Here is a 144,179-nt window from a genome sequence, read left to right as displayed (position 1 = left end):
TTGACCTGTATGTGTGGGTACAAAAGCAAATGAACTATAATAGTTGAATAAGAATTCATGACAAACAAATATCTCCATTTACTGTGAAATAATAATATCAAATCAAGTGTCCAGAGAAAAATACTACTGTCTTATTGAAGCTTGGGTAATGCGGAAATTAGAACTCAATTAGTATGTTTAAAACATTTTAAAACTACTGGTAGTATTTACTTGTTATCCATAACGGTGTGATTCACTTCGTCTTCTTTATAATCTTTATTTTTTTATCTCCTATTTCAACCAGTTTGATTTTTTATGTTCCATAAAAAAATGTCTTTTCGAGTGAGCGTATGGCTAGATTATTTGAAATACGTTGCGCTTACAGATCATATAGTTTTGACAACATTCATTTTATCATTCCATCGTCTAAAATCAAAATACAACAAATTCTTTTAATCTAAATATTGTGGCGTGTGCGACTTATGTCGATAGATATAAGTATTATGTAACATCAATCGAAAGTGGAATGCCTGGCAGCAGAAGGTTGTGAAGATTAAATATAAGAGAACGGAAACAGAGACTGATTGGTATGGAAATGAAAGAACAACAAAGTCTGGGACAATTGATTGACATTGTGCAAATAAAGTATTGAACATATGATATTCTCTTTTTGCATTTGGTTGTCGTCACTGACAAATGTGCGAACTATGGGTCAACGAATGATGTTAACTGAAATTCGATTAGCTGTTATAAGAAACCTGACTGCATAATTTAAGTAACTTAATAAATGTATAAAACATGAGTAATACACAATCAACTGAATGAAAAACATCCTTATCAGTATCATTAGGTTGAAGTAAAGGAAATGCTTGTATGTTAATTAACTAGTCTTGATAGAGGCTGCATTTGTACCGATAATAATAAAATTAATTATCATTATAAGCATAGATGGATTGTTATCATTTTTATAAACGTAGTAGCAAAAAGGTACAAATAACTAAATCGAATAAATTAAATTGACCAATAAACTAAGGTCATGACAAAGAGAAGGATCAGACTAATGTTTTACAAACACAACTCTGATTTTAAATTCTGGATGACCAAAGCTTCTACAATATAAATTAGGTTATGAAGTAAACCTCATGGTTACTCTGACTGAATTTTGTCAAAAAAAATGAAATAAATACCGAGTGTCTTGTGTCTATTACATATTCCAGAGTCGATGACGTAAGTGATTTATTTTAAATTTTGTGAGGTCATATTCTGACATGTAGATAAATGACGTAATCGGTTAGAGAAAGGATAGTTATATGACAGTCAATTAGATATATATGTTGGTTATAAATGCTTAATTAAATGATATTGTAAATGTGCTCACACAGTAAGTTGTTGAATGGCTGATATTGAATATCACTGAGTTTCAATTTATAGAAGTTTGATTGTTAATCCGATTGTATATAAATTGTGTAAAAAATGATATGTTTTCGGGGTCAAATAAATCCTTACCACTAGACTTTGTATTCTTTCAGACGTCTTCGGACTTGAGGTCTCAATACAAAGCATAAGCCAGTTAAGCATCCAGCAGGAAGTGCAAGGAAAGATAGAATACTTTTGTTAACTTTCCTCAATGTAACAAAGAGGTGGTCATGACGAATGACCTGCGCATCTAGTTCCTCATGACCAAGTGAACCTTTTTATACGCAAACTGGATTGATCAGCCTTAGCAACTTATCTTTCATATTGAATACATATAATAGGATGAATATAGTAGTGTCTGTGAAAATTTGTTGAGTTAAATATCTTTCTAATCAACCTCTCCTGATGTTGGTTTAGTTTGTCTCCCTTATTTCTAGTGTTCTAGTTCATATGCACTTGACGCTTCATGTCATGTATCTGAGGCTTTTTTGTCTTCTTGTTTTACTAAAGGTCTTGTAATAGATTGACGATTAAATGATATGCTCCTGAATATCCAGGATAAGATCTTTAGTTAAAGTGTCACACATAGGTGATTTCAGATTGGTACCTTAAAAAATAGGACAGTGCATATTTAAGGTAACCATTTGTTTCCTTGGATGCGCATTTTCTGTAGCCTGCAAAAAGAAATAAATTATGCTTAAGATAAATTCTTCTTCATCAAAATGTATTACTAATAAAGTATATTTCGAAAAACTGACGCGAATTTTCTCTGCAAAATTTTACACACTATAGTTATAATGGGCTATATTCGATTCCAGGATGAAAACTATACATGTGTAGATAAATGTTTCTTGCTAACACTACACCGACTGAATCTTTATAATGTGTATTTTTAAAAATACCAGTGACAGTCAAGAATGAACCCTAATGGCTTTGGTAATATATATTCAGCAAAGAATTTAGGGTACCGGTTATAAGGAATACTGTTTGTTTATATGTCTTATTTTTCATTTTTATTTTTATTTTATAACTAAAGGCATACAATATTAGATGTGATAACATCTAGAATGCATATGCTATTCTTGTATAAACAATAAATTAGATTATAAATGTACTTTCTATGCAATTAGTTCCCTTCATGAATTTAAATAAAGCCAGAACAAACATTGATGCAGACTAGCATGAATTCATTATATATCGTGGTTTATCATCAGCTGCTTACATATATGGTTATAAGCAGCCGATGAGAAACGGCGAAATATAATGAATTCATACTAGTCTGCATCAATGTTTGTTATGGTTTTATTTTAATATATTTTTGTTATATCCCGTTGAGTATAAAAATTATATTTCCTTTGTACTATTTAAACGTGTGTTAATTTAATTCCGGTTATTTATTTACTCTGAAGAAGTGGCTTACATTAAGTTACGAAACGTAAGAAATACTTTTTTTAATCATTGAAAAATAACAAAAATTATTTATCATTAACTCTCTACGAACCGCAACCTTGATATTGATCCTAATGAATTTAATTAATAAAGAATAAATTATTAAGATATGAATGTGATGTCAAATCGAATTTATGAATAACAATCCATCTGTTTTATAGAATCTTGTAACAAAATCAAGACAACCCACACAAAAGATACACAAATGCAAACGTAGATTGATCAAACTTCAGTGCTGAATATGCACAATGAAATAATTTGATAGCTTAATAATATCTACGTAAACATCATTCTTATTCAGCACGTTAATAGTTATTCGGACTCTAGCTCGGTAGTTAATTTTTTAGCGTTTAAACCAGGGAGTACTCTTTTTGGGTTCGAGCGAATGTATCATCTCAAAAGTTCAGATACATTAAGTTGATGCAACGAAACATGCCACTTAGATTTCACTACTAGCTATAATCTATCTATTCTGTAATAACCAATATACTTTATAAAATGTACACTAAATGATGGATTCATTTTAGTTCAGCAATTCACATCATTCTGAACATTTAGGTCATATACAAAGCACGATAGGTAAAGGCCACTGAAATAGAAGTTAATAATTCACGTTACAAAGTCTACTTAGTTTATGATACTACTTGATATTCACTCCTTATGATCAATGATATTTGCCGGGTTGGTTACATCACTGAAACCGATCAAAGCCCCTTATTTGTATCTAATTATAAACAGGAATCCACTTCTCTTTATAAATCCATTTATTGTTTCGAACTATATCTTTTTATAAATGTGTTTAAAATAGTTAAATGATTATTTAGATGGTTATAAATTCCACAACAATAATCTAATTATCAAATCAGTATAGTTTAGTAAATTTATGAAATGAAAATAGATAACATTAATCAAATTATTTTTTACTATATAGACATTACTTGTAGAATAGAAATAATTCATATAAATTACTTTTTATTTTCTTAATCTTGCCTATTGTACGTGTCTTTGATCTAAATCACGAATGTATACCATTCAAATAACGAATAGACAGAATTGATATAAAACATAAGTGTGAACAAAAAAAGAATGAAATATCTTGAACAGTATTAAATTTCAAATAGTTCTCTTCTATTCATTCAAATCGTTTGTCTTTTTCATTTTCTTCTATACATATTAAGGAAAAACTGAGTCTCCAATGTATAAAATGGAGATATTACCTTAGAAATCACTTATATAATTTATGTGCAAAGAATTTATTATTCAGGTGGTCATTGTTTTGTTATTTAGATAAATTGAATAAACTAAAACAAAATGTTGGTTAATCTTTGAATATTTCTATCTGAATGTATTATAATAGTACTAGTGGAGATGTTGTTTGGTCCTGATTACGTGATTGGGGTTCATGAAGTTGTCTTAAGCTATGGTTAGTGATATTAAGTAACATATAGACTCGTTCTTTTCCTACGAAGTTAGTTTCAAAAATTTCTGGTACTTTTTATTTTTACAAATTAATATTTGCTTGATTGAGATTATGAACCAATTGATTTTAGACCACCATTGAAAACCTAGAAGCACTGAACGGCCATTTCGTCCTATTGTGGGACTTCGCAGCAGTGCGAATCGACGATCCCGCTCGTGGAATTCGAACCCATTAATATTTGCTTGATTTATAATGTCTATATCTACATCTATCTACTTCCAATAATACTATAACTCTGACAGCTTGATTTGCTGATATAGTATGATGACTTCAACCAGTGTAAACATGTGGTAAGTTATAAATTATGCATGATTGACTGACTAGATATATAATTCTATAATTCAACACTTAATAGTTGCTATTTGAAATGTTAAAAAATGATAAAGTTATACTCCTAATGCCTTTAATCAACTATCATTAGTTTCCCCATCTCAGCTACTCATAAAAACATGTTAGGTAAATGGTAATTTCAAAGATAATTCAATGAAGTTTGCCATCTTTATCAATTTACAGATTGTCTTGAGAAAATTTGGATTTGAAAGATAACTATAAATGCAAAAAATATTACTTTAGAAACTTCTGAAATCAATAATAGGTTATATACATTTTTCAAGTATTGTGGTGCGTGCTACTTATATTGATATAAGTAGTATATGACATGAGTCAAGAATGTAATGTCTGGCAGCAGAAGATGGGGAAGATCAAGAAAGGAAGAGCAGGAATAGAAAGCAATTAGTATGGAAATGCAAGAACAATGAAGTTCGAGACAATTATTGAACATTTTGCAAATTAAGTATAATAGTGTGGTTTTTCTATTTTACCAAGTAACTCTGTAATTTTGTGCTAAATACAGTCCGGTTTTCCTCACCTGTGTTCTCCTTCACTACAGTATCGCAACCTTATATAATCACTGGATTAAAATTAAATGAGATGGAATCTTTAAAATTACTGATAACTTTGCTGTTTTGCGATTACAATTTAGTAACATTTTATAACCAGGTTTTAGCTTATGTTTCTCATTTGTATAAAGTCTTCAGGCAGTTAATTTTGTACAATATATAGATGAGAAACTACGGATTATTATGTAGTGAACAAAAAAGTTGCTTTTTTAACATTCTTCATCATTAATCGTAAGTCATTTTAGTTGATACACACTAATTTGAACTGATACTGAACATTTAAACATTCATTATTTATTATAAATTACTATACATAACTATTATCAAATTCAATTCATAACACAAGAAATGTAAACTATTAGTTTTAAATAACCAAAATAAACATGAAATGATTCATTATCACAAGGTACCTATTAGAAATTTCAACTGAAGAATGATAATTCCTGTTTGGTAGTTATTTCAAACTTCTGAGGGAAATTTTGAAGATGTCCCTTTATTTTTCACTAAAATCTAGATAAATTAACTTCACCCTAACAAATGCATGAGAATAGTATTGGTAGAGTTGAAACTACGATTATTGTAACAAATAGATTGAAATGAATCTCCGTACCAATTGATTGTTTTAATGTATTTTGATCAGCTTACTTATAAGTAGCACATATTTTTTGTTTGAGCTTTTAACGGAGTTGGATTATCAATCATAGAATAATGTGATCATTGTAACAGACAAGCAAAAATACTATCTTGAAATAGAATTATGGCAACAATAACATGCTTTTATATACAATTTGCATAAATTTAAACATAATGTCGTGAAATTTCCGTTAACATAATGTGTTTCCTATCTAAATAACAGGTTTAAAGCTTATATAACTGCCAATTCATCTGTATGCTCATGCTACCTCAAGTCATTGTCACTAATTATAGTTTTAAAAAAGCCTAGTTGTAATTCACCAAATCGTGTAGCATAATTTCACTGATGGTATTATGCTCATGAATGTAAATGCTTAACTAGATAAATGGTTAAGGCATACTAAAAACAAACCATACTGTTTATTACATTTTCGTACATAGTAAATCATCCATACTCTAATTGCTTCAACCATAATTTTTTTTATTCACTCTACCTATTAATTTGAAGCTAATTTTCACCACAAAATGATAACAAGATTAGAAATTTTATCTTTAGATTTCCGAACTGATCAAAAGTCTAAATACCTACACAGAGCATGGCTAGCACTATCTTATGAAGAAAAACATTCTATAACATTGATCGCGAAAGAAGACGGAAGCGTCGAAAACATGTTGTTATGTAGTGTATTATATATATAATGTCAAGCGGCATTTTTCTGCACACATAATCATAACTAATTTCGTAACTAATTTACGAAACTTGGAAGCGGATTTCAATGGTATAATGTCATGAATCATCAGTAAATCAGAATATATCCTGGTTTATTTTAATTAAATTCATATCAATGAATAAATCTACCTACCATATCAATTAATAAATCTAGTTGCTACACCATTTTTTTTTACAAAGCTAGTCACTATGGTTGTCAATAAGTAGATAAAATCATCATCCAGTATTGTTAGTATAAAACTCATGATTATGAAACACTATGATGATGAAAATATCCAACAAAATTTATGTACAGAGAAATTTGAGAATTAATGTAACCAATAGTTGTCATATAAACAGAAATTGCTATTGGTGAATTTAATTATAACCAAAGATAGAAATGAAGTTTTTAAAGTGGACCATGTGTTGATATAATAGTTAGACCAAATTCACAATGTGATTGAAGTTATACTCTGTTAAGTAGTTTATAAAACTTAATTGTCAACTAAATGCCATGAAAAATTTCTTGTTTAATTCTATATTGTAAGCTGTCCTAATAATTGCTATTGTACTTCACGACAGTAAGATGTAAAAACCTTTACATATTTGAGCAGGATCATTGACGAACACGGTGGGTCTGATGCACACGTGAAGGTAAGGATCGAAAAAGCAAGAGCAGCACATTTACAACTGAAGAACATCTGAAACTCAAAACAACCGTCAACCATGGTCAGGATTTTCAATACAAATGTCAAGACAGTTCTACTGTATGGAGCAGAAACCTGGAGAACTACGAAAGCCATCATCCAGAAGATACAAGTGTTTGTTAACAACTGTCTACGCAAAATACTTCAGAGTCGTTGGCCAGAACTATATAAGCAACAAGCTTTTGTGGGGGAGAACAAATCAGATCCCAATGGAGGAAGAAATCAGGAAGAAGCGTTGGAGGTGGAGAGGACACAGATTGAGGAAAGCACCTAACTGCGTCACATGACAAGCCCCCACATGGAATTCTCAAGGCCAAAGGAGGATAGGAAGACCAAAGATCACATTACGCCAGGAAATGGAGATAGACATGAAAAAAATGAACAAGAATTGGATGGAACTAGAAAAGAAGGCCCAGGATAGAATGGGTTGGAGAATGTTGGTCGGCGGCCTATTCTCCATTAGGAGTAACAGGCGTAAGTAAGTAAGTAAGTACTTCACGACAGTACCTATCCAGTTAACCTTATTAAACCAATTTTTTTAAAAAAAATAAAAGAATCAAATATCTTTTTCACCACCAATAATAATTGTAATAAAAACTTATTCGTTATTAATTTCTCTTCTGTTTCATTCCATTAATCTATATAATTAATCATTAGACACTGAGTAAGGATAATGACATTTCTGAAGATATTATACGTCACTAGTATATATAAATTACTAGTAGAGTTGAATTATATTGGTGACCCTTAACAATAATCAAAGGGATTTCAAGAGTTTCATTCTTTTCAATTATCTATACAATACACAGTTAAGTTATAAAACAAAACTTGATTTTTTCTTCGGTTTGGTTTGAGATATGTCTAAGGTCTATAATCGCATTTAGAATAATTGCAACATTAGGGTTTTCATTACTGCCGTTCTGGATTCATTATGATACTGAAAATAGTTTTATAACTGGTTTTATATTTCCCGAATGTTTGCTGCGTGATGTGATGTAGCAAAGACGTTACACAACGGAGATCATAGAATCATATATAAATATCATCACATTAATACACAATCCCATGAAAAATAAGTGTTTATGCGACCTGATAGGGAAGCTCTGGAAGAGGTGGAAACTTTCACACGCCTGAGCAGCATGATTGGTGAACGAGGAGGATCAGATGCAGACGTAAAGGCAAGGATTGACAAAGTAAGGGCAGCATTCCCATAGGTGAAGAACATATGGAACTCTAAACAGCTGTCAACCACCATCAAAGTCTGACTCTTCAATACGAACGTCAAGACAGTTCTACTATACCGGGCTGAAACTTGGAGAACTACCACAACCATCATGGAAAACGCACAAGTATTTGTAAAGCTTTATATGCGTAAGATACTAAATATCCGTTGATCGGATACCTCCAACAACAGTGTACTCTGGAAGAGAACTAACCAACTTCTGACTGGTGAGGAAATTATGAAAAGACAATGAAGGTGGATAGGAGGCATCGTAGAATTCATCAAACTCCATCGCGAGACAAGCCAAAGCTTTTAATCCTGAAAGTAAAAAATATAGTGGCAGATCAAATAACACATTGCATCGGGATTGAAAGTAAACATCAAGAGAATGAATAACGAATGTGAAGAACTGGAAAGGAGAAGCTGTTGGTCGAAGAATCCTGGTTGACAATGAGTTGGTATCTTAGTTTTACATAGGTATGAAGGTGAAAAATCCTGAACTCAGCTACGATGAATATTTTCGATAAAGCTTATATCCACCGTGTCCTCATTTTATGTTCTTACTTTACTGAACCCAACACAAACTTGTTACAGCTTCAAGGAATAGTATTTTGCATCTTCAACATAATAAGGAAGAAGATTTATAGTTTCATTTCGTCCAAACAATTGAAATGTCTAGACAAAACCGTTGCATAATAGTAACTTTCCGCATCTTATTTATTTAAATCTGTGTTAAAACGACGTATAATGACATTCTTGTATCTTTTTTCTATTAATGTTACCTAAATAAGTTGATTGTTACTATGGCTTCGAGATAGATGTAAACATACAAATAAAAAAGGAAACGGACTATATTTGGTTGACAATGTTAATTCTCTGTTATTCATAAAGAATCTGTAGAACGTTACATATTCATAAAAAGATTATTCAATTACAATTACAATGGTTTTTCAATTTCATACAATAGCTGATGCTATGTATCGATCAACATCTTGGAATTATTTAAAACGAACAGTTCGATACAACATCTATACTGAAGTAGAGAAACTTATTAATGCTATAGTATAATAACAAATAGCTAAAACGGTACTACACTAACACCCTTTTGCGAATCATCACAGTTAAAAAAGGGATTACTGGATTTCTCGTAAAATCTGAAACGCAGTGAAGGTCAGCTCATTTCTTAACTCGAGTTCAGCTAATAATTCCTTATAGCTGACCCCAAATATGCAGATAACACACTGGGTGTACTTGATGTGATTCAAAGAATTGTGAGGGATGCTTGTAAAGCTAAAAAGTACACACTCACTTTAACCATGACTAGTAAACCTGGTCCCCATAACCCCAATAAATAACCGTAAAAAGATGGAATTATAGTTATAAATGGTGTAAGTTTGCGGTAAAAACCGTTACTTCATTCCTTGTCCATAGCTCCTGACTCTTCTTAGACTTCGAATTCCTAACCCTAACCGTTTTTGATCACTAATTATGACGAAGCGGATTATCAAACTTACTTTTTTTTAATTATTCATTGATTGATAACTAAACACTTTTCCTATTGACTGGTGATTTGCTCAAAGTTCACAGCACAGTACAGTTTTATTCACTTATTCCCTAGTTTATTATGACACTCAATTCATTTATTTAGACAAGATAATCATTACTATTAATGACTTTATTCAGTATTATATTTTTGACACAATATGGAGTTTTCAGCACAGAGTATTTCAAGAAGTTTTATTTTCTTATTACTTGATCGATCCTAATGACAAATATTGAAATCTTGTCGTGATAATGAACAGTTGTCTTATAAATCATTTGATCAGGATTGTTGAATTATGGTTGTACCAGAATTATGATACGTGTTTAGACTTGGTATGAATCGAAGACAGTTGGCTGTTAGCATTTCAGGAATCGACATCTGAATGATGTTCATTCTTTTCAATGCATATTTCCAGACACCACGATGTCTCGGATTGTACTTTTTTTGTATGTTGTACGGCGAAAAGTTGTAAATCTTTCATAAACGCATCTGAATAGGTTAGACGATTGATAGACATGATGATTGATTAAAACAAGCAAAGAGAGATAACTTGTTGAATGATCTGTATGACAGGAACAGGTAGCCTAGATATTCAAGCGGGCCACCAAATGCAGAATTTCATTGTTAAATGTGTTTATGCATGTCCCTAACATGATACGTATTGGACAAATCTGATTAGATATGCCTACAATATACTACTGGGACGGCATTGAAAGTTATAAATAATGTATATAAACTTTCCATTTTCATCAGCATTAAGATAAACTCTATAAAATTATTGGTCTTGAGTTTATTTGATAGCTGACAACATAGGGTAACATAAGCTCCCTGTAATCATTTGGAAACTCTATACAAAGTGAGAGGTTGATATGTAAATACAATTTCTAAAAGAGATTTAGAAGCTTTCCTCGTTTAGCTGCAAACAAAATAAAAATTGTATTTTAATTGTTTTATAATTAGTTAATCCACATAACATAAAAATCTATTTTTATATTCATACTCCAGTTTACTTATATGTTTAAAAGTAGTTTATGACATTACGTGTAATATATTTTACCTTCTTCTTATAGGCTTATGATTTATTATTCTGGTAATAGTATAAAAACATGTTTTACATAGTTCATAAATTCATTTATTTGATTAAATAAGTCAGTAAATAGTCGATAATCTTCATTATTTAGGAATCTTAAACTTATTTCCCATTTCTCATATATAATTCATTTTGAGCTGAGTCTAATTCCACACGTAATGCATGAACAAGTTTAATTAAACTAACATTTAAAAGTTGTAAACTTCTGTTATTGTAATGTTGATCAATTTTTATCGAAGATAAATTATGATTGAAGTCTGTTTGAACTTGAAAATCACATGTACTTTTTAAATTTTCATCATATGTTTGAACACTGGAACTGCATAAATTTGTTGTTATCTCTTTGGATTGCGTTGAATGTGTACAATTTCTTTGATGAATCAATTCTTCTTCTTCTTCTAAGGAACATGTTAAAGTTTGAATACCAACATCAACTGTTGATTGTACTTCTTGAGATAGTTTAATATTTTCCCGGTGTATTTCACCTAGTTCAGCCTGTCACATGAAGAAAAAAAAAGTAAATATTTATCATAAAAGATTCAAATATGCTATGGTTTAATAACTTTCCACAGTAAACAAAACAAAATGTTTTAAAAATTTTGATTATTTTGCATGAATGAATAACTAACTAAGGCAATATATTACTCACTAGATGTATACAGTAATATTTAATCACTGGATTCTAAATTAACCGAATATCATTTATTCTTTGGAGCATAAAGTGATTGAGTACCTACTAGATATATTCGTAAATTTTCATTGTATTTAGTTATGGAAATAAAATTAATAATTGAATAATGCGGTTAAAAATATTCTTTACTCAAGAAAATGTTCAATTTTCAAAATATCCCTGATATCTTTGTATTGTACATTTAGTTTGTTATTCTTTCCAACAAAAACAGACACATTTTCTGATTTTACACATTTATGGATGCAATCAAGATTTAGATGAATAAATACCTGTGAATGTTTGGTATCACTTCAGTTTGTCTTGATCATAGTATAATAATATATCGAGGATTTCTAGATGACAGTCACTTGACATTTCAATGACTTTATGACTTAAGAAGAAGTTCCAGGTAATACTAGCTGAGCATTACGTTTGTTTACAAATCTACAATTAATTTATCATGATGGTCTGTCCAGTATCATGTATATCACAATCAATGTATTGATTGTGTAACTAACTTGTGACTGTATCTGAGGTGAACTAACATAAAAATTCGAAGAAACACTTGTTTATAGGAATTAATTTGTCTCTCTTTGATGAACATTATTGTTTATCATTGTGCTTAAGAATATTGTTAAGTTATCTACAGCGGATATCCAAGCGAAAAATATGCAATAGTCAGTGACATTGCTTTTCCGATATAATAAACATTTTGAGCAAGCTTTACAATCACGGACTTTATTATTTGGTTAATTTACATATATATACCTAGTTTCAATAAAAATTGGGACAACTCATAGACTGAAAAATGTAAAATATCGGAAGGGGTTTTGTGGAGAGTTTAGAAATTTCACTGATTGAAATCATGAGTCAATTGAAGCTAGACCACCATGGAAAATCTGGAAGCACTGGACGACCAATTCGTTCTAGTATGGGACTCCTTAGTGGTCTAGTTTGTTAAGCGCCTGGCGCGAGACTGATAGGTCCTGGGTTCAAATCTCGCGGGGTGCGGGGTCGTGGATGCGCACTGCTGAGGAGTCCCATACTAAGAGGAAATGGCCGTCCAATGCTTCTAGGTTTTCCATGGTGGTCTAGCTTCAATTGACTCATGATTTCAATCAATGTAAAATAGTTTCAAAATTTTCTGATATTATCAATGCGAAACGTAATGTATGTAGGTATGCAACTCAAGTATTTTGAATATTAAGTGTAAACTTTAATATAATCGTGAGTTTCATCTAGAAAAAATTACTTTTTGAGTTTTAAAAGTCACAAGATGTTAAACCGTACGATTGTTTGAATGGATCTGTTTAAGGTTGGAATTTGTGTTATATGTTAAGTAGGAATTATAAAAGCACTATGAATCATAAGATAAGAATAAACTCATAGTAGTACATCCCTAATTTTTTTCATTATTTAATTAAAAAGGTTAATAGTAAAGTCATTTAATTTAAACGTTTAACGTAGAATTATAACTTCATGAAATGATATAATTCACCACATGAAATATGTTAGAAGAACTAATGCTGTATAACATAATAATAACTGAGTAATTGATGGATCTTGTATCCTAATATACCTCATAATGATATAGCGAATACAGCAAACAACTAGAATTTACATTTGCATTCGACTCGATAAAAACAATCAACATACTAATGAAACTCGCAAACAGACATTGTTACAAATTATACATAACTGAAAGTTTGATACATTTTTAATATCATGTTCTAAACAGGTAAAGGCTCTTTCCTTTGTCTCAGTCTGTATGTATACGATATCACTAGATTTATTATTTCCTCAATTCAGCATACAATATCATTCGTATAGAATTGTGGAGATTGCTGAATTTCACTGAAATCATGAACCAATCAGTGTTAGACCACCTCTGAAAACCTAAACTCGGTGAACGCCATCTCGTCCTAGTATTAGATTTCTGAACAGTGCACATCCACGATCCTGTGTGCGTGGCTCGAACACAAGACCTTTAATCTCATATGTAACCGCTTAGGCTCTGGACAACTGACTTGGCATAAAATGGTGTTAATGTCTAAGTTCAATCATTTCATGATATTGTTCAACCGCCTCCCATTATTTTTTATGGGTAAATGCCACGCATCCCATAAGGTGTACCTCTACTATTTTGATGGAGTTTTGTTCTCTGAGCTGGATGGTTTGGTCGTTGAGCTTTCATCGTTCTTCTGAACGATATTATCAACATAAACTTCAGATAGAAGTACCTCTACAAGTTCTGGCTTTTTAATATAACTCCGGAAATTTTCTCTTGAAGCTAGTCATTAGCGAGCACATGATAATTATTATTATTAGATTGTGGAGATTTCTGAGTTTCATTGACCAGTGTAGTTCAACCGTATGGGGTGTGAGGTGGTTATTCACCAGTGACAATAGAAAATGGTCATAAAACGTCGTGGATTGTTTAAAATTAGATATTCACACATATGGGCGCTGACTCAGCGATCAGAAAGCCTCAGGTTGGCGCGCAAGACCAAAGGTCCTGAGTTCGACTCCTGCATCCGGTGTCGTTGATATGTACTGTTGAATTGTCTCATACTATGATGAAACAGCCATACATTGCTTCTAGATTTTCGATGATGGTTTAACATGATCTAGCAACAACAACAACAAACTTGTTAGTTTAAATCACAAAGTATGAAATACTAAAATGATATTTAATGTTTCTTCTTTCAAATATCAACTACCTCCTTAATATAACTATCCATTATAAAATAAATTGAAAAAAACTACAAGGTCATTTATTGCTACAAATGAGATTAATGAACATTAGTTTTTTCCTATCTAGATACTAATTAGTGTAACCCCTATCAACTTTATTTTTTTATCAAAAAAATACTGTTTTATCTACGGTTCTGAAAAAGAAAGAAATTAGAAAAATAATTTATTATGTTATTATTATTATCATCACATGTCCATTTGTTAGTAGTAAACAAATTTTAATGAAAGAATAATAATTAATTGGCAACTAATATCTCCTTCTTATGTTCAGAATAAATATCAATAATTATGATACAAGTACAAGTATTTATAAAGCGTTGTCTACGCAAGATACTCAACATCCACTGGCCGGATACCATCAGCAACAGACTTCTCTGGGAGAGAACAAATCAGCTTCCAACTGAAGAGGAAATTAGGAAAAGACGATGGAAATGGATAGGACATACATTACGCAAATCATCAAACTGCATCACGAGGCAAGCCCTAACTTGGAATTCTGAAGGGAAGCAGAAAAGAGGAAGGTCAAAGAACACATTACGTTGGGAAATCGAAGCAGATATGAAAAGGATGAATAACAACTGGAAGGAGCTGGAAAGGATTGCCCAGGACAGGGTTGAATGGAGAATGCTGGTGAGCGGCCTATGCTCCTTCACGAGGAGTAACAGGCGTAAATAAGTAAGTAAGTAGGTAAGTAAGTAAGTATCGATCCCTCATAGAAAATTTGCCAATATACTTTTATGTTCTCTTATTCTATTTATATCAATAATATCTTATATAAATTTTCGAATACTTTTCTGATTTTTTTCTTTTTTACATTTCCACTCACAATAAATCAATAACCTAAAAATATAAACAATAAATTTTGTTTTTGGTTTATCGAAACATAAAACTTCTATAGTATTAACATTGTTTATTATCTGCTTCAAGCCCTAATGTTTCCGATTACTGCTTATACTCTTACTACCTCTACCACTACGGAATTCGGGTCGACAATTGCATCTCTGTGCTAATGTGGTGTGGCAACTCGAACTGATGTATGTAGGTACGAAGTTCTACGTTGTTACTGACTGACTGACTGACTTTTTATTATCAGTACTAGTATTATTTAGAAAACAAAAAATACATTTATATATAAAAAACAAACAATTTTCATTTATGTTTTTAATTTTTCTTTCAGCATTATGTACTTCTGATCTTTAATAATTAAGAATTCTATTTTCAATATGAAATGATTTTAGTTTTAATTAGATTGAATTTATGTATCATTTGAGTTGATAAAACGTTTTGAACAAAACAAAATTACTTCACACTGTATTACTTATGAAATAATAATAATAATAATTTCCTGAATAAAAACCTACTCAACTTTATACTGGCAATCCCAATAAATCAATAAACCTTGATAGGTATATATATGTATATATATCTATGGTTAAAGTATACCCCAAAATAACTTTACAATTAAAGAGAAAACTCATAATATGAATTATAATAAGTGAATTGTTGTACAGAAACACAAATAACACTTATAATTTATTATTTAAAACACACTAACAACTTCTTTAGAAATTGTCTAGACAAAGCTATTGATTTTAAGTGTTTTGATTCTATGAGAAAAATTCACTGATTCCAATAATAATAATAATGTATTAAGATTTACTTCGATAATGTAATAAGAAGACGAAGATTATCAGAACTATGTGATATTTTTGTGTAATACATTTCGAACAATCTGATCACACATATACTTGTTAAGAGCATTTATATATAAAAAAATAAAAGGTCAACTAGACAGGAAACGGGGTAAGAGGAGATAAGGATAATGATAAGAGTAATAATAATAATAATGTGAACACAATTCAAAACCTAATCACTCTGGCTAATAAGTCAATATTACCAGGGTCGGTTTAAGGTAAGAACAAACTGTTTTTGAATACACAAAGGGGGTTTGAATTTTCATATGGCTAAGGCTTCAATAAACGTTAGTATACACCCTTTTACACTTTTATACAACACCTGATAATCTTCGTCTTTCTTATTACATTATCGAAATTTGTCAGGGGGACTAATTGTATTAAGATTTAAATATATTAGATAAATGAAGATATTTTATAAATTAAATTGTATTGAAATAGTAGTAAAAATGTATTATTTCATTAATTCTTTAAAAAATTATTTTCGTACTTGAATGTGATTAAGTATTTCATAATGCTTATATCAATGTAACTGTATGTTTTGTAGTAGGATTAACAGTGTTACTGAATTATTTGATGTGAACTACTGATTAAAAAGCATTAACTAAGCAAACAATCTTTATTCATTTAATACAAGATATAAAAACGCTTACTTTAGTTGGTGCCCTCAAAGCCCTGGGACAACCGAGAGTGTGGAGAGTTCGCTCTCCTTCTCGAAATGGTCTCACATGGCCACGCGTACACAGCTTTTGCCAGGGAAGCTCTACCTACTTCCTTCTCGCGGCATTACTGTTGTTTACGAGGTTAAGAGGACGAAAATCAAATATCCGGCGCTTTACCCCGGTAGGTGGACACGGAGAGTCCACCAAGGGGAGTTGGGAAACCCTGGTTCCGAATCAATGGTGCACATGGACTGGCTTTAGTATCCTGAAGAAACAAACAGCGTATGAACCAATTGTTGGCCACCGGCTACCATAGGACTGCATCTCCGTACGATGCTCCAGTGCCTTGTGGATCAGACCTTTAGGTCGAAGGCCTCGGGCGTGGCCCCTAAGAAAACCACCAGTTTTGGTTCGGGCACCTGGGCAGCATCACAGCTTTCACACAATTCAAATGAGATTTGTGTGGAGCATATGTATCTGGTGCCCCCTTACATCAATATCTATATGTTCAAATAAATATATAAATAGAATACTTTAGTTGGTTGGTCAATAAGTCATACATTGACAGAACATTGACCGATACAGGTTTATCCAACCACATTTAAATTCACTTTGTGAAGGACCACCATAATATACATTAAGAACTTGAATTCTTAGGAAGTCTACTTGAGTTCGGTTAGCAATACTATGCAGAATACTTATCGCATTCGAGTTTGTTTCTACGATAAACAGGTTTACTGCCATTTTCGATGAGAAAGTCGAATTCTACAACTCGCTCATCTCTTGACAGATTATACAGAAACTTTGGTAATCTGATACTCTTATTAGAACGTGGACCTCCACCAATCATTTTCATATCCACAGACATCATCAGGTAGCTAAAATAGTGTCTGCAATTATGCCATTGGATGATGTCAATCTAAATATACAGTAGAATTATGAATTTCCCAAAGATAACATATAAGTATAGCTAAAGCCAAACCTAGATCAATTAAGTAATTTACACAATTAAAAGTTTCCAGGAAATAAATATCAAAATAGTTAAACCTAAGACCAAACTGCAAACAAAGTGAATAAAAGTCAGTGAAAATAAAGAGACAGTACTTATATATTTACAGACATTAATTCATCCGTTTATTTACATAAAACCCCCATCGAGCTGCATATACAGTAATACTAATCATTCCACTTGTTTTATTAAGAGAATTATGTAATCATAAACCAGCATAAAACCAGTTATTGCGAAATTATCATTCAGTTTAAAAAACATCTTTCGCATACTAGACAAACCATGGCTCAAACGAACGATAAATCTAAGTTAAACACTTCACTCTAATCCCTGTCAACTATCATACATTGAAATGCTTCATTTTTTTCCAGTATCCTGATTCCAAAGCAAAATTATCAAAATATTACCAGTTGCAAATCGATCACCAGTACTGTTGAAAGAGAAAAACATTTAATAAGATAAAAATTATTTGAAATTGAAAACAAATATAATATTTTGGGCTGTTTATTTATTCATTTGAAGTTACTAAGCAACCAAACAAGTAACCATTTTTTGCGTGTGAGTAAGAGAAACTTAGTCCTTTATTATATATATGTAAAACAAACCTAATAGGTGTTACATTAAACCGCTCATACAAACCCATCATGTTATCAAAAAAGGAAGTTCTCTTAAAAAATATGAACTAAAAAACTTTTATGATCACATGTTCCTAATAGTTTGGAATAAAACTACTGAATTGATGTTATATAAGTCACAAGGTAAAAAGTGTTCATGAAAATAAGATTCTTTCTACTCTACATACTTACGAAGTCAATTTGATACTTAAAAGGCAGAAACTTTTTCACTCGGCAGTTAGTTATTGATGATGGATGTAACTATCAAGCTTATTATTGTGTAATAAATTTCGATCACTCAATCTAGTAGGTTAAGTGTTCACGCGCGAGACTGAAGGTCCTGGGTTTGAACCCCCCGAGCGGGATCGTGGATGAGCACTGCTGACAAGTCCCAACATAGGACGAAACGGCCCTCCAGTGCTTCCAGGTTTCCAACGGTGGACCAACATCAATCGGTTCAACCGAAAACTAAATTTATAGTTGGGCAGCAAACATTTAACCGACAAAAAACGGTTAAAGATATATTAGTTAACTAATTGAATAACAATTCAGCTTTCATTAGTGAACTGAACAAAGAACATAATTGCTTATCGAGATAAAGAGTGCAATTGTAAGGACAGAAAAATATTAGCGCAAACGCTTAACCTCTAGACCACTGAGCCGACATCCGACGGTGTTAATGTCTAACGTCAACCAATTCACGAAATTGCACCACCGTCCGCCATTGCCTTCAGTGAGTTACTATCTCACAGCAGAACTCCACTGTTCATGTCTTCTCACTAAAACTCCAGGAAATACTTCTTGAAGTTTCAAATGACTCATGAATTCAACCATCAAATTACTAACATCTACACAAAACCCCCTTCCGATATATGTATATACATATAAACGTAAATTTTTGGTGAATAAAAATTAAAATAAATTTGAGATACAATATAATTTTACGTTGAAAGTGCGAGTGATTTCATAGAGATAGAAATTTGTGCTAGAAATATTTAAACATTTAAAAACAGATTAATTCAATCGACAGAATGATGAGCTAACAAGTTAATACTTAATATAAAATTACAAACTATTTTCAGTGATCCTTCCTAATGCATAGATCATGAAATAATCTTTGGATTTGTATATTAAACAATACTACTAATTAAAAAAAAGACAAAAAATCTCTTCTCAACTGGTTTTTTATCATGGCATTTCATTAGCAACAATGAAACAATACTCAGTGTTACAGTGATAATAAAATAATCTTGACTAATTGAAGGAAATTAGATTACACTAACCAAAGTAAATATCTGAAAAATACAGTTAAACAAATGAGTATTATTTCATTGTTGCAAATCACTTATATGTTATTATATAAAGCCATGATGAAAAACTAACTGAAAAAACCTCTTTGCTTAATTCATTCTTTCTATAAAATGTTTAAATGAGAATTTTCAGCAGTAGTGTTGCTGTACATTTCTCAAAGATCAATTGATTTTCAATGCAGGCCGTTAATAATGATCAAAGTCTATACTTCATTGCAAAACAAGTGACATTAAAAGTATTGACCACTGGATTATAATTTAATATTCTAAATAGAACGTGCCTAATATAGGTTCAGCCGACTCTGGATTAAACACCTTTTGGAATGGTCAATGAGCAGTGATAAGAATTTTTAAGCTAGAACAAAAGAGTTGTTCAGTGCCCTCTGACTTTCATAGTTTCATAGACATTGCCAACATTTGTAATTTGAATTAAAATATATCTAAGTTCAACATAAAAATATCATCATCTTTATTGCACATACAGTCATTTACGACTAATATCTTCTCAATTCATCCTTGTCTATAACTTCAAACCAATTTCTTATCGTTTCAAACACTTTATACTAAAATTTTTAAACTACTTTCTTTCTACTTGACTACTAACAATTCAGGTTGCAAGTAAAACGATCTACTGAACGAAAGCGATGGGGAAACAGTTTTCCTTCTTAAAAGTATGCGAGATAAATCATACTCTTAAATGGCCAATAACATCGCTCACACACTAATTCCCTTCAGGAAATTTGTAATACTATGACATTTGTTCGTAATTTAATATGTCTATACCGACTTCTCTTTCAACAACTATGCATCGGTTCAGTAAGTCAGTCAGTAACAACGTAGAACTTCGTATCAACGTACATCAGTTCGATTCGCCATACCACATTAACACACAGATACAATTGTCAATTCAAATCCCGTTGTGGTAGATGTAGTAAGAGTATAAGCAGTAATCCGAAGGATTAGAGCTTGAAGATATCATTCAAGAAGTATAATCCAGTGAAACGTACTTGGAAAGGGACATAAAGAATTCAGAAGATTAGAATTCGGGAGAACACAATGAGTGGATGCACCTGCGCCATCGCAAACGATTTTGAGCCATGTCATTTAAGGTCTCTAACCATCGGTTGCTGTCGTCTCGCGGATTCCGACCAGGTAGTTTACACCTACAGACATGGCTCAGTGACTTCATGGATTTGTGACATGTTTTGGTCTGGCCGCCCCTAGCTTTCTTCCAACCTACTCTTACACCAGAAAACATCACACGTCGGGGCAGTCAGTGGTTGGACATCCGTAAAACGTGTCCTAGCCATCTCAACTGATGAAGTTTTACTACTTCATCGATTGATTTGGTGATGAAGTATTGTTTAGAAAACATAATCATATCTACTACCACTAATACTGTGATGTGTGCTACTGATGTCGACAGAGATAAGTAGTATGTATCATCAATCGAAAGTGAAATAGCTGAAGTCAGAAAGTTACGAAGATCGAAGAAAAGAGAACGTGAACAAGGAATGATTAGTGTGGAAATGAAGGAAAAATAAAGTTTGAGACGATGAATTGACAATTTGCAAATGAGGTATTTACTGTATAGTTCTCAGATTTTACTAAGATATTCTGTCATTTTGTGTCCAAATACATTCGATTGTCCTCACTTGTGTTCTCGCTCACTACAATATTACTGATAGCGTTTTTGCTTCTACTACTCTGACAACTTTCTTGATATTCAAAGACAGAAAATTTAGAGAATAAACCCAAACAAATTCTCAATGAACTTTTATTATTAAATTTAAATCAGTAAGAATCTGATTTAAAAATAATACTCTAGTTATGATTTTTATTCCTTCTATCACATAGGTTACTATAGAAATCATAAAAGGTTAAAATTCCCTTTTTACCATTTCTTACTTATCTCATATATATAAATATAAATATATATATATATATATATATATATATATATATATATTAAAAAACAGATCTGTTATTCAATGAATAAAGTAAGTTTTTTTTAAAAAATAGAAATGTACTTGTTTTATCACACAATTCAATCCTGACCTTGACTTCCAAAAAAGAAAAAAAAAGAAATTCTTATAAGAATAAAAGCAAATCAAAAATTTTAAATCTGATTGAAGCGCTAAAATCAATTGTATTTATATATTTATTAAAACAATAATATTATTTATATTGCAATGTATTAAACATAGAAATATATTTCAGGAAGTAAAAGAAAAACAACATTTTTTCTATAAATTCCTTTCTGTTTTAGTTTGTATTTATACTTTCTTTTTTGTTTAAAAGAAAAATAGCTGATTCTTGATTTTGATAAGTTTTTTTTGAATAAACAATTCCAAGTTATCAAAAACTATCTAAAATTATATTGAGATTAAATGGTGGTTGGAGGTAGTCAACAGGAAACCCTAGACGCGGGTTTCGTGCTACTTGACACTCATCAGCAAGGTGTACCTGTATTCTTTGGGGGAACTAGTGCTCCGTGGCCGATTCGATCCCGTGTCACCCAGCTTCACAGTCAGAGACGTTACCACTGAGCTATCCGGGCCGCGACTGACTTCCTGGGGCCATGGTTTCCTGTCGACTACCTCCAACCACCATCTAATCTCAATATATAGTGCACGCAGTGTCGAGTCACCTAGACTGGTGGCCACATTGCAACGTGGTCGATAGCATTCGATCTGCACTAAATGGGGACTTGACAAGCATGACATTGATCACCACCCAGTGATCAATCAACTGTGACTATTTAAATTATAGTTTATACAATAAAAAGAAAACTGAAATGTTTGAAAATTCTTTTTAAATTATCGGAACATTGAGACAATGAAATATCAATAAATATGGAATTAGTATCAGAAGGGATTTTGGTGGATATTATAGTAATTCCAGTAGTGGAGATTATGAGTCAATTAAAGCTAGACCACCATGGAAACTCTGAAAGCGCTAGACGGCCGTTTCGTCCTAGTGTAGAACTTCTCAGTAGTGCGCATCCACGATTCCGTTAGCGGGATTCGAATCCAGAACCTATCAGTAACTGGGTAGTTAATGCGATGGTGTTTGAAGCGAACGGTACTGAGTTCGAGTCCCAGAGTGAACATCAACTCTGCGATGCGGGTACATTTGGCTGACGAGTCCCAAATAGGACAAAACGGACGTCTTGGATTCCATTGCTAACCACTATGCATCTCTGATTATAATGCTTGTGACCTAAGGTACTATCAAGACAATGAGCACAGCATGTTTATATAACAATAAGAGACTGATAATTACAGTCCTAAACATCAACGGGAAGATTCAAACAAACAAGACAAAAATGGATTAAGATTATTATTATTGTAATTATTATTGTCATTATTATTGTTATTACTATTCTTATTTCAACACTCATGCTATAATTAGAAATGCTGCCACTTTTCACTTACTACTAGATCAGTCATACTATTTCCCAGAAACAGAAGATAACCAAAAATGTGAACCCTAAAAGTGAAAAGTATTGGTTACTGTTGAAAGCAGCTTTTGTTTCTCTTAATTGACTGTAGGTGTGGTCATATAGTCACTGTAATCAACTTTACTGTTGCTTCGTAACAGAAAAAGTGAGTAGATCCAGAAGTAATACAATAACTATAAACATCTTTCTCGTTGACTTTATTATTGTTTGTAACAAATTTCCTTTCAGCGAATTGTATTTAAATGTAGACAGCATTGTAAAAGTCACTTATATTATTGTTAATTTCAGTCATAATTATTTAAGTATATGCCAAAAATAATGAAAACAATCTATATGCAAATGTTGAAATGTTAATCTCTCATCTTTTCTTTAAAACAAACATAACTTTTAAGGTTCATTTTCAAATTTACTTAAATTTTCAATCCCATTTACTGATATAACAATAATAATATCACTGAGATTATTACAGTTCTGACGAAAATTGTTTGAATTCTTTTACAGATAAAATCAAATGATCATAAATAAAATAATACTCAGCACCAAGTCATAGAGTACCACGATACGACCAAGATTTGGAGTATCATTTATGGTTGACTCCATTCTGTTATCTGATGGGTTTCAGTGTAGTCTGTCAAATAAAAGAGGACTAACAGTTTAGAATTGATAAAAACAATGAAACTAACCAATTTTCTGATTAGTAATAAACAAAAATTGGATTACTATAAATATTTATTAGTAAATAACATACAATTTCAGCTAATGGATTAATTCAACTTTATGTGTTCCAGATTACCATACAGATTAGTCTATTCTTTGAATTTAAGTATTTCAATATATAATTGACGATATTTCGATATGCTCAAAACTTAATAAGATAAAATTTGTCAGGATAGTAGTCATAGATTTCCAACCATCTGTATCATTAAAAATCTGGAGTTGTCTTTTTTTTCTCTTTACATACAAACACTCTAAAGGCTTATGATGAATCAATGATAATGTTTCCAGCTAAGTAATTAGAATTGTATCTATTTCGAGGATTCATGTGAATACATTAATTTTATGCAAATCTAATTAACATTCCTTTTAATTTTCGGTCTAGTTAAGGTTGAATACTTGTAGGCAAAAATAATCATAAATAAAAATTTACATTAAAGGTAAACCTTTATTACTGTTTTTATTTAGATATTTTTTTCCAATGAACTTAGTAAATCGTTATTTCTGTTGATTACATTAGTGTCTATCATAAATTTTGTTGGATATCAAACTCAGACATTAGGAAACAGCTCAACTCTCGTCATTCATTTGCTAAATTTCAAATAGACTGAAATACATATTGTTAATTCTCTTGTTAAATATTACTCAAAAATAAGTTAAAACAAAGTCAGAGCGCTAAATAATGTGGATGCGTACAGTTGAGGAGTCCTATATTAGGATGAAACAGACGTTCAATGCTTTCAGGTTTTCAGTGGTGGTCTAGTTTAGATCGACACAGAAATCCAACTATTAACATTAAATAATATGTCAATTGGTTGATAGTACAATTTATGGGAAAAATAAGATTGTAAATCATGCTTACCTGTATACCAAAACAGCCTAATTGATGAGCAGCTAATTCAATTCTATTTAATGTTCTACCACAACCAGCACAATCAACTGGTACATAAGCGCATACATGTCGATGATTACCAAAATGTATTAATTCTACACTACCAATAGTAGTACATCCACGTTTAGCATATTCACAATAGATTTGTAAAGAATTTAAAAAATTCTTTAATGCAAGTACTGGTCTAGCTATTGATAATAAATTAATATTTGGTTTATCATGAAAACAATAATTATTAATATGATTATTTATATTGTTTGTTGTATTTACGACTGAATTTATAGAATTATTTTGTTGTGAATTATTAACATTTAATTTTGTTCGACAAGTTGGACATGTAAATTGAAAACGTGTTCGTTCATTATCACTTATTGTTAAATGATTTAAATGTTCCAATTTTGAATTTAACCATATTTTTAAACAATTAGCACAAAATGTATGACCACATTCTGTTACTACAGGTATAATAAATACACCATGACAAATACCACAGATTAGATTTTCATCAACTGGATTTACAAATCGATCAATTGGAATACCCATATTCACATTCATTCAATAAACTTTAAATTGTGATGATAAAGAATAAGTTTTGTACTATTCATGCATTATATGCATAAATAAATTTATTATTATTATTATTATTACCAATTCATAACAGTATATATTTGTAATACATCGTACTTGTTTAGCCTGAAATGATACATTGTTGATCAATGATTAATATTTCCTCAATACTTTTACAAACCACTCAGATCAGTGTTAAAATTCATTGAATTACTATTGGCTGATATGTTAATGGAAGTAAACCAATGAAAAAGCTTTGAGGAATGTAACAATTTTTATAAATATGTATGGTGAGTAATGTTACATTTATATCTGGTGAATACTGTAGCTTGGTACATAGAAATGAAAGAACTATTTTATGTAATGTGATGTAACACTGACAAGTTTATATTTCTGTTTATTATGAATAACCATTGCATAATGTAATAAAACATTGTTGAAAGCAACTAAATTTGACTTCTATCAAAATGATCAATTTAAAGAGAAATAAAGTACACTAAATTTAAATAATTACTCTTCCATACATGTTTTTTTTTCCAAAAATATGTTTATTTCACTGGTTGAAATCATGAGTCAATTGAAGCTAGACCACCATGGAAAACCAGGACGAAACGGCCGTCCAGTGCTTCCAGGTTTTCCATGGTGGTCTAGCTTCAATTGGCTCATGATTTCAACCAGTGAAATTTCTAAAAATCTCCACAAAACCCATTCTGATAATAATATGTTTATTGTCAATTTTGTCTCGGGTAACTGTCAGTGTACAATGTTCCACATTTCCACTTATTAATTTGATACATATGACGTAGTTTTGACAAACTTAGAAATTTAGTAGTCAATTAAAGCTAGACCGCCATAAAAACCCTAAAAGCATACGAAAGTCTGTTTCTTCATAGTATGGGAATCCTGAACAGTGCTCATTCACGATTCCACTCGCAGGATTGAAACCTAGCACCTCCGGTCTCGCCTGCGAACGCTTAACCTATTCAAATATAGAATCCACATTATTTTATAACATGCAGGCTATCAGCATTTGACTGGAATTATAAAAACTTTCACTTATCCTTTAAACTGTGAGACCTTTTAAACAACTTCATATTTCTATTTTAATAGCTTCGGTTTTATTTCACTCAAGATCGGTTTTATTAAGTAACCTTTTATTTAGTAGCTTCTAATGATTTATTTATCACTGAAACGGAAAGTGTAAGAAACACTTTTCAAATCATTGTTCCCATTTCCCTAAAGTAAATCATACTTGTCAAACTTTCAACTAAATGAGTTCGTAGAACAAGTGTTCATTGATAGTTAAAAGTTCATTAGCTTTTACTTCTTACACATAGTTTATCTCACGTGGTAAAATGAAAACGCTTGTATTTTGAACGAGCTCTCAGGTTTAGCTACCTACAATTGGGTCTAACTATTTACCTGCACTTGCAGTACGATGTAAGTGAGAAAACGAAGTGAATTTTGTGTAGCAGAATTTAACCTCACATCAAGGGATGATCCTGGTTTGTTCAAAACTGTCATTACAAGATAACATCACTAAAAAATATTTTTTTACTGTGTCCAAATACACCAACCAGAGAACAAGTGGGTCAAATAAACATATTTAGTCTTCTTTAATTTAGCCTACATATTTAAGGAACGATTGTCATAGACCTTATATTGTTGGTCTAAGTTAATCCATGCAGCTTTTTACTATTTCATTCTCTCCTCTTCATGAATAATTTTTAGAAACTCTTTTCATCATCCAACCGTTTTTGCGTAGTTGTATATAACAATGTGATATGATTTTCATCTTATTGTCATCAAGAAAGTTCTGTTTGAAATCATAATTAATTCATAGCTATATCACAGTTGAAAATTCGAAAGCTTTGGATAGCTATGCATCCATGACCTCGCCACTGGAGGTCGAACCAAAAACATTCTTTCTTACTTATGAACGTTTGCCCCCTAGAGCCCTGCTCTACCATCCAGTCATATATATACTTAACTTTAGTCAATTCACGGTATTGCATGACTATTTTTTATTCTCTAACACTCAGAATAGTTGAACTTGACTGATCAAAGCTAGCTAGCGTTGTGTGAATCGCACATTGAAACTAGTTACTAGTGGGGATACTTTTATTATCAGTGAAGTGTTTCATGAAGATTGTAAAATTTCCATATTTCATATTACGTACTGATCTTAGCGAAACCAGAACTGAAAGCTAGGAAGCACTGGAATACTGTTTCTTCCTAGGTAGGTGCTACCATGGAGTACCAAAAACTACAACGAAAACTCTAATAATCGTTAGTCTTCAATAGTTATCTTAGTTCTGCCTAAACTATTTCTACAGACCAACCAAGTAAACGAATGTCTCTGTCGACAAACAAGTTTTACAATGGACAAGACACATGGAAGAATCTTCACCAAATGCCAAGTAAGAGAAAATCATGAAGATAATCGAATCTCTCGAGTTGGGATCGTAAATGCACACTGCTGAGGAGTCCCATAACAGGACGAATCGACCGTTCACTGCGTCCAGGTTTTTCATGATGGTCTAGCGTTAACTGACTCATGATCTCAACTATTAAAATATTTGTTTCTCAAGAGAGTGACTAACACCAAAATATCATAAAAGGATGATAAACTATTAATGACGATAATTTCCAGAGATTCCTAACTTCACAACATATAAATATGAGGAGATCAATATTTAATGCCTGTTGAATGTACTTTATTTTAACCAGAATGTTTTGTTTGTATGATTGTTTTTTAGTTTACTACATATGAAATAAGATAATTATTCATAATGTTTTTTCATGTCCAAACACATTTTGTTGTTACAGATAGGAAATATATCGATTTTATTGTTCCCATTTAACATAAATATGAATCATTTTAATCTATCCTACCTAAAATACACATACATCAATGTAATTCATTAAACTTGTTGTATCAGATTCACTATTTGAACAAATAGTTAATGAAATTATTCAGAAGAATAAGTTAAATCAAAAGAGTTCAACCAGGTCTGTTGTGAGATTGTAACCCAGTGAAGACAATGGTGAATGTGTCGCTCAATTTCATGGATTGGTTGAAGTTAGACATTAACGCCATTGGATGCCGGCCAACTCAGTGGTTTAGTGGTTAAGCGCTTGCGCGCGAGCCTAATAGGTCCCGGGTTGGAATCGCGCAAGGCAGGATCGTGGATGCGCACTGCTATGGAGTCCCGTAATAGGATGAGACGACCGTCCAATGCTTCCAGGTTTTCCATCGTGGCCTAGCTTCAATTGACTCAACCATTTAAAAAGAGATTTTTTCAAAAAAACTATCTGATTTCGGTGAATATCAGTTGAATAACATGTTATTATGTTGTGTAGAACAAAATCATTTACATTAATAGAGTAAGTGTAATTATTCCATAAAATATATTTCACAGAATATTATTTCATCATATTTAACCGGTAGATTATTAAATTGTGATTTTTTAAACAAAAAAAGTAGTATGTAATTATAAATAATAACGTTGTTATTAATTTTATGTCGTTTGATATTTAATGATAGTTGAATTTCTTCAAACTAACTATAAGTGATTCCACATTATTTTGTTTAGTTTAGTTTAGCCATAATCAACAAATGAATTGTATGTCAGCTAGTTAATCAATCAGTGGAAAAAATGATGAAATAAAATAGATAATTGTTGATAACAAATAATAACGATTCACTGAAGCAAATTTTCTTTTAGATAACATTATTTGCCCAAACTGTACGATCGTATATATTACTTATTTACTAATGCCTGTTACCCTTCACGGAAGAGCATAGGCCACCCACAATCACTCTCCATCCAACCCTGTCCACGGCAATTCTTTCCGGTTCTTTCCAGTTGTTATTCATCCTTTTCATGTGTGCTTCCGATTCCTGACACAGTGTGTTCTTCAGTCTTCCTTTCTTCCGTTTCTATTCAGGGTTTCAAGTTAGCGCTTGCCTCGTGGTGCAGTTTGGTGATTCTTTCAATGTGTGTCCTATACACTTCCAACGTCTTTTCCTAATTTCCCCTTCATCCGGAAGTTGGTTTGTTATCTCCCACAGTAAACTGTTGTTTATGGTATCCGGCTAATGGACATTCAGTATCTTACTTACTTGTATTTGTACATTCTTGATGATGGTTGTAGTAGTTCTACACGTTTCAGCTCCGTACAGTAGAACTGTTTTGATATTCGTATTGAAGATTCTGACTTTGATATTTGTTGACAGTTGTTTTGAGCTCCATATGTTCTACACATGTAGGAATGCGGCACTTGCTTTGCTAATCTTCACCTTTACTTCTGCATCAGATCCTTTTTGTTCGTCGATGATGCCGCTTTGGTACGTGGAGAATTCCACATTTCCAGAGCTTCTCCATCAAGCGTGACTGGGTTGGTGTTATCTGTGTTGTATTTGAGGATCTTGCTTTTCCGTTTGTACATTTTGAGGCCTATTGCTGAAGAGGCTGCTGCTACATTGTTTGTCTTGACCTGCACTTGTTGGTGTGCATGGGATAGAAGGGTCAGATCATCTGCTAAGTCCTGATCGTCTAGTTGCATCCAACCTGTTTATTGTATCCTGTGCTTCTCAGGTACTGAAGTCTTCATAATCCAGTCGAGAACCAGAAGAAAAAGCAAGAGTGAGAGTACGCAGCCTTGTGTGTCGAACGCCATCTCATAGTCAATTATGTTGATGAGTAATGACGAGTTCCATTTAACTGGTGATCCGTTGTATCACGATTTGGTCTGTTCACGACCGATCTTTACGGAATCCAGCCTCTTGGTCTCAAAGTTGGACGTCTACTGAGTCATTCATCCAGTTGAGCAACTCTGTTGAAAACGTTTCTTCGTACTGACAGTAATGTCATGCCTCTGTAGTTTTCACATTTACTCAGATCTGCTTTCTTTGTTATCTTGATGAGGTGTCCTTCTTTCCAGTGTGTCGGCGGCACTTGATCTTCCTCCCAAATCTTCCTGAATAGAAAATGAAGCATACTTGCAGTTACGTCTATGTCCGACTTCAGAGCTTTTGCTGATATATTGTCAGGTCCTGCAACTTTCCGGATCTTGATTTGTCTGATGGTCAACCATCGTATTTATAGTTGATTAAAATACTCAACTCTATAATAAAATAGATTTCATTACATGGAAGGTGATAGAAAATGTTTTCCAGTACCAATAGACATTCCACACTAAGTCAAATGGATAATTTTACTGCAATCACGAACCGATCAAAGTTAGACCATCATTAGAAACCTGGAAGCATTGAACGGCAATCTCATTCTAGTATGAGACTCCTTTACAACCACTCACACGGGAACTGAACTAAGGATCTTCGGTCTAACTTCAACAAATCCACGAAGTTGCGCCACCGTACACTATTGTCTTCAGTGAGTTGATATCTCTCAACAGACCTGGTTAAAAAGTGCAAAATTAAGCTTTCACAACTGGTTTGGATTTGTAAACAACCACACAATAAAATGAGTTAACTACGTTAATAACAATGTTAGTTTAAACTTCGGTATATTCCTATAATATTGCCAATGTTTCATGAAAACATGATTTCAACATCATTAAAACCGTACAAGTATAAAGACCAGTAATAATTCTAAGTTTTGTGATGTATATAACCATAATCGTAATAAATGTCTGTTGTTTTGTTATTCGAACTTAACATATGATACTTAACATCACTAAGACTGTCAAATGTCTGATTTCTTAGATTTGTCTACGCTTAACCTTACAAAGTTAGTAACCTCTATAAAGTTCGCTGAAGAGCTATTAGCTGAGATTATTATCTGATAAAAAAAATCTAGTGATATTTCTAAATGTAAGCCCTGAATCAAAACTTGAAAATCCCCATCATTTATATTGAATATATTAAGTTGTGGATATTCTTTCTGCAAAAATAAAAAATTCAACTAAGGATTAATTTCTCAATACCAACCAACAAGAAAAAAAACGCTAACTGACATCATGTTTGTAATACGAATTGACAAAGTCGGGCTTTATTTAACTGTAAGTCAATATTACTAAGAAACCAAGAACTACAGTGAAACTGTTGTATAATGCTTACAAGTTATTAACCGCTCTTCAACAGATAAAAATTTAAACACGTTCAAGTATAATTTTAGTGAACTTACCTCACAAATATGTTAAATCCCAAATACCGCATAAGTGTGATTTATATAAACGTTTCTAAGTAACATGACGCACTCCTGTTGCACAGCTATTCAACGACTCAAATATAACTTCTGAATTCAAAAAGAAGCGTCTATCCATTTGTCACTATTGCGATAGTGTGAATTTTTTATTACCTCCGTATCAATTTCTTTTATTCCATTATTATTTAATTATCTATTAAAAATCAAAATTAAAAATTACTAGTGTTTATTGTCTGGTTTTCATAAATTCAATTCTTTAAAGCTATGTCAATGCTTTATTCCTTTTACACAAATATTATGCAACACATACTGTCAGTTATTCAGTTCTATACAGTTTGTACAACACCTTGGTCTACATAGTCGTTGACAATAACTAACGGAAAGTGGATTAGTAGTATGAGAGTAGTTTAGTTTTTAGAAAGAATTTCGATAAATTCATTATAGTCAAACTATGATATTGAAGTGAGTAAAATAGAATTTTTATAAGTTTTTACAAAATGAAGTGTTTTTTTAGAAAAGTAACTGTATTATCATATTATGGAAACAAACGATTAACTATGTTATAACTCATCTTCGGTTGAAAAACATGAAAGAAAATATAAACTTCATAATAAAGCTAAGGTATATCTAATCGAAAATATTTTGAAACATAATAACGTACATGTAAATGAGTCTACTAAGACAGAACTTAGGTTAATAACAGTTAAATTAAATGAAGCAACAAATATGTAAAACGTCCTGATCATGGGTCCTAAGCCCGCGAGCGGGTTCGTGGAAGCGAACTGATGAGGAGTCTCATACTAGGATGAAATGGCCGCTCAGTGCTTCTAGGTTTTCCATGGTGGTCTAGCTTCAATGGACTCATGATTTCAACTATTGAAATTTCTAAAATCTCCACAAAACCCCTTCTGATATATAATACTATTTTGATTTATAAATAGAGTATATTCATCGTCACGAAGAGAATGATGTATTTTCTAGTGAATAAAATTATTGAAAAGAACAAAACATTGTTTTTCACTTTAGATTAACCTTGTACTCAAAATTTAATGGTTTAGTAGTAAAAGTAGTTGACTTTTTAACAGTGAGTTGTATGTGTAAACATTGTTTTATCTAGTTAGGTTTAAGTTAGTTATTACAGACCTGATGTGACTAACATTAAATGAGCTTGATTTTAAGACCTAAAAGAGGCTATGATCTACAAAATCTGCATTCAATAATCATTTAACTTAAAACACACTTGTATGAACGAAGAATATTCTTGTCAATAATTTCTCATCAGCTTCTACAATTATAAATCCAAATTAATAATCCATATGATTGGCCAGATTTAAGGCAGAGTACATCATTTGGAAATTGTAATATGTGAATTGAGAATTGTTGCTTGTTATATAAAATCAATTCAGATGGTTAATGTTGGGGTTGTTTAATATAAAATGTTAACTTGAATCAGTTTATAAGTGAAATGAAATTGTGAGATAAATGATCACAATAAATATGGTTAACATGGAGTGAGAGAGAAAATAATGGAATAAAAATCAGAAATTACGTAATATGTAGAATAATATGAATTAGGTCAGATATAGTAAATAGGGGTGAATGCTGAATAAATTTCTCAAAAAGGTTATCATGTGTAATATAATAATAATATTAAGTTTGGAGCATAAAAATGAACATAAATCAAATTGCGTCACCATATTATAAAATTGATTATTAACTAGTCGGCCTTGAAGTTGGTCAGAGTAAAAGGAGAGGCATTCTCTATGCTCTCTTTTAGTGACTATGTTTTTATTTATAAATTTCTCAGGATATTCATTTTCTTTCAGGGTCGTGTATAATGCCTTTGTTTAATCTTCGACCGTATCTAGAGAGCATATGATCTTGATTTTATGATGCAGTGTCTTAATAAGGTTCCTTTCTGTATTGCAGAGCAACAATACTAAGAAAGTTTGTTTATTGGCCCGTCCAAGTAGTCTTCTTGTTCGTTTCTTTTTAATGACCAATCTTTTCTCCTTGTAAGTAGAACATCTAGGAAGGCTATTCCACCCCCATCTTCTTTCTCATATGTGAATCTTATGGACGGGTGAACTGTATTGAAACGCTCAAGTGGTTTCTATGATGTCCGTACGGTTGTTACAAAGGATAAACGTATCATCCATATATCGGCAGTAAAATAAAAAATGTCGATTTGTTGTGCCCGTGGGTCGTCTTATAGTTTAGAGAGGAAAATGTCAGCCAATATGGGACCTAGTGGTAAACCCATCGCGATACCATCTATTTGTCAATAGACTTCACCATTGAATTTGAAATATACATTAATAGTACATTTTAGTAGTAATTCTTTGATGATCTCCACAGAAATCATAGTTTCTACTTCTCGTTCTTTAAGTTGTTCACAGACATAATCTACAGTTTCTAAGAGGGACATTTGTGAAAAATGATGTTACGTCAAAGGACATCACCGTTTAAACTTTTGTATTTAAGTTTTTAATCTTGTCGACGAATTGGAATACATCCTTAATACTATGTTTTACTAGATGTTTCATATATGTCTAGTGGAATTATTTGTTGATCTGAGCTGTTTTAAAGATCTGGTCAGTTCCTTCTCTATCTTATTATTGGCATCTTTTTGATTATTCAGTTTCTGAAATCTTTGTTGATCATTCAAGATGTTATTCATCTTGTCAATGTATTCTTTTTCGTTAAGTAGGACAGTTTCTGTTCCTTTATCACGTTTTGTAATAAACAGATTCTCGTCATCGTATTCTTTGTTCACACAATTGTGTTTTAATATAATGGAAATTTTTCAGCGACTAAAATCATTTAAAGTCAGCAGAAACTATGAGTAATTAGTGTTAAATAGTTTGCGTATAAACAAGTATATCATTCTGTCTTCTAACATCCTCTCATTGTGGGCACGTGTTATTTATTCACATTTGAGAGTAATTGTCATAGCATCCGGCGATTGAGCGCACACATCTCGCGTTTCATATACACTTTTCAGTTGTTATTAACATGCCTTCACACAAACATTGTGGCTTAAAGCTGAATCCATGATCATACACTTCGTAAATAAATTACACTTTTATTTTTATTTTAAGTTTATAATGGATATCCAAATAAACATTGAGAACAATTATATTTGACTCATACGAATATTCATCAATATCAGAACAAACAGTTTGACAAAAATTGGACACTGAGTATAGAGAAGTCATTATATGTGAAATTTATATTTGAAATAATCCCAGCGATTGAAATCTAAATAATTCCAACGTTTCGTCCAACAAACTTATCTCGACTTCTTTAGGGTAGTAATCAAAATCATCAAAATTTATATGATGTTTAACAAACAAATCAAATCTTTACTGTACTTACCCTACCATAGTTAGATGCGGATCATATGAAAAGTTCACAATGTGAAGATAAATGAATTGTGCGTGTGTGCAGGTGTAAGATTGAGTTATTAATAGTTGACATTAGGTGTTAATTAGTTTTTATATGAAGTAAAAGTGCAATTTGAAGGTTAAAACTATTTTTGAACTGTCGACGTGGATGTAAAATGAGAATCATCAAATACATAATTGTATTGCTCTCCCTCTCGAAATGCTTTCACATGACTATGTGCATACAACCACTGCCAGGCACGTCCTACTCACTGCCTTCTCACAGCATTACTGTTGTTTACGAAGTTGAGAGGACGAAAAGCGAATGTCCGGCGCCTTAACCGGGTCGGTGGATATGAAGGATCCACCTAAGGGAGTTGGAAAACTTTGATTCTAAACCAATATTGCACATTGGCTCCAGTGTCCTGAGTGAATAAATGGCTTATGAACCAATTATTGGTCACCAACTACCATGGGACTGCATCTCCTGACGTTGCTCCACTGCCTTGTGGATCAGACCTTTAGGTCGAAAGCTCCGGGTGTAGCCCCCTAATGAAACCACCTGTTTCAGTTTGTGCACCCAGACAGTATCCTAGCCCTCACACAAGTCGAATGATTTATGTGGTGCATGTATATTTGATACCTCCTTGTACCAATGTTTATATGTTTAAATAAAATAAAAATAAATGATTTTGGAGGTGTTTTGATCCCTCAGCTGGATAGTTTGGTTGTGCAGCTTACATTGTTCTTTTGAACAACATAATTAACACATGCTTCAAAAAGATCATATACTCATCTTCAACTACAAATATTCTTTATCATTTCATATTTCATTAAAACAATTATCGAACATACTAATATAATGATAGTTGAAGTAATTAGATATTATCAACACTTATTTCATTATAAAACCTATAAATCTCCCAAAATTAAGATGCATAAATAATTCAGATTAGAAATGTCACTCATTTTGATTTTTTTAAAATAGAAAATCTGTTTCAAGCGAGAGAATTATTTAACTTACAAAATTATAATCAGATAATTGTAGTTTCAATCAATCAAACTAAGTATTTCTGATAACCATATGCTTTGTATGTGTAATGTTTTGTTAAAAGAAGAATGAAACAAAACATATCAGATACGAAATCTTTATTCTCAAAGATTATTTAGGAAATTGACTTGCGTCAGTTGAATTATAAGTAATATGTAGGAATTTAATCAGATTTAGCAAGAAAAAAATCCTAAAATCCAACCACCAGTAGCCTAATATTCCTATATACAATTGACCTAAATTTATTTGTATTGAAATTCAATAAATAGACGAAATATTAGACGACTAGAGTTGATCACCTAAAACAAAAACTGAGACGTAAAATAAGTTAGGCTAGTCAATATATATTAGACTAGAAAATAAACCTAAACAATAGCTACCACTATTAAATGATCCCACTAATGTGAATTCTTTTATAATATAAAGGAAAATTCAAATGTTAATTAAGTAAACAATATGCAACTGATTATTTATAGAAAATGAAAATATTTAACACTATAATGTGAAATCATAAATGATAACAGCAATAATACAGTTAATTCTTTTGAAATGAAAGGAAAAGAAAATGATTGTTTTTGAAGGCTACCAATAGGCAGATAGTGGTGCTGACTATTATTTGTGATACTCTTTGGTGTAAATGATAAGCAATCATACGATTGGAAAGAAAACATTTATATGTACACAAAAAGAGATAAACGAAACAATCTGCAATTTGTAAATAAGCTGGTGTCAACAAGATGAAACGAGTTTTTTTCTCAAATTCTAGTAAATAATATAGTTCCTAAATATATCTTTAAATAGAGTTGATTTTATATATAATCGTAAACGGTATACTTTATACAGAACCTGAAATATTGTTACATACATACAAATATAAGTTAGATGCATATTGTGGGAATCAAAATTTTCGTTGATATAAGGATGATTCTAGAAAGACAAGAAAGAGAGAATCACTGTTGTCTTGTTGGAAATCAGTTTCTGTTAGTAAATAAACAATTCATAAGGAATTGATCATGACTATTATTGTTATTATTTTCATTATTGTTATTATTATTATTATTATCATCATTATTATTATTATTATTATTATTATTATTATTATTATTAGTAGTAGTAGTAGTAGTAGTAGTAGTAGTAGTAGTAGTAGTAGTATTAATATCCTTATCTGAATCTTTGACTTCAATCAGACCTTTATCTTCCCAGATAGCTACATAATATCCGTCAAGAAGTGGTGGTCCTTCCGGAAATGCAAGTAAAGCTATTGTTCGATGACAAAACGATCGTGAATTCGGATCAGGATTATTTGGAGTCCATCTGTGGATACGATAAGCTCCAAGACCGGAGTATACAGAAGAACGACAAGCTGAATAAGTTAAACTACGTAGATACCATCCTTTTAATGGCCACTGTAACTTGTTTAAATGTCCGCTTAATATTTGACAAGCGTCAATAATCTGAAATAGATTATATAAAAAATATTAATTTATATATTTTTAAGTATCGAATGTAAGCAGAATATTATCATTTAATTGCTTAAAAGTTTAAAAGCACTGTCCAATTTACAACCCTTTAAACAAACGGGTGAAGTAACAGTAGCCATTATACGAAACTTTAAGTTCAAGAACTTTATGAAGGAGAAATTCATGTTTTTTATGTTGGAAACGTTGAGTGGAAAACAATGCTGATAAAGAGATGATACACAATGATTGGATATGTGACTACGTGATGGTAGCTCACAAGAAAGAATTACTGACTCAAAGCTCCTGAATAATTTGAGCAAAAAAAAACGTCACTAACCTAGAGAATAGGTTTTTTCTAGCTAGGTATAGCATTAGAAATGTAATTGACCGTTGGAGGAAATCAGTTTGTAGGTCACTCACTCTCTAATTCAGACCTAACTCTTAGGTCAAATTCATATAAAAAAGAAAGTAGTTAAAGCCAAAAAATCTATGGTGGTAATTGTCATTGCCTAATTTAAATTACACTGCACTAAATCTGCAAAATCTTTTATTTAAAAAAAATTTGGTGAAAAATGTTTATACTAGGTAATATCCTGAACTATAACAAAACAATTATGGTTATCAACATTGATAGATGTTGAGGATTTTGTGATATCTGAGCTGAAAAGACTGATTGTGAAGCTTTAATTGTTCTTCCGAACAATATTATCAAAAGGAAGTACTCCAACGTTCATATCCTGACATACAAATATTCTACAGAATATGGAAATCATACGAACTAATAGGTTTGCATTTTTTAAAACTTAATTCATTTTTTAAAATACATATTTATCTTGGAACAACTGGGCAACAATGAAAAAGATAGCTATTACACAAAGAGACGAAATCATGGATATGTACTGCCGAACCACTGTATTACAAACATACCTCTGTTACAACGTGTTAGCAATCTTCCTGAGCCAACGATGATCGAACGCAGTCACCGAACATACTCAATTTAAAGCCTCTAGATTTTGCAGTCATAGAGTAGAACTTCCTTCACTAATGTATTTCAAATCCGACCAGTAAACACAAAACTACTATGATTTATCGAGAAAAGTGAATGTAGGTTTAAGATTCTACCAACGTTGAAGACAAACTTTGAAATAACACAGTGAAAAGTACATGTCGTGCTTATGAGTACTAATTATCAACCACAAAGCTGGTGTATCATTGCATAGTAAGACATTCTCACCTCAGTACTCCAGATCGAAAAGTCATTCTCAGGCAAAACATTTACAACATTATTGTATATTTCCTTTCAACTAATGGAACAGGGACTTAACGTACGACTGATTGTTTCATTAGAGAAGAATAAAGATAATTCGTCGAAGAAAATTCTCTTTTCAAAAATTTTCCTTATTTAGGCTCGACAGATGTGTTTATAATTAACTTATTACCCAAAATGGTCCATATTTAAATAGAATGGTATTGAATAATTCAAAATACCTGAAGTGATAGTGTTATGAATCGTTCACGAAAATCAGATATTGAAACATGGTTATACAGTAATCAGTTAATGGAAAATCTTCAGACGAAGATAACTAACTGTCCACTTGATTGAAATTCAGAATAAAATAATTAAAATGTGGAATAATGACTAATTACTAGTTGTGAAAAATAGTTAAAAAGAAGTAGAGAATAAAACACTAGATTATGGAAAATAGAAATGGAGATTAAGACCATGAAAGAATGAGAGATTGAATATACTGCTTTTGAACATAGAAGTTAAGTTTGAATTGATGAATGACTATAGCCTCTACTGTACATAAATTTTATCGAATTCATTACTCTCAAGCCGGTTCTTCTGATTGTGTAAATTATTTTGGACGAGGGTTCTAGTGAGGTTTTTAACTGACTTTTGCCATCATTTAGATAGTTGGGCAGAGTAATACTGAGAGATACGATACCACTTCAGATTATTTTAATTATTCAATACTATTCTATTTTCACAATTGATCGATCACTGGGTGGTGATCAATGTCATGCTTGTCTAGTCCTTATTAGTGCAGATCGAATGCTATCGATCATGTTGCAATCATGTTGCACTAATAAGGACTAGACAAGCATGACATTGATCACCACCCAGTGATCGATCAATTGTGATTCCATCTCAGTCCTACAGGAGGTAAGTCACGGCTCGGATAGCTCAGTGGTAACGTCTCTGACTGTGAAGCTGGGTGACACGAGATCGAATCCGTCAGGGAGCATCAGTTCCCTCAAGATTACAGGTACACCTTGCTGACGAGTGCCAAGTAGCACGAAACCCGGGTCCAGGGTTTCCTGTTGACTACCTCCAACCACCATCTAAATCTCAACTATTCTATTTTACTGAAGACTACTATTTTTTTATTAAATAAAATCATGGAAAATAGAATTTTACAATCAATAATAAACAATTATAAGAAAGAGACGGAGGGAGGGAGAAAAAGTACCAAAAATAAACATACTATAACTTGTTGACTATTTTTATACAATTGTTCAATGGAATAACAAATATGATCAAAATGATGATTTTCACGAAATCTATTTGTTGAAGTAGACAAAATACCTCCAGTTATATTATCTAAATCATTTTGTTGGTGAATTAATGCAATCAAAGTTGTTTCCTGATTACAGTCTAGTTGTTTAGAAGACCATTTTCCAAGATTATCATTATCATTGCTAGTTGATGGATGAGTAGACAATGTCAATTGAGCATTTGATTTATTAGAAGTGGTACTTGGCACATTAGTTTTCAACTGTTGGCTTGTATTACTACGTGTAAATAATGATGGATTAATTGCAGAATCAATTTGACCTGAAAAATAAAAATTTAGAGATAAAAAAATAAACTGGAAATTAGGTTAAAACTTCAATTCAGATGACTGTGTAGTAGATGCTACTGATAAGATTGTTTGTAAATAGTGTTTGGCGAAAAACGGCATCGAGGTTGCATTACTTGTTGGACAGAGTGAAACATTACAGTGCATCAAAAGTGTGGCGATGGCAGAACACTTGGAAACTAGAACAGAAAACAGTTCAGATTGCAGAGCACACGAAAAGGTGCGAATGAACGATAAGTATATGCGTTATGCAAATACTTTGTAACTTCTCGCAATAAATAAACATTTCTCCTATCTATTGTCTATTTCTACAACTGTAATCTGAAATGTATTCGGTTAGAATTTTTCTAGCGAATATGATTGAGATTTGAACGTTTAACATATCAACTCAATTTTAAAATGAGGAAACAACACAACATATAGACTAAATATTCTGAATGAAAATATGTATTCTCATTTAAGTGCTTGTATGTTTATCTTATTTTGCGTTGACTGTTTCAATTTTGTTCTGCTACTCAAAAGTTCGGTGTAAACAAATGACGAGTCATAAATGATATATGAGAAACATCAAGTATTGGCAATATAATTACTAATGTCACTATAAAAATAAATCACAGATATCAATGTTCACTCAGTCAAAAATCTAGAAGAACTAGGAGTTGTTTCTATTGATATATGTCGAAACTTTCACAATGATCTCGTAAATTCGTCAATAACAACTAAATTATATCAGCAGCTTTCTATCAGATTGAGTGATTTTAAAAAAGAAACACTTATGATTTCCGCGTTTTGGGATTGAAGTCAATGAATTCATAGTTAGTTATATTCAACATAGAACTTGACATATATACACATCAGTTCAAGTTACAATATAACATTATCACAGTAAAAGGGAATCATTAAGACAGATTACAGAGTAATGAAAGAAATATTGTTGTAAGTGATAGAAAAGACTAGATATAAACAGTATGATTCTAGAAAGAATGAATTTGCATAATAAAACGTATAATATGATTGTGAAACTCAAGATTTTATGGATGACAAAGAATAAATACATCTGAACCACTATGACCAACTTTGAGACTGGTATCTCCAAGTATTATTTATGAAAAATTCAAGAACTTTAATAAAGTAGCTTGAATCTATCAACATGGCTCAATTCAACTGTCAATGATTTCATGAACTTGTGTCATGAGCTTATTAACAACTATTTAGGGTATTGAACTATTAAACTAACAAGAGAACGGAAGAAAACGCGATGTTACCAAAAAATCAGAGAAAATTTTCCACTGTCAGGGAAGTCCTACTCACTACCTTCTCATGGCATTACTGTTGTTTACGAAATTGAGAGGACGAAAAGTGAATGTCTGGTACTTTAACCGGGTTAGTGGATAAAGTGGATCCAACTAGGGAGTTAAAAAACCCTAATTTCAAACCAATGGCACGCATGGGCTCCAATATCCTGAAGGAACAAATGCCGTATGAACCTGTTTTTGGTCACCGATTACCATGAGGTTGAATCTCCCGACGTTGCTCTACTGTCTTGTGAACTAGACTTCTAGGTTAAAGGTTTGAGGAGTGGCCTTCTAAGAAAATTATCTGCTTCGGTTTCGGCTCCCGGCCAGTATTCCATCCCTTACACAAGTTGAATGACGAACTGTGGCGCATATGTATTCAGTGCCTCTTTGTACCAATGTTTATGTGTTTAAATGAATAAAATGTTCAATATAGACACAAGTGCACTTAAACCAGACATCTGAGTCTAGAATAATAACGTTAGCAAGTATGCTCGTTTAAATGTAAGTATTCACTAATAGATATAAAGTATCAGAAATAATAAATTCATCAATATATTCATTAAAATATAACCTCAATAAGTTGAATACGTTTGAAAGAATATTGAAAAATAATTTTCACAATTCAAAAAACGACTATAAACCAAAGGGTTTCAATATTGTAAGCCCATTAATTTTAAATAATATGAGTTAAAGTTAACTTATAAATATTTCCTAAACTACTTCCAGTTTATAAAAGATTTTGAAATGAAATGATTTTCACTAAAACTAATTTAATCTGACAGTCTGTTGAAAGAAAAACAACTTCTGACCTACATATTTTTTAACTATTGTAAATAATACAATTTATTTATTTATTTGAACACAAAGATATTGGTACAAAGTGGCACCAAATATATATACGCCACTCAAATTTCATTTGATTTGTGTGAGGGCTGTGATATTGTCCGGGTGCACAAACCGAAGCAGGTGGTTTTCTTAGGAGGCCACACCCAGAGCCTTTCAACCTAAAGGTCTGATCCATATGGCAGTGGAGCAACGTCAGGAGATGCAGTCCCATGATACCCGGTTACCAATAATTGGTTCATAATCCATTTGTTCCTTCATGATACTTGAGCCCATGTGCACCACTGGTTTGTAATCAGGGTTTTCCAACTCACTAGTTGAATCCACGATATCCATCAACCCGGTTAAGGCGCCGGACATTCGCTTTTCGTCCTCCCAATTTCGTAAACATCACCCCTGTCGCGAGAAGGCAGTGAGTAGGACTTCCCTAGCAGAGTCTATATACGCGTGGTCATGTGAGAGTATTTTGAGAGGTAGGTCGGACTCTCCTCACTCTCGGCCGTACCAGAGCATTTGGGGGCAAATAATACAATAAATGTTCCTATATTCGATTTATTTCCATTGATTAATTTATATATCGTAACCAAATGTCTTCATAGTTACAATAAAATAGTACAACTTAATGTAGAGTTGATTATTGTGATATTCAGATAGGACGAATAGAATAAATGATATCTTCTCGTCTTATCCACATTTTTAGAGGTGATTACAAATAAATAAGATGAGAAAGATATCAAATAAACAAAAAATATTCGTGGAGAAAAAGGATTAGAAACAAATCACTAGTAAAAATATTTTAACAGACAGTTTCCCAGTATTTACAAGTGGAATGGCTATGAGACATTGGAATATAGCAATTTTTTAAGCAGAAAATTATTTGTTGTAAACAAGTATATGGTATTAAATAAATTAATTGTGGTCATTAGTGAGTCGTTTCCATTTATAAGTTGATATGTTTTGAGTAAAATAAAATAATTATACATTTTATACAGAATAGGTACGCTGTAGTTAGCAGTGAAATTCAAAATATACATTTCATCCTATCTGGAATCAATCAGCTGCATCTAAGTGTTGAATTACACACTCCAAGTTGAACTAATTACCTTTCACTTCAAACGCTTAACGTGCTGTTCATCGTAGTTACTGAGTTCAGAGTCACCTAGCTATGCAACTGTGGTGTGCACTGTTCATGTGGATAGAAAGAAGTAGTAAGTAGCAGGAATTGGAAGTAGAAAAGCCTACAAGGAGAAGAGTGAAACAAAGAGAAGAGGAAGGGAAAAACAGAGCATTCGGAATAAAAACAGGATCGGAAGAATGATGAAGTATGTGAAGGACAACTGAAAGAAGATTTGTAAATGATGTATTTAATGTATGATTTTTATATTTTACGAATAGACTGACCTTCCTCACCATGTTTTTGTTCACAACACGAGTACTCACTGAATTCTCATTCTTTGATGTCATATGTGCAACCCATGTGGTATGACGCAATATGCAAATAAATGCACGTTTTAGAAAATGTATCAAAATTGTACACGAAACTCTAAAGTGATACATATAATTGATAATAATACACACACACTGATATTAAAAAAGAATGTAAGTTGACTTTAAGGATAACCATTTTCAGATTATTCTAAATATATCTATCAAGATATCAATAAGAATGGATAAATATTTCAACAACAAAAAAATCATATTTACTACCACATACCATCACATTTTTCTTTTTTACAACCACATAATTGACGAAAACGTCTCCAATAATCACGTATACGCAATAAAATATTAACAAAAGATAATTCTCCACCAGATATATTAATATAATCATCATTATCGCCAGCAAAACTAGTAATTAAAGGACTAACATAAATTGGATAACCAATTGGTGGATCGCAACTAGAATTGACTAAATTCCGTAAGACTGGATTAGCACTTTGTATACTACCACGTTCTTCATTATTATTACGTAAAAATATTTGTTCACGTTGTTGACCAGCCCATAAACCTCGAACACATTCAGGATTTAACTATTATCAACAACAAAAAAATTATAAAAATATAACTGAAGACAAACGATATGGAAAGACCAAATACAAATAACAATAGTGACTTCTTTTTCTAGTACTTTTTATAGTTTAGCAGTACATTCGATCAAACGCATTACTACTTATTTTCTCATAATACTAGATGCTCGCGCCGTTTCTCACTGCCATTAGTGTAGACAATCCATATACTAATCAACCAATTGACTGAATCATGAAACCTTAGAGGACAAAGCTCGTGGAATAACTATGAAAATAACTTTAAAATGAAGTAAGTGATGATGTTGTCAAGAACGCGAATGAAAACTCCACAATTAAACTATTTACCATGGACAACTTAACAACATTAAAATCTTCTCTACGACTTAATGATGTAATCGAAGTCAATTTCTGTGTATACAACAGGATAAAGCATAAGAATAACTGATGTAATCAAATACACGCCAAAATTAGAAACCAAAGCACTTGAATACCATAGCAACATTTAATTAATGAAGCTCAAGAGGGGTAATAAAACTTCAAGGGTCATTCATACTCACTGATACGAAAAGCAACGTTTATCTATGGCAATAACAATTTAAGTCGATCTGATGTAAAGAGACAAAATACAAGTGACCTTTTTACGATTGGTAAAAAAGAACTAACTTTGATAGCTCTAAATTCTAGTCTTCTCTTAGTTAACTGAACAATTCGATAAACATCCACCGATGTACGACCAGATACCCAACGAAATGAGAATAAACAATCAGCATCATTTAAAACAGCAAATCGCCATTTTGGATCAGTTTCTGGACAAATTACAACATTTTTCTCTGTATAAACAATCTTCTTGTATAATTCATTATGTGTATTACCGGATGACCATGTAAATGTGTCCTGTGAGAATATCAAATCATAGAAGAATGTAAGGAACACAAATCAAGATAAAAAAAAATCCACTAAAAAAATGGTTACGTATAAAAAGCCATATATTTTGAAGGTAATTTTTATTGCTTAAATATTGAACAGTAATCTGACTTAGGTTGGTTTGTGATTCCAATAATATTACGTAACAGTTTGATAACAGTTCACCAAGTTGTTAAGTGACTCACTATATTGAACGATAATAGTTATCACAAATCGAAAGTTTGAAAAGCGGATTCATTCTTAATAATCTAAAGATGCAGTCTTAGGCATGAGATCTGAAGGACCTGGTGATGAACCCCATATGCGACAATGGATGAACACTGGTAAGGAATTGTAAACTAGGTCGAAACATGTAGATATTCATCATTAAAATATTATCAAGTATTTATTGATAATACGTCAGAGAATCGAATTTATAGACAGATTATAAGTTAATGAAAATAATTTTAGAATATTTTGATAAAAATAACGTAAGTACTGTAAATCATATTCATTGTGAGCATAACAAATTAAATGTCACGCCTAACTTTATGATAAATGATTAGGCATGAAAGCGATAAAATTAACAATAACAAGAACTAAACAAAACAGAGAGAGAGGATGAAAAATTAAAAGATCAATAAACACACAAAATTACTAACTTGATACAGCTTCAATGCAATACGAACACTAGGAGTAACAACAGTTTGAAGAAGATCAAGATCCACAAGAACCCAATCATCTCTTGAGACTAAATTAATATCTCCTGAAAATACTTGGTGCACACCATGCAAGAATTGATCCAAACTAAAGAAAATGAGTAGTAATAGTAATGATTGTAAATAATAATAAAAAAGTTAGATTCATTTTAATCCAAAAAAATGTAAACATATACGATACAGTTGCCCTTCACTTTGTTTTTTCTAGAGGGTAAAACAAGACAATTACACAGCTGGATATAGTATCATCGTTTCTGGTAAATAAATCTATAAATAATCTAATGTAATTATAATACTTACATAGGCTTTGATGACTGTTGACCACCCATACATCGCCTACCAAGTAAGCTTAAAGCTAAACATAACGACACCACAGGTGAATCAGGACCACATGGTACTGACTGAAAAAAGAAAACATATTTTTTTAATGAAAACAACACCCAATCATTTTAGTGAGTACATAAAATTATCTAATGTTTAATGAAAAATACAAAGTAAAATCTAATCTAGAAGAAATTATCATTGTCTTGTATTTAGAAGTTTATTTCTAAATGTTAAAGGAAGAAAACCGAATATGTCTGTTAAGTTATACAAAATTTACTTTGTACACTGGTGTAATTACTACATTTAGTGAATGAATTAGGGAAAGAAATAGGCTAATGATAACAAAAATAACCTTGATCAAGTCGAATATATTGCAGAAAAAGGTACAAGTGATAACTGAGGTCAGATCAGATTCATAATAATAGTAATAATTGAGTATATATTGGAAGTTTACAGTCAATATAAGGAAATATCAAGTTTGAAACAACTTTGCATGAGTGTCTTGTGAGTCAACCATACAATTTCGAATGGTTGATAAAATTAAACATCGGTTTGTTGATTTTCATACTTGATAAAGAAGAGACTTTCCACATACCCTATGAAATGACATATATCTACCACAACAGTTAAGACATGACGATATGCGATAAACATTTTAACTGTTACGTATAATCGATCACAGAAAAGATAAAGCAACCTGACCATTTATCAGGAAACCCATTGAAGCCTACATATATATACATACTAATGATTCATAAACATATTTGTTCAGTTCGCTAGTTGAAGTTTTTTGGTCATTTCAGTTTATGCATTTCCCTAGTGAGCTTGGTGTACCAAGGAAGAGTGTATGACAAATAAAGTGAACAACAGAACACGACAAATAATAAACAAAAAATCTCATCATATGGATAGATATCACAAAGACCAAAAAATGATATAGTAAACATAAATAGCTAGTCTTACTGAATTTCCACTTTGTTTTTTTAAACAATATGCTATCCAATCGGAATAAATTTGAATAAAACGTTGTTTAGTAACACCACTAACATCTTCATCAAAGTCATCATCAATTGCTTTGAAAAATACAGGATCCAAATCAAAGTAATCTGGTGATGAAAATCGATTGGAATCTAAACATGGTGTTAGTTGAGTTAATCGACTCGATAAATTCGGCAATTTACAAACAAAATAAATAATACACTGGAAAAATACAAGATAAAAGGTATATGTTAAACTTATTAGATTATGTAATAATATTAATAATAATCAGTCGTGTAAAAAGTGTTTTCATTAAAAAGTAACTTATCTCTATCGGAAAAAAAAGAACTCTATACACTAACAGATCACGCAATAATAAACGTCATTTTTTGTCGACTCGTTTCGTGCTAACCAAACACTACACACAAAATTGAAAAATAATCACTAGCCTAAGTGACTCAACAATAAATTCATTGTGCTTTAATGCTGAATAATTGAGGTTAATGATGCAGTAGGCAAATCAGACGTAAATGAAATGATAGGCCCCTGTGATTAACCAAGATGTGGTTTCCTTTTCTAATGGATGAGACATACCCAATTGATGGAAAACTGTGGCTTGAATTTCTAAAGGATATATATTTATATGAGTATACAGATATTTCTCGATTCGGTTGATCAATAAATGCTTTCTTCACACCCATTCGGGCTCACTAAGAGCAAGCTTGTTTATCGTTAACAGAGTTTATAACCTCAGTTCACAACAGGAGATCGGAAGGATTTGTATCAAAACGATAAACTATTTATGACTGACTAAAAGTTGAAGAATAAATTTTTAAATATCGATTTAATGATTTTTGTACGCACCATCCGATTGATAAATATACTAAAAGCAAGCATAACAGTGGTTTTTCATGATTACAGTCATAGACATTGATTTTTAACGATCCGAATCCCAAGTGTAATAAATTATCAACATTAATTAATCCGTAAAACTTTTTACCTATTGACTAGAGCCGATTGAAATCCATAGTTAAATGTGTTTGATGTCGATGTGAAAAAACAAGACCTCAATATTGTCGAGTTTTGTCATTTCGGCGAAACAAAACCGATAAATGCAAGATAACTAAATCAAAAGGAGGATTGACTTCAGAATTCTGGGTAAAACATTAGGTCATCGAAATATGAAGCGATAAAAGAACTGAACTATTACCTCTGATAAAAGATATACTATAATGAAAGAAAAACAAATGGAATTATTACTTACATGAACAAATCGACTGATCAATACTTTCCGTAAGTCTGTCAATTGAAATGTTAATCCAGCACTGTGATCAGTAACTTCATAACCTTCAACTATATATGGTGTATATGCAAATTGCCATGTCATACAACGTAAACGAACAGCAGTGTTAAAACTTAACATTCCATGAATAGTTTTTGAATGACAACAACAGAATCGTTTACTTTTATGCGGATCTGAACGTAATGCTTCTGATTCACTAGCATGACACAAAGTACCTGACAGTTACCAAGATTAAAAATAATAATCATGGTTGAACAAGATTATTTTGAGAGGATGGAAAAAAACACAATTAAATATGATTTTCAAAAATTAAACATATCATATTGAGAAAAACAGAATATGCATTTTTCCCTGTTTTTGAGACTACTTAATTTCATACTGAAACTTGAAACCAGTACTCATCACTTCAAACATCAAAATATTATCCACAGTTGACTACTATTAAAAGGGTAATTAACTTATAAATCCAAACGTTTATTTAAACAGTAGGTATCATTACTAAGGTTTGACTTATTAATTTCGAATAAACTGAGCATTGGGTAGATTGTTATAAATCAATAATATATTTGTATATATTTGTTTATTTAAACAGTTCTTATATTACTGGGAACCGATAAAGCCAGTCTTAAACATCAAATGAAAAATATCAACTATTCCAACTAATGACAAACCAATATATCTATTCGAAAAACGATAATTTATAGTAATTCTAATAAAGAATTTTGAACATGATTCATGAAATATTAGATTGCACTAAATGACTTAAATATTATTTAGCTCCCCGGTGTAACTCTCCTATTTTATTCTGTGGTAATTAAATAATAATATCAGATGTAAATTGTGGTGGTCGGCATTCGATATAATCCTTAAACTTCGTATACAGCTCGTCTTGATAACCGTTCTATATAACGTCCCAACGGTTTATTAATCAGAAGGCAAATACGAAGTGTTGATTACGTTTAATACGAGACCACACACATATATCCAAATGTCCAGATGCGTTAAACAAGCATAGAAGAGTTGTGCCGAAAGGCAAGCAAGCGAGCGAGAGCCATAGCAAGAGCGAGACGAGAGTGAGTGAGTGAGTGAGTGAGTGAGTGAGTGAGTGAGTGAGTGAGTGAGTGAGTGAGTGAGTGAGTGAGTGAGTGAGTGAGTGAGTGAGTGAGTGAGTGAGTGAGTGAGTGAGTGAGTGAGTGAGTGAGTGAGTGAGTGAGTGAGTGTTGAATATGAATAACATGGACATATATATACCATGTGAAATGAATGAGTAATCGAATCAAATAAGCAGTTAGTGGTAAGACTAGCAGAGTGAATAAATGCGTAGGCCGTAAGCAATATTCAAGCATACGTATTTCATACAAGCACAAAATAATTAGGGTACAATAAATTGTTATAGTGCGGATGACTTTGTCCGCTAAATAAGTTAGCAAAAGGGCTTAACTGAATTAAATGAGAATAGACTCAATTGCACGTGAGTCGCTATAAAATCAAGAGCCCTAGTATAGTAAATGTTTAGGTATTCAGACTTGAACATCGAGAAGTGAATGACAAAAATGATTTGTTATTAAATAGCCAATTTGTGTATCTTAGTTTTACAAGTGATCATTATTGAAATGAACAGTATACAAGAATGAAGAAAAATAATTTCATCAAAACTCTATACATGCCTTGTTGATAAGTAATAATTAATAAGAAACTTCAATATAGCGATAACTACACTTGGATAACAGGGTACAACAACTTTCTGTCATAATTTCCGATACTTACAAATATAAAATAAGTAAAGAAGAATGGTTTCATGAGTGGAACCTAATAAGATTAATTCATAATATAATAGATTCAATTACATATTGATTGAACTCAGTGTTTAGTAGCTAATGGATTTATCAAACTGAACTGTTATAACTTGTGGCCTTGTGCCCTATCGATGTATAACGTAATGATATCGCCAATTAGGGAACAGTTACTTATCGACCGGAACAATGACGCATAAACCCGTACGGGCAATCTAGAGTCCTTATCGGTCCTTCCTCTTGTCAAGCGCTGCTTGCAGAGTCCAGAACACCAATTTCAATCTCTGCGATATGAATAATGTATTCCAAACATATTAGGTTTATATAAATCCCAAACAGACATCGTACCATGAAATAGAAAATAACATTTGTACAAAATCTAGCCAAAAGTGGCTATGAATGTGGGAGACTGCAATTAATAGACTGGGTATAACTCAAGAACTATAAATCGTATAATAATAGTTTATAGGTCAAAGAAAAGCATGTAGTAAGAGTATAGATATACATAATCTAGCTACTAAGTAGTTATACATTAAGAATATACGTATAATATTTATCCATAAATAGTTCTCAAGAGTTGCCATTCATAATCCTCGCCGAGATATAACATGAACATACATCAATTGAATGAATAATCTCAATAAATTAATTAATACAAACGAAATTACACTGATAGTCACCAAGATAAAATTATCTTAAAATTAAAATCTGTATTTTCAGATTAATTTCTAAAGATTTCACATCACATCACATTTTTGCAGTATACTTCCTAAAACTAGCTTTCCCTAGAATTGTCTACTTTACCTAATCATATTGTTAGCCTTGCTAACTTGGTGTGATTTGTGAAAAAAAAGTCGACTGAGATGCATCTGAAATAAATTTTACAGTGATCATGACTAAATGACTTCATTATCTGATAAGTTCAGAACTAAAAGTTTTTGATATTGAGATGTCATGATTCCCTTTTCAGTCTTAACTTTAGGACATAAATCTTGTAAGAAAGATATATTTAGTAAAGATCAAAGAAGATTAATTTAGGCAAACAACACACAAGTATAGATACAAATAAAGTAATCTTAGAAATAAAGAAAAAAGTTTACCACGAGGACTGATAAGAATCTAGGGTTTGTAGACAAGATAAGTAAAATAGAGAATAGCCTTTATGGAGAGATGTGTAGAGTAAAATTTAAAAAATCCAAATTTACAAAATAAAAACAACAAAATATTCAGTATGTAAATTGGTTTTCTGAAGATCTAACATCCTCAACATTACCGTGCAGCGAACTCTCACTGTACTGCAAATTTTAGATTATTACCCTTTTCTGTTAATAGAATGACTTCCCATAAAAGCTATTCATCACTTTTACAGTAACCCAGGGGTGGAGAGTTTGCATGCGAGGCCTGGAAGTACTTGATTCGATTGCTAATGGGGTCATGAGTGATTACTGCCGAAAGGCGGCATACGGTATCACAGCAGCTGTTCAACACTTCCTAATTTCCAATGATTGTATAGTCAAAGCCTGTTTATGATGCGAAACTTTAAAAATTAATATTTTGACGATTACTTTCCTGAATAAATACAATTTGTCAAGACAAAAACTGATGTGATTTAAAAAAGCCTTCGTTATCAAACCATTACCGATAAATTCAAGACCACGAAGTTGATAGGTAACGAATCCATTGCCTACTTCAATAATATGAATCAACAAGTTTAAATCATCAGTTGATAAAATGAATACATCACCATGCTGAACGGTTAACCCGCCAATACGTCCAAGTTGTAAATCACCGGCTAATGTTCGTTGTAATTTCCTTGTTAAATGTTCATAAAATATGCCATCCAGATTACCAGATACTTGATGTTTAGAAATTCCTTTCAATTGAGCTGCTATAGGCATATTAGTTGTTTCTATTCGTTGAGTCCTTTATAAAATAGAAATTTAAACATAAAATAAACGTGAACTTGTATGACACCTGATGACAACTATTGTTTGTAAATTACAAGCATCTAGATTTATGCATGTTTGTACTTTTAACTGCGGATGTTAAACAGTCTTTTCTTACCAATATTTGCGTATTGAGCGGATCGTCTTTACATCGTTATCGAATCACAACAATCAGTAAAAGTGGGTAAAGATTAGCAGTTAAAACAATCATGTAGATTTCGTCCTGGTTGGAAATCATCGGACAAATGCACTTGTATCTGAGTTTTGGCGTTTGCATTTAGACGCGTACCCAGAACTTTTCGCTTCAATCGGTACAACACTTAGTTTTAGGGGTTTACTGCTAACCATCTTCAATTATATAATAAATACAATTACTTGATATATGTAAAAAGGCATAATAACAAAATAATTAAGTAGAAACACAACCAAAAACTACGGAATTGATAGCTTTTACTGAACTAAGGAAAGAATTTTGTCTTAGCATTTATTCAAATAAAATGAAATAACTTAGTTATTTAACTTTTGTACTCTGTCGTCAAATTGAAGAGGGAGACAGAAAACCGAAAAAAATAAACGAAGAAGAAGCGAAAAAAAACTGGATTCTACCATAGAAACTGCATAAAAAATAACAATGAGATAAAATTAGAAAATTGCATACTTGAATGACATGACCAAAAGAACAGATAGACTTCTACAAACAGATTTACCCTTATATATGTAAGGATCATTGATAATTTCTATGCAGTTACTATGGCATCATGATAATTCTCATCATATTTAATTATTAAAGACAAAGTTTTAAACAACAATACAAAACGGTAAAATAAAATTTTCTTCCATCTACATTACCTACAAAATGTTATCAACCGAAAAGTTATTCACAAACGGAGTATTTAAGTACTATGTACCCATAGAATTTATGAATTAAATGAAATAGATATCACATTATGTTACTATAACTTAATAAAAGTAGTATTTATATATTTATCTTCAAAAAACTCAGAATATATTTTGATAATGATAGTTATTTGTATATTTTTATGAAATATTTGTTATACATTGATATTTGTAAGTCAACTTTTTAATAAACAATAAACTGTTCTTTGTTCCTTTATATAGTTCATAAACTAAAGTCTGTCAATTATTAAAATTTTATCTGCTAGTAGCCCCCAAATGCCCTGGTACGACCGAGAGCGAGGAGAGTCCGCTCTACCTCTCAAAATGCTCTCACATGACCACGCGTATATAGACTCTGCTAGGGAAGTCCTACTCACTGCCTTCTCACGGAATTACTGTTGTTTACGAAATTGAGAGGACGAAAAGAGAATGTTCGGCACCTTAACCGGGTTGATGGATATTGTGGATTCAACTAGGGGAGTTGGAAAACCCTGATTACAAACCAGTGGTGCACATGGGCTCAAGTATCATGAAGGAACAAATGGATTATGAACCAATTATTGGTAACCGGGTATCATGGGACTGCATCTCCTGACGTTGCTTCACTGACACATGGATCAGACTTTCAGGTTGAAAGGCTCTGGGTGTGGCCTCCTAAGAAAACCACCTGCTTCGGTTTGTGCACCCGGACAGTATCACAGCCCTCACACAAATCAAATGAAATTTGAGTGGCGTATATATATTTGGTGCCACCTTGTACCAATATCTTTGTGTTCAAATAAATAAATATATAATAAGTATCTGTTAGTCAGATAAGTGTTTCAAATCACCTCCTTATGTACTGATTGACAGGTATAAATTGTGATGAGTTGCAGTATTGTATTGTAGACATATGATCATATGAAATACCTGTAACAATGCGTCAATCTTTGTGATGTATTATTCGGTGATAAGAATTTCTGCATAGTCTAGCAACGATGTGACAACTACATTTAGAAACTTTTTTGTATTGGTTGTTTGAATCTTCTCATTGATGTGTAAAGCTGCAATTAATCAGTCGCTTATTGGTAGGCATGCAACATGTGCAGATGGCCTCGATGGGCATGCAAATACATCTAGTTGATAAATCCGAAATAAGACGAAACGCGCGTCTTGGATTGTAATGCTAGCCACCATCCATTTCTGATTATAATACATTTAGAAAGTCTGTGGATTTACTGTTAGTGCTTTATAGACAAAACAACCAAATATGTTATACCGATTATATATCAATGTGAGAAGTAATATTTCAAGTTGCTAATGTTGTCCAAATTACATGCTATATGAATAAACGATATAATTGTAGAAGATACAGTGTGTATAGTATGAGTATCAATTAAACACCCAGTATGTTTACAGCCAGGTTTTTATTTGTACCAGTAGAATCTCGAGGTCATAAAATTTAAACTGACAAAACTTTCATTTGTATATGCTGCAGAATAAGTGAATCATATGGAATAAGTAATTATCATAATGGACACAAAATTAACTTTTTAATTGAAATAGATGTAAAACAATCAAATTAACTGTACACATTGAATTGATCTAACCCGTATTGTAAAAAGTGTAGACAAATTTATCGTCCTAAATATTTTAAATTATAAAAGATTCACAGTGTATTATATATGTACACATTATATTATGCAAAATGGTGGCTTAATGTTTAATGCACTCAGCTGTTAACCATATTGCTGGTCGTTACTCCGCATCATTTAATACGGTGCAAGTAGGTGAATAACATAACTAGTCATTAAACAAACTATGTGGGTTAGAAATCAATACGAAAATGTGTATTTGGCAATATGGGTTATCACAGTATGGAAATTTGTGGAGACTGTAGTATTTCCACAGTTGGATTCACGAGTCGATCTAAGCTGGACCACCAATGAGAACGTGGAAGTATAGGACGACTGATTCATCCTAGCTTTCACGTTTTCCATGGTGGTCTAGCTTAGATCGACTCGTGAATCCAACTGTGAAAATATAGGATTAGATAAAACATATAACAGTATACTGTAAAAACTAACACAATTTTTAAATACTATGAAAGATGTATTCTACAAGCAATCTACTTAGTATTTAAAATTATATTTTAAACTATAAAAATATATAAACAACATACCGATGATTAGTCTCCCAAAAACTAATCGGTCTTACATAAGATGTAATAAAAATTGCACTAGCCATAAAAGGTTCCAATGGTGCTGATAAAATTGTAGAAAAAATGCAATTTGCGAATAGGAATACAGAGTCTAGAAATTAATTGTATTAAAGCATTAAAATGAATCACGTCAAGGATCATAGAGATGGAGAGAAATTTATATATATATATATAAACAAAGAACAAAGAGTCGTTTCAGTACGCTGAAAGAAATAAAAAACGTAAACAAATGAAACTGAGTTCAGCTGATTTCGTCCGAAATCAATGACAGAAATGTAGATGTATCCACTGCTTTATCAGTTTTCAAAGTATTGAATTTTGACATTATTCTATACATTGACATTTCTGAATTTGATGCAATATATTTGAAATACCTTTGTTTTGGTTTTTTTTCTTGTAATGGTTTAGATTTTTGTTAATGTTAAGACTGATTATTACTCAGTAATACTAAGATCCAAATGAAGTTAAACAGAGCCCCAAGTAGAACGGAACTACTTGTGTCGTGAATACTACTACTACACACTACCCAACCCCAAGTGCAGAAAGGTAAGACTCAGATGGGAAGAATTAATTTATTGTTTCACACAGAAAAACACAGTGGCTTGGTAAAATATGAAAATCATATATTAAATAAATCATTTGCGTTGTCCTTTACATTCCTCTAATTCTATTATTATTTTGATTGTTCTTCGAATTACTTCCTGTTTTCTTCCACTTAAGCTTCTATTGAAAGGTATTCTACGTCCGATTGGTGGTACATATTACTTATACCTGTCAGCATAAGTAGCATATACAACAAAATATACTTTCTTTTTTTAAAAAAAAAAAAATTTCCCTTCTCGCTAACATTGATAGAATATTTTTCGCCTGAATTTTTACAGCATATTAATCTTCGCCTGTTATGTAAGTGTGAATTACGCCAACCTAAGATGGTGTATATACATTCAATATCAATTTATTTTTAAAATTGATTGACTTACTGACCAGATAGTCTTAATAGTCCTCAAGTCAAAGAGAGATTTAGCCTAGGAAAAACACGTAATAAATATGCAATTCTAGACTTAATTACTGAGTTTCAATCTCAAGAGCTGTATGATTTGAATTTAGGAAAAAGTAGTGATTTTCTTACACTAATTACATATGAAACCTTATAATTTTGGATGAAACATAGCGATATTTGATTGTTGTTTTTTTTCAAAGAAAGGATACGAGGAATTGAGCCAAGTTGTACAACTGCATGTGCAACAGAACCCCAAATAATATTGAATGGAGCTAAATACACATAGATGAAATGCAATTTTCGGAATAATTCAATAAACTAAGGAAGAAATAAAAAGAGAAAATATTCGATTGGTTAGATTATTATAGACACATTTCATTATGCAACATAGCAATATAACTCTTTTTATATATCAGTACGGCTCGCCTTGAAATCTCTGTAACTTAATGAACAATATTTAGTTCATTCAAATTGGATGGACATATCCCAACAACGGACTGATCGATTACAATTCTGAACGTTAAAGACAAAAAGTTTGGATCGTCCTCTATAAACAAATCAAAATTCACTATCAGTGAACAAGCAAACAGCTATCTGAAATCAGTAGCTAAATGGATAAGATGTCAAGCGCAAGGTACTGTCTTCGAGTCCCGGTGTGAACATCAACATTGGGATTAAGTTAAGTCCAGCTGAAAAGTCTACAATAGGATGAAACCTAAGTTCTGGATTCCGTTGTTATTCACTATCTAACCCTGCTCGAAATAAGGGTTGTTCAAAAAACTCAATGAGAAACAAGCAACAGAACATTCAGTAAGGATACTAGAGACAAACAAAACGATTAGAAAGAAAATAAGTTCTGAACATATTTGATAGATGTTTATCAACGGTATTCAGGATGCGGGTTCTATTCAAATTAGGGTTCATCGGCTGGATACATCTGCACCACATTATTTGCGTTAACACCAAAAGTTCAACCTAGTACTTTTCGCTTTAAAATTCCAACGCATTATATAAAGGACTTCTGAATCCAAGTAATCAATAACCTGTTTAATAAGTGTGAAAGTAAATGGCTGACGAGTTTAAAGTAGGATAAAACACACGTACTGGATTCGAATGCCAAATATATGAAGACTTACGACATTATCCTGTACCGAAGCAAACCACTCAAAATGCACACGTGGAAATAGACTGTTCAATTACCGTCCTAAACATCAACAACAATAAATTACAAAACCCTGAACAAAAACGAGTGATGTCTTTGGTCAAATAATCCGATTACGACCAAAAATACAATGAGGTAATATAACCAATGAAGGATAAGTGATAACTTTTATGAGATACATGAAATGTTTGCGACTTTATCCGTAACTACGCTGTAAATAAAATAAAGTTATGTGTGCACACTTATACTCTATAAGATGAAAGGGGAATCATATACAATAAAAACGGCAAATAAATAAACCTAAGTATTTCACATCCTTAAATTACTTATTGTTTGAAAACATTCCCTATAATGAGATAAAGACTACAGACCGAATTCAATGAACACATACTGTGTAAATCATTCACCAGTCTACAAAGTAACAAAATCAATTTATGTGGGGCATATGTCTCGAAGACTTTCTCCAACACATTCGTTTACTTCAGTTGATTAAAAAGAACAGAAACTAACACAAACACCACACAGTCAGTTGCAACGTAGAACCTGTCCGTAGGCACATCGGTTCTATTTGTTATATCCCAACCCCATTAGCACAAAGATGAAATTGTCAGACCGAATTCCCGAATAGTAGAGGTAGTAACAGTATCAGTGGTAATGGGAAAGATTAGGGACCAAAGATACGATTCGAAAAGAAAATATAAATTAGTGAAATAAAAACAAAAAAGTGTCATGAGAAATTTAGAATCTCAGAATTTGCGGGAAGACAAAGAATGGACGCACTTATGCCATTGCAAACCGCTGGTTACGATAATCGCGTGAACCCTAGCCATGTAATATATACCTATTAGTATGGCTAAATATATCTGTTAGTGATTTGATGGACTGGTTGGCCAATCCATAGAAACACAAATATACTAAAGTAACTTTTTCTACTGAACTGTAATACCTGTTAATATAAAAAAAATGGTGCAAATGGCAAATCGGTAGGTGAGATAGTGAATCTTTAGTGCCTGATGTGACCAGGATTTCTATTACGTACCCTTAACCATCACCTACCACGATGTGCAATGTTTGCTACTGAGAGGTTAGCATGATGAATGAATTTATTTACAGAACGAATTTTCGATATTTTATCGACCTAAACATTAAATAAATATCAGAACAAGATAAAATACTGTTTTCTATTATATTACAGCTTTAATTATTAGGGTTATAAAGACATGAAAAGCAAACGAGAATTATACATACAATAGTAGAAGAAAAAATATTCAACTCACCTTGCTAACAAGAAGTGATACAAAGAAATAATTAATAGGGAATGCTTCTTTAAAATTGTAGAAATCAAATGAAAATAATAAATTCGTGAAAAACAAACTTAGGTAAGTTTGTTTTGCACAACAAAAACCATTACGTAACATTTTCATACTACATACAATAATTATGAATGTGGATAGTCTGAAAAAAAAGAATAAATTAAAATTGTACAATTAAAAAGACCCAAAAACTCAGAAGTTTAACACTTATTTGTCCACTCAACTCCAAGCCACACATCTCAATAAAAACGAATGATATTATCCAAATGTTAAATTTGTAGATGGAATGAGGTTAAAGTAAACAAGCCATTATAATTTATAAATGAGTGATATTGCTTTATTGCAAACAAAACAGTGACCTAATGACATGTGAGGTGATCGGAAGTAGTTAGCAAAAAAGCCTAGATCTGGGTGGCATACGTCACTACGGCGTAGCCGCATTATTGAGGGGTCACATGATCTCTATAGCATTTGAACCTAACTTCACAATCTGAGACATTACCCTTGAGGTACTCGGTCATGACTGAACTAGTGTAGGAAAAGCGCACTGAATTCGGATGGTTAAACCTAACTAATAATATCATTAAAATTTTGAAGCACTTCACTTTTCATTTGTTAATTCGTAAAAACTGTTTCATTGTTGACTTCAATCATCGATCTATGGAACAACTTTTAGTCAAAATAGTCCAGTAGTCACTTCTCTGTTTCATTAAGTCAGTGGACCAAGCATTAGAGTGAAGTTTCTTAGTGCAGTGAATGCTCTTTTGAGTAATAACAAGATACAAACAAAATACTGATTCATATTGTGATAAAGCCAAGATTAATTCTGATTAGGCGGTCCTTCAAAGCAATCAAATTTCGGAAAGAAAAAAAGGACTAAAGTAGAAAAGTAACTAAATGAAGGGATTGCCAACGCCTAGAATTAGAAGATTGGCAGGTAATTAGCTGTAGAAGCATTTGCTAGTCAAAAAAAATGAAACTGTGTAAAAAGCTACGTTTAGTTTCCGAACGAAGATTGGTGAGAGAAACGTCTTGATAACATTGAACACCACTAGAGTAAGAATGTTCTAACTAATATAGTTTGAGTGGGTTATCACGATATAGCGAAACAAACAATAAAAAGTAAGACACTCTTACTGATACAATTATGTAAAAGAAAATATTATATTATATTATATATATATATATATAATCATAATACTTACAACGGTCCAAACTTCACTGCCATTGAATCAAAAGATTGAGTGACCATACACATAGTAATAACAGGCAAGAACACGTTTCTTTCTAACCAACAAAGCCAAAAATAAGCAACTTCCCAGCGAATAATTCTTCCGTGAAGATCAGGTTCAACAACAGGTTTCACAAGCAGTAACCATGGATACGGCTGGAAAAGAGAGCAGCGAAAATGGCATAACAAATAAATAATAAACATTTTTTTATATAAGAGTGTAAACCTATCAAAGCAGAATTACTATTATTATTATCAGCTTTATTCAATATTATATATATATATATATATATATATATATATATATATATATATATACAATATAGAACTCTCAGCGTAAAGTATTTCAACAAGTTTCCGTTTCTTTCTTCTTGGTCGGTCGTGGCGATAAACATCGAGTGATCGCCAGTTAGATGTCTGCAGTTTAGTAAATGAACATCTGAATAACGTGCATTCTTTTCGTTGTATATTGCCAGCAACCACATTGTCTCTTATTGAGTTTTTTGTAACTTTGACAACAAAAGGTTGCACACTTTTCAGGAACGCAGCAGAATAGGTTATGCGATTAATAAACATAATGATATATTAAAACAAACAAAAATAGATAACTTGTTGAAATATCTAGACGGCAGGAACAGGTAGCTCAGATGCTCAAGCAGGCCGCCCTTTATAATAATTCGCAACCTTGAACCTGATAATATGATTATTCAAGAGGGTCATTCTTTATAGACAACTTACGATGTGGGATGGATGTGTTCCACCACAGGCTAACATAACTTACATCAGTACAATATGAAAACAGTAAAATGAGTGATAGCAAAATTAAACATACAGATTATAGAATGAAAACGACAGGTGAAATCAATGAGTAAGAAGTATGGAATAACATTAAAACTGAAGGCTTACAAAAAGATGGAATGAATGCAGCTGTTTCCAATCAACAATAAAAATACGTTTTAACCATAGATGATTACTAAAGTATGTTGAAAACTAGGAAATCTACACAATTCATTACAAATTAAACTAGCATTTGGTGACTTTGTAGATCTTGGTTAAGTAGTTCATCACTTTCTTACAATGCACTCCTATACTAACAAGTATATCGCATAGAGGAATAGTTAATAACTATGTAGGCATAATACATGTTCTAATAACTTCAGTCGATTAATGTTTACAGCTCTATTAATTACATTGTATTTCTAATTAGGACTGTGCGCATATGCTCAGTATTACTCAAATGGTGGTTGTATCAGATACATCCAACATATCGGAAAGATATTTTTGTCACATGCTACATATTCCATAAATCCATAAAAATATTAGATAAGTTTATAGAATAGACAGATTGTGGCTGACAGTGAATTATAGGATACGCGTTTCGTCCTCTTTGAGACCCATCGGCTGAATCTACATTCATTCAGGAACGAAATGCGTGTCCTGGATTCCACTGCTAGCCACAATCTATCTATTCTACAGAACATGTGATGAGATTTTTGATAAAGTTTTGTTCTCTGAGCTGGATGGTTTGGTTGTGGATTTTTCATCGTTCCTCTGAACGACATCACCAGCACAAATTTCAGGCAGAAGTGAAGTGTACGAATTTCTCCACATATAGCTCACAGATTATCCTGTAAACCTTAATGTTGACTGGTTCTTGTTGACCTGTCATTGTTTACTTTTTTATCTTGGTTGTATATCCCATTGGTTTGATTTTTGGTCCTATGTTTGTTTATGTGTTTATTGCACATTGAAATCGATCCAATCTATCAACCAATCGGAAAAATTATGTGCAAACATAGGATCAAAAATCAAACCAATGGGAAATACAGCCAAAATAAAGAAGTAAATAATGACAGGTTTAAGGTTATAAATCTTTTCCACCATGTGACGAAATGACTATATCAAGGCAATCGAAATAAGAGGCAGGTTTTTCAACTAAAAACGATCCAAATCCAACCAATAATACCGACAATCGGATAACTCAAACCATAACGAGTTAAATTATATTAATTTCTTGTAGATCAACCAATATAGCACAAGACTCAAATCCATTTTTCCATGGTAAAAAAATATTTTTAATTAGCTAATTACAAAAGTAAGCATATGCTTAGTCATACACGCTGGTAGGTTAAACGAAAAGATAATACATTCGCTGTTTTGACGTAAATGAGAAACTAAATTAAAATAAAATTAGTGAATACCAAATTCCAGTTACATTATTATAAGTAAATAGCAAATGAAAACTACAATCTAAATTATGTTTTTTATGCTGCATAACACATACCATTGAAACATGTGATAAGTTTTAGAAATAATAAATCATGTATCAATTGTTTTTCAATGACAAAGAAATATAGTTTAAAATTTCATCAGGAACAATATGATGGATCATAAGAATCATTTGCATAGATTAAAGAAACTACGACCATTAGGATTACTTAATCTACCATGAAAAATTTACAAATTATTTATGAATAATACAATTAAATTTTGGTCTAATTACTTTACAAGAGAGAGAGTATTTTATACCAAGTTGAAAATAACTTGTATAAAGATAGTGGAGCGATGAAAAAGTGGTTAGAGTCACAGTTTTACCCAATTGTCCCCAAATCTGAACCTTCCCCCATCTATTTCAATTCAAACATTTCACCTAGGTAGCATCCTTAACTTATTAAGTCAAGTACACAAACGTGTACTTGGTTAATAAATTAATAGAAACGAGAAAAAAGTAATCATTAGCTTCTATTGTAGACGTTACACATTTACAACCTACATATTATGTCAGGCAATGACAAGCTGGAATTTTCTTATAAGGAGTCAAATCAATTCATCACATTCTGTAAATGCTGTTTTAAGAAAATAATACTTTTAAAAAACATACCTAAAATGTTTTGTTCTCTCATATGTCAGTAGATTGACTTTTGCCCAAATATAGATATCAGAATTACTTCATATTTTAGAAAAACACTGTGTCATTTTGAATGAACCAATAAATTGGTTTACCCCACTCGAGTTCTCATTCACTACAATATCTGCTGATAAGCACAAACCATTTTCAAATCACATAAGTATCTTTCTAAGGTACTAACGATTTCAACAAGAATTTTGACAACCGATTGGACTCGGTCGACATATACTTACATCCAAGTTGAACGATCATGTCGGGTTTCTTTTATAGATAGGACTACTACTTATAAACTGTCATACGACACCAAGTAGCTTGGGTTATTTGTGACACTCTACACATTAAGTTGTCTAGTATGACAGTAAAAACCGGTATAAAGAAGCAGTAACTTGAATAACAACGCACTTTTATAGAAATCTCTATGCCATTTTATAGATATTCCTTAGATAAGAAACGAACCATGTTTTCCTAATTAAAGTATATTTGTAATATTTGGTTGAATAAGATTGAAACCAATAAAATACACAATTTCATTCTATATAAACGAAAAATGTACAACTGCTTTATACCAGCGCATTTTACTGATACGAAAAATTAAGGTCAATTTGTGTAAACGAGAGCATCGATCAAAGATACTACTATATGACTCAACAACTGTCCAATGTTCCCTAGTTCTCACTGGTTATCCCTAGCCTAAATCAGTCCTTAACTTAGTACAACAAAGTGAACAATTCCACAAACTTACTCCGCCAAAAATATATTGTTAAACAAGTTATTAAAAGATATAAAAATGACCCACCTTTCTAAAATTAGGCCAAACATAATGCAACAGAAAACCAAGTACAACACTGATCCAATTTAAAATGTAACAGTAATAATAAGAATGAAAATCTGTAGAATCAATAGTAGTATTGATTATAGTAATTGTCAAATGAATAAGGAACGCTAAAATGAACCATAAAATACAAGAGAGTAAATCATTTTCAAAACGTGCCAATAATGAGATTCTAATTAAATTTGGTAAAGGATCATCATTTTTAAATTGTGATTGTGTTGTTTTTGAATCGGTGGTTTGATATTGTTCGGTAGCCACTTTTGAATTATCTTTACTTATTGTTAAAGTATTCACAGATGCTGATAGATTCTGATCAATTACAAATGATGGTAATGTATTGTTACGATTATTATTATTATCATTGTTATTGTTATCACCATTATTAGTATTATTGTTGATCTTATCAAGTGTAGAGAATTTCTTATTTTCAGAATTATTAACATCCTGCGATTCAATCCAACTGGATGATACAACAATTGTTGAAGGTGCTTCAAAATTGTATTTAATAGCGGGTGTAGAAGTTGACTGAGTTAAGCTATCTCGACTGATCAATCGACATGGCAAACTATTACTTTGAACTTTGAAAAAAAACAAAGGGAGAAGAACAGTAGTTTTTCAGTAAATAATAAAAATAATACGAATAGTAGTACTATTGTATTTATGCTACACATCCTGATAGTCGAAAAAAAGAAATCTGTACTATTATTATTTAGTAAGTCCACCTTCATGTTATTTCCAACCTTAAGCAATTTGTAAAAAAAAATATTTAAACCCATTATTTATAGTAATTACGTATACTCAGTTATTGACTACTTCAACGAGCAGTTTGCTAGTGTAAGAGTTGGTTGGAAGAAATTTGGAGACGGGCAGGCCAAAAAACAAATTTACTCCTTGAATTATAGTGTTTACAAAACATTATCATATCTACTATCACTAATACTGTGATGTGTGCTACTGATGTCGACAGATATAAGTAGTATGTATCATCAATCGAAAGTGAAATGCCTGGAGACAGAAGGTTACGAAAAGAGAACGAGAACAGGGAATGATTGGTGTGGAAATGAAGGAACAATAAAGCTTGAGACGATGAATTGACATTTTGCAAATGAAGTATTTACTGTATGGTTCTCAGATTTTACTAGGATATTCTGTCATTTTGTGTTCAAATATATTCGATTGACCCCACTTGTGTTCTCGTTCACTACAATATTACTGATATCGTTTTTGCTTCTACTACTCTGATAACTTTCTTGATGATTTCATCTTCCTATGCTGACAGCGTGAGGCAACTTGAACTGATCCATAGATATTTGAAAGCTTCTACATTGCTTATGAATCACTAATTATTATTCAATGATGGCAGATAGTAGAAGATTCATGAAACAGGATACATATTTACGCAACACTATCATGATTTTTTTTCTTGATTAAAATTCATACCAGATTATCGAATTTTCCGTCCCGATAAAATTTCCAATTTTCGTTAAAAACAGTTAACTGATCAAAATATTTTAGTGGTTGAATTCACAAGTCGATTTAAGCTAGGCTAACATTTAAAACCTGGAAGCATTGGATGGCTGTTTCTTCCTAGTATGGGGCTCTTCTGCAGTGTGCGTCAACGATCTCACACGCAAGACTCAGACCCAGGACCTTCGGTCTCGCGCGCGAACACTTAAACTCTAGACCACTGGGCCCGCATCACACAGTGTTAATGTCTAACCTCAATCGGCCCATGATCTTACACGACCTTTCATCCATTGTCTGAGATGAACAACTGTCTCACATCCGAAACGGATTGAATTCCACTGATCATAGCTTTTCACTAGAACTCCTAGAAATTCATTTCCATACTAATAATTATCAAAACATATTTCAACTATTATAATTAAATTTGAAATTTATTATATTTCATTATGGTTACTTGTGAGATATTAATACATAGTGATAAAGAATATTTTCAACAAAGTTGTGGAGTAATAAGATGTTTATTTTAAGGATATTATAATATTTATATACACGTGATATTGAATCAGTTGAGTAGAAAATTACAATCATATGTGTCTACTTACTTTGATTTGTGCAAACAGTTTATATCGACCCAGGTCACAAAAAACTAGTAACTTAAAAAGGCAACTATTCAAAATATCCACATAGTTATTGAGTTCCATTAGAGAATTAATTTTGTGTAATAACAATATGTAAATGAATAGTGTTATGGTGTTTATATTCAGCACTTGCATTTTAAAATTATTACATACCTGCACTTAAATGACCATTGAAATATAAAAAAAGTAGTTATACCAAAATAATTCAGAAAAATCATTTACACTGATGAATAATTAATTATTAAGTTTGTGGAGATTATTGAATTTCATTGAGATCATGGATCAATCTAAGTTAGGCAACTATTGAAAACTTGAAAGCACTGGATGCCCGTTTCGGTTGAGTGCAAGATGAAGGTCTGAAACTCGATTCCCAAATGAGGCATCGTAGATGTGAACTACTGAAAAGTCCCAGTGTATCCAGATTTTTAATGGTTGCTTAAATAAAATCGGTTCATGATTCCAACGAAATAATTAATTATTCAAAAACTTGAAGAAATAATTTGGTTGGCTTTAATAATTATACACGGTAGTAAAATCGAATAATTTTGTTGAAGGAGTCCCAAAATATCTCTCATTAAAGTCTCCGAAGGCCAAGAAACTCCAGGAAAAGGTTTATCCAAACAGTGTTGAATAAAAGCTTAGCAAAAACACAGAAAATGCAGAATCACGTGTTTGGTTTTGTTTGGATGTTCATCTATACTGCTATATAATTAGTATGGTTCCAGAAATTTCTAGAAGCTCTAAGTCATGGATAACCCCATAAATACTCTCGTTTTTCTTTACATGGACTAACCTTGGAGTAAAGCTTTCACTAGTAATTTTCACCTTCATTCTATCGCTCTAGTTGATGTGTAGTAGTTGAAATTATAGAAACCGGGTAGGAAGACAGTTTAGGCATATCAGTAGTAGACTGATGAAATCTGTTTACAGTAATCGGCACAAAAATTGAGTAAATATTCTGCAGTTAAACACTTCAGAATAACTTTCAAGCAAGTTTGCAAACGTTTAATAACCCAACACGTTGTTAAAATAATAACACCTGATTACTACTTTATTATTATTATTATTATTATTATTATTGTTATTATTATTATTATTATTATTATTATTATTATTATTATTATTATTATTATTATTATTATTATTATTATTATTATTATTATTATTATTTAGACTGACCTGGCACTCCACTCTCAACATCTACACATTCTTTTGTGTGTGTTAGACGAGAAAGGAGAAATTCTTCAACATTTTCATCAGTTTTCTTAAATGATGCATTTGTAGATTTCATACGAAGATTAGGAAGCAGTAGAGGTAGTCGTCTCCACCAATTAGATTTATCGATAGAAGTTAATTGAGATCTGTATGTTTTCTTCTTTTCCTTTCTCTCTTTTGATCGAAAAATTAAATTACATTTTACAGTTATTTTATGCCAAGCATTGTAGAAAAACATTCGAATACGATACCAACAGTATATACGACGTTCAGAAGGAAAAAGTGTCTCATAAAGTATAGTATTCGATGGTAGACGACTTAGTAAAAAGCACAATGCAATTTGTATACCCCAAAATATTGAGAATAACATGCATTGAGGATCGGACTTCTAAAAAAATTAAATGAGAAAGATAATTCATTTAAATCAACTTCAAACAAACAATTTCCAGAAGCTAAATAACATGTAAAATACGATGACTAACAAATACAATACATAAATAAAAGTTTTTTTTCCGAAACACTTGTGTCAGTGCTAGAGATTAAAAAGATCTGCGTTGAATACAGTGACTCAGAATTATTCCTATTCATTCAGACTCTTCATTGAAAACACCTTGAACTAACTTATCAAGAATTAACCGTTTGCTAGAGATCATCTAATAAACTTAAGGTTAAAAGATGATATCACACGTAACAAAAAGCATTTTGAATATGGAAGGATAAGCTTCTCTCTGTGGAATGCAAAATATCTCCATACGAATAGTTTACAACAATGTATAATCAGACAGTAAGAATTGCATCAGCCTCAGTAGGATGGAATCAACGCATGATTGATCTTCGATAGAGTAAGCAATTTAATATTTATCCAATTACCAAGGAATGAACAGGCTACAAATCAATTTACTCCGTCCTACCCTTGAAAGCTAACAACATGAGTAAGTTACAAGTGTAAAATCATAAATACGTTGGAAAAACTATTCTTTTATGATGGAACCAATGAACAACTTGATGTCGTCTGCTACGATGTCTTGTGCCCGTAATTGTCAAGATACAAAATAAAAAGGTTGAGAGTAACCAAACTCCAAGCATAGTCAGTTTATGAAACTACTGAAAGGTGCAGACGAGTAGGGTTGAGATTCATATGACAAATAAAATAAACTGATGAAGACTTTGTGTGATATAACTCAGTTTCAGTGGACATAATGCTTATAGATTAACTCATTATCTTAATTTGAACTGAGAATATCGTCTAATTTGTATCTCTTTCATTTTATCTTTCCTTTTTGTTTCTTTTTTCTTAAATCTGCACCACCGTTTGAACCAGTAATAGTTTGTTTCTTCTCTTTAATTTAGTATAAAGTTTGGAGACTTGTACTGATATGCAATTGTGATCCGTGAACTGTTGTCTATCTTTTATTTTAAAAAGTTTATCAAAGGAGATTAGTCCTTGCTATTCATTTTTGGTTTATCTATCTGTATGTGAGTGCCTGACCTAAGAGCATATTGTTATGTAAAGGTTTTTTATCGAACTTATGAATAAAACACTAAAAAGTTGAACAACTGAGACAATTAATACAGAACTAAATGAATCCTATTTTCATGTAATCGAAGGACTGAATGACTCAAAAAACTTTAGTGATACAAAACTTTTACTTAAGACAAATAACAAGCTTATAAGCCAAGATGAATGATGGCTAGCAGTGAAATTCAGGGCGCGCGTTTCATCCTATTTGGGACTCGTCAGCTGGATGCAATTTTGTCACAAAGTCGACGTTCACTCTGGGACTCCAGCCAACTACCGTTCACTTCAAACGCACTCACGTTAACCACTTAGCTACTGAGCCCTGATAGCCGCTAGATTGTGCAATAGGGTGAAGTTTCAATCCATTTTCGTATTGTTTGTTTGAATCTTCCCATTGATAATAGACTAATCAATTGCAGTCTTAAACACCAATGGCAAGATTTGAACAAAAAAAATACAAAAATGAATTAAAATGGCAAGCTGCAATGATTAAATGTAATGATGAATATGAGAAAAGGTTTAACTTAGCGATAGTTGCATGAATCATGAAATCTTTGTGTTATAGTGTCTTGACTAAATAAACATTTGAGATATTTAACCAATGTAATAAAAGGTAGTTGATAACATTACTAATTGGAAAGTAAGAAGCTAACTTCAACGACACTTAGAATTAATTATAACATTTATAAGTGAACAATGATAGAATCTAACAAATTTCGAACGACAGACTTCTACGGTAAAATGAAACAAGATCTTCGTTAGAAATTAGTAATATTCCGTACAAGTTGTTTACTTTTTTAGGTGTAACACATCAACGAAATAAATCCAGATTTAACTAAGTGTAACTCATTTCACCAAGTACAGATTTGTGCACTTAACTTAGAATCATGATTTAAATACAAGAGTTATGTATTCTACTGATATCTTATTGCTTAAACTGAATCCGAACAGACCTCAGTAGTTGAAAGCCAAGTACTTTAAACACTGTACTGTCAGTCAGCTATAAATTTAAACACTATACAACTGTACGATCATAAACTGATTACATTTTCTCAGTGCTTAATTTTGAATAGTATCAGTTCAGTTTAATGATTAATAATTGCTTACTTGTACTGCATAATAACATGGAACAAATGTCAAACCAATCACTATGAATGTTCGAAAAATAGATAATATTACTGAGAAAAGTCCAGTAGTACCTAAATACACAAAGAACATAAAAATAAACTAATTATGAAGTAAATAATTATGACTACAGGAAAGATATAAAGATATTTACGAAACGACTCACTTATATAATATATATATAACAATTAACTTATGTTATGAATGGGAGCTCAGAAGATAGTCAATATCATACAGAGTTCATATGATGGATTACACTGCAAAATCGTGCATGGAGGACAGGTCACAGACTCGTTCGAAATAAAGACCGTTGTCAGGCAAGGTTGCTTACTCTCACCCTTTCTCTTTCTCCTGGTGATCGACTGGATCATGAAGACATCAACATCTGAAGGGGAGCACGGGATACAATGGACATCTAGGATGTAGTTGAACGATCTAGACTTCGCAGATGATCTGGCCCTCCTATCACAAACGCAACAACAAATGCAGGAGATGACCAGTGTAGCAGCAGACTCAGCAGCAGTAGGTCTCAATATACACAAAGGAAAAAGAAAGATTCTCCGATACAACACAGCATGCACCAATCCAATCACTATTGACGGAGAAGATTTGAAAGATGTAGAAACCTTTACATATTTGGGCAGCATCACCGATGAACATGATGGATCTGATGCAGATGTGAAGGCGCGGATCGGAAAAGCAATAGCAGCATATTTACAACTGAGGAACATCTGGAACTTGTTAAGGATGATGTCCTCAATATCTGACTCCAAATAATAATATCCCGTAACTGAGTATTTTAGGTAGGCTTAATCTCCTAGTAGAATTGCGAACTTACTCGAGATTATTAAAAAGCCTGAACACCAGTTATAGAGATAGTTTATTGATAATGAATAATAATAATCCACAAGCGTACGGTGAGCAAGCACACGATGAAACAGAGAGAGTGTGTGTGAGTCTGTTAAAAATCCATATATATTTGAGAGTTAATCGGGTGTGGATAGATTATCGATTATCTGAACATTGAGACCAATAGGAAGATAGCTTAAGCGTTAATGTACAGACATACTTTCGATCATACACACCGAAATTAACATAGTGAATTGAGTCTGAGTTACAATGACTAGATAAATGATACAGTAGTCAAATGGGCTTGCCACAAACTCAAAACAACTGTCAACCAACACCAAGGTCAGAATTTTCAATACAAATGTCAAGACAATTCTACTGTATGGGGCAGAAACCTAGAGAACTACGAAAGCCATCATCCAGAAAATACAGGTGTTTATTAACAGTTGTCTACGCAAAATACTTCAGATCCGTTGACCGGACACTATTAACAACAACGTACTGTGGGAGAGAACAAACCAGATCCCAGCGGAGGAAGGAGTCAGGAAGAAGCGCTGGAAGTGGATAGGACACACATTGAGGAAAGCACCCAACTGCATCACAAGACAAGCCCTCACATGGAATCCTCAAGGCCAAAGGGAAAGAGGAAGACAAAAGAACACATTACGCCGGGAAACGGAAATAGACATGAGAAAAATGAACAAGAATTGGATGGAACTAGAAAAGAAAGCCCAGGACAGAGTGGGTTGGAGAATGCTGGTCGGTGGCCTATGCTTCATTGGGAGTAACAGGCGTAGTAAATAAGTAAAGTAATGAATGAGAGCACACTGAAAGCTTTTGTCAACGCTTATAAATATTCTGACTCAACAAAAAATGTAACATCAATTTCACGAATTAAATTATAATGGTGATAAATTGGAATAATTATGGTAGATTTTCCGAATACCTTAGCACATTCTAACAACAGATTTAAAACCATTGTAATTAGATCTTTTTTTAGAAATTCAGGCGGAGCTATGTGATATCACTGAAATGTGAAACCAAATAAACCAATGGAAATATGATATAATGAATTAAAAATAATCAGTAGATTATAATATAGATCAGTATATTTGTTAGTCCCCTATTGAAATATAGTTACATTTATATTTTTATTATAAGAGAGATAGTTTAATGTTTTAATCTCTCCAATTTTAGATCACATAGGGAACAAATTAGAATCCTGTTTTCTACTTACTTGAGTTTAGACAACAGAATTATATAACATTAGTCCTCAATAAATACAGTGTGATTGAAGATCAAATACAGAAATGTGTCTTTATCAAATAATTTATACAAATATTATTCAATAATCTATTTTATGGTAGAGTGATATTTCATTTCATAAGCAAACAAAAATGTTTCTTATGTTTATCAAGAAAACTTATATTTTATAGATATTAGATGTTGCTTCGATATTTCCAAGAGAATGGAAGAGATTTAGCAAAAAGATAACACAATGAAGTGTTGTTAACAAAACTAAGTGATTAGGCAAGTAATAATCGACTATTCATTTGTTATATTTCAATTCACTCTTGCATTTCCTACAGCCATATATTGGTGTTTTATGCATCTAGAATGAAAAAGCTTAACAACTCATTTCATATATGGATCTTAACACTAAAAAAATAATTGAAATATTATCTCAAATTTTTAACTGTTAATAACATTTCACTATCTGCATATTAGTAAAGTTATAATTTTCTGGTAAGCAAATTAAAATTATATATACATATACATCCCAACAGCAGCCGTTATTTAGATGTAGTAGTTAAGCTTTCCCACTGTGATGAGCAAATTCAACTATCTTGACTAGAACGTTTGTTTTTTTAAGTAATATCACACCAAACTGGTTGATTGAAGAATGATTAGACTAAAAGCAGAAACGTAAGATCTGAGAGCAAAGTCGTACTGAAGACTGTACTATGGTGTAACAACAGTAAGTTGTTGCCCACAGACAACCAGTTCATATATATATATATATATATATATATATATATATATATATATTACTTACCACTTGCTCCAAAAATATGAATATCTAATTGTTCTAAAGCATAAATAAGTACAGTGTTTATTTGAGGCATCAAGCCAAGACAGAACAATATGGGAAATATTAATAGAACATATATAGATGAATATTTAACTAGGCAGGTTAAACGATCTACAGATAAATTAACACCATAGAATTTAATAGTAGATGGAGAAGAAGAAGGTTCAACAATCATTTTAGAAGATTGAGAAATATGATAAAAATTAGGCACACGCCAATTTATTTTCTCTGTTGTTAATTCATTTGATGTTTCACCAATATCTAATGGTAACATTTGTCTAGTCGATTGATATATTGTTGTAATTGATTCAAAACGTAATTCTCCTGTATGTTCTATACTTGACATTTCTCCTGAAAATGGTACAGATTTTTGTGGTTGATATAAGTAATTAGCCAGTAGATAGATAGAGGCAAAAGAACAGAAGAAAAATGAACGAGTGAATACGATCAAACGATTAAATCCATGTTTTGGTGAAGCTGGATCGGGTTGAACACTTTTCATAAGTGAATAATGACATCCAGCAATAGTGAAACATGCTAATGGTCCATAATTTTGAAAACTTGCAGTACGTAACGTATAATAGCCAATAATACTGACTAAAGCGGCCAAAATAGAGCATAATATAATTTCCATGATAGTAAAACTTCTATGATGTAGAGAAAGAAATACATAACACATACATATAAGATTTATCGAATTTTTTAATCTTCAAAAGTTAATGATGCACACAAAAAAAAATGTAATGTAACTCTCTTTCACTATATATATGTACATATATATCAAGATTATTAAGATAATGTAAATGGAAAACAGAAACATAATTGGGTTTACTGAAATCAAATTATTATTTCAATTATTAAGATTTTAAACTACTTCAGATACTTAACTGTTAAAATGTCGATCTGTGTGTTGTAACATCTAATTTACAAGTGTACCATGAAAAGGTGCAAATATACTAATCGGTTTTATAAAAACCAAAATAGTAAAATAAACTCAATATTTAAGTATGACTATACATCTCAATGAATTCAGTGTAATGAAGCTACAACTAATATTATCTATCCAACCGATAGTGAAATCAAGACTAAGAAAAGATGAACTATCTATCTGTATTTATCATTCCAACCTTTATTATGATACATTTTACATTCTTGTATGCATAAACATCTTCCAGAATGACTATACAAAGGTACAGTTAAGATGATCAAAAGTTCCATTTTGACTGGTTTTATTTAAACGGGTTATTCAGTCAGAATGAAGTATTCCTTGTCAATAGTCTGTGTTAGCGGGACATAGACTGGATTAAAGCATGCTCAATGCACGATTGCTTTGGTGCACGCTGACTGGCTAATTCTTGTCCAATCGGCACTAGTCGATACTTGGAGAACACTCTAGAATCTTCTCGTGTAAAAACTATAAATATACTAACGTTTTTCCTATTGTGCTTCTTACTTGCTTCTCACTTCCATCTAACCTGGTTATTTGGAATATAATCTCTTTCCTGTTCAACCGTGTTCTGATTTGGGGACTTGTCCAGTGAATCGGAGTCCGAGAATACTAAGCAATAGGAATAGCTGGGTCATAACCGTAAGAAAGAGATTATAACAGTCTGTCATGTTAGTTAGAATCCATTGCACTTCTAGACTTTTAGACGGTAGAAAAAGTAGGCACTAGAACTATAAATTGACGCGAAGTGTTGGCAATAGTTTTGTTCATTTGCTTCCTCTACCCCAGCCAATACGTCAACATACACAGTTGATTAATTAGCAGATTGTCTCGCTTGTCACATTTCCGTAAGTTCAATTTATCTGATTTATTAATAATTATTAATTAATGACATTTTTCTAATTAACACTTGCAAAAGATTCGAAGTCTCTTGCTTACATATGCTTGTCTTAGTCCCATACCATTACTAATTATTACCACTTGCTTTCATTATTAGATATAAGTGCATTCTATGTGCTTTCTGAGTGATTGGTTTCAGCTTTCCTCGCGCACACTGCTCCGCACGTCCCTCTCAGCATTCAAAGTGCATTCAGGTGAAATGCGAACCGCTATATAATTGGTAAGCCTATCAAATTCAGAACGTTATACACACCCTCTTATTTCACAATCGTTCACTAAATTGGTATCGTGTCAAAAAACATGTAAGCTTTGTTCAAATATGTGATTCGAGAAGTACTGACATTATTATTTCCCTTACACAAATTTTACCTATATTTATTTCAATTATTCGTTCCACAATCTCAATTGATTTAAGAACTGAAACGAGTATCCATTTCATATGAATCATTTTAACATTTACAAACCCCAGTTAACAAATTAATTTTACTGGCAATCCCGTACTTTATAAGATGCGTTTGCTCTAAAAAAAAAACTTTCTGTTCGTTTTAATCATTAACTTGGACGCACAGTATGATGGAAGTAAATATTCTGCATTCATAAATCTATATTTCAATATATATAATGCGATTTTTAAACAATTTTACTCTACATCAACCACTGATGGAACAACGTTGAGGGAGAAACTTTCCCATTAAGTAATGAGTTCGATTCCGTGTGAAGTTTGATGTGTAGTGATAAAACAAAATCCCGGACTACGTAGTGCATTCTGACTATCAAATGTTTTCCAACTGATATTAGTCCTTTTAAAAGTATGAAACTTTTAAAGACACTGAAAAAGAAAATTTTGCATTCCAAAACACACTTGCTAACATTTCTGATTTCAAATACATAGATGAGTATCCATATTGTAACTTGATCGATAAAATTCGATCAGCATTAAATAACTACATAAATATAACAATAGTCATTAGTTAGTGACCAATCAATTGTAAAAATCTTAATCGTATGAGTAGATTCTTAGACTGGTAAGTTAGTTGACGTGATATTCGAATCATATAGCAAACTTCAGGGATCTTGAAATTATGAGTATCAACTAGCATGAAATCTAAGCTCAGAATGACCTATCGACTACCTACCTTCCAACCACCTAACATCTCAAGATAATTAATAAATATATTGACATAACACTATGTTTAAATCTTTGGCACAAGTTCAAAAATTACAAACAAAATAGAAATACACGTACAAACGCTTTTATGTATAATACATTTTGTTTAATTTACTAATTTACTTTAATTTAAAGACAAACTAGGCATCCATTTAACTAACATTAAGAGTGCAATCAAATGTTGGCGACAATAAAACAAGCTTTTAACTTAAACTAAACTAATCCCAGTTTTATTTTATTTATACAAACTTTTTACCTAGTAATTATTTTTTTTAAATAATGAAACTGTCTCAATTTTTCACGATTTTGCACAATAAGTATCTTTTCCATAGGGATTTTAAAACACGAGTGGGGGGGAGAATATGACATAAATGCAAATTAATTAGAACTACTTTATTTAACATGATCAATTGAAAAAGTATACCTTTTATAACGATAATAACAACAACAAAGAAAAACAGAAAAAAAAAGAAAATTTAATTCTTACTTATCAAAAATATATCCCAACTCTAAACGATTCAAGTGAAAACGAAACGTAAATGGAAAACATGGTGATAATGATATAGTATATATAGGAGCAGTTGATAATGGACGATTTTGTTGTTGTTGTTGTTGTAATTTTGAAGGTCTAAAACCTTTACGAAAAAACCAAAGTAATGAATTCGATGATGAATTATTACCACCATTACCATCGGAACCAGAGTCATTGGATCGATTAGCCACAGCTTCTAGAATATTTTTTCGAATAATGAATATATACATTAATTTTTTTTGGATAAATGGTTAAGATATTTATTTGGAAGAGAAAACAAAAATTGAGGGCGAGTAGATGATTAACGATTAGGACGTTAAAAATAGAAAATATAAAGTTTCTTAAAATCAGAACATTAACAATATTTTTTTTTGAAAAGAAAGAACAGTTGAATGTAATAACACAAATATTGTTTTCGATTGTATTAAGATTGACATTTAATATGTAAAAGTACATAGTGAAATATTTATTAAACTAGATTATCAATTGAATATAACACAATGAAAAGATTATAATAGGAAAACATTCTTCAAAATATATATATTCGAAAATAAACTATTATATTTTAAAGAATGATTTTCGATATATCATATAATACACCATGAAATGTAGGTAGTTTATGAATTTCAGATTAAATTCTAATAGGAAGTTATAATATATACAATGAATTGACTAACATGTTACATCTCAAAGAATAAAGAAGTTGTATTTCTGACGTTTTATGATAACTTTTTCAAAGTAAATGAATAATCAGTGTTATGCCCTGATAAGAATAATGAATGGTAACTTTTAGGATCCATTTATGAACTAATATTATGTGTATATTTTTGTCGGATAATTGTTAAATAACTAAACTGTTTATATTCACGTTCCTCATATTATAAGCTTAATTTTGACCTATGAACTAGTATTATACGATTTATCATTCTTGAATTATGCCCTGTCTATTAATTACTACCTCCCACACTCACAAAATCTTGTACAAATGTTATTTTCCATTTTATGGTACGATGTCGTCTGTCTGGTTGGCATATACATAAACGATGCATATTGCAGAGGCTGAGATTGGTGTTCTGGACTTAACTGGCTGTGCTAGGCAAGAAGCAGGACAGATAAGTATTCTAGACTGCTCGTACGAGTTTTACGCATCATTGGTCCGATCGATAATTCACTGCTCTTTAATTGGCGGTTTCGTTACGTTATACATTAACAGGGCACACAGATCACAAGTTATAACAATCAGTTATTTATTAACTGGGAAGAAGTGGCTTACATTAGGTCACGAAACGTCAAAAATACAATTTTTTCGACTCATTGGGATGTAACGAAAAATATATTTATTATTAACTTTTTACCTAATGCTCAATTTATTTGAAACTATTAAGTTCAACTTTGGCACTGATACCTACAAATTTAATTGACTAAAGTTAAAAAGAAAAATCTGGACCATAAATATTATCGATTTTAGGGTTGATTAATATTTGATAAAGATCTTAGATCTAATTTTAAGTGAAGTATGTATTGATTAGGAGTTCCAATTAACGATGAAATATTTCTCCATAAAAAAATGAACACTATATAGTTTCCCAATTGATTCTCAATCTTTAAAAAAAATACACATCTCCCCTTTAAACAAAAAGAATGAAAAACCATTATTATTGTGGATTCGATAATAATTTGATATCAGAAAAAATAGCTTCCTTCTATCCTAGTCCCCAATTACTTCGAAACGCAAATCTTGTAAAAAAGATTTATTTGATAGAAATCAGAGATCAATGCCATAATCGAGTTTATCTAGTTATACACCGATTACATTCAGTGATTATTACTTAACAACTTTATCGAAATGAACAATCCTCCCTCAAATGAAAAATCCCAATAAACTAATTAACACAAATGAAATGAAGACGGAAAACATCTTAAATCAATAAATGGATGTTAAGGCTAACTTCTACTTAATACGGTTTATGAATTATTTAACATCACCCAACAAACATGTAAAAAGATAATAATATTAATAAATCAATCACCTTGAGTATGAATTTCATCGTCAACCTCTTGATTCTCATTAGTAGATTGAAAACGTGCTTTGATACTGATTTCCTGTAAATCCCATGAATCTTCATCTAAATTATTAAATGCATCGTCTTGATAGGTACCATCGCTAGTATACACAAACAAAGAAAAAGGTGAAATTTTATTTCTATTATTATCAGATTTGATAAACAATAAAGTTCAATAAATATTCATTAAATATTTCTAATGTGACAATTAGAACCAAAGATGAAGTCTTACTTTTTTGAAAGAAGAAAGATGTTAGGGGGATCCAAAGTATTCCTCTAACCAAGTCCAGAGAGGCCCTGAAAACGTCGAGAAACATTTCATCCGATTCGCGTTGAGTAGTTTATCAGAAACATTTAGAACTTCACGAGTCATGTGTCATATTTCTAATTGGATGATTAATTATTCCGCTGCTATATTTAACAGCGTTATGAAATCTTCCAGAAGCCCAAAACCATCCGAAATACTGCGAACGCCCTCGATTTTCTATACATAAATCAACCTTGGAGTATAGCGTTCTTTTTCAAACTATACGCCATTTTCCTCGTGTTCAAGCTGTCGTGTGGATTTAGCCTGGGGTTATTAGAAGAGCTTAGAAAACCTATTCAAGCGTTCAGTAAGAAGACTTATCAATTCTGAAATACAACTAATTGTTTTTTTAGCTAATGAGAAAACATTCTCTAACAGCCACCATTTTTAAGTGTGATTTTCATAGAAAATTGATTTGTGATTAAGTACACCTTAATAGAATTTTGTTATAGAAATTATATTTGGATTGTACGTGACCATTATTTATTATAACGTTTTTTAATTTATATGTATATACTGAAGTTTCTGTGAAAAATACTGTTTCTTTCGGTTTGCTTTTTTCCTGAGATAAATCATTTCTGTCAAATTCAATAAATAGATGATATCAATTAAAAGTTGAGTATCGAACGCTTACTATGCTTTCGACTAGCAAATGTGGTATACTGTATTCAATACTTTATGAATGACATTTGTTTCAATGACATTCAAGTAGGGTTTTGAATATTTAACGATACAAGTATCAAACAGATGCCCAGTCAGTCAGTCAGTCAGTCAGTCAGTCAGCTACAACGTAGGACCAGGCACATATGTGCATCGGTCCAGGTTGCCATACCGCATCAGCACAACAAGATGAACACCGGATTCATAGCAGTGGTTAGGTCAAAGGTGGTAATATATAAGAGAAAGATTGCATATAGAAATATAGTACAAGAAGAAAATTGGTTCGTAGAAAGAAAGATATGAAGCGATTTTAATCTCTTAGTTTAAGGGGAGATAGAGAGTGTATACACCGACGCCATTGTGATCGATCCTGAGCCATGTCACCAAGAGTCTCCAACCATTGGTTACGAAGGTCACGCGGACCCCAACCAAGTAGTCTGCATCTACAAACATGGCTCACACTAGAAGTTAGTGTCTTCAAGCACTGATGCCACGTTTTGGTTTGGCCGCCCCTAACTTTCTTCCAACCATTTCCAATACCGGATAGCATTGCACGTCGTGGTAATCGGTGTTCAGGCATACGTAACACGTGGCCCAACCATCTCAGTCGATGAAGATTCATAACCTCATCAACAAATTTACCATCATTCCCTAATACCCTGCGTCTAACCTCACTATTACTTACCTGGTGATCCCAGCAGACGCCAGCAATATTTCTAAGGCATCTGTGGTCAAATACTAATAGCTTATGAGTGTCTTCTACTCTTAATGGCCATGTTTCGCTGCCGTAAATTAAAACAGAACGAACTGCCGCGCAGTATACTCGTCCTTTTATTGATAGACGGATATCTCGCCTTCGCCACAGGTGACGCAAGTTGGCAAAAGCCAAACGAGCTTTTCGAAACCGTGCTGAGATTTCGTCCGATACCAGCCCATTAGGGCTGATCAGAGTTCCAAGATAAGTGAAGTTGTCGACGCGTTCGACTACTTCACTCCCTATCCTTAGTTCAGGTGTTGACGCAGGCCAGGTCTGAAGCAACAACTTGCATTTAGAGGGAGAGAAGCGCATTCCAAACATCCTGGCATTGTTGCTTAGTGCTACCAAAAGACTCTGCATTTTGTCAGCGTCTTCACCAAACATGACCATGTCACCAGCATATTCTAAGTCGATAAGTGGACCTCCTGGAAGGAGATCAATACCCGAGACTTCAGTCGACGAGAATGCTATTTCCATCAGTAGGTCTATGATGAAGTTAACCAAAAATGGAGAAAGTGGACAGCCTTGACAGACACCACTTGAGGTTGCAAAAGCAGATGACAGTTCGCCATAAGCTCTGACTCGACTGGTAGTGTTCGAGTAAAGAGTCTTCACAAGGTGTGTGTACTTCTGAAGTACACCACTCAATGACAGACACTGCCACAAAATCTCTCGGTCTACGGAGTCAAATGCTGCTTTTAAGTTAAGAAAGACCACCCTTGTCGGACGTCGATAAGTAAGCCTGTGTTCTAGAACCTGACGAATGGTGGATATGTGGTCGATGCAGCCACGATCAGGTGTGAACCCAGCCTGATTTCGTCGTGTTTGCAGTTCACGAGTCTTAGCTATGCGTCTGATAACTATCGAGGCTAGTATTTTAGATAATATATTAGTTAAACTAATCCCTCGATGGTTATCACAGGATGATTTTGACCGTCTCTTATATATTGGGACGATAAGTGATTGTGACCAGTCAGATAGGATTACGTCCAACTTTCAGATTTTAGCTAAACTATTAGTCAACCTAATCGCTAAAATTAGACTACCATCCTTAAAGACCTCTGGAGCCAATCCATCTGGACCAGCTGCCCTTCCTCGTTTTGAACTTCTGCTAGAGTTGGGGGACCTACTTTAATGTTCCATTCACGCTGTCTGGGAATGGAGGGTAGTTGTAGGGTAGCTGAAGGCCAGTTGAACTGTTCTCTGAAATGTTCCACCCATCGTTCTAAACGTCTGGACTGGGAGCAGATGAGAGTATCGTCTTTTTCCGATATAATCTCACTTACACTTGACTTATTAATTCCAGTTTCTTTTATTAGTCTGTAGAGCTGTCTTGTGTTTCCTATAGCCGCCGCCTTTTCCATCTCTTTTGCTTTCGTTGCCCACCACTGCTCACGGTCGTTCCTTAGACTTTTGGTTAACCTAGATCTGATTTGTTGTCGCTCTTCATCGTATTCAGAGCCTGATGGGATGAGTTTGCGAGAATCCATCAGTGCAATAGACCTTGAGGAAATCCATTGGTTCTTTGTAACCCTGTGGTTTAGATCATTGATATATGTCACTGCTGTTTCCACAGATGTTTGTATATTTTTCCAAGCAACATCTGGGTCAGCCTCGTTTTCAGAACTACCTAATTGTGACCTCAGTTGTTCCTGGAACCTACATTTGGTTTCCTCGCTACTCAACTCAGTTCTAATGGGTCTTTTTAATGTGGCTTTTTTGCGTCCAGTGAGGAGCAAGCAGATGCGTGCACGTATTAGGGCGTGGTCGGAGTCCAAGCAGGTACTCCAGAATGAGCGACAATCTTCTACCGACCCTCTTCAACGATGACTGATGGCAATATGGTCTATTTGAGTCCATCGTTGGTTTGGTGTAGGGGGTCGCCATGTTAGACGATATCTCTCCTTATGCTTAAAATTTGTGTTTGCTAAAAATAAACGATTGTCTGAGCATAGTTGCAGCAGAAGATCACCATTATCTGTTCGCTGTGCCGGTATACTAAAATACCCACCTAAATGCCTTTCTGTCTGGTTTAAGCTACCTATCTGGGCATTAAAGTCATCTGCTACGAGTACTATGTCTGAACGTTTAGCTTTCTGAAGAAGTTCAGATAGCTTTCTGTAAAATTCATCTTTCACATCATCTGAGCTGCAGTCAGTGGGAGCGTAGGCAGAAACGACGAAAAGGCGACGACGTGTGTCCCTATCCTTCCGAGTTCTTACGGAGCCGTTTAGCCGAACAGCACATAGACGACTGTTGACGGGGATCCACTCTAGCAGTGCTTGTTCCGCCCTCATGCTTAGTGCTATGCCTACACCTGCCAGTCCACGAGAACTGGCCATCGGGTCACCAGATACACGTAGGGTGTATCTCGTTGGCTCTCCGTTTTGCCGAGGTGAGGTCAAGTGAATGACCACACTGGAATCCTGTATTCGTGTTTCGGAGACACAGCATACATCAATGGAAAGAGACTCTAGGGTTTTAGCCAAGGAAGCCTGCTGACCGATTTGACATAGGGTGCGTAGGTTGAAAGCTCCAATGTGTAGCTTGGAGCGAGGTTTCAGTAGAACTGGGACAGTGTTTTGCGCACTAGAATCGTTGGCTACGGTGACACTTGAGGAGGAAGCCGAAAGAGGAAGTTTAGGGTTGAAAGTCGATGTAGGAGGAATAATAGGAATTGAAGAGGAAGGTTGATTATGAATACAGTGGTCTTGGGTGCTGTTAGAGGTATGAGGGCGGTTATCACTTCCCGGTTGCCCACACCGTGGAAGGGTTCTTCTGGAGGTACCTGATAAGGAAATTGGATTAGAGGCGGTCTCAGTGACCTCAGAGCGTGACCGCAGTGCCCAAGGGACAACTGCTTGAGGCCGGTCGCGCACGGCCTTTTCGTGGGAAGTTTTTGACGTGTTAGCTCCGTTCTTCGAAGGGCCTTACCGCCGGAGACGGAAATCCGTGAGGTAAGGTGAGGCGTGCATTTTTAGGGTCACTAGATCTTATACAAACAGTATGACAAGTTACGTGAAACTTACTTGGTAAATAAATTACAGAATCATCATCATTTTTAACCACTGATTAACTTTGTCTCATTTACACATTAGGATGGCTAGTTAATTTAAAATCTGTTTTAATTTTACTCTAATTATGTTACCTTTCGTTATTATTAATATTTTGTTCTTATTATTACTAGTACTATCGATTTGTTGAACCTGCTTCCGACCATCTTTTAATAATTTTCAAGTAAATATGCGCGACCGAGTAACTGCTATTTTTTTACTATCCAAAATGTATACTGCGTAAGCACGTTCCATTCGAAATTTTTTTCTCAGAAAATGTTTGATCTTTGTTTAACAGTTTACCGTTCGTTTGGTTTTTTCTCCGTTAACAATAAAAAAAACCAACGAATCAACTGTTCACATACAAGAGAAAATGAAAATTTGATAATGAGAAAAATATAAAAAGATTTTGTCTAGCTTGATTAGATAACTAAGAGAGATGAATAGATAGATACACTAAAATTGATGACATTTACCGATTTTTTGTCTCAGGACTAGTAGATGTGAGTTGAGCTGGTTGACCGTCAGTTTGAGATGTAGCAGCAGTACTGGTAATAGTAGCAATATTAGTAGTAATAGTTTCAGTTGGTTCTGGTATTACTGTAGCATTATCAGTGGCAGCTTCGGTGACGGCATACAAAATATCCCATTCGGCACTATATATATATTTTTGAAACGAAGAAAAAATCAAAATGTAAAAAACAGAGATAAAGTAGGTAATAAATTTGAAATTTAACAAATCCGTTGTTATTTTCAGAGATTTGAAAAAAATTGACGATATAACTTATCTAATCAAACAATTTGATTAACTCTTGTAAAAGACTGTTAGAACATGACCTATTCTCCCAGCTATTATAAAAAAAATTAGGATAATATTAAACAAAGTGAACAATGTGGAGCGTTTGGATATCTCATCTCTACTCAGTGATTGTGATAGGAGTTCTAAAAAATAGTAGTAGAAATAAGTTATGCAAAATAGAATGAACTCTCATAGGTTCTCATCATCTGCTTACAACCTTATTCGTATTGAAATATAACATAATATTAAGCCATACACATTAATAAATGAAAACAATTGTAATGATAGCAAATATCAGTACTACATATGGATGTGTACAGTCATTTAAGATGTAGAAAACATAAAACAGTAATTATCTAAAACTCAAACATTGATTAGATAAATTTTCTGAAGACTATAGATTTTAAAAGTTTATGTAAGTTTTAAGAATTAAATGATTAGGAATGACGAATCAGTGGAATGTTGTGAAGTTGAGTTTTCTTTTCTATTAAAAATTCTGAAAGAATTAATAATGTTGACAGTATGAACTAAACTAATTAAGTGTCGAAATATTGTACTGTTTAAAGAGGTGCCATATTTCAGTTTCAAGTTCATTGGAATAATCTTGAAAGAATGAACAGGTATGTTTTTGCTAATATTCCACCAATTTATATATTTTTAGTAAATCAATCAGAACATTATCAGCAGTAGTAATAGTGTGACATATGCTACTTATGCTGACAGATATAAGTAGTATGTAGCACCAATCGGAATTGAAATGCCTGCCAACAGAAGATTGAATTAAAAAGAACAGGAAGAGATACAGAGAGCTATTTTAATAACAACAGAATTGAAAGAATCATGAAGCATGTGAAGTACAAGTGAAGCAAGATATACAAACAATGTATTTAATGCATGGTTTTCATATTTTACTAAAAAAATGATGTAATTTTGCATAAAACAATAAACTGGTTTTCCCCACCTAAGTTCTCACCCACTACAGTAGTTTCATAGCCTTAAAATTACTTAATTATGTTATAATTATATTAGCACTTGATTAAAATTCAACAAAAAAGCTTGAATAAATATTAAAAAATCCCATGGAAAGAATGAACATTATATGTGACCTTCTCTCTTTTCATTTCAAGAGACAACCTCTTATGTGTTTAACCTATAGTAATGTATATATTTCCATGAAGTTGAACTTAGAAAACAAAGTTTTATTTATACCATCGTATAGATAATATATTATGTAACCACATCTACAAGGTTTGGTTAATTTGAACTAGTTGGTCATAATTTTTCTACAATAATTATCACTTCTGATCACAATACCTGAAAGACATATAACTCTTTATAATAGGTTAAACAATTATTTGACTGGTACATCTTTTAAATATTCACGGTAAAATAATTAATATATTCTGGTTGTTAAACACGATAATCAAGTGTTAATTGTTGGAAAGCATTTCCTACGTCCAATTTGTGTTCTGTTAACAATACTAGTGATAATATTAGTTGAATGTTGACTGAACAACAAAACTTTCAATTATTAATACAGAAAGACAATTGAATTCGAAAAACCTGAATGATTAGATACTTGAAAGAGCAATACTACTAAGCAAGTTAGAGTTCAAAGCAACTCCATACCCCTGCTTGCAGAGTCGCAGATCTACAGTGCTGAGGAGTTTCATACTAGGATAAAACAACTGTTCACTGCTTTCAGACTTTCAGTAATATTCTAGCTAAGATCCGTTCGTGATTTCAACGGTAAAAATACAAAAAATACAAATCAAAAGACAATAACAATGAATTAATTATTTAAATGATTTTATAGGAATTTTATATCACTTAACAGTGATTTTCATCTCAAACTGAGATCGACTAGATAAGTATTGAAAGTAGAGGAAACCTCTAGACAGCCCAAAATGTACCCAAGACTATAACACACAGAATTAAAACCAAGAACATTATAAATAATTAATCAACTAATATAATGTCAATATATGTTAGTAAACAGTTAATGAGTACTGATGAATCGGCTTTCTGACCAATATTATTATTTTAAAATTACAATCAGAGATAAATATCTATAAATAATGACACAATAGTTTGATAAATTACACAATGAACTTTGACCCTTATTTCGGCAAATTATACAAACAAGACAACTAAGATTGTATACCATAGATTGAAGCTCTGTTGTAACTATCAAAATAAAAAGAAAACGAACTATTCATATCAGTTCGCTTCTTATTTAAATAATTAGAAATGTTTATCTCAACTGATTTACCAAAAGAGATTGAAGCCGTTTACATTTACAATCCCTGGGTGTTTATAATTCTTTAGAATAAGAATGTTTAAATAAGTTAACATTTATCTTTATTTTATTTTAAAAGACAATTGAACTGACTTGATAGAATTAACTAATTTGATTACAAGGTTTTACAAAAAGAAAGAAACGATCAAAGAGAATAAGATAATAGGTTATTTACTTTTTCCCAGTTAAATTACTTATATAAAAGCAACTTATTTTAAATCATATAATACAAGTTATTTAAAATTGATTGTAACTAGTTCACAGACCATAATAAGATAGAAGTGGTCAAAAATCAAATAGTTTACTATTAATTCTTGATAATAATGAACTATTATTAACCTTAAATATCACGATATGAAGTTGTTTGAAAACCAGTGAAATATTTTCTATCCCTAGTTCACATCAAAGATCCTCTACCGGATAATACTAATAATAATCAACGGTTGGTTGCATTTGTTACTTATCAATTTTATTGTAAATGCATCATTATCGTTTATTTGTTTGTCTAATAGAATATATCATTTTACAGTATTTTGATGGTCATTCGGATTATATGTAGATTAACAAATTCATGTTTAACCAATCGTATATAGAAGAAATATAGTTAACAATTGGAAATTATGAAGACGCATACAAAAAATGATCGTTTCTACACTTCATTTTGATACTTATTTTAAATATAATACTCCAAATATACACATATTTCATCAAAATCCTGAGCCAATCAATGTTAGACCACCATTAAAAACCTGGAAGCACTGGATGACCCTCCAATATTAACATCATAATAAAAATCTTTATGTATAAACATCAAAACTGTTAAACAAGGTTAGTGGCTACTCGAACTAAATAGTTTAATGTATAAAGAAAATTATTTATAACACAGTATATTGAATACATTGCAATTGAAATAAATAGACAAAAAACCATACTGACTTTTCTGAATCTTCAGTATTTCCATTACCACGCAACTGAAATAAGCATTGCTGTCGAGTTAATCCAGTATCCGCCAATGATTTAACACCCATTAGATGAGCGAGTAAATTGTCTATCCGAAAAAAAACGTAAATTCATTTGTTTAGTAAGTTCGAAAAGAAAAAATAGTAGAATGAAATCCACCAGTGAAAAATAAAGTACAGAAATTTCAAAAGAAGCAAGAATGACTATTTTTGATAAAAACGTCACCAAATAATGTATGATAAAATAAACATTGCCCCCAAATGCCCTCGTATGGCCGAGAGTGGGGTGGGCCCGCCCTCCCTCTCGAAATGCTCTCGCACGGCCACGTGTATATATCCTCTGCCAGGGAAGTCCTACCCATTGCCTTCTCGTGGCCGGGGTGTTGTATACGAAATTGAGAGGACGAAAAGCGAATGTCCGGCGCTTTAACCGGATCACAAACTGATGGTGCAAATGGGCTCCAGTATCCTGAAGGAACAAATGGCGTATGAACCAATTGCTGGTCACCGGTTACCGTGGGACTGCATCTCCTCACGATGCCCCACTGCCTTGTATGTCAGACCCTTAGGTCAAAGTCTCGTGGTGTGGCCCCCTAAGAAAACCACCTGCTTCGGTTTGGGCACCCGGGCAGTATCACAGCCCTCACAAAAATCGAATGATTTATGTGGCGCATATCTATTTGGTGCCTCCTTGTACCAATGTTTATGTGTTTAAATAAATAAATAATAAAAAATAAACATTTACCAACAGCTTGATCGACTGAAATAGGATTTGTTGATATAGGTTTCGAAACACTGGACGAAGTCTAAAAGATTTAAAAATTAATGATTAAGCAGTAATATGAAAAGATAAACAAGTCACAAACAGTTAAATGGACATAAATTTACCTGTAGATTACTGTCTACATCACTTCTTTTTATCTCTTGTGTAACTTCCGGTTGTAAGTGATTATCACGAGAACTAGCCACCTTTTCATTTTTAAGTGAAGTTACACCTTTTGACTGACCATAAGAACCAGAGGCCATAACAGGGCGACGACGAAATCCAGCTTGACGAGTTAAACGATTACACCCTCTAAACATGATAATAATGAAAATAAATAAGTTTGAAATAATGGACTTTCATGTAGAATAATTAAAAATAGAATTAAGTATTATGCATCATTATTTCATTTTTTCAAGGAACAATGAAACGATGATTTTTTTCAAATTTAAGAACACACATGAAATTTTTTAAAATAACCAATTTTGCCCGCTAGATATTTAACGGGTCATCAGTTAGCGAGTATTTTGAGCAACAATATGCCTTGTTCTACACTACTCATTATATGTAGGATAAAAGTAGAATAGAAGTATTTGATTTCTAAGTATGAGTAATGTAATCCTCAACTGAATAAATTCTGAATCTATGAGTGTAATTCAGTTAATAAGATTATTCATCTACACCGATTGAGATAGGTAGACAGGGTTTTCTGTATTAGAAGTTAACCTTTACCCTAGCATATGATAGTATATTTCATGAAATGAGATAAGATTGAATAGATTAAGATATGGTATAAATTAATTAAATTATTGACTTGATTTGAATTATGTGAAGAGTTGTATACCTCAAAACTAAGTTCCCTTGGATAACAGAAATCAGAAATTAAAGAGCATGAAAGACATAGCTAAGAAGTAATCACAATGATTCGGATGCATTCAATCTCCTTTCGAATCAAACCAGTTTTATTCATTGATTTTCTTTGATTGTGACATCGTGAAGCGTAAAAATTTAAAGCTACGTAGCTTCTAGAATTCGACTATGAGAAATGAAAATCATGTACATCAATTAAGCTATATATATATATATATATATATATATATATATATATATATATATATATATATATAAACAATTTAAATTTTGATTTCCACATTGAGCAATTACCTAGTCTTTGTAAGAAGCGATTTGTTAGACTCAACACTGTAATGATCATTAGCAAACTTATTTAAACTTGATTTATCCAGAGGATGAGTTGTTGGTGTTTGCAAATCGACAGTAGAACCATCATTAGACAAATAGTTACATAACGAGGTAATCTCTATATCCTTCACTCTTTTTTCTATATATTCATCTACTTTTTCGTTTAAATCTAAAAACAGATAAATAAATAATAAAAAATTGGAATGCTAAGTTGAATAATTATTCGATTGCTTACATATTAACTACTATAGAATTATTTCAAGCTAGTTATTTAAATTATTTGATGCTCACCCTAAACTGGTGAGTATCCACATCAAGAAAATCGAGAAACCATGACAGTGTCTAGATATTCCACGGGATTACAAAATCTAATCGTCACAAAAAATGTCAAGTACCCTTCTAAGTCAGCGTAAAAATACGAGTAATCGAAAACTCACTTGTTTGATTAACACAAATTGGATGAAACTAAAACAAACAGTGGTAATAGATGAGAAAAATGGACAAAAGTCAATAATGAGTACAGCTAAAATCACACGATATGGAATGGATAACAGCATAGTTTGCATTACAGACTGGTCTTACCAAGACAACCACTGAAATCCAAGAATCACAAGACAACTTCTTTTCGTTTTTGCATGAAACTCTTTATCAAAGGAGATCCACAGCCCTCCTAATGATAACACTGAAGACCTTGAGGCTTTACAGAAATATCTTGACCTTTAGACTACTGAGGTCAGATTCTGTGGTTTACATTCCTAAATTCAGTCGATTCATATTATTACCCAACCACAAACCATTGTTATCAGAATTAATCCTATTAGTGAATCCAAAAACGGTAACAAAACAAAAGGGTCGTGATGAAGCTAAGTTAGTTTCTATTTTTAATTCAAAAAGAAACGATTTGCGGTTTAACAGTGTTTTAATACTTTAAAGTCGGTATGAACTTCTTTTTCCGTTGTCCCCTAAATGAAAAGCTATATCCAAAGTGTTTTATAAGATTTAAACTTTCGAATTTACCATGACTGTGTAGATAGATACGAACTATCCTAAAATCACTCACTTGTATGTCAAACAATTGAAGACAAACAGCAAAAAAAAACTAAAGTTAATCTTTATTCTTTCATAATAGTAAGGTGAGCACTAAAAACTCCAGTAATTCTTTAAGATACTAAAACAATACAAGCGTATGACATCAACTAATTGTAGCTTTTTTCAGATGAAATTCAATTACATAAATATGCTGATGAAGTCAGATATTTTAAACAAACTGAGAATAGAACACTTTAAACACTAGTTATTATCTCCAAAAGTAAGTAAAACGATGCTTTTTGGCTGATTTAAACCAACCTCTCACATAAATACAGAGGATAAGACATATCTAGTGAGCACACTCACATACCTTTTTGGTCAACCGCAAAAACCCCAATTAAAATCCGATAACATTAGCAGACATCTGGCGAAATCTGTTGCTTAAATAAATAGTATTGTTAAGTGAGACCTAGATATGTTTCATTGGCTGAACGGGAAATCCACAGGTGCTTGTTAATTATGTTAATTGTGACAATGACATACAGTCTGAATATTTAACTGTTATGCTATTTTAACGGACACAGTATGTACTATTAGTGCTGGAAGATATTAGATATAAGACTATTTAATCTTTTATTAAAATATATTGTAATTTATTGATAGACGCGTGAAACTTACCATGACTCTGTGTACTAGGTTGAACTTCATCAAGAACATTCGAAGAACTGGTAGGCCATTTTGGAGTTAAATGCTCTGCATCAACAGGTATGTTGTCAGGATCATTTTGTACCTGTTGACTATCTAAAGTAATCGCCTCAACAGTGTTAGATTCAGTAGAATCATGTGAATCACTCACAGAAAATTGAATAGTTTTCTTTACTGGAGTACCATATTGCAGTGAAGAACTATTGACTACAGCTGATGAAGTCGACCCAGCTGACTGTTGACGTTGTAAACAGACAGTTGTACCAGGACGTCGAACGACTTGTCGAGGGTAAAGTGTGAATGATTTCATTGCCTAAAATAAAGATTCAAAAACAAACAACTTTGAATCTATTGGTTATGCAAAAAAAGAAGAAAATTTCAATTAATAATTTACAAGGAAGCACGAAACAAACTCAGATGAAAAATCAAAGACCTTTCAGAAATTAACAACATCAACACTCGACAGCTTAAAAACACTGATTTAAAAAAAACGCTAGTTCCAAAATTATTTGTGAACATGATTAAAAACAATACGTATCTAATAAACAAGAATTAACTATTGGAACTAGTTACTTTTCATAAGTTCCTCACTATCGAATGTTCAATATTTAACGTCTCTGAGCATTCATTTAAACTCTGAAATATAAGCTATGACTGGGTGCATATAATAAAATTTATGACTCATTGGTAACATAACAAAACGCTTCATCTTATGAAAGTGATGATAATCATTGACAATAGATGCTTCAGAAGAAGTAATCATGAGAACATTTCAAATCCTAAGTGAAAGAATTTCTATACGATTTGTCACTACATAGGTCGAACACTTCATCACACTGAAACTCAAATTTAAGATACTAAATTTTCTGTAATTTTTGTAAATTTTAAGAAAAATTCGAAACAAAACTAGGTAAGTAGTTCAAAGATTTAGGTATACACAAGTGTGGTAAACAATTTAGTAGACTCTATATTATATAAAACAACATTCAAGTAGTCTCACTCTAACCACGATAATTACATTATAAATGCAAAGACTCACTGCAGGATCATAATGTAGACTGTGAGAACGCCATCCTCTAGGAAGTCTGCGAGGACGAAGATTCATATTGGACAAGGGAATTTCATTGAACGCAATCATGTCAGCTTGTTGATGTCGACGTCTCGCAGACCTGTCAAAGTTAATGTTTCCAAAGCACTGACGCCAGAATAAAATTGTCTCGGATAGTGAAAGTTCAGTGGAATATGGAATGCTGTTTCGGTCGGATGCAGTTAAATACGTAATAGTTCTCTTATTCTGATCCCTATCTACGAACAAAGCACGTCTTCGGAGCTGAAATTAGATAGGATAAGAACACTTACAGCAATCTGTATATGTGTTTTCGTATTATTCATTATTAATCCAGAACAATGAACAAGCGTTAATCTATGTAAGCAAAAACCGGCTGATATATATATATATATCCAGAGGCAGAATGTCTACAGCATTATTCGAAACGCTCACAATTTACAAATTCTTGTACACTGCTTACTATCCTATACTGTTCCCCATTATTCTCTTAGGAAAAGACTTCGTTGTTGCAAAGAATCCTGAAGGTAATTAGTAAAGTATGACGTGAATTTTTCATTTCATTATAAATATGATTGCGAATAGGTGTTTAAAACTTTGCAAGCAACTCGTAAGTGCTACTTTATCTTCTGGCAGAACGAAGTGTAAGTACATTAGAATCTGTGCACGTAAACAGAAGTAAAAAATACTCTTTAGAATACTGTATTTATCACATACGCTACGCAACGAACAGCTTGTAAGGGCTGATCTAATGAAAAAGGTTCATGCTCATGAACATATTGCTCACTCAACGTTGTATAGATTATTATTTTATAATGAAAATTTCATTCGATTTTACATAATTTTACTTATTTATTTGAATATATAATTTTTGACATAAGAAAAACAGGAATGTGATTAAATACAACAAGCTGAGAAATCCATATCGTACTAAACATGTAAGACTGAATAAAATCATTATCATTATTATTATATCTGTTAACACACTGTACTAAAATATTTCCTGAAACTATAAGTACTCATTGTGTTAACAATATAAATTGAAAATCCTACTTTATTACACAAGGTAACAATGCTTACAAGTCCATGAACACTTATGTATCACATGTACTTCCCACCAAAATATGGTTAAATTTTTAAGATTTGGGACAAATTTGCACATACTAACCTGTGATCTACTTCTTACAAAAGATAAAGGTGCTGATTGAAGAACCTTGGGATTCAAATCTAAGGTATCTAGATCCTTCATTGAGGGAGTGAATCGGGTGACAGGTATGGGAGGAAGTTGACTCACGTCCCATTTCAATTGATTCAGAATACGCTTACACTGTTCAATTTCCGTGCGTACTGAACTAGATCTCACAAGAAAGCGACCAGATATAGAAGTAATGGGACGCGAAGATTTGTCCACTGATAGCTCTCCTGTAATCGGACTGGTAATCTCAGGAACAAAGTGATCAAACTGTAAACCAGGGATTCGATCAGTCTGATCATAAAACGTAACCAACCTTTGGACTTCAAATGCATTTTTTACTTTGAAGAGAAACAGTGGATTAAGGACCATAAGACTTATTTCAATAACAAATCCATAATTAAAATCAAAATGGAAAAAGACTGAAATTACGAAAAAGTGAAAAGTTCATTTGACACATTTTACTAAAGATGTTGTGAATGTAGCTTTGTTAATTCATGCAGTTTTTAGGTACGAAATGAGCATTCTTTTTTTAATGTATATGAACTTATTCTCTATTGGTTCAGGTACTCCTCTTTCTATATACATAATAACTAGTTCGAACTGAATTCTAGTTATTAAGATTTCAGCATCGTAGCAGCTCATTTGTTTATTTCATTAATAATACAACGATATACAAGTGACTGACAAGGAAAATTAACAGTAGTGGTAATAAAATATGAATTATGATTATCGATAATTTAAAAGGTTTCACAAAAATATCTCAAGGATAAATAGAAGAAAGAACAATGAAGCTTGTGTAACATTTTAAGCTGACAAAAAGATCTAAATGAATTTATTTCTTTTGGATATTACGAATTGACTTACGTTCACTTATTAAAGGATATGAAGTACTTCAGAGGAATGGAAAACCTCGCCATAAATAGTGTTAGCATTTATAACATATCAGTAAGGGTTGAACAGACAAACGTCACAATTGATACAGGTGGTCGTCACTACAAGTCTTTAGACGATGCAAGGACTGACCAGTTTGAAAGGAAGAACTGTAAGATCAATTCTATAAGATTGAGGGTTAATAAATTTGCATGTGACACATCAGTCAATCAGCAAAACGCAATGTAGAACCACGGTACGTGTGTACATCGGTTTAAGTTGCCATATCCCATTAACACAGGGAAATGAAATTGTCACAGCAAACCTCAGGATAATAGGAGTAACAGTAGTGGTGGTGACAGAGAAAATTAGGCATCGAAAATATAAATTACTGAAATAAAAAATTATGAATTCAGAAACCTAGACAAAGATTGAATGCACCTGCGCGCGCCAGAAAGGGAAAAAGGAATGTATTCAACACATATCCAACAAAGAAATAAACTATGGAATTCAACTAGCCTTACCAATAGTTAAAAACCATCCATGATTGAAGATTGATAATATGCGTTCTAATAGAATTCAATCTAGTTGATTAAGGAATAAGGCAAACTGTTTTAAGGAAAATATCATTGGCAGGTTCGTCCACCGATCACATTTTATATGATGATAGCTGTAAAACCTCTATTTCTCACCACACGATGGAACAAATGATATATAAAACTATTTTGACCATAGATATCATAGTACTGCATCTCCTAACGTCACTAAAATGCTTTATGCAAGTAACAAAGAATCATCAAAGGAAAATATTCGCGTTTATTAGAACATTTGGACAACATAGCAGCTTCCTTATAAATTGTGGCATCTGATTGTAATAAGATAAATATTAGATCACTAAGAACACGTCCTGTTTTACGCTTATGAAATTGCTGAGTTTAGAGGGAGTCGAAAGACAGATAATTGTGGTTATGATTCCATCGAAACCAGGACAACTGTGCCATGATAGCATCTGATCGTTCACCAAGAATGTCTAAATGGATGTCGCAACATCAAATAACTCAAATGATTAAGAAATAAGTAGTAATTCTGTTGCCGTTTTATTCGCTATTTCACACTAACAGCACGATGAACTGAGAGAAATAACGTGTGCTTTAATTGTGTCCTTATTTGGACCATAACCTTTATTATTATTCCGTTTGTCATAACAAGGGATTTTACATTGCTTTGAAAATTATAGTTGGCTATTGTGACACATTTCTTGACACCTTAATGTAATTAAACTTCTAGTTCAATGAAACATGAGTGGATATTTTGTTTGTCGCATTCATCAAGGTTCAATTTATATGTACTTAAAAATGATTGGAATTTTATTGCATTAAATAAACTACTGAAAGCAATAAAAAAACAAGGGGATTTGGAATTTTATTTATAGGACTTTATTTAGACCTAAAATTTATCCCTTAGACCACACCATTTAATAAGTTATAGGCTTGCGCAGCATTGTAATTGTGCGTAGATTGATAATGTCCTCAAAAAGTTGTGTCAGTAGGACAATCGATAAGAAACACTGGTTTATTTAAATCCAAAACTCATTAGTAGCATTTACTCGAATATTTAATATCTGATCATAAACATTACGCCGAATAAAGACGAATAGACAATAATAATCTGCATCTTAAGTAGTATATGACACAGTGAGGACAATTTACCTCAAACGTCATAGATTTCAATTTAAACTATTGCTTCAGGTTGCTATATATGTATGTATGGATACATACAAACACTTAATAACTCTCAGATTAAGATGTCACCGATGAGGAACGTACATTTCAGACTGCAATCAGAGCACAAAGAGATATTAAAGTGCTATAAAGTAATGAGCGATCCCCTAGTGAAGAACACAAAACAATTTTTCGTAGTTTTTAATATCGACTACAGTGCTCGCATATTTACAGATTTAATTGATCTAGACAAATATTATTACGGTTCAGTGGGGCCCAACACAAAGCTCTGAGGACTCACTGAAGGCAAATTTCTGCCACATACAAGTGAACTTCAGATGCCTATTTTATTGGACTGGAAAAGGGCCATCTATATGTCACAAAATGTGTTACTGCTTAAAGATAAAGGGGAAAATAGTAAAACTGAATACTAATAATATCTAGAAATTCAAAAATATTGAGTTTTTAAGGTTTCCATCAAGTAAATTCCATGAAAATGTGAGCATGAATAAGTTTGTGCTAAAATCCATACCTGCTGTTTCAGAAAACTGCCTTCTAACAGGAGCCCTCTGACAACTCCTCCCACTAAATGATTTTAACGGGGTATTTACATAAATAGGTTTAACTGTTCTTGCATTTAAATTATGGGTAAAATCAGTGTTTTTTGTCTCTGCTGACGTTGATGATATTGTGGATTTCAGTGGTCCTGAAGTAATTGTCTCACTCTTATAAATTTGGTTGCTATTATTAGAAAATAAGGCACAGTTAGAGTTTGACGAATTTAGCTTGTTATTTTCCGTTGATTGTTTCTCTTCAACTACACTTAGACCAGGAACCAGAGAATCGCGATTTGAACAATTAGGCGACTGTTCGATTGTAACGTAGTTTAATCGTGAGGTGGAAGGTCCAAGTTGAAAGGAAGAAACGGGAAACGTGATAGAATTGGTGAAACTCTCAGAAAATGCAAGATCTGGTTCTAGATTGTTTTTCAAAGATTTATATTTACAAATCCCCTTGTCATTCAATATATATGTATTTTGAATGGGACTGCCAACATTCATTTCGCTATCAGTAAAACGACAAGCATGGTTCAAAGTAGAGTCTCTTAAATCTGTAAGGTTAGACAAGAAAAGTTAAACGTAATTAAGTAGTTGGCTTAGAAATAGAATTTCACAGTAGTGTTTCGCATTTCAAAAAGTTTACTGTCAGATGTATTCATACTTTTGATTGACATAAACTCAGACTTGACAAATACGTACCTAGAAACAACTGGAGCTCGGAGAGAGCTTATCCGGTAAAATGTCGTTACTGAGTACCTGCGCATCACAATCACACTAGAACGAATAAATATATGGCCACTTGTAAGATGCTTCATCACTAGGAAATTAAAAAACGTTCAGCAGCTGTTTTGTTTTCGAACAGTAACAAAACTCTTGGCACTTTCCAAATAATTATTTAATCTCGAAAATAATTTATCACGTCTTTATACAAATATTCGTCAAGATTAGAACGAATAGTTTGACAGAAATTGGGCGCCGAGTATAGAGAAATCATTATATGTGAAAATTATATTTGAATAATCTCAGCGATTGAAATCTAAATAATTTCAACGTTTCGTCCAGCTAACTTGTCTAGACTTCTTCACGCTAACAATCAAAATCATCAAGAAAATATATAGCTTTTTAGCAATCAAAACTACACTGTGTTAAACCAATCATATTTGGATGTTGATTTTTGTAAACTAGGATAACATGAGTCAGTTAAATGCGAATCATGTGAAAAATTTCAACTACATGTAAATAATTAACTGAATAACAAAACTGTGTGTGTGATTGTGTAGATATGTATGTATGTGTACGATTAATTATTGATATACGGTGTTAACATGTTATATATGAAGGAATAAATAAATAAAAGTTCAAGGTTGAAAAATTGTTCTGAATCATCGATGTGCATATCAAACTGAAGAATCATCAAATACATAATTGTATTGCTATAAACTCATTCAAACCCAGGACCTATCAGTCTCGCGCGCGAGAGCTTAACCATTAGACCACTGAGCCGGCATCCAACGGCGTTAATGTCTAACTTCGACATTCAACTACTAAAATTTCTAAAAATCTCCACATAACCCCTCCTGATAATAATCATCTGCTCACTAGTAACTGACCTCAAGAGGGATTTCCTGGAGTTCTAGTGAGAAGCCGTTACCAGTGGAGTTCAACCATGTCTGTTGTGAGATATCAACTCATTGAAGACAAAGGTGTACGGTGGCGCAATTTCGTGGATTGGTTGAAGTTAGACATTAACACCGTTGGATGCTGGCTCAGTGGTCTAATGGTTAAGCCCTCGCGCGCGAGACTGACAGATCCTGGGTTCGAATCTCGCGGGGGGGGCGGGATCGTGGGTGCGTACTGCTGAGGAGTCCCACATTAGGACGAAACGACGTCCAGTGCTTCCAGGTTTTTCATGGTGGTCTAGCTTCAATTAACTCATGATTTCAACTATTGAAATTTCTAAAAATCTCCACAAAACCCCTTCGGATAAAAAACTCATTCAGTTAATTATTTACATGTAGTTGAAATTTTTCACATGATTCGCATTTAACTGACTCATGTTATCCTAGTTTACAAAAATCAACATCCAAATATGATTGGTTTAACACAGTGTAGTTTTGATTGCTAAAAAGCTATATATTTTCTTGATGATTTTGATTGTTAGCGTGAAGAAGTCTAGACAAGTTAGCTGGACGAAACGTTGAAATTATTTAGATTTCAATCGCTGAGATTATTCAAATATAATTTTCACATATAAATCTATCACATCTGACTTAACTTCTAGACGATAGAAACTGTGTTAGAACTAACCAGGATCGTACTTTCCCAGACAGAAAATAGTAGAGTAATGCACATAGGTTGCTTTTTTCGTTTTATACACTATCAAAGTAACATCATGTGAGACATGTTATATATGTAGGCGACTTAAAGGTTGCTTTTATGGAAAAACGATTAAGTTCTTCCTTCCTAATATATTTCCAAAATCTGTATCTGACATTGTAGCATCGTATCCAATCCACCTTATTTCAATTGGAATTTAATAATCTTTATTACGCTACACCGGTGTTTACTTTAAGAAAGACCAACTTTACTTTCACAAAAGCATCTTGAACATAATTTATGATTTTGGTATTTTAATATGATAGATTGTAAACAACCGATTACTACACTCAACCTGTTATTCACTACTATTGCTTATAACTAACAAACAACTTTGAATGTCAGGCGAAAAGCTATTTAGTAAGTTTCACAAGCACGACTGGCAAACAAGCAGATCACACTATATACTCAATACAACAAAAATGAAGTCTTAATTCTAAATTATACGTAAATGAACTGAGTGAAAGTTACCCTATTCCTAGTAGTAATTAAGCTCAATATTCCACTCATTAGGTGAAACTTAACACAAGAGAGAGAAGTGTTGAATGATGGAAAAACCATTTCAACAAAATACAGATATTCCTGCAAGATTTCAACTGCTAACTTGAATTCATGGTTGAAACTTTAACTCAAATGACTGCACAATTATGTTGACTGAAGCGTTTGGTTAAGAAATGACAAATAATGACAGTAGATACCACTGGATTTATTACTGAGCCTTTGTTTAGGTCTAGATTAGGAAGATAAACATGACTGGCACAATATGAAGGCATATTTTTGGACAGATAATATTATCTAAAATACTGTTTCTAGCGGAATAATTTGATGAGTCTCAGAAATACAGTATAGGTGCTTTTTAATGACTACTACGCTACATTTTTATCTACTCTACTCTCTCATAACATTTATTTCTTATTTGGAACCGTGGTAATCATGTTAACGTTTGCATTAAATTTAATATCTTAGGATGAATAGATCGTGATGTCTCTCGAACATTCACGCGGCTACTACAAACGAAAATAGAAACTAACCACATGTGATTTACGCAACTGAAAATTATCAAACCATATCTCATTTCACAGTTATCCTGGCCACAAATCTTATGCATCTTACACTTTTGAGTTACTCTGGTGAGTTTATCAAAAAATAAAACAGTGGCTAGACTAGAACGAGATGTCAGTGTGGGTTATGAGCAATGTAGAGACTGACATATATGTCTATTGCTACAACTTTTCCCACCACATTGGTACAGTGAGGTGAAATTATCAAGATGAATCCTAAAATTGTAGATATAGTTCTCCCAGACGTTTACTATTTCAATGAATATTATCTTCCCTTTGTAAGACAAGAAAGGATGGAAAACGTTTACCACGAAATCGAGCACTTTTTATCGTTTATGATATATGTGTGACTAGCTCAAAGTACGTGTAGCCAAATAAATACTACCACTTACGAATTCATATTAATCAAGTTTTCATTTCATTTGCTACTTTTCCTAAAAAAATTTCCAACGCGGAAACGATAAAGTACACCCAAGTAGTGAGATGATTTTCGCGTTAAGTCGTCTATACAAATAAACCACCAAATGTAGACAACAAATCATTTGGAGGCAGTAATCAACTATAGTTATCAACCAAGAAACCATTTCCCGGGAAACTCAAGCGTTCGCGCAACCTACATAGGTCGTACCTGTTAGCTACTGATTCCATAAAAATTCCAAACACAACCCTATAGAACACACGTGCTAGAATCTATCAGTATATCTGTCATCTCGACAATGGTGATTCTAATGTCACATAACATTCGAAAGCAATTCGCTGAAAGTAAATGTCAGAGACTAATGTTTATTTATAATAATTTAAAAAAAAAAAACAAGTATTACCAGCTAATTCAATCCCGGCTATCCCAATTCTTCGGCACTTGTTTTCAATGTCATTAATATCATGAAAATGTTCCTGATCATCTTCATGAACAACTGTCTGATGCCCAGTTGATGGCCTTCGAGTAATATAAGAAAACAAAGAGCTTACCGTTTCTTTAGGTTTTCTTTACTAGCCTTCCTACTATTATCAACAGGGTCACTTTTATCCAGAAGATCGTGAAGTCTCCAAATTACTAGCTTAACTATAAGGACGAAGGACCCGATGGAAAACCCATAAAGCAATGCGGTGATGTGGGAATTTACTGAAATCTAAGAAAAATAAGAATTATATAGTCTAACCATATACAGAACCAGAGGTATAACAAATAAGATGATCCAAACATAGACATGAATGACATTTGCGAAATGAGTTTGGGAAGAATCAAAATAGAATCCGCCAGTAAGAGAGGCTACGATACCTTCTTTGAATATCACGGGTATCATACGCAGTCTCATCCCGCTACATCATTTTACCATCATACACTAAATCAAAGATTAGAAATGACCTTCAATCAAACGGCCCACAAATCTACAGACGCCCAATGCAACCCTCAATATCGTTGTAACAAACTTGCATAGCTTTTATCTTGGATTCGTTAAACAATTACTGTTTGTTTTATGTGACCAGTAATATTGTTTCAAATATTAAACTGCCATGGTCCAAATGACAGGAAGATGACAGATTTGTTCTCTCATTTAATCATCTCTGTGGCATATATTGGTGTTTTTGGTATGCTGTTGCTCATGTGTTGCCCAAATTAGGGGAGACTCAAACCAAGCACACGAAAGTTTATCGACCAGTGGATAGGACTCTAGTAATAATGACTTGTAGTGACTCACATTTATCACGAGAACACGACTGGTTTAATAAAAACAATTATTATTATAACCAACTGTACCAGTGCTTGTTTTAATGTGCTTTTGTTTGACTGTGCTAATGACAGCTATTTTGTGCTTCCATTCTTATACTTACACTTTGATTGTAACTTCGCGCGAATTCGGTTACGTTCTGTAACCAAGCTTGTATCCTGCCACGATCTCGGTATCCTTTCGATACCACGAGATCGCCAGCAAATATATATCTCGATTTAGTCCATTAATTGCCTTCTGGTATTTGGCTTCTCGGAGATTTTATGGGTTTCTTTGGTTACGTTCAACCTTCGCCTTCTGATTTATTTGGCACATGTTTCTTGGTAGCGGTGTTCATAGTCAACCGCGACTCGACGCCACGCTACAGACTCAACAAAAAGGTAATCTCATACACATAGTTCCCTTTATCATTTTGAAAAGAGAAAGAACAAAGATTCTAGCAGAATAACATGAATTCATTTTATTTCGTAGGTTCTCGTCAGCTGCTTACAACCTATAGTATTTAAAAAAGATAATAATTACTTAATGGGTTTAAATTGCTTACATGAGAGGGTTTATATTGAAGAAATATTCGTAAAGTATGACATGGGTGTAAATGAAATTAATAGGCTGAATATTGTAAATATATACCTAATGTGAAAGAATATTCTAGAGCATTAATTGTGACAACAGTTCAAAAGTGGGTTAGAAACAATTGATTACACAATGAATAAACATTGATAGGAATATAGTGAGTAGAGTTCAGTTGAAAGATTATTAATTTTTTTATAAAGATAGTTGAAAAATAAAACCAATGACGTAATAAATATAAAAGATAAAAATTTTAAAAAAAATAAAATAAAATTTAAGCTGCAGAGGAAGAATATTTGTCACCAAGGCAGGGAAAGATTAACAATCATCTCCTTTTGAACACAAATCAGGTTTTTGGCGCCTGATAGTAACTGCTTCAACAAACTTCAGAAGACTGGAGTTTGGCTGCTTACTAATAACCTTGAATGATTGTAGGGTGTCAACCTGATGGCCTGTGTCAAGATGTTTAGTGATTGCACTACTTAGAGTCTTTCTTTCTCTTGTTCTGAGGTTTTTTGGAACATGTTAAAAAAATCTGAGATATGCCCTCCTTTCTGTTCGGCCAATGTAGCTGCTTTGGCAGGTACATGTAAATTTATAAATACAGTTGGCGGTAACATGAAAAGGATGCTTATCAACCTTTGACTGAGTTAATGAACATGTTGTTTTATAAAGAATTTGAAGTTTGGCCGCCGGATAGGTTCTGGCTGGTGCAGTATTCAGTCTCCTGTTGATTGTGTTTGCAACCTCGTCACCTTTGAAGTTTAGACTTATAGTTATTGGTTTTTTATTGACAGTAATTACTTCAGTATTATTTTCTTTACGCTTTTTATATTTTTCAATAAACTTTTGTGGGTAATAGTTGTCTCGTAGGCATTTTTGTACGTTCATCAATTCTTCTTCCAGCTTATCAGTGGTACAAATCTTTTCTGCCCTATAAAATAGTGTTTTAACTAGTGCCTTCTTGTAGCTGAGTGGACAAAAACTATTGAAATTCAGGTAAAGGCCATTCCAAGTACTTTTTCGATAAAGCGAATGTTGGACTGTCCAGTCTCTCCTACGTTTTATAGCAACATCAAGAAAGTGGAACATGTCATTCTGTTCGTGTTCCATAGTAAATTGAATGTTAGGATGTGCATTATTGAAGCGTTCTAGCAGGCGGATTGCATGCTGTTTATTGTTGCAGACAATGAACGTGTCATCAACATATCTGAAATATTCCGTCGTTTCGCTAATCGCCTGATTAAGCACCATGTTTTCAAGATACCCCATAAAAATATCTGCCAGAATTGGACCTAGTGTGCTTCCCATAGCTACGCCATCGATTTGCATGAAATTATTCGCATTTTCACATCAATACCATTTAACTAGGTCTTAAGTTGTAGTCAATAAAGGTGTTAAATGGTTCAGAAGGTTGTGGACAAAATAGAAGAAGCCTTCGCTTAACGGGCTTCCGTGTACAGTAGCAGTGGCTCGCCAAAACATCTAGGTAGGAACCTGAGTAAATTAACGAAAAAAGAGGAAAGACAAATTGGCAAGTCATAGTAAGATACACTCATTAGGCATTAAGAATCTGTCAAGTCTTCTCCTAAAGCACTACCACGAAGTTTATTGCAAAAGATCAGCTGGCATCGAATTCCAGCATTTGACTTCTCTAAAAAGGTAGAAGTTGTGTCTCCAGTTTCTAGGTATTACCCCTTATGTTTGTATTGGGACTGTAGGGCCAGTGAAATTTCACTGAGCCCTAGCCAAATCATCCGGCAGTTGGGTCGTTGAATACCGAACAAATCATCGGTCCTCGTCAAGGTCAAGGACGACCAAAGCGCATCAGTTATTCGAACGCCGTGGGTTGGCACATGCGGCGGTGGTCTTACGTTCGCTTATATCTACGTTAATTATTATATTTCTGTAATAACGTCCTCTGTGTTGTACAGCATTCAAAGCACTCATGGCACCTTGCTACGTCAATGGGGTAGTCCATATAAGGTGCTGACCACGATATGCGACTTCGACGTTAGCTAGTTTAACACACCATTCACGTCTAACCCGAGGAGGCCTCCAATCATTTCGACACAGATCACCCACGTTGGTGATCTACAGGACTAAGCTTAAGTAGGTGTTTAAGGGGATGTCCAGAAGTATTAAGGATACTGTAAGCCATCAGAAGGTCACCTCTAAGACGCCTATACTCTAATAAGCAAAGGTTAAGTGATTGGAGGAGCTCTTCATAAGGTTTGAATTTGAGTCCCCAAACTGATTTCGTGGCTCGCTATTGGATGCGCTCTAGAATGTCCTTATCCTTTTGGAGTGAGGGAGGACATACTATGTTCCCGTACTCTAAATGTGAACGAATGAAACTAATGAAGATTATGTGGAAGGTTCTTTTGTCAAACTGACCAAAAATGCGCTTCAATGTTACTAGTGCAAAGTCTGCTCGAAAGGCATTTTTACCACAGTTGGTGTAAGACTTCAAATCGTAGGGCACCAGCACTCCTAAATCTTCTTCGACTCGGGATACTACAAGAGAGGAGTTTCCTAAGTCCTAACTGTAGTTTGCAACATGTCTCAAATGGACTACTTTACACTTTGAAGTGTTCAAGGTAAGTCCGTTGTCGTCTGCCCAACTTTAAAGTCGAGTCAGATCCTCCTGAAGTGCCAGTATGTCTTATTCGTTGAGTATCTCTCTCCAAAGTTTCACATCATCAGCAAGAAGTAAGAAGGCAGACGATACCTGTTGTGGAAGATCGTTTATATAAACCAAGAGGAGTAGAGGTCTCAGTACCGAACCCTGTGGGGCCCCACTAGGACATCTCATAACCTGAGGGAAAGTAAAGTTAACCCTTACCTTAAAATGTCGATTTTCCAGATAATTAATGAGCCAATCAATTAGAGGTAGTCTGATACCTAATCGTTTGAGCTTATTGATAAGACATATATGGTTAACCCTACTAATAGCTCTTGAGAAATCAAGGTAAATGATATCAACCTTCCTCTTGCGATTAAGGATGGTTGTCCATCTGTCCACCGCAGTCAGCAGGTTGGCCATACAAGAGTAACTCTTCCTGAAACCACGCTGTTGGGGTGAGAAGAAATTTAAGGACAGTAAATAGTCATGTATACCATCGTATATCAGGGACTCCATGATTTTTGAATGTACAAAGAGAAGAGTCACCGGTCGGTAACTTGAAGGTTCTCTGCGTTGACCTCCTTTGAAAATTGGTGTGATGTGAGCCAGCCTCCAATTTTCCGATAGTTTGCCTTGGATTAGCGAGTGTGAGATCATAACGGTAAGCGGTGTTGCCAGGATTGAGGCTACTTCCCTCAGTATTGCAGAATGGACCATATCTGGGCCAGGAGAAGTGTCATTTTAAGTACTGCAGTTTCCGGAACACCGGATTAGCGCTCAGGTTCACTACGGAAAGTCCTGTGCAGTTGCAGATGAAGCTGTCCTCAGTATAGTTGATGTGGGTTGGTTGAAATGTCCGAGAGTATTGTTCAGCCAAAAGGTTAGCGGCGTCACCGTCGTTATTGATCGCACCATTAGGACCTAGCAGTTGGGGAACTCCAGCTTTGGCTTGGAGAAGAGAGGCTGTATAACGGAACAAGCCTTTCGGATTAGAGACAAATGTATCCATAAGCTTTATCTGGTACTGAAGCCTGTCTTCTCTTATAGCCTTCGTGCATATGTTCCTTATATGTTTGTATTGCCTGTACGCGCCGTTGTGGTCAGTTTGTACACACTCATTTTCCAGTCTACAGTTTTCACTTCATGCATGCATTGGATAGTAAGCAACGTTTCGTAGGCAGAAATGACATTATTTTCACTTACAGTCGTGACACAAAAGCCAAAACATATAGACATCAAACATGCTATGGAGAATCTTTTTAAGAGTGACTGGATAAACTTCTGAGCTTATTCAACGTGCTGCTTGGGGAAATCTGTTTAGCGGAAACTTTGCTGATAAGCTAACTAGCACCCAACTTATCAACAGTAGTAATGCTTTTGTTGAAGCCCTCTAACTATGAAACTTAAGACCTAGGACTTATTGATATTTATTGATCTCGGTTTTTGTGCGAAGACATGTTCAAAGAAGCACTGCTCAATTTAACGCGTTTGGTGACATGTCCTCACCAGCTAAGTTGATAGAAGCCTGTTTTAACTGCTGAGATAACATAGATAAGAGGAAAACCAACTTTGTTAACATTGTAAAAATTCTGCGGAATAACTGTGAATGCGCTTTCATGAGATGTGTAACCTGTTTTTTTAGATTTCACTAAGAATACAGTGAAACCTAACTCATTCTTGTACTACTGTTGAGCACTAGAACCGTCCAAACAAATAAAATCCATATAGGTGACTCAAAACCTGCCCTGATGCCTTCCTATGAGGTCGGCAGTGTAAACGTGGCCGTACAAAATCTTACCAAGGCGATTGAACTACATACACATCTGTACACTGCAGTATCAAACAGCATATCAACTAACATGCCAAGATAAATAAATAATATATTTGTAATATCCCAATGAGTAAAAAAGTTGGATTTTCTGACGTTTCGTGGCTTAGTGCAAGCCACTTCTTCAGAGAATAAATAACCAAATTAGCTAGATTAATGTGCGGAGATATAGTGATTGTGATTAGCATCACTTATTCCATAAGCCTATTGTAATATCATTTCAAAAGCATTTCGCATCACTACATAAGACGTACACATAACATCCTCAAGAATAAAACTTGCAACATATATGGGAAGACGCTGCCTCATCAAAGCGAATTAAGTTACATTCAGAATGGTGATAAAAGTAAACAACGCTACGCCTGTACAATATCTAATCAACAAAAATTTAATATTAACTTCCTATATGAAGCCCAAAAACCTGGATCATACAGTTCGTGCCCATTAGATTCTGAAACTGACTTGACCTAACAACATGATAACCAGTTTCTCGCTTCAGCTCTGTTTTCCAGCCTTAATAAGAACTCCGATATAGTGGTGAGTACGGTATTACGGGAATGTTCAGCTTAAGTCAAAAGTCATAGTTGAGCAGGCAAAGCGGACAATCTCGACAAACACCAATTAGTTGTGTTGACTTGTAATCACTCAAGCTCGTGGGAAAGTCTTAGTAATGTACGGTAAGTAGCACGGTGTTCATAGCTGCTTTATCTGTCTTTATTCATTAGTTCCAAGCGAATTTTGGCATTCCGTGAAAAATCTGATATTATCTTACAATCGTCTTTTGTGGAGTCACTATATGTGTTCTGATTCAGCCCAGTCTGTACTCGGGATAACACTAAAAGTGATCAATTTATCGTAAATAAGGATGTGTTCATTTGATTTGGCAATGAGACTACCAGGTTTTCTTAATACTATCTAAGTAAAATAACGGATGGTTAAATATATTTTTTCTCGCTCAGGTGTACTTTGACAGTACGTTACACGATGATGAGACCAGTCACGTTATATCAGATCTAGGAACCTCAAACCAGAATAGCGCTAGATAACACATTATCCAACACAGTTACAAGCACTTACACTCAGTGAGTTCTGAGTAGAAATAAATGAAATGTGAAGAAGTCATATATTTAAGTCAGTAGGCTAAATAACTTTGTTCACATTCAGCGACCAATCATATTTTACTGTCACTAACATACATCACTAGATTTAGTCTTAATTTAGTCGACTTTGACCAAACTGCATAGTTACAGCTTGAGTTTTTGATGGTCATAACTTGAGAATATGCGTCAGGAAAATGCTGTTATCCAAGTGTATAAAACTTTATTTATCTTCGAAGAAACATGTTTGAAAATACGTAACCATACAAATCATCTAACCTCTCTTTTGGTGTATGAACGGGACTGACTTTGACATCACAGGCATTAACCATTTGACTCTTTTTATCAAAGCTGATTCGGGGTCGACGTACCGCGCTCACTACTGCATCTAAAGCTCAAAATTATGTCATTTCCTTAGAAGCTATCTATAAAACTAACACTTGCGATGTACGTAGTACTGTGCGAACGATCCAACATGAACCCAACAGGGTAGACAACTGGTGCAAGCGTTGGAGGCTGGAGTTCAACACAGAGGAGAACACAGAGGAACACAGAGACATGTCCCTGAAAATAAAACTAGCATTTAACAAGAACACACTGCCCAATTTCACTCCAGTAACTGACTCAGGGGTACATTGCTCACACCATCTTAACTTCTCTGAACATATCTCAATCAAAGCATCTTAAATGCGGAAAATTGCTTGGTTTTATTCTTTGTAACTTCTTTCAAAATGAGTTTCAAGTCATTCTTTACGAGGTATATGTAAGGCCTATCGCTGAATACTGTTCGTTCTTATTTTCCAACCTACACCTACCCGATATACTTAGGGTGGAAGGAATACAACGAGAACTCATCCGCAAAGTACTTGAGACCGACTCGCTTGTTGACTAAAGTTTCCGATGCCATAACTCAGGACTAGAGCCCCTTTTGAAAAGAAGGCTTAGGTCCGATTTGATTCTCTACTTCAAACTCCTCTAAAACCCTACTTACTCCACATGTAATAAAGTTCTTGCAAAAGACTCATATAAATACGACCTTCGAGAGGAAGTATCTACGGTCAAAGTTGAGAAATACAGATAAAAATCCGGGGAAAAGTTCTTTATCGAGCATATAATAATACGGAAGAGTTTTCCTTCTGAAATACGCATGGCAGATGAATTACGTACATTCGTAAGACTTCTTAATCAACCCTTCGCTTGGGCTGACCTAGCACGATCGAACACATCTGCGTCCCACATCACAGGCTCCCTACATGTGCAGACCAAATTAAACTCTAAGTTCAGTCTGCCTTACTTTCCTACTTTGCAGTTGAAATGGATACTTTTCCGTCCTTAATCTTTTACTTGAAGTAGCCAAGTAGCACACTGGACCTTTCGATGCTGTTCAACTAAAGTCCATCGCTCACTCGAGGAAAGGAATCTAAGCATCAAAATAACCCGAGGCTACTTCGCGTAACACTTAAGAATGCTACCAACTCAGAGGATGTCCTGCTAGCTAGTCCGTTACTGAAATCCGATGGGAATGTAAGAATACATCTCGACATACCGTATTCTGAGTGCAATCTCATCCGGAATATCCCTAAAGAATCTCGCGAGAAGTTTTTCCGCGGAAGAAATATTACTGTGCAAGGTGTACCGGGAAACACGGACCCTGGTCAAACAAACTCTGGTATTAGGGAATGGAAGTTCATCAACTAATCCTTGAGGCCCAAAAACATACTGACTCATCATGTGACAAGACTAGCCAAGAAGGACGGAGATTCCAGACCCCTGCTAATGAAAATTACTTTCCCATCCTCCCATATGCCGGCTGCAGATCTGGAGGCATTTCATGCCAATAGCCGACGGTTTCCACCCGGGATCCATATGCATCCGGATAGGTCACATGACGCCAGGATCAAGCACAAAGGCAAGTTGGAGCTGACCATTCCATTTGCGGACAGTCTTGATCATTAAAACATGTGTAAAGAGCAGGGCCTACGAACTCGGCAAACCTTATATAGGTAAGCTACGTGACCATTCACGTAAGGCTCATACAGACAAACAGGAAGAAACTCATACGTTTCAAATTGAAAGTATAAATTGCTTATACATGAACGCTGCGAGTCTACCAAATAAAATGGATGAGCTACGTGAACTTAGCAATGTTAACAAGACTCATCTGATAGGAATGTCTGAAACTTGGATATCTTCTCAGTTTACGGACCAGTTAGCAGTAGCCATATATATACTATCTTATTCGGAGGTACATCAAGTTCACAACCATGAGTTTAACAATCGTGACGAATTTGTATGGTGCTCTGTATGATTGTCTACTACTTCGAGGTGCCTGGTCGGGGTCATTGCTGACATCGAGTATGATAGTCTATACTGGAAGGACCATCCCGCTCTAGGCGTCTCGGTTTCACTCATATCCTCATTCTAGGGGACTTCAATCTCCCTAGATTCAATTTCGCGGGACATACGTATATTGGGGGTGGAAACTCAACTGAAGTTCGGTTCTTCAACCCCATTGAGGATTCGGGGTTGACAACCCCTCAATCCTGGCTCCCCTGGGGAAAAGTAATCACGCCGTTATAGCCTTCAATTTTGCCAGCAAAGCTGAGCTAAGATATCCCACCAACAACTTGCGCTGGAATTTCAAACGGTTGAATGTGTCAGCTCAACATGACTATCTAAAACAGGTGGATTGGAGTATTCACCATCAACTCTATGTGGATACTCGTTGGGACTTCTTAATGCACACACTCTTATGTGCTACAAAGCAGTCAGTTACTCAAACGGTCCCCAAAAGCTACAAGCAACCTCCAGTCATCAGGAACCACACTCTTTGCCTGCTAAGCAGCAAAATGCACTGTTGGGCAGAATACAGACAAGCTGACAACAACGGCGCGTACAGGCAATACAAACATATAAGGAACATATGCACGAAGGCTATAAGAGAAGACAGGCTTCAGTACCAGATAAAGCTTATGGATACATTTGTCTCTAATCCGAAAGGCTTGTTCCGTTATACAGCCTCTCTTCTCCAAGCCAAAGCTGGAGTTCCCCAACTGCTAGGTCCTAATGGTGCGATCAATAACGACGGTGACGCCGCTAACCTTTTGGCTGAACAATACTCTCGGACATTTCAACCAACCCACATCAACTATACTGAGGACAGCTTCATCTGCAACTGCACAGGACTTTCCGTAGTGAACCTGAGCGCTAATCCGGTGTTCCGGAAACTGCAGTACTTAAAATGACACTTCTCCTGGCCCAGATATGGTCCATTCTGCAATACTGAGGGAAGTAGCCTCAATCCTGGCAACACCGCTTACCGTTATGATCTCACACTCGCTAATCCAAGGCAAACTATCGGAAAATTGGAGGCTGGCTCACATCACACCAATTTTCAAAGGAGGTCAACGCAGAGAACCTTCAAGTTACCGACCGGTGACTCTTCTCTTTGTACATTCAAAAATCATGGAGTCCCTGATATACGATGGTATACATGACTATTTACTGTCCTTAAATTTCTTCTCACCCCAACAGCGTGGTTTCAGGAAGAGTTACTCTTGTATGGCCAACCTGCTGACTGCGGTGGACAGATGGACAACCATCCTTAATCGCAAGAGGAAGGTTGATATCATTTACCTTGATTTCTCAAGAGCTATTAGTAGGGTTAACCATATATGTCTTATCAATAAGCTCAAACGATTAGGTATCAGACTACCTCTAATTGATTGGCTCATTAATTATCTGGAAAATCGACATTTTAAGGTAAGGGTTAACTTTACTTTCCCTCAGGTTATGAGATGTCCTAGTGGGGCCCCACAGGGTTCGGTACTGAGACCTCTACTCCTCTTGGTTTATATAAACGATCTTCCACAACAGGTATCGTCTGCCTTCTTACTTCTTGCTGATGATGTGAAACTTTGGAGAGAGATACTCAACGAATAAGACATACTGGCACTTCAGGAGGATCTGACTCGACTTTAAAGTTGGGCAGACGACAACGGACTTACCTTGAACACTTCAAAGTGTAAAGTAGTCCATTTGAGACATGTTGCAAACTACAGTTAGGACTTAGGAAACTCCTCTCTTGTAGTATCCCGAGTCGAAGAAGATTTAGGAGTGCTGGTGCCCTACGATTTGAAGTCTTACACCAACTGTGGTAAAAATGCCTTTCGAGCAGACTTTGCACTAGTAACATTGAAGCGCATTTTTGGTCAGTTTGACAAAAGAACCTTCCACATAATCTTCATTAGTTTCATTCGTTCACATTTAGAGTACGGGAACATAGTATGTCCTCCCTCACTCCAAAAGGATAAGGACATTCTAGAGCGCATCCAATAGCGAGCCACGAAATCAGTTTGGGGACTCAAATTCAAACCTTATGAAGAGCTCCTCCAATCACTTAACCTTTGCTTATTAGAGTATAGGCGTCTTAGAGGTGACCTTCTGATGGCTTACAGTATCCTTAATACTTCTGGACATCCCCTTAAACACCTACTTAAGCTTAGTCCTGTAGATCACCAACGTGGGTGATCTGTGTCGAAATGATTGGAGGCCTCCTCGGGTTAGACGTGAATGGTGTGTTAAACTAGCTAACGTCGAAGTCGCATATCGTGGTCAGCACCTTATATGGACTACCCCATTGACGTAGCAAGGTGCCATGAGTGCTTTGAATGCTGTACAACACAGAGGACGTTATTACAGAAATATAATAATTAACGTAGATATAAGCGAACGTAAGACCACCGCCGCATGTGCCAACCCACGGCGTTCGAATAACTGATGCGCTTTGGTCGTCCTTGACCTTGACGAGGACCGATGATTTGTTCGGTATTCAACGACCCAACTGCCGGATGATTTGGCTAGGGCTCAGTGAAATTTCACTGGCCCTACAGTCCCAATACAAACATAAGGGGTAATACCTAGAAACTGGAGACACAACTTCTACTTTTTTAGAGAAGTCAAATGCTAGAATTCTCTGCCGACTGTACTATTCCAAGCTTCTTCCTAGGAGTCCTTTAAGAGGAAACTTGCCTTATTCTTAAGGACTAAGGATAACATCTTAATATGACTTAATATGACCAATTTCTTTTTTTCTAATATATCATAGTTAATGTACCTAGGTTCCTGCACGGGGTTATTGTTGAACCCTTGCTACTAGACATGGGAGCCTGTTAAGCGAAAGCTTCTATTTCGTCCACAACCATTTGAACCATTTGAACGACCTTGAGCGGCCTAGTGCAGGGCGGTCAAGTTGCTGTGCCTTGGCTGGATATACGGTGGGTTGGGAGGGTCCTACGTGTTCTCATATTTATATAGTCTGTCACTGCAGCAAAATCATAAGATGACTGCAAAACAACATCCCATAACCTTCCTCCGTTTTGTAGTGTACATATTGGCTCTTAACTTGATTTCAAGTAACGGCGAGACTCTAATTTAGGGACGAGCCAATCAGAAGGTTCAGAGGTTCTGAATTCATAATGCATATGGTATAGAAACTCGTCCATAGGGTTAGGTTAGGGTGGGGGTCAGGCTGCTAACATGAGATCGGTTTACATCGGATTTTAAAGAAGAGGTGTTTATTGAGAGGCTACAACCCTAACCCTAACCTCTAAAATCCGTTGTAAATCGATCTCATGTTAGCACCCTAACCCTATGGACGAGCTTCTATACCATGTGCATTATGAATTCTGTACCTTTATCAAACCTTAACAAGTTTTTAAATCATGTAAAAGAAGAATATCCACTGTAATTCATGACTTATAATATATTTTCACTTTATACTAAATGTCTTCTGATTGGCTAATAATTGTCAAGGTCATCTAAGATTCGTTCAAAGGTCGTCCCTAAATTAGAGTCTCGCCCAAGTAACATATGCTCTACGTGCTTAGTAGAGTTCTGTTAAGTTTCCATTTTCTACGTTCCCAAGGATTATATACCGGCCAAAAATAACCGGCATCATGTTATACATCTCCCTTAATTGAGTATACATCAGGAAAACTACCTGTAGCAACGAAAGGCCAGTGCCTTTTAGGAAGATCGTGTCGTGAAATAAATATATCACACATTACTCATAACTTTTCAGGACTGTGATTGGAAGACAAAATAATCAGGCTTACGATAGATAGTTGGATCTTGGTGCAAAATACTCCTGGTTAACTAAATAGCGATTTGGTAATATATATGGTGCTATAGGCAGTCGAATCCCCAACTTCTTATCTCGACTCCTCAAACTAGTTCATAACGCTATTTCGACAATAGTAAGTGGCTCAAGTTTTTTTAAAGCTGCTCATAGGTCGTCCACAAGTTATGGTCTCCCAAAATCACATGCAAGTTTACTTGGTTCGAATTAGTGGGTTGTAAAAACTTATTCCTAAAGCTAAGGTGATGGTACATTCTTCAGAATCTTTCAAGATAGAGTTTGACGACTACCTTGTTTTTCTGGGTACCGGAAAAGATTACTCGGTGTTATTCTTCGATCAATTCTATTGTTATCTAGTTTGTTTTTGGTCTAATAGTTTCTTGGAGGAATATGTCAGGAATCATATCTATCTATAGTCCAGAACGCATCCCTAGTAGTTGTTCGCTAATTATAGTCAAGGTGTATCAAAACTGCTGAGCTATTGCTCCGTTGAGTAGGTAGTCAACAGTGACCTTTGGAATTCCTGGTTCCACTAGAGTTTAATGTCAAATTATAGATTTTAATACAGGTAAATATTATGAGTCCTAGGGGTTAATTCTAATAGCCCGAAACATTAGTGATCATAATCGGCATAGAGGTCAAACATCGAAAATTAATCTAGTTCATCGTGAGTTGGTGATTTTCTCCTTATGTCCATCAATATTGTTATTTGTAGGTGAATAAACAAATCGGTATTTTAATGTCTAATTCATCACTTTGTATACAGAAAGCTAACAAAGGGCCACTTGCCAACTTAAAATAATATGTTCAAAAAAATGCTAAGTGTCGCTAGAAGATTGGCCTGCATCAGCGTCTTAATTAATGATGGGGAGTGAAGTAGTTGAGCGTGTCGACCGCTCCACTTATTGTGGGGATTTCATCAGTCCTGATGTACTGGAGTCCGGTATGGATTTGGAAAGCTTAGATGGCTTTTTCCGACTTGGATCACTTGTGGCGTAGGCGAGGTATTTGTCTGTCAACCCAAAACGATTTTACTGTTCGGCAGTTCTATTTTACTTTATGGGTGTAAAATATGGTCATTAAGAATAGATTATATTCGTAGATTATTAGCGCTTTATCACAGGTGTCTCATAAGCATCGCTCATATATCTTGCAACCACCAAGTAAGCGATACTGGATTTAGGGATACGGTGCTGGGTAAAGATTCCAGATCAATTGATGATGTAGTCAAGAGTTACCATCTGAGGTAGTTGGGACATGCGTTGCGTATGCCCAGCCATCGTTTATTTCGATGGAGCGATGTCTGTTGTGTAAGTTGGAAGAAAGCTGCAATTAGCAAAACCAAAACGTGGCATCAGTTCATTAAGTCATTGAAAATTGGATTAAGTAATGTTAATAGGTGTAGACTAGCTGGTTAGTGTCCACGTGGTTGTCGTTATCAGTAGTTAAGGACTTTGGATGACATAACTCGAAATCGTTTGCGATGTCGCAGGTGCATCTTCTTTTTATCTTCCACATTCTAAGTTTATTAATTCATAACTTTTATTTCACTGGTTTATATTTCTCGAATCGTCTCTTCGGTGCCCAATTTTTTCTGTTACTACCTTTACTACTCCGGGATTTGCCGTGACAATTTTATTTCGATGTATTACCGGGTAGGGCAACTTAAACTGGTGTTGATACGTATAGGGCATTAGGTTGCCTTTGACTGACCGACTTCACAAGAAAATGAAAAGCTACTTGAGTAACAGAGGAATCAGCTTGACTAATGTGGTTTCTATAATCATGTGACAAATAAAGATCAGATTAGGAACTAAGTAGTTCATGAAAGGATATCAGGGGTTTGAGGTGCAATAACTAGCTCATCACTCCTATTTAACATAGATGCTAGTCGAAATCCCATTTTGGTTATATTTCTTGATTTGACTTCAGTCAGTAACGACAATGACTAACTGGAATAAGTATTCATAATTTAAAGTAGTATATGAACAATAAAGGACAGGTTTGCAATCATATAACAAAGAATGACCTAGAATAAAATATGAATCAATATAATTCACCACATTCCGTTTTAGTAAAGTGAGGGAAAAACAAGAGTCGGAACGACAGTACCATCAGTAATGCTAAGAATCAAACGTAGTGAGTACTGTATAAGAACAAATAAGTGAAGAACAAATAATATTAAATTTGAGATCCCTTGGCTCAAAAGGGACTGACATCGAGCCCTGTCCATTAAACTCTACAAGTATCGCATCCCAAACATGTTTGTGGATAAGCAACAAACGAATATTGTGCTTGGTGTTTTTACTATAGTTGAATTTAAAACAATGTAATTTGTAATTACAGGTCATTGTACGTAAATTATGATGAATTCAACTCGTCTCTGCTTTCCTCCCTTTCAATCTTGGGCTAACTGTTAGCTTTCTTGGTTTATTTAAAAATAGGATGTGTTGTTTCACTTTCTTATCCTAGCCGTGTGTAAAATACAAGTACTGAAAGGTGGTTTTTTCATTATGTTGTGTCGTCATTCCACTCCCGTTGTCGAAGTGTAGATTAATGACTAATCTCATTAGGTAACTTTGTCACTAGCTTCAGTTTTTGGTATTTTAATCTCTAACATACCCAGACAGCTTCCGTGCAATATCACCCCTCTGTCTCCTGTACTAATTGTGTTTCCATAAGTATATACTTAGATATTTATCGCTCTTTATGATCTGAAACAGTTTAATTAAGTTTCCTTGCACATGATTTCAGGATCGATGTTAATATGCCTAACTCAAATATTAGCTTAGTGATCTTATTCATCAAATGTATGGGTTATTATTTATTGTGATATGGTTCGCAATATTGCGGGTAGACATTAGTAGAAATCATCTGATTCTATAGCTTATGGTCGCTTTGTTACCTTTTATTTCGACTAGTAAAGAAAATATAATAGGGCGGAAAAAGATGAATATAATTCAGTGAATTGCTCAGAGATGCTACCGGTTTTTTCACTGTGTTGTGTTAATAATCTGACAACAGTAATATGATTTCTTTTTATAATTAACCCACCAGTTACTTGTGTGTGAGCTACACTTTTAAGTGTGATGGATAGGGACATTACCCATCTGCCCAAACCAACGTGGACGGAAAAGGGTTCAGATCTGGGAGGTCTTAACTACGAAGCGACGAGTTGTCACTAAAGTCATTATCATAATAATAAATTTTTTCTATCCATCTGATGCCTCACTCTTTATCTGGTTTTATCTGTCAGTTAGGTTGCTAAAATTGTAGCTTTTGTTTATTGATTTTTGATTTCAGAACATGTTGAATGCATTATTTCGCTTAGTCTAGTGATGGACGCAGCTTTTTGGAGGTTTTATATCATAAATTTTACAAACAAATGAATTTCAGATGGATTTATGGAAAAGCATTGAGAAAAATCTGTCTTGGTTTGACTTGTCGTCGGAGGTGCGTTTACAGTTGAACGATGACCCAAAGAAGTACGAGGAACAAATTTTGTTACACAGTTTTCGAAACCAGTTGCGCTACACCGGAAATATAGTACAATTGGTATGCAAAGTGTTTAGATAATCTCAACTTAAGGTCATAAAACGTGAAAAAAAATACTACGAGAAACTTGTTGATTATGGAAGACAACATTATCTCCTATATCCTTACCACTTACAAGACAAAATAGTCCGTGGTTTGCAAATTACGCAGTTTGTCTACTACCGTCGCATGATAATTGACCTGATTTCGACTGAAAAGTCATATGACTGTCTTCCAAATTTTACTGCTGCAGATTGCTTACGTTTGTTGGGAATTGGCAGAAATCAGTATATTGAGCTTGTTAACACTTACAAGAGTTTCCTGTCGTCAATAGGTCCTGACGAAAATGAAATTCAGGGACTTCTTTGTGACATTCTGCCGTCACAGCCAATCGATAAAGTCATATTTGAGCCCTGGTATGTAGTTCGTATTGGGTCAGTTATGTTATCTGACATACAAGCATCTACGGATTCCGAGCGCATAACGATCGACCAGCTTATAGATGCTGAAAAAGCAGATGACTTGGAGGAATCCAACGAAGTCGGTCCCGGAATTCTGGTTAAAGATCTTGATCAAAATATCATCAAAGGACTTTACCTTCGTGGTTTGGTTTACATTGATATTCCAGTGTCTTGTGACGACAAGATATGTGTCCCTACACTTGAGGGCTTCGTAATGAATCGTATCAGTGGAGATATTAGAGAAAATCTTTTATACAAGATTTTCGTCACTGCTGATGAGAATACATCAGTTAGTGAACTAGCCGAGTGTCTGCAGGTAGATGTGAATTCAGTAAAACAAGCTGCTTCTATATTTTGTCGGTTGGGGTTCGCTCAAAAACGGATTGGACGTCTGGAGAGTCGAACACAGCCTTTTCAAATTCCAATATCCATTGAGGAGTCTGATACGCTGCTACACACGGAAAACTCAGTTGTCGACGCAAACTTAGATTCTTTTCCATCTGTAGATGACCACCCTCAGCAGAAAAAAAAGTTAGTTCTGATATTTGATTCGACCATCACAGCTTATCTCATGATGGGCAATTTATCACCCAACTTAAAGCCTCATGCAGTTACAATGTTTGAAGTCGGGAAATTATCAGATGATTCATTGAATTCTTTCATATTTGAATTAAACCATCTTGCTCCTGTTTCAGAAGGTGAAGCCGGAGTTTATCGCGAGTATGCTCTGAATTTAAGAAAAACAATCCACTTTTTGCGTAGTCAGGCTTCATTAGACTCAACGGACTTTTGTGATGTGGATTTAATTAGAGGTGGTTCGTTGTTAAGTTTAGAGGCTGAAACACGCATACGAGTTTTGCGCAAAAACTATAACGTAGTTGTGAGCCTTATTCCCTCAACATATGAAGACCAGCAAGCTTCTGATTCCCAATGGCCACCACATTTAGGACCACCTATATCAGAAGCTAATTCTCCGTGGTTCGGTTTTTTTATTTCTTGTATCGCAAGCAATACAATTCAAAGAAAACAGAATCCCAGTGTTAATGTATTGCCTACTCTTTTGATAACATGTGGTACTAGAATATCTAGACTTCCATTACCTTTACGAGGAATTTCACGCTTCTGGCTTACTGCATGGGGTCATGATGCTGTAGTGGTAGACTCAACTAATTTTTTAACCACAGCAAACGATATGCTTCTATCATCACCTGTACTTATCCAAGTGAGTTTTATCGATAATATCTGTTTTTTACTCTGATTCCGAAATACACTAACCCTATATCAGAACATGTTGAATCAATTCTAATGTTAAATTAATGATTTCTTCATTAAATAATCTTTCTATGTAGAAAAGTCTGTTGTCTGAATTCGGTATTTAATATTTGTAGAAAAATAAAGAATAAATGCATTTTAGCCATTATGACGGAATACAAGTCATAACACTCAAAGTTTCTAACGACTGATTTACGTCACTATAAGAATTTGAAAACACAGCACTTTACTTAGACTAAAAGTCAAGTAATCCCTAAACTAGTACCATGTGTCACTTTTAAGAGTATTAGCTTTTTTAAAATTCAATTCCTCTACATCTATTATCGGACGTCCAGGTAAACAGCTAATCAATATATCTAATGTAATTTCTAGCCATCTTGATTTACAAAACTACACAACCTTTACTACCTTGTTCTTACTTTGACCACAACACAATCGCAAGATTCCATGATCCCACTACAAGGAAATAATGCTTGAGGGATGTTTTCACTATGACACTTGTGCTGTATAAATGTCTTCCATCATATCTTATTGTTGTGAATTATGATCATAGATCCCTGTTGTTCTAGTGGGTTATTAAGACTTCCGAACTAGTTAGAGTTTTCTGATCTTTGTGATAATTTGTGGATAATACGAGAGCAGACGTATTACATTTGGCATTATTCCTCTACATTTCCCAATGGGAAAACAGGTCTATTTCTATGATCAAAAACAACCTGTTATATAATAAAGTCGAATAGCTGAAGTATACTCATATGTGTTGTCCCATTGTTATGTATACCAAAAATTAAATCATTCTCACTTGAAAACAGCGAGTTATTATCAAAAAAGCCTTTTAATGTTCCTTGAAGTTGAATTCTTGCATGTTCTTACAGTCTGTCCAGACAATAGGATTTTATGGTACCTCCTTGAAGGGCTCTTTATCACAGATGTTACTGTTTTTTAGTGTATTTTTAAAAATAATTTCTCTGACTGATACTAAAAATCAAACACTGATTGTCCGTTCATTCAGTACAGACTCCGAAGTACTTCGTGGCACCGCTTGCGATTTGCTATTCAAATATCCGATGAGAAAGGTTGCACAACGTACTGGTGATTATTACCATAAATTTCAATTTTTTCTATAATCTCAAGACATAAGTCAAAAATAGAATTACTATCATTCAACCCATGTCGATTTGGTTGAAATTCCTATAGTTGGGAGGATATCTAATACCTGCCATCACAGTCATATCGTAGCCACCAAAATTTTTTAACATAATATCTCCATATTTCAGATTAGGTTCCAGTTAAAGTGCTAATGATTTTTTCATCTCTTAGATCTTTTATAGTTGGTTACTTTCACTTTGCTTTGCTCAAACCTTTTTCTTTGAAAAAGGCTATCGAAAGTTATGAATTTGAAGAAAATTTATCCCAGAGGTACATACCTTTACCTATTTCCAAGGAATTCCTACAACATTCATCCAATTGTGTACCAGAATTCATAATACATCTTATGAACGTTATCGATTTAACCTATGTCTCTGGATATATCATAGTACTAGCTCCAATGAACAAGTGTGAACACGACCAAGATCTGAATAAACTAGCTTCAGAAGACCAAAACATTCTATTAACTAGCACAGACTCCATTTTACAACGCGATCAACAAAAAAGTGAATACAATTGTTCTAGGAAAGCTGTTTTAGTGGAAAATGAATTGCTCACTATTATGAAAGAGCATAAACCAATCTATTTCATTACTTTACGTCTAGGTTTGCCCATTTTTAACATGGAATTAAATCACGCAGTTTGTGCTCAAATATCTAATCAGAATTTACTATCCACTAATAACCGCAATCATCTTGAAGCTACTAATCATCTACTTGTTGAAGAATTTACAAAATTTATTTTTAATGACTGTTCAGGTTTGTTACCTAACCAAAACCAATGTAGTTATTCAACCCTTGTTACCAGTTCTGGTGGTAATTTTCCTGATACCTGGCCCCTTCCTACAAAAAATATGATGTGCGCTAATGGTATTTTGTCATTTTTTTAGTCTTTTTCGCCACACCTAATAATATTTAATCTGCAATTATTTTTGGTTGTAACGCGTACATATCTATTTCGGTCAGATGATTTAATCGTTTGATGAACACTCATTTTAAGTATTTTGCGTGGATTATCTGTTATTCAGGTATCACTTAGGTTTTGTCTTTTTCTATTTTTAATTTCTACCCGTCCTTTCGTATTTTTTTATTTCATCTTAAAAATATATTGTCATACATGTGACAGCAGTACATATCGTTCTATTTATTCCGTAACTGATTCCTGACCAAGTCACGTCCTCTATATATCAGTAACCGCATATTGGATATATCAGTGATTAATGTGAACTTGGTAATTAGATTACAGGTAGTTTTGAACAAGTTATAACTTAAAAATAACCCTGTAAAAAATCTTTCATTTACGTAAAAACAAGTTACTGGACAATGTCGGGAAGTATTTTTAATCCATAATATTTTCCAGACCTCTCACAAGCAGTAAGCTTAAGGAATTTTTTTCTAATCAATTTCTAAGTTGTACCAAAGTTTTGTAATTTTCGTTTCAACTAAATTCACATCAAGAATACAATCTTATCGTCTCAATAGAGTTATAGTATCATTACTTGCTCATCCAATAATGTTAAGGTAACCCATTGTCATCGAATAAAGAGAACTCAACAGAGAACATTTCGACAATATCTACTAAAGCTATACATTCGTGTTCGTGGTGCAATGAATATATGAGCCTAAAAAAAGAAGTGGCCACATCAGAAATTTTTCCAAGACTTCAAATGTAAGGAGAATATCGCGTAATCTAGAAGTTTGAGAAGAATCGGAGGCTAAGAAATATCTACGGATCTAAAATATGAGCGACAATTGTCTGCTTGACAGACATGGAAAAGACGTAAAATGCGTTTAGGTCATCATAACAATTGATTAATAATCATGTTTATTTATTTGAATACATAAATATTGGTACAAAGGGGCACCGAATACATGTGCGCCACACAAGTCACTTGGTTTGGATGTGGGCTGTGATACTGCCCGGGTGCCCAAACCGAAGCAGGTGGTTTTCTTAGGAGGCCACACCCGGAGCCTTTCAACCCAAAGGTCTGACCCACAATGCAGTGGAGCAACGTCAGGAGATGCAGTCCCATGGTAGCCGGTTACCAATAATCGGTTCATACGCCATTTGTTCCCTCGGGGTCCCGGAACCCACGTACACCATTGGTTTGGAATCAGGAGTTTCCAACTACACTAGGTGAATCCTCCGTGTCCACCAACCTGATTAAAGCTCTGAACATTTTCTTTTCGTCCTCAATTTTGTAAACAACAGCCCTACCAAGAGAAGCCATTGAGTAGAACTTCTCTGGCAGTGGCTGTATACATGTGGCCATGTGAGAGCATTTCGAGAGGGATAGCTGACTCTCCCCACCCTCGGCCATACCATTTGGGGGCTAATGATGGATATTTGTAAGAGGGTGATGACAACTGGTCACGCTCCGAAAGTACAATATGACAGTGAGAACGAAACTAAGGCATTATGAAAAGTGTCAAGCCAAAGGCAAAATTAGAGGTTGCACGTGTCGCTTTTGGACACAGTGTTCAGACTTGAATTAATAAATCGCCGTCGCCTCAGCAGTACAGAAGTTTTTTTTACTCAACCTCTCCTTATTCATGTAGATTCTTTTGAAGAGTGATTCTTCTGGGGCAACGTTGCCTGGAGTTGGAAAATATGCTCCCGTACTGAGTTTCTGATTGCTTTGGATTCCTTTTTGAAAAATCCACGCTATGTGTTGTTCTGAGATGCGTTCAGAAAGTGTTTGCTTAGTGAAATCAATGTAACCTGTCCCTCAATAACAAATAAAGCTATGTATGCACATCGATGTGGCTCAAAGAGAAAGTTTACCCTTAACACATCTATGAATGGTAGCCCGTTTGGAGTAGATAATATCAAGCTTAGCTGAGTAGAAAGTTTTCAGAGATCTTAAAATCCGTTTATTCACCACTTCCTCAGCATTAATTTCCTTAAATTTGCCTTTTGTACCGTCAATGATCTTTCAGGTAGTAGTTGGCTAGAACAAATAAATGACGGTTCTTCTAAATGAAGGTAGTGACAAAATGTAGTCTTCTGATCACGATGAGGAATCAGGCAATTATGTGTGAGATGCGTTTCTCTGCCTCTCAATCCGAAGTTCTTCCTTAAAACTGCTCCACTAATGCCTAAATTAATGGTAGGGAGTAAGATAGTTGAATGCGCTTACCATCTTTGAAACATCACCAGACCTGGTGTCTGATGAAGTTTCGGCGTAGATTCGGAAATCTCGCTTGGTTTTTTTGTCAGCTTCCATCAATTTTTGCGTAGACTAAGACGTCTGTCTTCTAATTAAGAAGTGAGTGTACTGCATAACAGCTCACTCGATTTTCATTTATCGTTATGAAAGATGGATTTAAAAAGTAAGTGACATTCTTAAGTTACTATTATTTGATCATACATGCCTTGAACCATTGATTTTCATGTATATTGACTTTATAGATTCCATACTCTTTTAATCGCTTTATGTTTTTTTTTTCGTCTCGAATTTCATCGTTTTATCATACTTTATTCTTGTCATTATAAATACCGCAAGCATTCACAGACGAGTTTCCATACAAACTAGTAATAATGTGTTTCCTATCATTCCTGAATGTTAGTGAATCTGCTTTTTGGGGGAAGGAAGTAAAATAAAATTAGCAGTTATTTTAACACTTAATTATGTTTGCGTTGTGTTTTCTCAGGTATTTTTTAAATAGATTTGCCACGTGTATTCTCAAATAATTATCAAACAGGTGTATAATTGTGTTTTATTGAATCTTAATTGTGAGATTTCTTTCATCTCTGTTACTGTTGTTGTATTCTTTTACTGTTCAAAAAATAATAAACAACTGTAAATGTTTGGGCCGATTTGTGTTAAGAATCCCATAATTGTTAACTTATCGAAATTTCCAAACTGTACGTCATCGATCCCATATTTCGGTAGTGTATCCACGTCATCCATGAGTAGAATTTACTATTTGTGTTCGTTCGTCCTGACTTTTACTCGGAGTTTGGAAAGGCATGGAATTTACAGGACATAACAAATGTGCTGAAACACAATAAAATAAAAGATCTACCCTTAGATCAGCATTCGACACGACATTCCCGTCTGATTGAAAGCTACTTGAAGTTAATTGTAATGTCGCAGTTTCTACGTTATTGTTTATTCAATGAATTGTACCAAAAGTAATTTATGAAATTAATTTAAACTGTCAACTCTCAGTAAGCAGCCATACTGTTTGGCTCATGTAGTTTACGTGAGGAGCTTATGGTTAGTCCATATACTAAATACTGTGTAAGTAACTATTTGACTACCATTTGTACCACAGTTGGCTCAATCATTTTAAAAGCACAAACATACCATTCAAATATGATGATAACATTATATCAACAGCCATAATGTAAACATTTGTTCGTGTCTGCTACTCAACACTGAAAGTTTATTAGCATAATCTACTTATCCTTCTAGTAAACAACTAACACTGGGTGACGAAACTCCAAATTTTCATTTGTCTACATCACTGTTAACATTCAGTAAATCGAACGTCATGAACTAGCCAATAAGTTGTCCTAAGCTCCCCTCTATCCATGTTAATTTAAGAAGTAACTAGGTACGTTGTAGAAAATTCATAAAGACTATTTCCTTGATTTTGTTTGACAAGATAAAGTTTAATCTCATTCAACCAATCAGACGAATAAAGGGGATTCGAGAAAACTAAAGAGATTAGGCAAGTCAGTAACAACGTAGAACTTCGTACGTACGTACATCAGTTCGAGTCGCCATACCACATTAGCACACAGATACAATTGTCGATTCACTCCCGTAGTGGTAGAGGTAGTAAAAGTATAAGCAGTAGTCGGAAAGATTAGGGTTTGGATATGACATTCAAAGCGTGTAATCCAGTGAAATTTGGAAAGAAAAACAAGGGACATAAAGAATTCAGAAGATAAGAATTTGAGAAAACACAAAGAGCGGATGCACCTGCGGAATTGCAAATGATTTTGAGCCATGTCACTCAAGGTCTCTAACCATCGGTTGCTATCATCTCGCGGTCCCCAACCAGGTAGTCTACACCTACCGACATGAATCAGACCACTTGTCAGTGACTTCATGGACTTGTGCCATGTTTTGGTCTGGCCACCCCTAGCTTTCTTCCAACCTACTCCTATACCACTGAACATCGCACGTCGAGGCAGTCGGTCATTGGGCATACGTAACACGTGTCCAAGCCATCTCAACTGATGAAGTTTCACTACTTCATCAATTGATTTGCCATCCTTACCTAGTACGTTTCCTAACAACTTCATTACTTACTCGATGGTCCCACGATATACGAGCAATATTTCGAAGACACCTATGATCAAATACTAGTAACCTACGAATATCCTCTACTCTTACCGGCCATGTTTTACTGCCATAAAGTAGGACGGTGCAAACTGCTGCGCAGTAAACACGCCCTTTGGTCGACCTTAAGGCAGCATTTGACTCTGTTGATCGTAAGGTTCTATGGCAGTGTTTGTCACTGAAAGGAGTACCAAAGAAGTACATTAACCTTATACAGGCTATCTACTCGAATACAACTGGTAGAGTGAGAGCTTACGACGAACTGTCATCAGAATTGATTACCTCAAGTGGTGTTCGTCAGGGCTGTCCACTCTCCCCATTCTTGTTCAACTTTGTCATTGACGTACTTTTAGAGATAACACTCTCCTCATCTAAATTTCCAGGGGTTGGATTTCTACCGGGAGGTTCACTTGTTGACTTAGAATATGCTGATGACATAGTTTTATTTGGCGAAGACGCTAACAAAATGCAGAGTCTTCTGACCACTCTAAGCAACAATGCAAGCATGTTTGGGATGTGATTCTCCCCCTCGAAATGCAAAATGTTGCTTCAGGATTGGGTTGCACTGACACCCGAACTAACGATTGGGAGTGAAGTAATTGGGCGTATCGATCGCTCCATTTATCTTGGAAGTCTCATCAGCCCTTGTGGTCTGGTGTGTGACGAAATCTCAACACGCATACAGAAGGCTCGACTAGCTTTTACTAACTTGCGTCATTTATGGCGTAGGCGAGATATCTATCAACCAAAGGACGTGTTTACTGCGCAGCAGTTCGTTCCGTCCTACTTTATGGCAGTAAAACATGGCCGGTAAGAGTAGAGGATATTCGTAGGTTACTAGTATTTGATCATAGGTGTCTTCGAAATATTGCTCGTATATCGTGGGACCATCGAGTAAGTAATGAAGTTGTTAGGAAACGTACTAGGTAAGGATGGCAAATCAATTGATGAAGTAGTGAAACTTCATCAGTTGAGATGGCTTGGACACGTGTTACGTATGCCCAATGACCGACTGCCTCGACGTGCGATGTTCAGTGGTATAGGAGTAGGTTGGAAGAAAGCTAGGGGTGGCCAGACCAAAACATGGCACAAGTCCATGAAGTCACTGACAAGTGGTCTGAGTCATGTCGGTAGGTGTAGACTACCTGGTTGGGGACCGCGAGATGATAGCAACCGATGGTTAGAGACCTTGAATGACATGGCTCAAAATCGTTTGCAATGGCGCAGGTGCGTTAACTCTTTGTGTTCTCCCAAATTCTAATCTTCTGAATTCTTCATGTCCCTTTTTTTCCTCTTTCCAAATTTATTTCACTGGATTATACTCTTTAAATAACATCTCCAAACCCTAATCTTCCCGATTACTGCTTATACTCTTATTACCTCTACCACTACGGGATTTGAATCGACCACTGCATCTCTATACTAATGTGGTATGGCAACTCGAACTGATGTACGTACGTAAGAAGTTCTACGTTGTTACTGACTGACTGACCTTCGGTTGATAGACGGATATCTTGCCTACGCCATAAATGATGCAAGTTGTCAAAAGCTAGCCTAAAAGATTAGGTAAGTCAAACACAAACATTTTCACATGTTCTTTCGCACTTCATTTCTTTACTTTTGACTCATCAAAAAACAATTTTCGAAATTTTTAAAAATCTTTTTAATGAAGCTCCTACTTGAAATTGATCTCGTGTCACACTGAAATTAGGAATAGTTGATAAATCCCAAGATGAACTTGAAAATAATTCATAAAACGTCTATACTTATCTACCACATTGGCAAACGAAATAAATAAAATTAGTGACTAAACAAGATTATAAAAAAATACAAGGTGCATATTGTTTTTTGAAGCGATCAAATGAAAATCACCAAATGTTCATGCAATAAAAAGGATGTTTGACTTGACATCACAACACCGAAAAGTTAAGATTCAGACAAATATAGTGATTGAAATCGTTGAAATATCATTAATACTTGAAAATCCCATTAAGTGTATAAGAAACATCAGGAAAATTCTGACTGCTACATGGTTCGAACCTGTGGCTCAATAATTATACTTCAACAGTTAACATTTATATATAAGCTGAATTACATTCTAGCCAATTTGTATAAACTTGGTAGTATAGGTGACTTGTGTTTATAAGTTGATTGTATATTAAATCTGTACAATTCATCATAATCTTCCTTTGGTGCTAGGATTGTTGAATTAATCAGTGGAAGTTGTAAAATTCCACGACTAATTCTTGCAAAACATGCTTTGTTTAAACTCCTCTTTTTGCATAAATTTGATGGTTGTTTATGACTTGCGAATAATGAATCAGTTTGCACAGCTATTGAATGTAAAACTGGTGTGTTAGTTCGTCTTACTGATTGACGTGAACATTTTGATAATTCTTTAATTAAATTAGTAGTGGAAATAATTTGCTTCGCATCGTCTATTGGTTCTAAACCAAATTTTAATGCTAATGGGAAGTTCGATGTTGAATCACTGAATAAACAAACAATTAGTTTTAAAAAGCAGTTTGAATAAATGACATCTTCGTACAAATAAGCACAAAATAATTTTAAGTGTATAAGATAGTTAGTGACAACTAACCTGGTGCCATCAAAACAATTAAAATGAAGTATCCAAACTTCATTAAATATAACTCATCTACCAAGTAAAGGTTTATATAGTTGACTTCGAGCTAGTCAAAACGAAGTGAAGCAGATTGGTTGAAGCCTAGGTCCTTTTAACCAAAAACTAACCATGACTGGTCCAGATTCACCAATTTAACGAAGTTATTCTTTATTACCTCAAGTCAAGAGGCTGACTAACAGAAAAAAGCCTCCTTTAGTCTTTGACGATTACCTCGAGATTAATCGAAACCACTTACTTGAGCACAAATCTTTACTATTTATAAGTGATTTTATCTAACCAGTACTTGCTTTACTAAAACACAATTTTATTGACCCTATAGCTTATCATTAATTAGTCTGAGAACAACAGCCGTACACTTCAGCATGGAGTTGTGGGTTTTACACTGTTTTATGACGACAACACTGCATGTCTTTTCTGCCAAGTTAAAATTTCTACACTAAAATATTGGAACCCAATCATGTAAAGGCTCAGTATTCGATTGTAGAACTGCAGGCGTTTGATTTTGAGGCACATCTACTGAGTACAAGATTTCCTTTATCCAATAGTCATCACAGACCTTATGTAACGAAAAAATACTCATCAATATGGGTTCGTGCAGGTTATTAAAATTCATTAATACCACGGATTGATCCAAGTTAGATAACAGTTGAAAACCTGAAGGGCCGTTTCGTCTTTATGTAGGACTCCTCATCAGTGCGCATCCGTGACTACTAATGCAGATGTCGAACTCAGGACCTCCGCGTGAACACAACCTCTAGATCACTGAGCTGGCATTCATTGGTGTACAAGTCTAGCTTCAATTGACTTGCCAACATTTTGTGTTAGTATGTGCAACCAAGTGATGAGTATTTAGTGGAGGCCCGTAGCTTGATTTTGCCCTCATTTAGATCGGCGATATTCGTTGAAGGGCTCACCACTTTTGTGGCCCGTGGATCTGACTCCTGTTTAGATTGTATGGATGTTTGTTATCGCTTATTCTCGTATATCATCGTCGACTTGAATCGCGTTATCCAATAACGAAATTAAATAAGTCGAATAACGAGAATTGACTTGAGAATACATATATTTCGTACATGAAGCGAATGAAGCATAGCAAAGCAAAAACGACACGTATGGAAGATGGCTGGGAAGGCAACTCCATTTCAAGCCGGGCATTACTCAATATTTATAGGCAGACAAAATAAACTACAGACATGTGATGAGTCATGGGACATGAAGTGTACACACATATACGCTCATGTGAAAACAGTCAAGGCTAATAAGCGAATAATTAACAAGGTCAAAACATGACTCAAGTAGAATGAATAGAATGGAATGTCCGGAAACTAGAATAAGATATATTATGGGCTAAAACTAATGTCTAACACTACAAGTACTTATATATACATAATTAATGATGTGGTACTCTTGGATGAACGGAAATCAGAAGAAAGAAAAGATTGAGAAAATACCACTTTTAACCAATCTGACGCACTGATAACCAAAGGATTAGGTACAGAAGTAAACCATTTAGATTAGTTTGAAATAAATGATTGAAGAATACATGGGTATTTGATCACTAACTACTAGCATGTGGGATTAAGAAATTACATGGTTAGTATTTGTATTAATATCAACAACGTTAGTGGTTGTCTAGACTTAGTAGTTCAGTAGATAGCGCGGGTTTATGTTTGGTGTGAAATAGTATTGTGTTCGAGTCTCGATATCAAAATTGAGATGCAGGTATTTGCAATTAGTGAGTCCCAATTGAGATAAAACATACGTTTTGGACTCCACTGTTAACTACTGTCTTAGACAAAAAATTTCATGTATTATTTCTAAAAATTTTACATGCCAAAATCACTGAATCAATGACTTACCAATCTTTTCCACATGAATCCAACAATGATCCACTAGATTCATTGTTATTTGATGAAAATTTCCTAGTCTGGTTGTCACTTTTAGCCAATGAAGAACTGGAAAATGTATGCAGAGAATTACTAAACATAACCTTATTACCACGTGATGACTGTTTTATTGATGCTGAGGGTATACTTCTGGTTATTTGACTTAATCGAAAGTCCCCAATTTGATATGGGGTAATACGTGAAATGAGCTGATCACATGTATAAATTAAGATAAAGAATGCAGTCAATAAATGATCATGACGTTGAATTCGTTCAGTTAAATTCAGTTTCATAGCATTTTCCGGTTCTGACATCTGTTTAAGGAAATTATGTACAGAAATACAAAATTAAACATAGAAACCGGAATAAATTTCTTATATATATAATGACATGTAGGCCAGTTCGAACAGATCAACGTGAATAAGATAAAGTGAGCTTACTTCATAGGCTTCCCATAATGCAGTTTTGCAATCAAACACTAATTGACACAGACTGTTCCTAGCTTTAATTAATTGTTTCAAACGATAAAGTTCTTTATCCTTCAGATCCATGTATTCTTCATATTGAAATAATGTATGCTCGTACTTAGATCTTTTAAAAAGATATAAAATAATATACTTGTCAAATTAAATATTTTACTGAATAATTTTTTAGAGAATTCATATAAACTAAGAATGCGAATCTATAATTTGAAATAGAAGTAAGTACTGATGGAATTTAAGTGGTAAAGAACTTAGTAACCATATGTTACCATACTTCTTGACAAATATATAAATAACAAATTTGAAATATTACAAATAAACTATTCAATAATTGAAATATTTTTTAAACCTTTAAATAGCCCGTTTCCGATCACATCATTAATCATCTAAAATCTAATGCTTTATTCAGTTATGGATGATTGTATACTGTTCATCTTGGATTGCCACATTGATTTTCTTTTTGTAACTAACTGTTTTATTTAATTAATCACCCCATTAGCATTCGATAAAAAGTAAATTTATATCAAAGACTTTAATATATGCAGTAATTTGTCACAATTTATTTTGCAGATACAATTTAATTCAACGTAATTTCAACCGTAATGAAAAAGGAAACTAGTTTTAAGTTTTTCATTAGTGTTCACAAGATCAAACTCAAAACCTTCAGATCTATCAACAAACAAGATGACATTTAGACTATAGTGTTTGGGATCTTAAACTTCAAACAATAACTGTTAGTTCTATGAAGTTTCGGACTAGGAAAAATATGATTGTAAAATGCTCTTTGATTCTAAGCATTTATTCAGTTCATTTCCTTTAGTGCCTGATTAGTTTTATTAAACCACCTGCCTTAATGGTTTCTAAATAAGTAGCACCCAAGAAAACTCTCATTTTTGAACAACTATAATATAGCTATATTTTGTTTGAATGATTATCATGGGCAGAAAAACTGATCGCAAGACAAAATTAAACCAGATATATACGTTGAACTTCATTTTCTTATTTCACTCCTAGTAACAACGTTGTTTCTTTAAATTTAATCTGACTCAATAAATAACTTATGGTATCTTCGTTCAAATGAATAATTTTTTGTTGTTCGTTAAATTTTATTTGAATCTCTCAACTTAGAATGTAAAACAATAAAATTGATCTAATAAATGTGTAACTTAAGGCTAGTTGTATAATGTGAATGATTTTGTGTAAAAAAAGGAAACACTTTTGTTGTATCAAAAAAGAAAATGCTGTAAAATAAACAATCAGTTATTAATGTAACCTTAATGTTTGTAAATCATCATTTAGTCGAATTTCTTTCGTACTAATATATTTTATTTGTTCATCAAATAAATCATTGTTCATTGAGTCGATAGTTTTGTCACTTGTAAATGATTTCATTATTGAAGATAATTTCTGTTCTTTTTCTAAACAATTGGATACTGAACCTTTTAAAGACTTCAGAAAAAAAGTAAAAGAGATGGAGAACACTTTTATAAACTTACTGAAATGTTTTAAATATTTTAGAAGAATTAGTCGCTAATTTAATTTTGAGTGTACATTTGAAAAATATGAAGAGCTATTAGATATTACGTTATATGAAGCTACTTATCGTGAATTGTTTATGAAAATGGTATTTACCATGTCCGAAAGAGCAGAAAATTGGACTTGTGATTTCTTTGTCAGAGAAAAATAAATTGATTCAAGTTAACACAAGTGTAAATAGCGAAACGTGTGAGTCAGTTCAAAGTAAACAGACCTATTCATGGTACAATTATGTCAGTTGCATCAATGATAACTGCTCTCAATGTTAAAAGAAATGATTAAATACCATATTAGTTCAAGCTTTTCAGATTTATATAAACAATTAATATATACGAAAAGGGATGTATTAAAAGAGGTTCAAGGGAACATCATCTTCTTACTATCAACTGCTGTGATATGAGGATGTGAATGGGTTTACAAAGAATGATCTGTAAAAAATATTTCTTAAATGTTTTTCCTTTGAATATGCTTAACAACTCACTACAATTAGTATCCTTTGGTAAATTCCATTAATCTATTGATTATCGAATAAAATTATTCAAAAGAAACTAATAGAGCCAAAAATCGAACAACATCGGTCAGTTATTTCATATATGCGTTCTCGTTTGAAATACACATTGTTAACACCTTTATTTACTTCGTATATTATTGATATTTACTTCCTCACGTAAAGTTACAAGTAAAGTTCAGACCAAATCTCAAAGTAACTGACAAACAAGTGCCTCGACCATTGACTTTTACTTTCACCGCAATAGACAGAAATTTCACCGGTTAGAAACTGATATTTTACTTACTTTGATATGATCCGACCAGTTCTTATGCATTTGATCTCTTAGTTCCTGTAGTACGTTTATATCATGCTTCAATTGTCTTGTAGCTTGTTTATAAGATTTATGTTTACCCATGATATGGGATATTTTGTTGCTTAGATTTGCCAACTTGTCATTAAGTTTATAATTGTATTCTAATGTTCGACGTTCTGTTTTATTAACCCGTTTCTCTGTGCCGATTCGAAATTTGCCGGCCAAGTGTGAAACCCTGCTTAACATCTCTTTGAATAATCTGTAATTTGCATATTGTTTTAAAACAATAAGACTTCAATATTAACAACAAACCAAGTGTTCGACAAACTTTTATTTAAACTTAACTATGTCTTACAATAAATAAAATGACAAGAGCTTAAACTAGTTTTTTGGAAAATCTCCAAAACACGTAAATGGAATTTAATCTACCCAAAAAGATCTTGAGCATAGTTGGATGGAAACTAAATTTTATGAAACTGATGTGATGCAGTTTGTTCATCTTTGTTGGATAAGATGATTGTGGAAAAATATTTACTTCAAATCATTCGAAATTATAATATAATTTGCGGGTCGATGTAGGAGTGACATGAGATAAACCTCATTATGATTAGCAAAGGGGAGTTGTGTAGATTGGTTCAATTTGTAGTTGGCTGAACTAACTAATGACGTCTCTGATAGTTATTATTTATTCTCTGAAGAAGTGCCTTATATATATATATATATATATATATATATCTGATAGTTAGTTTGATGTGACGTTAGACCATAAATATATGTAATTTACCTCATTGAAACTTGCTATGTGATTATAGTTAGTATTTGTATTGGCCACTAGTGTTTTCTCAATCACCGTCATCTTGTAGACACAGATATATAATTGTTTGTAAATCTTATTGTTGGTTGCTCTTTAAATTTCTGCTATGTTTTTATAGTTACTTGATACTGGTGTATCATCATTCTGTTCATCTAATGTTTAATTTTTTACTACTTTTTCCTTCTAACTCAAAGTATAATGACTTGGATTAACAAATAATTTTTACAAAACACTTTATTGTTGCCTTCTATCTACTTATTGTTACATTTCAATACGTTTAGATGAATCATCGGGTAATGGAACTAGAGAAACAAAAATAACATTCAGGAGTTTGTACTCAATTCCAAATACTGACTTTTTTAAACTACTATCATGCAACACGTCATCAATCATCCAGTTTCATTTATTTATTTATTACCAAAACTGGACGTGATGTAAAAACAATTGCTTCTTGTTTTTATCACTGATTCTGCATTTGAAAATGTTCTCTTCTCATATCCTCATATTTTAATTACAATTCTTTGAAGTAAGTTCATCTGATCTCTCTGATATCTGTATTTACTGTGACAAAAACAGTTTAGTTATCTTACTCTATCCACTGACAGCTCATTAACAGATTTTTTAATTTGAACGTGTCTTACAGAAGTTCTGGGACCTCCTTTTGTCATTATTTGCACTAGTTTTCCTCAATAACCATATTTCCGGGTAATTTTTAAGTCCTAATATTTCACATGTAGACGATTTCATAGCCTAGTAATAAGTCCACTAAAAGAATATCCCAATAATAATCATATGATGAAATATCTAATGATGGCATAAACTGATTAACCTTTTGTTATATCGAGACTAGAATATCTAATTAGGAAACTATTTTGATAAAGGGAAGTTGGTTCCGTACCTCAAATGTGCTTAAAATTCGAATGTAACACTGTGATTGAACGGAAATCAAAACGTAAGTCGTGTTACGGCTCTAACTTAAAGTTCAATTACAACCCTTATACACAGACCTCAGTGTGTTAAGTGGTTGAGGGTTTGGTGAGGTCGGAATTAGTAAGCAAACTCTATATTTGTCTGCTCAGCTTTTTGTGCAATTATTTGAAAGAAATTAGGATTAATATTAAACTTGTACAAACAGCCCGATTTACGGGAACAAATACAAACGTTTTACAGCGGTCAACTATAGCGCGTTTATTAAAATTAAACACGATAGTTCTCCAGCGGCTTTAATCTCCTAACTTTTATATTATCAATTCGCTTATGATTTTCGTCGTTTATTCGACACAAACAGGAACACTTATGTTGAAATTAATTGCCATACGGTCACTTGAAACATAGCCCAGAGATTGTGCAAACATAGTTACTGGAGTTCGGGTGAACTCAAAGTTATCTAGCTGGGGAACTGTGCTTAGTGGAGTGCCCCAGGGTACAGTTTTGGGGCCAGTGCTATTCCTGTTGTACGTAAATGACCTTCCTCGTCTCCTATCATCATCGGTCTTGCTATATACTGACGATGTCAAGATATGGAGAACGATATGATGTGAGGGTGATAGCTTAGAACTTCAAAATGACCTGAGGAAATTATCTGAATGGCCTCAAACCTGGCAGTTGCCGATAAATACTTCCAAGTGTGTTATGATGCATATTGGTCATCAAGGTACAGATACATACACAATGAATAACACTGAGCTACCTGTCGTCCAGACATGTAATGACTTAGGAGTCATCGTTAGCCAAGACTTAAAGACTACTGCACACTGCCGTGCAATAGCCGCCGAAGGTTTTAGAACGTTACGGTCAATACGTAGGGCTTTTAGTCATGTCGACGCTACGACGTTTTTGACTTTGTATACAGTGTTCGTACGTCCTAAACTTGAGTACTGCATACAAGCGGCCAGCCTCTGCTTAAAAAAAGACAGTGAGCTTCTGGAAAAGGTTCAGAGAACGGCAACTAAGCTGATTCCCGGAATAGCGAAGCTTCCGTATGAAGCTCGACTGGCCGAGCTGAACCTTTTCCTGTTGTCATATCGCAGAACTAGAGGCGACTTGATTACAGTTTTCAAATTGCCTAGTGCCAAATTTGCACCTGATATACCCTCATTTTTCTTGTCTTCCAAAACAGAGAATTTACGAGGACACTCCAAAAAAGTTCACAAGCCAAGAACAAATTACTTGTCAGCTGACTATCGACTTTCCCATCGAATCATCAACGAGTGGAACTCATTACCTCAGCACGTGGTTGAGGCTCTATCCGTCGATTCTTTCAAAAGAAAGTTGGATCAACTGAGGGACCACCATTGCCAGGACTAACACAGGCCATCGGGCCTCCTGTCCTTCCCAAACTGAAACTGGAAGAATCCATAGATTTGACAGGCATTCATCAATTGTCTGTATGTCTTTATTGTTTATTTACACTTCATATTACGTGTAAATATAGAATAGAGACTTTAGTAACAGAAGCTTATTGGATTTTCTGCTAAAATCTATTACCTCAAAATCTCCATGAAGCGTTAACTTTTGGCCGGAAAAATCTAATTAAACTTTTGTAAAAATGGTTCTGTTTGCATGGTATCTGACGGCTTATAGCTTAAGGAAACCCTCGAAAAACTGCGCGACACAAGGTAGAATAGTGTTTTTGAACCAGCAAAAACATCGAGTCTTTTAAAAACATTGATACTATGAATAAGGTCTGACTTACAAATAGCTAACCTACATATCAAAAATACAATGGCGCCTAGTGGTCCTAACCTTAGTTAATCTACTCGAACAGATTGCTGAGGAGAATTTTATGAAAAATAAAAAACATGATTTCATAAATGAACAGCAAGGTTGTTATTTGAATACATTAGAACTTACCGGTCTTGAGAAACAGTTAGTTCTAAATCCTTTTCATGATATATGGACTTATTGAGTTCCAATGTTTCTTCGATTAAATTTTTTATTTCTGTCGTCTTGTATTGCAGTTGAGCTCGCTCAACACTAAAATTTTCGAGAGACTCAACTTTTCCCGCTACATATATATCAATCACAATGTAAGAAAAACAAATGTACTCAAAACTGCTTTCTCTGAGTTCAACTTTTCTTCAATAGCCTCGATTTCAAGCCTCAGACTGACTACAATTTTGTTGTGTTCTTTATGCTTTTCACTCATCCTTTTAAGTAAAGTGCTGAGATTTTGTTTCAAACCAACGATTTCCCTATCTATATTCTATTGTTTAAAAAAAAGCGTGGGTGAACTTAACCTTTATTTTGAATGCAGTTTTGTAAATATGTGATAAGTCCCTTGCCATCTGATTCAATGTTGTGGACTTTAGATGTTGTTTGAAGAATAAGATCCTTAAAATTATCGATCACGTACTGATAGCTAATAGTTTTATAAATAGAGGAATAAAATACTCTTTAATTTTCTTTTTCAGTATCTCAATCTGCGCTTCATAAATTTTAGGATCGTACAAAACATTGGAAGCAACACTTGGAGTCAGTTCTTCCTTCCTGGAGGAACCAGTACTTTTTCTACTTTTCTTCCTTCTTCTTGCCATTCCGAGCTACTAGAAAACTGAATCATATTCCGTCTATGTAGTTGTTATGGCTATTCCTGACTCTTAGTAATTTAAACAAGAGAAACTGTCCAATATCTTTGTGACGAGTTTGCATGAACGAACAATTCCCTATGTGGTCGCACGGTGATTCCAATATGCTGTCTCAGGCTTTTTCCCCTGTCTAAAGTGAATGTTCTAGTTATTCACCCGCTCTTATCTTTTGAATTTAATGGTTAATTAAGGATTTAATATTTCCTAGGCACAAATCAGTTTCAGCTTGGAAAGAACAGGATTCCAGATGGCCTGTGTTTGTCTTTACAATGGTATCTCTTAGTTGATATTACTTTCTTTTCAAAGCGTCGACAGATAGAGCTTCAATAACATACTGAAGATAGACCAAATTTAATATTAAGGAGTCGGCATGATGCGTCTGCTTATTGAATACTATTTTGCGTTATAATTACATCAATGTCTGTGTTGACTCGTCCTATCTTGGAATTTGTTTTTAAGAACCTTTGAAGAACACATTTTGTCATGTTATAGATAATGTATTATACGTGAAGACCACCAAGGTACATAAAGTGACCAAGCCAGGACGGCTGAGCCATAGAGTCTCCATTAATTGCTTCCGCTTTGTACTTAACTGACTTAATCCTATTGTTAAACGCCCTGTAGCGGTAAATAAATCCCCAAAATAAGTAGCCCTGTAAGTTTTCGACATTGGATGCTGACCATATGTTTTAGTGGACTCACCTAGCTGAAGGCGCTCGGTCAGGCATCCGCACCAGATCACGTGTGGTAACGCCGTGCTCAACATCAACCGCAATCGCTAGCCAGATTAGATCAGAGAATTCCGATATATTGGTCATCGCCAAATATACTCTTCCGGTCTCCTCGACTCTGTCTTTTGATTTCTCTTGGTGGGAACGAAATATATTAGAAGGTGTTACTGGTAGAAGCGTTGTCAAACACTGAATACCTGTGTCATCTTCAGCCCAGCTTGAATGATGATATTTATTGCAGGTTCAGCTTCAAGGATCATGATACTAATGAACAGCTTTATTCGACTGCCCCTACAAGTTTCCTACCATACAGTTTCGTAGAAATATATCATATTTAATTCTCGCATCTAGAATTGGTCATCTCAGATGGTATTCGTTCTAGTCCCAAAAGAGAGTTCGGGAATTTCGCACCTGCAGTCTGACTTCCCATATCACAAGGATCCATAAAATTATCCATTTGAATAATATCAGCACATTCTTTAGACGCATTCAAACAAATAAATGATATGCCACACTACAGTTAATTAAGGAGACTAAAACTGGTTACTCAAACTTCTCTTCAGACCACCGAAGTTTTGAATGCCTATTTAGCGACCCAGTGCATTTTGCAGCACTTATTGTTTATTACTATGATATCAAATGTCTTTGATTACTCGTCTTTGCAGTTTCAAAATAAAAATGTTAAGCATGAATAAGAGGTGACATGATCACAGTCCACACAATACTTTGTAGTCCAAGTCAACTCTGTAGAGTGATTACAAAGGAAACATGCAACTATGCTTAATAAAGTGACATTTTGAAGAATCGCTAATCATTGAGAAAATATTAAGAGACACCGCTTGGTTCTACCACGAGTTTATCCTAACTGAAGAGGTTTCCTAGCCCCTGTTAGTAGGATGTTTTAATAAGAGTCTAGTCAGTCACTTATGTACCCATAACGTTTCTTTCCCCATTAATTGCTATTTAGTCTATGTATATAAAATAAAAATATTGCCAAACTAATTATCCCTTGATGATGTCACAGGTATTCAGTGTTTGACAACGCTTCTACCAGTAACACCTAATATGATTTGTACCCACCGAAAGAAATCGAAAGACAGAGTCGAGGAGATCGGAAGAGTGTATTTGGCGATGACCAATATATCGGAATTCTCTGATCTAATCTGGCTAGCGATTGCGGTTGATGTTGAGCACGGCGTTACCACACGTGATCTGGTGCGGATGCCTGACCGAGCGCCTTCAGCTAGGTGAGTCCACTAAAACATATGGTCAGCATCCAATGTCGAAAACTTACAGAGCTATTTATTTTGGGGATTTATTTACCGCTACAGATCACTCCCCCTAGTGGGGCAGTGATGACCCTAAGACGTGGCCAGCCAGAAGTTTAAACCCAACGAGTTTGTCGTTGGTAAACACTCTTCTGATAGCTTACTAAATTTAGCAGCGTCTGGTCGTCTTTCCTTACTATATGGGACGGAGGTACAACATAGTAAAAAAGAAAATGTACAATGAAAATTTCGGGTCCTCATAAACGTCATCGTTCTTTTCCAGCCGTCCTGGAAAAGAAAAATAAAATGTAAGTGCATGTCGAAATACACTCGTATGTGTGTAAAAGCACAATGTCGGAGAAAAAATGGAAAATAAACTCATGAACACGTAATAGCATCAAAAAATTGTTTTTTGTTTTGTTTTTTTAAATAGAAATAAAAATATATAAGCATATTAAAATTGTTTTTTTAAAAAAATAATATACAATGTCGAGAAGTGCCTTACGTGCAATAGTCGTTTAAATGTTCTGGAAATCTCACCCTTCTTCCAGAACGCGTCGTTTTAAGTTTATTTTCGGATACTGTCGAAGTATCATCGTGTGTGTTGGTTGTCGGATGAGGTATTGTAAGTGTCGGAGTCGCGTCGTTCGATTATACCGAAGGAAAATCGACGTGGATAGGATTTCCTTCTAAATACGCTGCTTTTAAGCGATCGATGCTGATGCTATCGTTTGTTCCGTTCTTATCGACTATATAGTACTTAGATTCACGTTGAAGAACTTTGAAGGGTCCTTCGTATGCTGATTCGAATGGTCGTCGATGCGAGTCTCGACGAATGAAAACGTGTGTACTATATCGTAAGCCAGGTTGAACGAAAACATCAGTTGATTGAGGTCGAGTGAAAGCAGGTTTAACTGAACGCATTGCGTTTGTAAGCCTGTTCGTGTAGGAGGTTAGATCCATGTTCATTGAAGAGGATGAAGGATCCACGAATTCTCCTGGAAGTCGAAGTGTCGTTCCATAAACGAGTTGAGACGCAGTGTATCCAATGTCAGCTTTCACTGCATTGCGGATACCTAGTAAGACAAGTGGAAGAGCGTCGGTCCATTGTGAAACGTTTGCTGCTGATAGCGAAGCTTTCAGTTGTCGGTGAAAACGTTCTACCAACCCGTTTGCTTGTGGATGGTAGGCGGTCGTTCGGAAGCGAGTGATTCCTAAAAGTGTGGTCAGACGACGGAAAAGATCGGATTCAAACTGACGTCCGCGGTCTGTAGTGATGGTTGAAGGGCAACCGAAGTTTGCTACCCATCGTTCGACGAAGGTGCGGGCCACTGTTTCAGCAGTGATGTCCTTGATAGGTACTGCTTCCGGCCATCGAGTGAAACGGTCAACGCAGGTTAAGAGATAAGAGTATCCATTTGAATCTGGTAAAGGTCCTACCAAATCCAGATGGACATGGTCGAAACGGGCATCGGGAGTTTTAAACGAGCCTAAGGGACATTTATTGTGTCTGATAACCTTAGATTTTTGGCAGCTTACACAGGAGCGTGCCCACTCCCTCACGTCTTTATTCATTCCAGGCCAGCAAAACCTTTCTGCTATAAGCTTGATGGTTGCACGAACACCTGGATGAGAAAGTTTGTGCAATGTGTTGAAGACATTGCGTCGATAATGTTTCGGCACGATTGGGTGATCCCTACCTGTAGATGTGTCACAAAGTAAGGTTTCTTTACCTGTTCCCATCTGTTTGATGCGTAGTTTAAGTGTTGTGGACGATAACTCGTGCTGAAGATCACTGTCTTCTTTTTGAAGCTCGGCGAGTTTAAGAAGGTCGATTCCTTGGAAACTGTTCAAGGAAGTTATACGAGATAAAGCGTCTGCAACTACATTGTTTGCTCCAGAGATGTGTTGAATATCTGAAGTAAACTGCGAAATGTAGTCCAGTTGTCGAGACTCACGGGAGAGTACTTGTCAGAAGGAGAGCTTAACGAGAAAGTGAGCGGTTTATGGTCCGTGAAAAGAGTGAATTCACGACCTTCGATGTAGTGTTGGAAATGCCGTACAGCACAATACATAGCTAGGAGTTCCCTACCGAATGTGCTGTACTTCGATTCGGTGTCTAGCAACCTTCTAGAGAAAAATGCCAAGGGTTGCCAGGAGTTGTTAACCCATTGTTGTAAGACTCCTCCGATTGCTGAGTCGGATGCGTCTACTGCGATGCTAATGGGTGCTCGGGTGTCCTGATGTGCGAGCATTGTTGCTTTAGCAATCAGTTCCTTAACTGTGGAGAATGCTTTTCGTGCGGTGTCGTCCAAATTAATGGATTTCGCATTTCCACGAAGTTGGTCGGTCAGAGGTTTCATAAGTAATGCGCATTTGGGTATGAAACGTCTATAGAAACTTACGAGGCCGTTGAACGTGCGTAATTGCTTGATGGTGGTCGGTTCTGGGTAATCCAGAATGGCCACCACTTTGGTCCTAAGAGGTCGAATGCCTTGAGCATCGATAGTGTGTCCCAGAAAGTCTAACGAGTCGGTTCCGAATTGGCATTTCTGAACGTTTACAGTAATGCCATGTTTTTGAAGTCGTTCGAAAACAAGATCCAGATGCTTGAGATGTGTTTCTCTGTCCGGACTTGCGATTAGACAGTCATCAACATACGCGTGTACGAAGTTGAGACCTCGAAAACGTCGTCTATGAATCTTTGGAATGTTTGAGCAGCATTCCTTAGACCGAAAGGCATTCGCAAAAATTCATAGAGTCCGAAAGGAGTTATGATAGCTGTTTTCGGTATGTCGTCAGTAGCCATAGGGATTTGGTTATACGCTTTAACCAAGTCGATTTTCGAAAAGACAGTTGTACCTTTCAAGGTAGCTGTCAAATCGTGAATGTGAGGCAACGGGTAACGATCGGGAATGGTTTTCGCGTTCAATCGCCGTTAGTCACCAGTTGGACGCCAATCGTCGCTGTCCTTTTTAGGGACCATGTGCAACGGAGATGCATATGGGCTACTTGACGGTCGTATGATTCCTAAGTCCATCATGTGATCGAATTCGTTTTTCGCTAACCTTAGCTTTTCAGGAGCTAGTCGTCGTGCTTTAGAGAATACAGGTGGTCCTGTAGTCGTGATGTGATGTGTAACATTGCTGGTTACACACGGTAATCTCGGTTGCGTTTGTTGTATCCCAGGGTACTTATCGAGTAGTGGTTGATAGAGTGGGTCTATCATATGTTTAACTGTGACTGGGGATACTCTACAACCAGTAAAAGAAGTTACGCAAACGGACAAATTAGTGTTCCCGTCTACTAGCCTCCGTTTGCGCGTATCGATGATCAGATTGTGGTGTTGTAGAAGGTCCATACCAATGATTGGTATAGAAACATCTGCAACAACGAAAATCCAGTGTATGGGTTTGCGTAAACCCACGTTAAGGTAAACGTACCTTTTGCCATACGTAGCGATCGGTTTTCCGTTTGCCGCCTGTAAGTTTAGGGTCGATTCGTGAAGCCGGTCGTTAGGATTTGCTGGGAGAACGCTAACTTCTGCGCCAGTGTCGACGAGGTAGCGAACACTCGTTGTCACATCCGTGACGAATAACAGACGGCTTTGTTCGCCGGCTACGGTTGCGTTAACGCGTGCCGGCCTGGAAGTTTCCCGAAATGTTTTTGAATCAGTCGATTTCGTGTTGGAAAAATTGCAGGGTTTTCTGCAATTTCTGGAAAGCTTTCCATACTGGTTATGATACCAGCACCAGTCGGGGTTATCTGTCTCTCGTGGTCTAGAGACAGATCGCTTACGAGAAATGCTTCTACGTGGTGTGCGCGATCTCTTACGGTCGGTACGAAGACTAAGATAACGCGTGAGTGTGTGACATAAGTCGGTTATATCATTCTGAGTCGTGTGAGGCTTTTCTTTGACTGAAAATACCTCGGTAGTAGAAGGTTTCGTAATTTCTAGAATGCGGTCGGCAGATACAGCTAGTTCGTCTAAGCCGTTGTTCTGGAACGAGACCAGAACTGCTTGCACCTGTTGGGGAAGTTTTGACAAGAAGAGTTGTTTGAATAGACCTTCGTCGAAAGTTCTTGGGCCTATTACCTCTCTCATCCGTTGCAACATGTCCGTCGCGGAACCGTGTTGCAGGTCGGTTATTGAAGAGTTGATCTAACCTTTGTCGATCGGTTAGGTCTCCTCGTTTAAGAATCGAGCGTTTTAAGATTTCGTAAGGATCGGAAACATCACTAGTAAACATACTAGGTGTTACGTACCTGTTGAATTCGCGCGGTGGTGCCTTGACTACTGCGAGGAATTGTGCACGTGTGTCGATCACGCCGTGCTCGGAGAAGTCGGCTTCTGCGTAGCAAAACCAGGCTTCGATGTTGTCGGGCCAGAAAGGCATCAGTTGAAACGAAGGTGGGGACAAAGTCTTAAGCTTGAGTACTTTAGGTGTCTGTTCAGTCATGATGAAGTATGAAGTACGATAATGAACGAGGGGAAAATATATATATATCCAAGAAAAAACACGAAAAAATCACAATGTTTAAAAAAAAATAAAAAATAAGGCAATGATATATAAAAATCCCAAAAAGGAACAGACTCACAGTTGCAATTAGGTGTACCAGATCACGTCGGGTTCACCAATGATGATGTCACAGGTATTCAGTGTTTGACAACGCTTCTACCAGTAACACCTTCTAATATATTTCGTTCCCACCAAGAGAAATCAAAAGACAGAGTCGAGGAGACC

General features: G+C 34.0%; 4 protein-coding genes across 9 annotated transcripts; 1 reads left to right on the top strand and 3 right to left on the bottom strand.

Moving 5' to 3' along the window:
- Positions 1-9,925: 9,925 nt before the first annotated feature.
- Positions 9,926-25,885, bottom strand: RNF41_1 (E3 ubiquitin-protein ligase NRDP1; the record flags this gene model as incomplete). Of its 2 annotated transcripts, XM_051214806.1 has the most annotated exons (3): positions 9,926-11,622; positions 23,844-23,931; positions 24,880-25,885. In XM_051214806.1, the coding sequence occupies 2 exons, from the start codon at positions 25,462-25,464 to the stop codon at positions 23,908-23,910; spliced, it is 609 nt and encodes a 202-aa protein (XP_051067997.1). In that variant the 3' UTR covers positions 9,926-11,622; positions 23,844-23,907. The 2 variants fall into 2 exon arrangements, with proteins under 2 accessions (XP_051067997.1, XP_012794349.2); XM_012938895.3 differs by lacking the exon at positions 23,844-23,931 and having other exon boundaries at positions 24,880-25,464.
- Positions 25,886-36,189: 10,304 nt separating this feature from the next.
- On the bottom strand, positions 36,190-101,616 carry PCNX1 (Pecanex-like protein 1). 2 transcript variants are annotated; one of them, XM_051208110.1, is made up of 32 exons: positions 101,450-101,616; positions 101,142-101,411; positions 100,951-101,111; positions 100,803-100,918; positions 96,517-97,095; positions 93,367-93,731; positions 92,172-92,462; positions 91,106-91,445; positions 89,363-89,567; positions 88,324-88,510; positions 88,181-88,241; positions 87,413-87,524; positions 83,855-84,034; positions 78,569-78,702; positions 76,494-76,734; positions 72,957-73,639; positions 70,034-70,125; positions 67,372-67,795; positions 64,052-64,665; positions 60,322-60,503; positions 59,081-59,258; positions 56,851-56,959; positions 55,603-55,732; positions 52,238-52,521; positions 48,767-49,020; positions 47,488-47,724; positions 46,501-46,601; positions 46,144-46,288; positions 45,242-45,472; positions 44,266-44,581; positions 40,036-40,385; positions 36,190-37,540 (listed from the first exon to the last, which is right to left on the bottom strand). In XM_051208110.1, the coding sequence occupies exons 2-32, from the start codon at positions 101,295-101,297 to the stop codon at positions 37,058-37,060; spliced, it is 7,941 nt and encodes a 2,646-aa protein (XP_051067995.1). In that variant the 5' UTR covers positions 101,298-101,411; positions 101,450-101,616; the 3' UTR covers positions 36,190-37,057. The 2 variants fall into 2 exon arrangements, with proteins under 2 accessions (XP_051067995.1, XP_051067996.1); XM_051208111.1 differs by lacking the exons at positions 36,190-37,540; positions 40,036-40,385; positions 44,266-44,581; ... (25 more) ...; positions 101,142-101,411; positions 101,450-101,616 and adding an exon at positions 97,244-97,740 and having other exon boundaries at positions 93,247-97,095.
- Positions 101,617-113,049: 11,433 nt separating this feature from the next.
- MS3_00006633 (uncharacterized protein) lies at positions 113,050-125,489 on the top strand (the record flags this gene model as incomplete). Of its 3 annotated transcripts, XM_051214805.1 has the most annotated exons (4): positions 113,050-113,108; positions 117,275-117,329; positions 117,368-119,188; positions 120,559-121,515. In XM_051214805.1, the coding sequence occupies 2 exons, from the start codon at positions 117,695-117,697 to the stop codon at positions 120,631-120,633; spliced, it is 1,569 nt and encodes a 522-aa protein (XP_051067994.1). The 3 variants fall into 3 exon arrangements, with proteins under 3 accessions (XP_051067994.1, XP_051067993.1, XP_012801569.3); XM_012946115.3 differs by lacking the exons at positions 113,050-113,108; positions 117,275-117,329 and having other exon boundaries at positions 117,368-117,526; positions 117,560-119,188; positions 120,617-121,276; XM_051214804.1 differs by having other exon boundaries at positions 113,050-117,526; positions 117,560-125,489.
- Positions 125,490-127,081: 1,592 nt separating this feature from the next.
- MS3_00006632 (uncharacterized protein) lies at positions 127,082-137,954 on the bottom strand. Of its 2 annotated transcripts, XM_051214803.1 has the most exons (9): positions 137,242-137,954; positions 137,088-137,209; positions 136,897-137,046; positions 136,702-136,855; positions 133,026-133,293; positions 131,969-132,144; positions 130,654-130,804; positions 130,187-130,527; positions 127,082-128,174 (listed from the first exon to the last, which is right to left on the bottom strand). In XM_051214803.1, exons 1-9 carry the CDS (start codon positions 137,382-137,384, stop codon positions 127,775-127,777), a joined length of 1,905 nt encoding a protein of 634 aa, XP_051067992.1. In that variant the 5' UTR covers positions 137,385-137,954; the 3' UTR covers positions 127,082-127,774. The 2 variants fall into 2 exon arrangements, with proteins under 2 accessions (XP_051067992.1, XP_051067991.1); XM_051214802.1 differs by having other exon boundaries at positions 127,082-130,804; positions 136,702-137,209.
- Positions 137,955-144,179: the final 6,225 nt, after the last annotated feature.

Source organism: Schistosoma haematobium, chromosome 2, assembly GCF_000699445.3.
Source record: "Schistosoma haematobium chromosome 2, whole genome shotgun sequence".
Lineage (NCBI taxonomy): Eukaryota > Metazoa > Platyhelminthes > Trematoda > Strigeidida > Schistosomatidae > Schistosoma > Schistosoma haematobium.
This window is presented reverse-complemented; position numbering and strand designations above follow the sequence as displayed.

Excerpts from the sequence above, each read along its gene's own strand:
- MS3_00006632 (XM_051214803.1), bottom strand. The coding sequence starts at position 137,384 with ATGGCAAGAAGAAGGAAGAAAAGTAGAAAAAGTACTGGTTCCTCCAGG. Across the intron at positions 137,210-137,241 it reads CTGAAAAAGAAAATTAAAGA|CTATCAGTACGTGATCGATA; the intron begins GTATTTTATTCC and ends TAAAACTATTAG. Across the intron at positions 136,856-136,896 it reads CTCAGAGAAAGCAGTTTTGA|CGGGAAAAGTTGAGTCTCTC; the intron begins GTACATTTGTTT and ends ATATATATGTAG.
- PCNX1 (XM_051208110.1), bottom strand. The coding sequence starts at position 101,297 with ATGAGACTGCGTATGATACCCGTGATATTCAAAGAAGGTATCGTAGCC. Across the intron at positions 88,242-88,323 it reads ATGTAGACAGTAATCTACAG|ACTTCGTCCAGTGTTTCGAA; the intron begins GTAAATTTATGT and ends TAAATCTTTTAG. Across the intron at positions 46,289-46,500 it reads CAACAGTCATCAAAGCCTAT|TTTGGATCAATTCTTGCATG; the intron begins GTAAGTATTATA and ends CATTTTCTTTAG.